Source organism: Crotalus tigris, unplaced genomic scaffold (genome assembly GCF_016545835.1).
Source record: "Crotalus tigris isolate CLP2741 ecotype Arizona unplaced genomic scaffold, ASM1654583v1 scf7180000020326.198739, whole genome shotgun sequence".
NCBI lineage: Eukaryota > Metazoa > Chordata > Lepidosauria > Squamata > Viperidae > Crotalus > Crotalus tigris.
Genome location: NW_024097966.1, coordinates 58,676 through 198,739, shown reverse-complemented (window position 1 = coordinate 198,739; position 140,064 = coordinate 58,676). Strand labels below are relative to the sequence as shown.

The following is a 140,064-nucleotide window of genomic DNA, read 5'->3' as shown; positions in this document are numbered from 1 at the left end:
TTCCCTTCCCATTCCCTTCCTTTCCTCCTTTCCTTTCCTTCCTTTCCTTTCCTTTCCTTTCCTTTCCCTTCCCATTCCTTTCCCTTCCCTTTCCTTCCCATTCTCTTCCTTTCCTTTCCTCCTTTCCTTTCCTTTCCTTTTCTTCTCATTCCTTTCCCTTCCCTTTCCATTCTCTTCCTTTCCTTTCCTTTCCTTTCCTTCTTTTCTTTCCCTTCCTTTCCCATTCTCTTCCTTTCCTTCCCCTTTCCCTTCCCTTTCCCTTTCCCTCCCCTTTCCCTTTCTTCCCCTTCCCTTCCCTTCTTTTTTCCCAGGTGATTGGCAGGACACTGAAAGTTACGGAGAGTCCCCTATGGAGTCCTCAGAAACAACCAGCCCTGAAGCAGGAAAAGAGACCTTCCAGAATGAAAAAGAGCCTCCCAAACCATCCAAGAGCGAGAAGTGCTCTTCCCCTTTTCGGGATGCCGACATCCACGATCTCCTGGTCCCGCAAGAGGGTCGCCAAGGGAAGTGGAGGATCAAGTGTCCCGTGTGTGGGAAGATGTGCAAATATAAATCAGACTTCAACCGGCACCGCGTGACCCACACGGGGGAGAAGCCGTATCGATGTACGGAGTGCGGCAAGAGCTTCAGCGACAGTGGCACGCTGACCGCGCATCAGAGAACCCACACGGGGGAGAAGCCGTACGAGTGTAGCGAGTGCGGGATACGCTTCAATCGTAGCGGGAGCCTCAAGCGGCACCAGAGGACCCACACGGGGGAGAAACCCTATCAATGCCTGGAGTGCGGGAAATGTTTCAGCCTGAAATCCATCTTGACCACACACCAGAGGACCCACACGGGGGAGAAGCCCTTCAAGTGCATGAACTGCGGAAGGAGCTACAGTCGTAAAGGCAGCCTGGATAGGCACCAACGGGATCACCCGGGGGAGCAAGCCTACATCTGCGCGGAGTGCGGGAAAAGCTTCGTGGTCAGCGATAACCTTCCCGCCTACCGAAATCACGACGCGGGGGACCAGCCGTATAAATGCATTGATTGCGAAAGCCGAGTCATCAATTTGGTCTAGCCTTCACATCAGAGCCTGCTCTGAGGGGAAGCCCTGTGAAAAGAGGAGACACCTAACCTTGTTTGGGAAGCCAAAACGACCCACCACGCCCCCCACCCCCACCCCAAGAAGGGCAAAGCTTTAAATGTTTGTATATTGAGAAGAGTTTGGGGTGTGAATGGCAAACGGCCTTTGCATCGAAGGGGTCACACAAGCAAGGGGTCCAATAAGGAGGGCTGTGAAATTGAAAGCAGGGAGAAAATTAAAGAGAGAGAGAGAGAGTCAGTCTGTGGAGAAATTCATGAGAGAGAGAGAGAGAGAGAGAGAGAGAGAGTCTGTGGAGAAATTCATGAGAGAGAGAGAGAGAGAGAGAGAGAGAGAGAGAGAGAGAGAGAGAGAGAGAGAGAGAGAGAGAGAGATTCTCAGTCTGTGGAGATTCTCAGTCATCCAAGCCACGGTTGTCCCAAAGGTGCTTTTTCACAAGGCAACTGGACTTTCTCGTTTTTCTTTGAAGACGTTTCGTTTCTCCTCCAAGAAGCTTCTTCAGCTCTGACTGGGTGGTGGGGAATGGAAGGATTTATACTTCTTGCAGACAGCTGGTCATTTGCATTCTTTTTAGAGGCCACTTGGATGTATACCTGTGTCCTCAGGGTCAATTGAGTAATGCAAATGTGGAGCCTTCTTGTAACCCTTTTGCATCGCTCAGCTGACCCTGAGGACACAGCTAAGCCTCCAGATGGCCTCAACGATTCTCTAAAACAGGGGTGTCAAACTCAATTTCATTGAGGGCCGCATCAGCATTGCGGTTGCCCTGGGGGGGCCGGGTGTGTGTGGCCAGGTTGGGTGCAGCCTACTGGGTAGGCGTGAATGGAGTGGGTGTGGCCTACTGAGTGGGTGTGGCCAGCTCTACATCATTCACGTCAAGGGTGCCTGTGGGGGCCTGGGCAGGAGTGGGACAGATCTGAGGGTCTCAGAAGGGTGGGACCGGAGCAAGCGCCAAGGCATGGTCCATTTCTTCATTCCTCACAAAGGGTGACACCTCCCCAGCATGCACCCAGGGGGCGGGGGCGATGTGGCAGGGGCTGGTTCCTCACTGTTTCTAGACGGCCTTGTGGAGCTAAGACTGAATGTGTTTCAGCCTAGATGGCCACCACAAAATTGTACATTGGTTCCAAGCCGGCTGGGCCAGGGCCAAGGCAGCGGGGGCCGTTCCCTCACTGTTTCCAGGATGGCTTCGCGGGCCACATGAACCCACTTTGCAGGCCGCATCTGGCCCCCGGGCCTTGTGTTTGACATGTCTGCTCTAAAAGAAGGCAAATGACCAGCTGTCTGCAAGGAGTATAAATCTTTCCATTCCCCACCATCCAGTCAGAGCTGAAGAAACTTCTTGGATGAGAAGCGAAACGTCTTCAAAGAAAAAAAAAAGTCCAGTTGCCACCTGAAAAGGCACCTTTGAGGGGGAGAGGGGGGGGGAGAGAGAGGTGTAAAAAAAGTATTGATTGCAGAAATATTGAACAACTCAACCAGATTTCTGGATTGTACTTCTCTCTGGTGTCTGCGAAGTCCCCCTTTTCTATTCACCTCCCTCCCCCCCTCAAAAAAATCTGGGCACTGAAGAGTGCTCAGCCTTCAGCCAATCCTTGGAGTGTTTTGCATGGTTTGGGGGCAGGGGAGCATTGATTGGCAGATGGGGCATGGGAGTCAGCTTGAGACAGTCCCATTGTGCAGATCCTCTCCAGACCCGATCCTGTTTGGCTGTGCTGCAAGGGCTGGGGTGGGGAGAGGAGTGGGAGTAGGAGTTTATAATTCTGAAAAACAGCCAGACTTAAACAAAATGTGCAAGAGTGTTGCTGACATCCTGCAGCTCTCCCTGGGAAAAAAGAAAGAAGTAGAAATGGTTTTGAGAGTAAACCAGAATGAAAGGGGTTGAAAGACCTGCCTGAATCAAACTGTATAACTCCTCAAGAGTTGCTTTGATCTTCAAATAACCACAAAATGTAAAATAAAGTTAGAAGCAACTATCAAAAGCCGAACTAAGTTATTTTGAAAGTGGAATAACTGCCGCTAAAGAGACTGACAGGAGGAGGACAATTGTATAGGCCATAAAGAAGAGGGAATTAAGCTATTTTCCAAAGCACCTGAAGGCAGGACAAGAAGCAATGGGTGGAAACTAATCAAGGAGAGAAGCAACCTAGAACTAAGGAGAAACTTCCTGACAGTGAGAACAATTAATCAGTGGAACAGCTGGCCTCCAGAAGCAGTAAATGCTCCAACACTGGAAGTTTTTAAGAAGAGACTGGACAGCCATTTGTCCGAAATGGTGTAGGGTTTCCTGCCCGAGCAGGGGGTTGGACTAGATGACCTCCAAGGTCCCTTCCAACTTTACTACTATTATTATTATTATTATTCCTGAGGAATTCTGGGAGTCAAAGTCCACAAGTCATAAAAGAGCCAAAGTTGCATACCCCTGGTATAGTAGTCTTCGATTTAACAGCCGTTTGTTTAGTGACTATTCAAAGTTATAGTGGCACTGACAAAAGTGACTTACGACCGGTTTTTACACTTAACAAACTGTTGCAGCATCCCCATGGTCATGTGATCAAAACTTGAGCCCTTGGCAATTGGCATATATTTATGACCCTGTCAGACCTGCCCCAATCCGATCCCTTAGGGCAGGGCTTTTCAACTTTTTCACCCATTGTACCACTTTTAGGATATGGCAACATCCGAGTACCATCAGTTGCCTAGCAAGGTGTCAAAAACTTGATGACCCCCACAAAAAAAGGAAAAAAGTGATAAAGTACAGGTAGTCCTCGACTTACAACAGTTCGCTTAGTGGCTGTTCAAAGTTATACAATGGCACTGAAAAAAGTGCCCCCCCCAAGCCACAGCCGAGCAAGACACCTGCCTGCCCGCCCAGCCATACTCTTCCTCCTGTCCGAGGTTTTCATTGTTGTGAGCATTTCTGTTGAGGATTGACAGCGGGGGTGGGGTGGGGGGTGTTTGGTTTTTATTCCCCCCATCCGCTGGGTGGTTGCAGCAGGTTTTGGTCACTTCACATGACCCTGGGACACTGTGACCGTCATAAATATGAATCAGTTGCCAAGCATCTGAATGTAAATCACAAGATTCTGGAGATGCTGCAACATTCCAGCTGATCGGCGCTTCTTCTGGGCTCAACAGAAGTGCCAGGATCAGTGCTGAGCTCCAGCTGGAACCTGGCGCTGATCCTGGTGCTTCCGCTGAGCCCTGCAGCTCCAGCCATCTCGCTCAGGCTTGTGGGGTGCTGCCACTGGTTCAGCTCATTCCCCTCCCCTGCTCCCACTTTTCTAGGATGGCCATGTGTTGTTGTTAACTGCGAAGTCGTGTCCGACCCATCGCGACCCCATGGACAATGTTCCTCCAGGTCTTCCTGTCCTCTACCATCTTCTGGAGTCCATTTAAATTCACACCTACTGCTTCAGTGACTCCATCCAGCCATCTCATTCTCTGTCGTCCCCTTCTTCTATTGCCCTCAATCTTTCCCAGCATTCGGCTCTTCTCCAGTGAATCCTTCCTTCTCATTAGGTGGCCAAAGTACTTGAGTTTCAACTTCAGGATCTGGCCTTCTAAAGAGCAGTCGGGGTTGATCTCTTCTAGGACTGACCGGTTTGAACGCCGTGCAGTCCAAGGGACTCGCAGGAGTCTTCTCCAGCACCATAGTTCAAAGGCCTCAATTCTTTTGCGCTCAGCCTTTCTTATGGTCCAACTTTCACAGCCATACATTGCAACTGGGAAAACCATGGCCTGGACTATACGCACTTTTGTTGGCAGGATGATGTCTCTGCTTTTTAGTATGCTGTCTAGATTTACCATAGCTTTCCTCCCCAGGAGCAAGCGTCTTTTAATTTCTTGGCTGCAGTCCCCATCTGAGGTGATCTTGGAGCCCAGAAAAATAAAATCTGTCACTACCTCCATTTCTTCCCATCTATTTGCCAGGAATTGAGAGGGCTGGATGCCATGATTTTGGTTTTCTTAATGTTGAGTTTCAAGCCAACTTTTGCACTCTCCTTCTTCACCCGCATCAAGAGGCTCTTTAGTTCCTCTTCACTTTCTGCCATTAGAGTGGTATCATCGGATGGCCATATACCAGGTGCCAATGTACCACAGGTGGTACTTGTACCACTGGTTGAAAAGCCCTGCCTTAGGGGGAAAAAAGCCTTCGACTCTGTTTGGTTAAAGCAAAGAGTTCTTTTACTAAGGATGTTGGTTGCAGTAAAAGTCGAGCCAGCTCTGAAATCTCCCACGCTCACTAGGTACCCAAAATAAGGTGTAGGTTTGCCCTCCAGTCCATCCCTCCCTCCGGAACCAGTCCATTTCCATCCAACCGGAGCTTGCCAAGATGTTATGACAACTCAGATGTTTGGGCGTAATTCACATATTTTTCAGGGTGCCTGGCCATGGGATGCCGGCACAAATAGGATCCAACTATTCTGGTCCTTCTCACCTGTCATTCCCCTTCCTCTCAATTTCCTATCGCGTACATACAAAGCTTTATTGCCTTTTCATCTTTCCTTCTTTCTTTCTCCCCCCCTTTACCCCCTTTCATCCTTCCTCCCCCCCCCATTTTTGTTATGGCAGGATGCCTATGAAACTCCCCCCAAGCCGAGCTAGGCAGATCTGACAGACGGTTGCACTGTCCCAAGGTCATGTGATCATCATTTCTAACCTTCCTAGCCAGCTTCCAGCAAGCAAAGTCAAAAGAATCAGAATCAGAATAGAGCTGGGAGGGACCTTAGAGGTCATCTAGTCCAGTCCTCTGCTCAAGCAGGAGACCCTATACCAAGGGTAGGTAACCTTGGCTCTTTTTATGACTCCTGGACTTCAACTCCCAGAATTCTTGAGCCAGCCATGCTGAGGAGAAAGGGAGAGGTTTCCAAGCTGAGCCATGCTGGCTCAGGAATTCTGGGAGTTGAAGTCCACGAGTCATAAAAAGCGAGGTTGCCTACCCCTGGCCTATACTATTTCAGACAAGTAGCTGTCCAGTCTCTTCTCAAAAACCTCCAATGAAGCATCCACAACGTCTGAAGGCAAGTTCCAGATTCACTTAACGACCGTGTGATTCACTTAACGACTGCCGCAATTCACTTAACTTGTGGCCCCAAAAAAGCTCATTAAATGAAGCAAAACTCGCTGAACAGCTGCCTTGATTAGCATCAGGAGTTTTGTGCTCAATTGTCAATAAGAATTATCTGTAATGAACTGCTCTTTTGGCCTCAGAGTGGTAGTAAGGTGTGTATTTGTGTTTAGGTCATTTTGCTACTTTGAGGGGGAAAAAATGGCGATTCACTGGAGATCTTTGGCCAAGGAATGAACGAAACTGATGCGCAGCGATGACGGAACAAAGAAATAAAACTGCAGATTTGGAGAACCTCAAAACCTGCATATCACTGGGGTAGAGAAACAGGTACTTAATTTTTAGGAAGCAGGTGGGGGGGGGGGAAGATAACCTGTCCTTGCTAGAACAGTAAGCCAGGCATTCACCCAGGGAAGGCAGATGGAATATTTGTTAGACACAAAAATAGTCACAAATTGAACTCCACTCAGAGTTACAAATAGAAAAGAAGTTTATTAGACTTCACAACAAAGTCTAAAAAAAAATGACGGTTTGCAAAGCATGGTGGATTCAGGAAGGCAATGCAATGTAGCCAAGCACTGAACCACACCCCAAATTCCAAAATCACATATTATTATAATATCCTATCGTGATGCCCCATTCCCTCCCCCATGGCCTCATTGGCTTAGGCTTTGGAGGTTACAATCTATCAAAAGCGCCTAAACAGAATACATTATCTCTGCCCCTGTTTGCTTACATTATACTAATAAGATCCCTCCCCTACTATCCTATATCAATTCTAGAGGAGAGATGTCTCCCATATTCTACACCTGTAAGATCAAGTAGAGGTACCAGGCACCAGAAGGTACTTAAAAACAATTCCTAGATAGTGACTCACACTGGGCCCCATGGTAACTCCTGTTCTCCCCTCTTCCTCCACCTGAGGCTTGTATGTTCCCTATATACTCAAAGCATCTACTCAGGCAATTGATTATACAATGATAATTATAAAATATAAAATATGATTACGTGATAATACTAAAAGCATATATATTTTTATTTTTAAATTTCCTCCACAGTCAGAAACACCACTGTCTGATTTCAATGGTTGATCCTGTTAACATCCACTGGATTTTAGATAAAGTCAGTTCATAATGTATAAATCCTCAGTACAGAGCCGACAGCCTTGGCTAAGGGATAAAGTTGGAAAAGCTGTTTTCCTGGGGAGTTACTGCAAGAGATTCATCATTCCTTCTCTTTCCTTCAACTCCCAGAATTCCACAGCCACTTGTCTGAAATGGTATATAGGGCAGGGGTGGGGAACCTTGGCTCTTTTATGACTTGTGGACTTCAATGGCTCAGGAATTCTGGGAGTTGAAGTCCACGAGTCATAAAGGGGCTCCATCTAGCCATGCTGGCTCAGGAATTCTGGGAGTTGAAGTCCACGAGTCATAAAGGGGCTCCATCTAGCCATGCTGGCTCAGGAATTCTGGGAGTTGAAGTCCACGAGTCATCAAAGAGCCAAGGTTCCCCAACCTGGTACAGGGTCTCCTGCTTGAGCAAGGGGCTGGACTACAAGACCTCCAAGGTCCCTTCCAGCTCTATTTTGATTGGTTGACATTTAAAATTCCCTGTTGGAAGCGTTTGCTTTCTTCCAGTAAAGGGGGAAAAAAATGGAAACAACCCTGAGAACCACAAAAGGAGTCACAATTCCTTCAGAGCAGCAGCAGCAGCAGCTGTAAAAACTAAAAGGCTGTAAGGCCCTGTTAACACAAGACGACTCCGCCCTGTTTGCCCTTAAGAGTCTTGGTCCTGGCAGCCTCTAGCTTCAGAAATAAGCAGCGCATGCGCCTGGAGTGGGTTGGTGGGAAGCTCCGCCAACCGGGAATCTTTTCTTAGGCAAGAGGTAGAGTTAAAAATCGTCCAGAGCGTCTTGCCTCTCTAGGAAGGAGGGCTCGTTCGCCTTCTGCTCAGCTATTTGGAGCCTGGGAAAGCGCGGAAGTTTCTGCCGGGATCGGAGACGCGAGTGTGAGTTTCACGCGCGGAAAAGCTTCGTGGAAATCAAATCCCAAATGCACTAAAGCGTCTTTCCGGGAAATCTAGGAAGGGTGGGGAAAAAAGGGTCCCCTCTGCTCTCCAGCAGCAGAATATAGGAATGGGGGGGGGGGGGAGAAGCCCTGCGTGGGAAAGGGGAAGGGGCTGCAGATCCCCGGACGAGATTCAGCGCCTCCCACAATCTTAACCCTTGCTAGCTGCCCCCCAACCCCGACCCGACCTCCCTGCTTCCCCACGTGGCCCTTTTCCTTATCTCGGATGCTGCTGATGGAGAACAAAATCCAGGGAGGGTCCAGTCTGTGCCTCCCACCTGAAGGGAACAGGTAGGTGTGTGTGTGTGTGTGAGAGAGAGAGAGATAGAGAGAGGGAGAGAGTAACCGAGTTGGAAGGGATCTTAAAGGTCATCTAGTCCACTCTGTTCAAGCCGGAGACCCTGGCTTATATCATTCCAGACAGATGGTTGTCCAATCTCTTCTTGCAAGTTTGCAAGACAGGTAGTCCTTGACTTAACAACAGTTCATTTAGTGACCATTCAAGGTTACAATGGCACTGAAAAAAAGCAACTTATGACCATTTTTTCACAGTTGCAAACTTGGTAGCATCCCCCTGGCCCTGTAATCAAAATTCAGAGTGAAACAGATTGTTATGAAATCTGGAATAAATTGTACAATTGGTCTGGGGAAAATAGACGGAAGAACTCTCTTATTCATATTGAAAATATTAAATGAAAATTTAGAATATAGATGACGGGACCCACCAGAGAGAATATTTAAGAGAAAAAGAGACATTTGTTGGAATATGTGGATTACGAATGATAGAAATCAATTATTAACGATCTTTTCTTACAAATGTAAACTAAGCTCTTGTGGAAAACGAAGGACTCTTACGAATTCCAGAGGGTTTCAGCAGAGAGACTTATTGCGCAGGTTCAGAAGCAGTAGCAACTAGCAATTCTGAACCCTGAGGGTGGGTTCAGACTTCAGTTTTATACCTTTCTTTTTTTTCTTTCTCGGGAACAAAGGAATACACATTTGAAAACACATTCTAATACATTAGATTCGTTTCTCACGGGTATACAATGGAGAATTTGCTACATGCATTGTATCCAAATGCAATGCGCATTAGATTAGTCACATACTGTTAACACAGCACTATTCCAGTAATTATGCAGACACATCCTTAGTCTAGTGATTGTTCATTATTCCACATTAAAGCAAACACACTGTTAACCGACTATTATGTGATTTATGTTTTAAAAACCAATAAAATTTATAAATAAAAAAAATTCAGATGTTTGGGCAACTCTTTCATACTTATGACCATTACTGGGTCCCAAAATCATGTGATCCCCTTTTGTGATCCTCGTCTGACGAGGAAAGATAATGGGGAAGACATGTTCCCTTTAACAACCGGGTTATTAACTTATCCACTGCAGTGATTCACTTAACAACTCACTTAACAAACGTCTGAAGTTTGAGCTCAAATTTGTGGTCGTAAGTCAAGGACTACTTGTAGTGGAGAATATCTGTAGCTCGGGTGTAGGGGAGGGTGAAGCTTCATCCTGCAAGCTACAAGCTCAGAGAATGACCCACAACTTTGGAAGGAAAGCCGTTCCATTGGTTGATTGTTCTCACGGTCAGAAAATTTCTCCTTATTTCTAGGTTGAATCTCTCCTTGATCAGTTTCCATCCATTGTTCCTTGTCTGGCCTTCAGGTGCTTTGAAAAATAGGTTGACCCCCTCCTCTCTGTGACAGCCCCTCAAATATTGGAAGACTGCTGTCATGTCGCCCCTGGTCTTTCATTTCATTAAACTAGCCATGCCCAGTTCCAGCAACCATTCCTTATATGTGTTAGCCTTCAGGTCCCTAATCATCTTTGTTGTTATTCTCTGCACTCTTTCTAGAGCAGTGGTTCTCAACCTTTTTAATGCCGCGACCCCCAACCGGCCGTAAGTCGAGGACTACTCAGCCGGTCGTAAGTCGAGGACTACTCAACTGGTGCAGCACCGTTTGCAGAATGGGACTTTTGGCGGGCTCAGCAGGGCAGAGACAGCCTGGACAATTCCTATTGGCTTTTGAAAGCCAATAGAATTAGACTCTATTCAAGAGAGTCTATTCTATTGGCTTTCAAAAGCCAATAGAATAAAAGGGAGTAGCACAGCTAAGGAAAAGGGGAAAAAAATGGCGGAATGCATTGTTTGGTGACCCCCGTGAAATGGTCGTTCGACCCCAAATGGGGTCCCGACCCACAGGTTGAGAACCACTGCTCTAAATTCTCTTCCTCTGAACAGTTAAATTATCAGCATGTTCCCTCCCTAAATTAGCTGTCATATGTCACATCCAATTAGTGTGAAAGTCAAAGGTTTCCTTCCTCTTTCTTTCCCAGGCTTTACCTCCACCCCCCTTCTGCTCTGTATTAACCCCATAAATACCAGACAGTTCTGCATATTGTCAAAAGCAAGAATATACAATATTTGCAGCATTGACAGTAACTTTGAACGGTCACTAGTGAACCGTTGTAAGTCAGGGACTACCTTACTGCTATTATGCCCCCCCCTAGTCCTTCTTTTCTCTAGACTTGTTGTTGTTGTTGCCATATCCGTTATCAGACGTTGGCAATCCTGTTGGCGATCCTGTTTTTATCAGCATCCGCATGAAAAAATGCTGCTGAGTTTTGTCCGAACCAGTCCCTTAGATTTTGAAGCCACGATGTTCTTCTTCTGCCTGGACCTCATTTGCCTTCCATCTTTCCCTGGAGGATTAAATGGAGTATTGCCGTATTTTTCTGGATGTCGCATCAATATGTCTGAAAATATTCTAACTTTTGTTTTTTAATTGTGTTGATGATTTCGCTTGGCTATCCCAGGCGGCTGATCCCCTCCTCATTTCTGATCTTGTCAACTCAGCTTATCTTAACAGCCACATTTCAAATGCTTCTAGTCCAGCGGTTCTCAACCTGTGGGTCACGACCCCATTTGGAGTCGATCGACCATTTCACGGGGGGTCGCCAAACAACGCGATCCGCCATTTTTTTTGTCAGCCGGCGCAGGGGCCACCGCCGCGCATGTGCGCCGCGCAGGGGCAGCGTGCATGGTGCCACCGCCGCGCATGCGCGGCACGCAGGGGCAGCGTGCATGGGTCACCGCCGCGCATGCGCGCTGCCCAGGGGCGGTGCATGGGGCGCCCCCGTGCATGCGTGCCGTGCAGGGGGCAGCCCCGCACATGCGTGCTGTGCAGGGGGGGGCGCCGCGCATGCCTGCTGCGCAGGGGGCGGCGCCGTGCATGCGCGCCGCCTGCTTATGTCCGGGGTCACTGTATAAAAAGGTTGAGAACCACTGTTCTAGTCTCTTCAGGTGGCCTTCTGTCAGAGACCGACTCTCTACTCCATAGAGCAGGATAGAAAAAATATAGCATCTGACAAGCCTGATTTTCAGTCTCTAGACTAGCCAGACCCAATTCCTGCAACTGTTTTTCGTATGTTTTTGCTTCCATACCAGGAGAAAAAGAAGCTGCAGGTTCTGCAAAGCTACTTGTTATATAATCAAATGGCGCTGAAGCATCTAATAACAATAATAATGATAAAGTTGGAAGGGACCTTGGAGGTCATCTAGTCCAACCCCCTGCTCAGGCAGGAAACCCTATACCATTTCGGACAAATGGCTGTCCAGTCTCTTCTTAAAAACTTCCAGTGTTGGAGCATTCACTGCTTCTGGAGGCAGGTTGTTCCACTGGTTAATTGTTCTAACTGTCAGGAAGTTTCTCCTTAGTTTTAGGTTGCTTCTCTCTTTGGTTAGTTTCCACCCGTTCCTTCTTGTTCTGCCTTCAGGCACCTTGGAAAATAGCTTGACTCCCTCTTCTTTGTGGCAGCCCCTGAGATATTGGAACACTGCTATCATGTCCCCCCTCGTCCTTCTCTTCATTAAACTAGACATACCCAATTTTAGAAACCGTTCCTTATATGTTTTAGCCCCCCAGTCCCCTAATCATCTTTGTTGATTAGGGGACTGGAGGCTAATCAACTAATCATCTGGATGGGACTGTCACCCTGTGTGGTTTTGAATTATTTTTCTCTTTTTGTTAGACTATCTTCCTTCACGTACCAGATCTTTGCTTTGGGAGATAAATGACTCCCGTGTCCTTATGAGAGTCATCTGCAGCCTCTTCGTGCAATTCAGCCTCTAAAAGCGAACGTAACTTTGTAGAGGCGGGAGATCCTTTGCCCTGTTGGAAACTACACTGGAGTAGAAAGACAAAATGGACGTTGAGTGTCCAGCAGGAATGGAAGCCACCAGAGGCCCTGCTGCCTTTCAGGGTGGATCCGGTAGTGTGTTGTGGGAAAGTACCAGGCCGAAGGTCCTGCATGAGGATGTCATCAGCTCTGACGTTCATCGTTTGTTCTTCAAGAATTTCTGCTACCAGGAGGCGAAGGGGCCCAGAGAGGCTTGCAGCCAACTGCATCAGCTTTGCCATCAATGGCTGAAGCCGGAAAGCAGCACCAAAACTCAGATGGTGGACATGGTGGTCTTGGAGGAGTTTCTGGCTGTCCTGCCCCCAGAGATGGAGAGCTGGGTGAGGGAATGTGGAGCGAAGACTTGTTCCCAGGCTGTGGCCCTGGCCGAAGGCTTCCTCCTCAGTCAAGCAACAGATGAGGGGCAAGTAGAGAAGCAGGTATGAGATTTTATCTTGGCATGGAGGAAGAACAAGACATTCCCTTGTTTTATGAAGTGCTTCACTTTTTATTACTTCAGGCAAATAGAAAATAGAATAGGAATAGAATAGGAGTAGAATGGAATAGATAATAGAATATAGAATATAGATAAGAATAGGAATAGGCTAGAGGAATAGAATAGAAATAAAATAGAATAGAATAGAATACAGAATATAGATAAGAATAGGAATAGACTAGAGGAATAAAATAGAATAGAAATAGAAATAGAATAGAGTAGAATAGAACAGAACAGGAACAGAACAAGAATAGAATAGAATAGAATGTAGAATGTAGAATGTAGAATAGAATAGGAATAGACTAGACTCTAGTCTATTCATATTCTTATCTGTATTCTATATTCTATTCTCTATTCTATTCTAATTCTAATTCTATTCCTCTAGTCACTAGAGGAATAGAATAGAATTAGAATAGAATAGAATAGAATAGAATATAGAATATAGATAAGAATAGGAATAGACTAGAGGAATAGAATAGAATAGAAATAAAATAGAATAGAATTAGAATAGAATAGAATAGAATAGAATAGAATAAAAGAATATAGATAAGAATAGGAATAGACTAGAGGAATAGAATGGAATAGAATAGAATAGAATAGAATAGAATAGAATAGAATAGAATAGAATAGAATAGAATAGAATATAGTAGAATAGAAATAAAATAGAACAGAACAAGAATAGAATAGAATATAGAATATAGATAAGAATAGGAATAGACTAGAGGAATAGAATAGAATTAGAATAGAATAGAAATAAAATAGAATAGGAATAGAATATAATATAGAATATAGATAAGAATAGGAATAGACTAGAGGAATAGAATAGAATTAGAATAGAATAGAATAGAAATAAAATAGAACAGAATAGAATAGAATAACTTTATTATCACTTTAAATGTACACTAATTAGCATACATTAAAATGAGATTTTGTTGCATACAGTTCTCAAAGGGTAACCACCTCCAATATACACTGCATAAACATATCACACACACACACACAAAAAACTACTCATACACACACACACACACACACACACACACCTATGTGGCCAGAGAAACAACACAAGTCTAGTTCGGATGTATACATATACATGGCGAGAAGTACGAATCCTGCGAGTTTACCAGATGGAAGGCATAGGTAACAAAGCTGTTACAGCATCTGGTAGTCCTGCTAGAAATACTTCAAAATTTCTTCCCAGAGAGGAAGCAACAAAAACAGACTGTAAAGTGGGTGTGTGAGGTCTCTAACAATGCTTCGAGTTCTAAGCTCATAGCGCTTATAAGCAGTGTGTCCTGAATCACAGGAAGTGGGCTTTCTATTATCTTCTCAACTGTCCTTACCACTCTATGAGAAGATTATAATTGACTTTTCCCTCCCATCGCTTAGATAGGAAACAGACACACAGCTACGGAACAGGAAATACCTGGCCCAGCACGAGTACTTGGGAGAAAGATATTGAAGTCCTGGTAGTTCACAAATTAAGCAGGAGTCAGCAATTAAGAAGGCAGAACTCTTGGAATATCTCTTCCAACAGGCATCTTTATTAAGAGAAGATGGTTGCAGGCATTCTAACAGGATCTGAGAGGCCAAGCCCTACCATTCAAGGTTTTAAGTGTTCCCAAGCAGCCCCTACCCCACCGTCCTTCCAGCGACAATCCCAGACGTTACATTTCCACCCCCTTTTCCTCACGGCCGGTAGAAGGGAGACTTCAGAAAGTAGTAGATGAAAGGTGATGGCCATATTGTTATGGTCAGTCCTCTTGGTGAGATCCACGTTCAGTCCCTTTGAAGTTTTAATGAAGGAAGTGAGAGCCATAAAACCCCTTTGCTCATTCCCCTTCCCCTTCGTAGTATGACAGAATCCAGAGAGGGCAGAAATGGGGTTTTCCATAGTCGATAACTAGAAATGACTGTAGCAGTCAGATCATACCTGGGATACTTGCATGGCTCCAGCTTTGATTGACACAATGCAAGAAGAATGCTGAGAAACTGGAAACAGGCAGTGAAGGACAACAAAGGTTGAGGGGATAGAGTTTAAATCCTAGAAAGAGTAGCTAAAGAACAGGACATGTTTCATCAGAAGAAGAGAAGGAGCTGGGGAACCATGGCAGCAGCCTTCCAAAATTTAGGGGCTGTCAAAGGCAGGTGGGTATGGATCGATTCTCTGTGGGACAAGGAATACTTCATATCTATCTTTACAACGGGAGATACAAAGTCAAAATAAAGGAGGAATTTCATCCCTTTGAGAGATATGGGATAGCCCAGTGATGGCGAACCTTTTAGAGACCAAGTGCCCAAACTGCAACCCAAAACTTACTTATGCATCGTAGTGGCCCATTGGGTGGGTGTGGCCCATTGGGTGGGCGTGGCTACGGTGGTAACAGCAGACTGGGTGGGTCTAAAAAGTTCAATCAATCAATTCCAACTTTGCAAGATCTTTTTTTTCCCACGAGAACTTGAAATTGACTGATTGATTGAACCTTTTTTTTTTGTACACGGCAGAGGCCTAAAGTGAAAAGGTTTCATAAAACCCAGCTGAAGGCCTAGGACTGGGGCAACGGCGCGTGTGCCCACAGAGAGGGCTCTGAGTGCCGCCTCTGGCACCCATGCCATAGGTTCGCCACCATTGGTGTAGGACTAAAAAGTTCAATCAATTCCAACTTTGCGAGATCTTTTTTTTTCCCGCGAGAAGTTGAAATTGATTGATTGACTGAACCTCTTTTTTTTGCACACGGCGGCGGAGGCCTAAAGCAAAAAGGTTTTATAAAACCCAGCTGAAGGCCCAGGACTGGGGCGACGGTGCGCGTGCCCACAGAAAGGGCTCTGCGCACCACCTGTGGCACGCGTGCCATAGGTTCGCCACCACAGGGATAGCCTGTCCCCTGGAGAGGTGCATGCTTCTATACTGGTAGTTTCCAAGTCAAGGTCTGGGCAGCCATTTCAATCAATCAGAATAGAGCTGGAAGGGGCCTTGGAGGTCTTCTAGTCCAACCCTGTGCTCAAGCAGGAGAACCTATGCCATTTCAGACAAGTAGCTGTCCAGTCTCTTCTTAAAAACTTCCCGGGATGAAGCACCCACAACTTCAGGAGACAAGTCGTTCCACTGATTAATTGCTCTCACAGTCAGGAAATTCCTCCTTAGTTCTAGGTTCGTTCTCTCCTTGATTAGTTTCCATCCCTTGTTTCTTGTCCTGCCTTCTGGTGCTTTGGAAAATAATTTGACCCCCTCATCTTTGTGGCAACCCCTCAAATGCTGGAATACTGCTATCGTATCACCCCTAGTCCTTTTATTGTCTAGACTGGCCCTACCCAATTCTTGCAACTGTTCTTCCATATTTATCTGGCATGTTTGAGGAGTGGAGTAAAAGACCTCCAAGATGCCTCCCAATGCTAGAACTCCATTATTGTTCTGCAGCTGTGAGCTGTGGCCCACTTCTGGTACATGGCCTATTCACAACCGGGCCGTGTGAGTGGCTGGCTGGTGCACACCCGTGTGTGTGCCTGTGTGTGTGTGCACAGTCCCACTCGTGCACGTTACAGGTGCTCTAGGCCTGACTCGTGCGAGGGTTGTGGGTGCTTGGGTCCCACTTTCACGAGCATTGTGGCCATTCAGGGCCTGACTCGCGTGAGCATCACAGTGTTGTGGTTCCGGCTCTTTATCAACCCCATATTTACCAGACAATTCTGCATATTGTCAAAAGCAAGAATATACAATATTTGCAGCATTGACACACAGGGGCACTCGGCCTCACTCGTGCAAGCATCACAAGTGCTCTTGGCCCCACTCTCGCAAGCCACGGGTGCTTGTCCGCATGCACCGTGCATGCGCACGCTCCTGCCCCTCCCATAAAACCGTCCCCTCTTCCCTCCAGGCCGCCAACCCGGAAAGGGAACTCTGTTCTACAGGAACAAGGGGAAACCCAAGCCCAATTCCACCCCAAGGATGGAGAGAGGAAGCTTCAAGGTTAGGGACAGAAAAGAATTCCATCTACTCTGTGTGTCTTCATCACAGCTACTCCATTCCCCCCCCCCTTCTGTCCGGTGTTTCAGGTGCCAGAAGCATTGACGGGGATGGTCTCGACACAAACCAAAGAAAGGGAAGATGTGTCCACTTCTTCTCAGGAGCAGCTCTTTGGGAAGATGTCTGAGGAGGATCCAACTCAGGTCACCTCCCAATGTAAGTGAAGAATAGAACAGCTATGCTGACTCCGGAATTCTGGGAGTTGAAGTCCGTGAGTCATAAAAGAGACGAGGTTGCCTACCCCTGGAATAGAATAACTTTATTGTCCTTGGGTAACTCGCAACGAAATTCAGTATAAGTGAAATTAAGTGAAGGTATCTTGCACAGTAGAAGTGTAGCAAAGATGTCTGAGAGTGTTTGCAGGAGCTTGGTTAGGAAGGGAGAGATTGGGACTCTTGTGGAAAAATAAAGCCTTAAAAAAATAAAGGGCTTTTACGAAATTCCGAAGGTGAAAGAGAGATTTTTATTTTTGCGCAAAAAGGTTCAGAAGTGACTTAACAATCAGCAAATTTCTGAACAAGGGGGAGGGTCTAAAACTAAAGCTTTATAGGTTTCTTTTTCTCAGGAACAAAGGAAGCATAGATGGAATCTTACATTGTATATGGAATCTACTTTGTGTAACATTCAGATAGTTTCTCACACCTTAGGTCCATTTCTCATGGGAATACAATGAAGGCAGTTTTTTACTGTTATACAATGTTTCTAAATATGCATTAGGTCATTCACGTACTGTTAATACAGCTTTTGGTTAACCCAGCTTTCTTTCAGAGATTATGCAGACACATGATTTTTTGCTTTTAGTGATTTTTCATTATTATTATTATTATTATTATTATTATTATTATTATTATTATTATTATTATTATTATTATTATTATTCTTTATTCTTCTTTATTCTTCTTTATTCTATGTTATTCTATTTCTTTCCCACATTACTCCCCCCTTTTGGAAGTTTTCCAGCTTAAACTTCCATTATCCTACCTCTGATTCCGGATCTCTTGAAGGCACCATTTTATATTCCCATAAGGCTAACATTGTTTCATGTTTTGCTGTTAATTGGGCTGTACTTTCTGAGATCCTCCGAATCATGGCTATAAGACAGGGGATCAAGCAAGGAATTAAAATACATCCTAGAATTAACAAAACTTTCAGGCCTACAAACCTTCATAGTTATAGCAGCTTTGTTAATTCCAGGATCCATAGCAGTGGTCTCATTGGTTCCAGACCACCAGTTACCATCTTCCCATGTCCCTGTGCATAGGAGGTCACCTACTGCTACACAAGATTCTGTTTTGTTTCTTGAGTAACATACATGTTCTACCAAGTTGGAAGTGAGACCCCAATCACCATCTTTCCCATTTGTATAGGTTAAATTATTGTTTTTAGACATTTCCAGTACCTTGGTATAATTTAACTCTTGTGCTTCCCATGGCCACCTTTCTCCCACCTTTGTTTGTTCCACCACACACAAAAAACAGACACGCCTAAAGTATGGGCAATGTCTTCTGCTAACTTAACAAAGGTATTGGTTACATGTCTAGGTACTTCAGGAATATGTAGGTTCTCCATTTCCTCATAATATGACCAAAATAATGATTTTTGTTCTGGTCTTTTGGTTGCAGTTATAATTTTGACTTCTATTTCTGACATTGGGTCATAGCCATTTGTATCTATTCCTATCCCAAACATCCATTTCTTACTTTCCCACCTATTCTGTTCTAGGAACCAACTGCCATTCTTGACTGTGAGAGTCACCAAATTACAGTTATCCGTTCCACAGGAATTTGCTTTTGTTTCATTCTTTTCAAACAAGATGTGGTCTATCTCTTTTGGGTCTTGGGTATGCCACTTAATACATGACCACCACTTACATTTGACCGCACATCCATCTGGTGGGCACAAGTACTTATGTTTTGGGATAAAGTTGTGAATATTACCGATCCCTCCGCAACCATATGTTGGAGTCCAATAATTAGCTGCTTTGCAAACATCAAAGGTGACGCTAAAACTGGAGTGTGGATTGGATTTCCATTGGGAGATCCCTAAGAGTGCCTGGTCCTTATAGCTAGTTCTTGTTCTATGTGTTTTGATTTGTAAGGCCCAACGATCAGGATCAGACTTCGGGTTATAACACTGATATTGGACACCTTTTCTACAAACTTTATATGTAGTTCTATTGTATGTACAAGAGTCAGGAGAACTATCTTGGCACCCTTCTGGTTTAACTGTATGGTAAATCAAAGTCTTGGTTATCTGGTTTCCTTGTTTTGTAGTTTTGATACAGTTTTGACAACCTTGGTTTCCCTGTGTTTCTGCTCTTTCTTGGTGTGTGCTACTCAATAATTCTTTATTAGAGGGTTTCTGCATTATGACCTCTCGTGTAGCCATTGTACTGATTTGTGTAGGAATGTGTGTGCATATTAAATAATTAACAAATATTACGAGATGTAGAATCCTCATATCTTCCACCGTGCGTAGAGAGACAGCTTCCTGGGGTGTCTCAGCAAGGTTGTTGATCACACCCTGTCTTGGGAACCCGTTGCTGTATTTCTTGTAAATTTCAATACCAAAGGCTTGTCAGTCTTGTCCACCTTGTAGGTCACCGGATCTGCAGGTGCTGCTGCTTTCACTCTACTCCAATGGATCCAAGACTTTCCTTCCAAGGTTTTCACTGCCAAAGGAGAACACATGACAACAGTATACGGTCCTTTCCATCTTGGGCTCAAGGGATCTGATTTCCATTTCTTTACCCACACTCTATCTCCTCGCTTAACTAGGCAACTGTGCTGACTCAACAGTAGAAGTTTGAGAAACTATTGCATAACCAGAGTATCTACATCCTTTATCCATAAAGCTAGAACCATCAGTAAACCATTGATAGTCTGGATTATGCAAGGGTTGGTCTGTAAGGTCAGGTCTGCAAGAATATTGTAGTTCTATTGTTTGCATGCAGTCATGAACAGGTTTGGTTGAATCAGGAATTGGCATTAGAGTTGCTGGGTTTAAAGTTGAGCATTGTTGCAGTGTAACTTGTGGATTTTCTAATAAAAGAGCCTGTATTTTATGCATTCGTTGATTACTTATCCATAAATGTCCTTTATTGTCAATGATTGTCTGCAAGGCATGACTAGTATAAACAGTCACTGGAGCTGAAAAGGTTAACTTGTTTGCCTCCTGCAGTAATAGCATAACTGCTGCTAGAATTTTTAAACATTGGGGCCAACCTTGTGAAGAAATGTCCAGGTGTTTTGACAGATAAGCGACAGGGCGGTTCCAACTTCCCTGTTTTTGGGTAAGGACCCCTAAAGCCACATTTTGTCTTACATCCACATAAAGTGAAAATGGCTTAGATATATCAGGTAGTCCTAGGGTGGGGGCTGTGGTGAGAGCCTGTTGCAATTGTCTCATTGCTTGGGTTTGTTCCTCTTGCCACAACAGAGGTTCTTTTTCTGGTCCCCTTAAAGCTTGGTACAATGATTTAGCTGTGAGAGCGAAGTTAGGAATCCAAATTCTACAAAAGCCTGTAATTCCCAAAAAGGCTCTAACTTCCTGTTTTGTTTGTGGGATGGTAATCTGTAACACAGCTTGCTTTCTCTGGGGGCCCAAAGTTCTTTGTCCTTGTGAAAGTTCATAGCCTAAATACATTACAGTCTCTTGAATTAATTGTGCTTTCTTTTTGGATGCTCTATAACCACAGTCTTGTAACAAGTGGAGCAGTCTGGACGTGTTTTCAAAGCAATCCTCCCTGCTTTGGCCAGTTACTAAGACATCATCGACATATTGAAGGCAACAATCCTCTTGTCTGAATAACTTTAGATAAGCAAGATCTTGGGCTAGGGCTTGACTAAAGCACGTTGGTGAATTTTTAAATATACGGCTACCATAAGGATTTGATTGCTTGCCAATAGATTTATTTAGGACAGATCTGGTGGCTCCCGTGTCAACTAGCATCGGGACAACCTGTCCTCCCACCCTTATTTTAACAATTGGCTCTGGGGGTGGGCGATAGAACCCTGTCCTCTTCAGTCTTCCCATTCCATGTCAGCTAAGCCGATCATGTTTTCTTCTCTTTCCTCTGTCTGATTGGGATAAACTGGATGCCCTCTTCCTTTGAAGCTCTTTCTGAAGCCTCTCTGGAAAGTCCCTCTAAATCCTCTTCCTCTTCCATACTGGCGAGATTGTCCCCTGGGTTGGCCATTCCTCTGGGGGCACTCCCTTTGCAAGTGTCCTTCTTGTTTACAGATGGCACACTGATTGGGTCCTAGGCATGTTCCGCCCAATGCCATGGCTAACATTTCAACTTTCTTTTTTCTTTTTGATCTGATTTGCGTTCCTCCTCCCTGTCACGTTAGGAACATATTGAAGCATTGAAATATTAGTGTTATCTGGTCCAGGAACCAACACCTCTCTTAGAGGGGCAATATTTTCTTCTGTTTTTATTTCTAACTTGCTCCTGGTGTGGCTAGAAACTGATGTCTTGCTTTCATTTTCAAAGTTATTCAAGCTTTTATCTGTCTCTTGAAGGGATCCAGCTGTTGCTAATTTTCCTTCCTTGCCGGCTTCTGGCTGAAATTGGGCTTCTCTTTCAGGCAGAGGGAGTGGAATTTGCTGATTTATTCTCCCTTCTTCTCTTCTAGGAACGTAGGGGGGTGGTCTGGCAATTTCCTCCCTATCTTCCTGGCTGAAAATCTTAGCTTTTGTTTGAGGGTTGGCTTTTTGGCTTGCCAAATATATCTTTGCACATTCTATCTGACATTTTGCTAACCATCTTGGTTTTTCTGCAATGTTGATTTTCCACTGGTCAATGTAGGGGTACTGGTCCCAATATCCATTTCCAGTCACAATTTGATGAACCCGTGCAACGAGTTCGGGATTCGCCGATCCCATTTTTGGCCACCCTACGCCCAGGGCAGTCCACTCAGATTCACAGAATCTTTTTAACATGGCTGGATTTGGTTTTGGATCTCCATAATCCCTAGAAAAACCCTTTTTGAAATTCTTTAACATGCACTGGAGTGGCGTCTGGTCAACGCTCTCCTTTGACTTTTTCCCACCCATCTCTCTAATACACTACCATTGATCACTCAGCATGAGCTACAATGGTTTAACCTCCCACACAATCCTGCCTATTGAAGGCTTAAGGACAAATCTTGCCTTCTAAGGGGTGATCAATCCCTTCTTCCGATCCAAAAGGGATCAGGTTTCCCCTGTTTTACAATACTTGCCTGCAGGCGTTTTCCAGACTCCTTTGTTGATTTAAGATCTGTCTGTCACCCTCACGGATCCTTAGACAGGAATGCTTCGCTGATGGGTTAATTCCCTTTCCTTCCGTCGAGGTCTCCTTGTAGTCAAGAGCTACGGAGCCGGCTTTTGGAGCTGTCGTCGTTTAGGAGAGGGGGGGGCCCACCAGGGCAATCCGTCTTGGAAGGTTAAATCCTTTTTCTTAAAAGCCCTTAAAAATGTCCCGGCGGAGTCGCCATAAATCTTGTGGAAAAATAAAGCCTTAAAAAATAAAGGGCTTTTACGAAATTCCATGGGTGAAAGAGAGATCTTTATTTTTGCGCAAAAGGTTCAGAAGTGACTTAACAATCAGCAAATTTCTGAACAAGGGGGAGGGTCTAAACTAAAGCTTTATAGGTTTCTTTTTCTCAGGAACAAAGGAAGCATAGATGGAATCTTATATTGTATATGGAATCAACTTTGTGTAACATTCAGATAGTTTCTCACACGTTTAGGTCCATTTCTCATGGGAATACAATGAAGGCAGTTTTTGCTTTTATACAATGTTTCTAAATATGCATTAGGTCATTCACGTACTGTTAATACAGCTTTTGGCTAACACTGCTTTCTTTCAGAGATTATGCAGACACATGATTTTTTGCTTTTAGTGATTTTTCATTATTATTATTATTATACTTTATTCTTCTTTATTCTATGTTATTCTATTTCTTTCCCACATTAGGACAGCTGCTGCTGGCTTGGGGTGTGGCCGGCGTGGGCGGAAGAAAAGATAGAAAAGGGAAGGAAAGGAAAGGGCCGGGGCCTGTTGCTTCCTTCGTAAGGAGGATATCTCAAACGGAGGCAAGAGAGAGAGTACATAGAAAGGAGTTGGTTGAGGCTCCTAGCCTCAGATTTTAACAATAAAGATAAGGGGGGGAGGGCTTTGACGCTGAAACCTGACTGAAGAAGAAGCAACAGAAGGAGAGGAGAGACTGGTGGTGGCTATTGTTGCTGCAAAGCCTGGAGGCTATTTGGACTGTGACTATTGCTGCTGGTACAGGTTTTAGACATTGTGGAGGAGCTGCCCTGGAGGACGAGCTATTGCTACACACACTGACTGTTGTTGTTTCTACTACCGTCTGGAGCCGGGGTTTTCCTCCATCCCATTTGACTCTGAACGATTGCTGAGGAATCTTTCATTCCTGCTGCTATATCGGCCTTGGGCTGTTGGATATCAGAATAGCATTGACTATTGTGACTGGTTATTTTCGTCCCTGGAAGCCCCTCCTTGACGACAAGAGCCGGCTACCTACTAATTCTGCATGAGCTCCGGCTGGAAGAGACATCTTATCAACCCCTAGAGAACACTACTGCAGGGCCTGGCAAAGGGGGCTGGGGCTGGGAGGGCCTGGTTTCTGGCGGCCTCTGAGGAGGTAACGCTACAGAAGCAATGGATCCATCGCTGCTTTCTTTCATGAACTTCTTTGACAGTCAGATATTTTGTCAGCAGACAGGAATGAGGTTTGATAGGATGATAAAGCTCCCCACAGGACATTCACACGGCTTTAAAATATTCCATTTCCAACACCTTTTTCTTGCTTGTAGGGAATGGAAAGGCATTGGTGGTTATCCCTGAAACATCTCCCGTTTGTGATGAAGCAGAAACAGCATCTCCATCTCAGGTAGGGGAAGATTCTTCATAACAGGAGAGAGTTTGGGGGACAGGGGTGGTCCCAAATCCCTGCCATGGAAATTAACACAAAGGTTGCTTTTTAGCATGGGAAGCTAATGCAATCAAGATTTAATTTAATAGACCAGTAGTTTATTGATGGAAATGAAATGATTTTTTTCCCCTTTCTTGTTTCTCGTCAGCTATAAAATAGCCAACCCCCCCCCCCCAGGAAACATTTTTTTACTCTTACTTATAGTTTATTGTTCTAATGCTCATGCTTTCTGTCAAATTAAGTTATTTATTTATTTATTTATTTATTTATGAGACTTATATACCGCTTTAAGTGCAAGCACTCTCTAAGCGGTGTACACCAGTAAGCAGTGTATATATGTATATATGTATATGTATATGTGTGTGTGTGGGATGGAAGGCTGAGTCAACTTTGAGCCGGTGAGATTTGAACCGCTGACCTGCTGAACACAGTCAGCTAAAGTGGCCTGCAGTACTGCACTCTAACTGCTGCGCCACCTCGGCTCCTTATATCAGTGAATAAGCATTAAGCATTAAGCTTTAAACATGCTCATAAGCAGATCAGCTTAGCAATTAGTATTATATGGGGCAAATTTGCTGTGTTAAAATTCTTCAAGTAGTGTTAAACATCTTCTGTCATAAGGGATTTGGGAAGGATATGAACAAGAAATGAAATTGGTCAGGCAGAATGATATCAGTCATGATCAGAGGGGGGAGAGCAACTTCAGAAACAGCCCCTTTAAGAACAGCCATGCTAATGAGCGGACCAATGACCCAATCGAGAGTCAAGGCGCAGAGGCAGCATTTTATACTCTGATGATGTCGGCAGTGTGGCCGACGAAAGCTCAGTATTTTTGTAGATTAAACAGCTTTGTTTATGATGTATGTATGTATGTATGTATGTATGTATGTATGTATGTATGTGTTTTTTAATGATGCACCCGGTCAGCCCAAATATGGGAAGAAGAAATCTTTTGCCTGTATCAGCCCCCATCTAGGGGCTATCCACAGGCAGCAGTCGCTACTGCGACAATCATTGTTGTGTTAAATTTGGATTGCTAACAAAGAGTTAAAAGGAAACTGATATAGCTATTTCGACCTTTAAGCCACAGGCTCTTTCTCATTTTGTCAGCTGTGTCAGGGAGGAAAGAGACAGGGGAGGAGATATATATATAAAAAAAGATTTCTTCTTCCCATATTTGGGCTGAGGGGTGCATCATAAATAAAAGTGAGAAAGAGCTTGTGGCTTAAAGGTCAACACAGCTGCCTAATATGCAAGCAGCAGGTTCGAATCTCAGAAGGGTATAGCTGGCTGATGAGGGCTAAGGAGCTCGAAATAGCCATATCAGCTTCCCTTTAACTCTTTGTTAGCAATCCAAATTTAACATATATACATACCTCCCGCCTACCAGCCATTTGGAAATACCTCCCACCTACCAGCTATTTGGAAACCCGCCCTTATTAACAAACGACTCCCTAACACAAAAAATGACACCAGACCCACACTCACAAAAACCACACAGGATGTCACCACCACACATCCACGCAAAAAGCAAACCCAAAGCCACACGATGATGAGGCACAACCACAAACCAGAAGCCAGACCACAGCTGCATCATTAGCCACTTTAAACCCCTCCAATCCATACATGAAGCAAACTGACACCCTCCATGAAGATGAGGCACGACCACGAACGCAAAGCCAAAAAATAGCAAGGCAGCCCAAAATCTTAAACCCCCCTGCAACTCAGACTAACCTGAGCACAACCAAACAGAACACTCCCCCAGCCAATCAGAGCACAGCCAACCCCCCCCAGCCAATCAGAGCACAGCCAAGCCCCTAACCAATCAGAACACACCTCTACCCAATCAGAACACAGCCAAGCTCCCACCCAATCAGTTCATACCCCCACTGGCAGTTAAAAGGAAGAAACAGCTAAGACCACACATTGCTCCACGAAGCTGAAAACACCAGCCTGAAGATGACGAATGGAACTTCATCGAAACGTTGCCAAGACACTTCCAATTTTACGCGGGAGAAAACCCGAATAACCAAAGATCTACATATATACATACATACATACACAAATTTCTTTTTTGTTGACAAAGAGTTAAAGAGTTAAATGGGAGACTAGAATAGCTATTTCGTGTGTGTGTGTGTGTGTGTGTGTGTGTGTGTGTGTGTGTGTGTGTATCTGCCGCTCAGATTCCTTCCTCCTGGGACTTCTCTTAAAGAATTTTTGTTTTCCTCTTTCAGGGTTCTGTGTCTTTTGAGGAAGTGGCTGTGTATTTTGTGGAGGAGGAATGGGAGATTCTGGATTCTAACCAAAAAGCTTTGCACAGGGAAGTCATGCTGGAAAATTCCCAAAATGTGACAGCTCTGGGTAAGGGCCCCTCCCTTGTTCTGCGTTGGCTTCATTTGTGGAATACCTTTGTAATCAGAAGTATTTGGAGAACATCTTCCAGATGGAAGAAGACATTCCGCTTATCTGCTTAGTTTCCTTCTTTATGTGACATTCATCACCTCAATCTACTAGGAGTCTAGGTGATACACAACATTCCGAGTCGATAATGCAACATAAAACACAATGCACATTAGTAAAACGTTCTCAGGTTGATGGTTGCAAACTTATTGATGGCAAAAAAAAAACAACCCTTCTAGATAAGGTTTAAGACGTTTTCAGAAGGCCTTGAGAATGGGAGCAACCCATATCTCAGTGGGGCAGAAAGTAAGCTGTTCTAAAAACAGGTGAGTCCCAAAAAGGATGCCTGCCCCTGAACCCCCATCCTGTTGCACCTTGCAGGTGTTCCCTGATCTCCTGCAAGATGCAACAGGTGGAGCAGGAGTTCCCCAATCCTCTGGGCTGGACAGGTGGCCTTTACACTGTACTGGTCCTAAGCCAGATCAGGATTTATGGGTATTGAGCATCCTTTTGAATGGTACACATGGATAGATGTCCAGGTAGTGGTTTCATGTGGCAAGTCCTGTTGCGCCTATTGTGCGCCTAGATCGTGAAGAAGCTGCCATTTCCAAGTGGTCTTAAAGGGCAGCTCCAGGTAGGTCAAATTAGGGAAATGAAAAGGGCACGAGTGATTGTCCTCGGTGCATCCTCATTTGGGTAAAGCTGTTGTTTGCACACCAGGTGGAGATTGGGAAAGACCCTCCTTCCCAAAGCTTCCCTTTGCTCATCCAGTTGGGAGCTAACCTCTAAAGAAGGACAGCCCCATCAAGAGCCAAAATTCATATTGTCCTGGACTCAGTAGACTCAGCGAATTCTGGCCTTTTCTTGCCTCCACTCCTCTTTAACATCTACATGAAGCCACTGGGAGAAGCCATCAGCTGTTTTGGGTGAAGTAGCCTCACTATGCCAGTGTCACTCCACTTGTTCCAAAGTGGGAAAACAATACTAGTCTTGACATAGAGGGCCATGCTCCTATCAATCAGGTCACACCGTAGTTCATCCATGACTATGACCAACATAGGTTATGGACTAGAACCTGGGAGATGATGAGTTCCAATCTTTGTTTAGGCAGACAAGCCAACCTCTTCTGCCAAACCTAGAAGAACTTCCCCCTACTGTTTTTCTATCTACCTGCTGTGTCTGTTTTTATGGTTTTTTAAAACACCTCCATGTAGCTAGCCGGTAATTCTAAGGAGTTTAAACATTTTTTCTGTAGAAATTTTCTGCAACTGTCTGCTTGCCTAAGCTGTGCATTATGAAAGAAAAAACGTTGACCCTCCCCATCACACATAACATCCTAAAAGATGCTTTTTCACAGGCAACTGGGTTTTCTTGATTTTCTTTGAAGACGTTTCGCTTCTCATCCAAGAAGCTTCTTCAGCTCTGACTGGATGGTGGAATGGAAGGATTTATGCTCCTTGCAGATAGCTGGTCATTTGCCTTCTTTTAGAGAGTCGTTGAGGCCACTTGTGGTTTTACCTGTGTCCTCAGAGTCACCTGATTAGTGCAAATGGCTGCAGAATGTTTTCCTTCCCTTGGCTGTTTCCTTTCAGTCTAGAAGGCTCCACACCCATTTGCACTACTCAGGTGACCCTGAGGACACAGGTAAACCTCCAAGTGGCCTCAACGACCAAAAAGAAGGCAAATGACCAGCTGTCTGCAAGGAGTATAAATCCTTCCATTCCCCCACCATCCAGTCAGAGCTGAAGAAGCTTCTTGGATGAGAAGCGAAACGTCTTCAAAGGAAAAACAAAGTCCAGTTGCCTCGTGAAAAGGCTTCTTTGGGACAGTTATGACCTCCATAGACATCCCACATAGCATTTTATGGTTTCAGGATAGGTCCTTCTTCCGTGTGCATACAGCTTATTTTTGTGGTAAACTTAATGCCAGCCTCTGTTTCTGCTCAGAATATTTTTTTTTCTTCCTCTTTTTCTTTGTTTTCTAAAGCTGCCTGTGAACAGGAGACAGAAAATGATAAGGAGGAGAGAGTGGCACTCTTGCCAGCAGCCCAAAATGAAGCGGATAAAGAGACGTTTGCCAATCAAGAGGAATCAAACGGTCAGGAAAAAACCTGCGAAATAAATGGAAGACCGACTTCGGACCCATCGGGAGGTGCAGAAGACCACGTCACCACGAGCGAAGAGTGTGGAGAGGGCGTTGGTGAGAGCAGTGACCTTGCGAAGCACGGCGGAATCCGCAGTGGGCAGAAACCATACGTGTGTGTGGACTGTGGAAAAAGTTTCTGCAAGAGATCTCGGTTCAGGATCCACGAAAGAATGCACACCGGGGAGAGGCCATTTAAGTGTGCTGAGTGCGGAAAGGGCTTCACGGTGAGGGGTCATCTGATTAATCATGAAAGAATCCACACAGGGGAGAAGCCCTTTAGGTGCATGGACTGCGGCAAGAGTTTTAGTCACAAAAGCGCGCTTTCTCGCCACGAAATAGCCCACACCGGGGAGAAGCCCTACAAGTGCGTAGACTGTGGAAAAGGCTTCTGTAATGGAGGCAGACTTAGGATCCATGAAAGAATCCACACGGGGGAGAAACCATTTAAATGTATGGAGTGTGGAAAGGGCTTCACCATGACGGGTAACCTTGTGAATCACAAAAGGATCCACACAGGAGAAAAGCCCTTTAGGTGCACGGACTGTGGCAAGAGCTTCAATCAGAATAGTAGCCTGGTGACCCACAAAAGAATCCACACAGGGGAAAAGCCATATCACTGTCTAGAGTGTGGGAAGAGCTTTAGTCAGAACAGCGCACTTACTCGTCACGAAAGGACCCACACCGGGGAGAAACCTTTTAAGTGCTTGGACTGTGGAAAGAGTTTCAGTCATAACAACAGCCTAATGACCCACAAAAGAATCCACACAGGGGAGAAGCCATATTGTTGTCTGGAGTGTGGAAAGAGCTTTAGGGACAACAGCGCCCTTGCTTATCACGAAAGGACCCACACTGGGGAGAAACCTTTTGAGTGCTTGGACTGTGGAAAGAGTTTCAGTCATAACCGCAGCCTAATGACCCACAAAAGAATCCACACAGGGGAAAAGCCATATCACTGTCTGGAGTGTGGGAAGAGCTTTAGTCAAAACAGCGGACTTACTCGTCACGAAATGATCCACACCGGGGAGAAACCTTTTGAGTGCTTGGACTGTGGAAAGAGTTTCAGTCATAACAGCAGCCTAATGACCCACAAAAGAATCCACACAGGGGAAAAGCCATATCACTGTCTGGAGTGTGGGAAGAGCTTTAGTCAAAACAGCGCACTTACTCGTCACGAAATGATCCACACCGGGGAGAAACCTTTTGAGTGCTTGGACTGTGGAAAAAGTTTCAGTCATAACAGCAGCCTAATGACCCACAAAAGAATCCACACAGGGGAGAAGCCATATTGTTGTCTGGAGTGTGGAAAGAGCTTTAGGGACAACAGCGCCCTTGCTTGTCACGAAAGGACCCACACTGGGGAGAAACCTTTTGAATGCACGGACTGTGGGAAAAACTTCAGTCAGCATAGCAGCCTTATGACCCACAAAAGAATTCACACAGGGGAGAAGCTATATCAGTGTCCGGAGTGTGGAAAGAGCTTTTGTCAGAGCGGCCATTATATGATGCACCAAAGAATCCACACGGGATAGAATCTAAATTCAAGGTGTAGCCAGGTAGAAAATATGTGAAACAAAAGAATCGACGCAGGAGAAGCCATCTGGATACTTGGAGTGCAGAAAGAGGAATTTTGCATAAAATGAAAAGTCAAGGGAGAAATATTTGATATGTAGTGTGGTGTTACTGCACATTTTGATTACTTTTTCACATTTTGAAAAAGAAAATAGCCAGGAAAAACGGAAGTGAAAACTTCAGAGACAGGAATGCTAAAGAACGATTTGATATGGTCTTTCAACCTTCAAGCAAGATAGGGCAAGAAAAATGCCTCAGTCAGGTTGATAAATAGAGGGAAATTAGCAAGAAAGGGAAAACAATATTTTTAAGAAAGTCAGAAATTACAGGAAATTTTGCAAGTAAGATATGAACCAGAGAATGGTATGCTGTAATTCAGAAATGTCAAACACAAGGCCCGGGGGCCGGACGCGGCCCGCAAAGTGGTTTCATGTGGCCTGCGAAGCCATCCTGGAAACAGTGAGGGAACGGCCCCCTCTGCCATGGCCGTGGCCCAGGCCGGGCGGGAGCCAATGTACAATTTTGTGGTGGCCATCTATGCTGAAACATTTTCAGTCTTAGCTCCACAAGGCTGTCTGGAAACAGCGAGGAACCAGCCCCTGCCGTGTCAGCCTGGGTGCATGCTGGGGAGGTGTCACCCTTTGTGAGGAATGAAGAAATGCACCATGCCTTGGCGCTTGCCCTGGTCCCACCCCCTTCTGCCAGAGACCCTCAGATCTGTCCCATTTCTGCCCAGGCCCCCACAGACCCCCACAGGCACCCTTGACGCGAACGATGTAGAGCTGGCCATGCCCACCCAGTAGGCCACACCCACTCCATCCACGTCCACCCAGTAGGCCGCACCCACCCTGGCCACACCCACCCGGCCTCCCGAAGGCCACCACAATGCTGATGCAGCCCTCAATGAAATTGAGTTTGACACCCCTGCTGTAATTGATTATCGTATATGCCGGTGTATAAGGCGACTTCCACAAGCGTTAAAATCGGCACCGAAGTCGGGGGTCGTCTTAGATGCCGGAAATACTGGTAGTTTCCGACGTATAAGACGATGCTCTAGGAATGCGACTCGGTGCCAAAGACGGGGGTCGTCTTATACGCCGGGTCGCCTTATACGCCGGCATATACGGTAACAATTTCTTCCTCTTTAAAAAATGTTTTATTGTATTATAAATACAAGTACTACATTACATTATTTGGGTACAGTGGTATGTATACATTATTGACTAGAGATTATTAACACTGTTTTGGATAACATAAACCTTTAAAGAGAAAGAAGTTTATTTCAGTGTTAACTATGATTTCTGAAATGGCAGTGTGGATAAGCATAAAGTTGTGTAAATTTTACATCCAAAGCTAAATGTGGCATTAATAAACTGGAAAATACATCCAACTGTTTGTTAAACAACAAAGGTTTTTGTCTTAAGCTTTATATTGTTAACTAAGATTTCTCTTGAATTGTCACTTACTGTTTGTGCATATTAAAGAAAAAAGAGACAAACAATGACAAAAATAAAAAGTTTAAAAATAGAAGTTCTTTAGTTCCTAAATTCCTGTTTTTTATGCCTCTACTAAGCTACAATATCTATAAGCATTTAGGTCAGTGTTTCTCAGCTTCCGGAACTTTTAGCTGGGTGTATTTAAAATCCCAGAATTCTCCAGCCATTCTTCTAAGGATTGTTCATAGTTTTTCAGCACTGAAAAAAGTGACTTACAACTTGTTCTTACGCTCACAACCATTGCAACATCTCTATGGTCGTGTGATCAAAATTGCTTGCCAACAGTATGTATGCAGGTTGTAGCATCCCGGATTCATGTGATTGCCGTTTGCAACCTTCCCAGCCAGTTTCCCACAAGCAAATCCAATGGAAGAAGCTAGATCAACAGTACATATAGTCAATGGTAAGTATTTGGGGATGCAGATAACTAACAATCTGCATTGGTATCTCCACACATCATCCTTAATGAAGCAGGCAAACCAGCGTCTGCATTTCCTGCGTTGGATGAGGAAAGCACATCTTTCTTCTGTCCTGGCCACTTTTTACAGAGGCACAATTGAGAGCATCTTAACAAACTTCATCACTGTTTGGTTTGGTGACAGCAGTGCCTCAGGTAGAAGGTCCATAGAGGGTGGTGAGGACAGTTGAGAAGATTATAGGAAGCCCGCTTCCCGTTAATCAGGACACTGCTTATAAACACTATGTGCTTAGAGCTCAAAGCATTGTTAGCACCCACTTCACAGTGTGTTTCTGTTGCTCCCCTCTGGGAGGAGGTTTTGAAGTATCTATAACAGGACTACCAGATGCTGTAACAGCTTTGTTCCTTTGCCATCTGTTTGGTAAATTCACAAGATTCATTTTTTTTCGCCATGTATATGTATATGTTCAAACTAAACTATGTTGTTTCTCTGGGCCACATATGTGTGTGTATGTGGGTCTTCTAGTCCAACCCCTGCTCAGGCAGGAAACCCTAAACCATTTCAGACAAATGGTTGTCCACTCTCTTCTTAAAAACTTCCTGTTAAACGACAATGTTCTCCATCACTTGAGGTTTTCAATAGACTCAACAACCATTTGGTTGGGATGGTAAAAAGCTCCTATCTTGAGCATGGGGTTGGACTAGAACAGTGGTTCTCAACCTGTGGGTCAGGACCCCATTTGGGGTCGAACGACCATTTCACGGGGGTCGCCAAACAACGCAGTCCGCCATTTTTTTCCCCTTTTCCTTAGCTCTGCTACTCCCTTTTATTCTATTGGCTTTTGAAAGCCAGTAGAATAGACTCTCTTGAATAGAGTCTAATTCTATTGGCTCTCGAAAGCCAATAGGAATTGTCCAGGCTGTCTCTGCCCTGCTGAGCCCGCCAAAGGTCCCATTCTGCAAACGGTGCTGCACCCGTTGAGTAGTCCTCGACTTACGACCGGTTGAGTAGTCCTCGACTTAACGACCGGTTGGGGGTCACAGCATTAAAAAGGTTGAGAACCACTGGACTAGAAGATCTCCATGGTCCGTTCCAACCTTCTGATTCTATGTCACTACTTCTCCCTTTATCTAAATTCTGCAGGCCTTTTGCTACATCAATTGTAGGTCCACCACTATCATACCATCTCTGATAAAACTCAGATAGCATTCTGTACTCTCTCCTTAGTGCTTTTCTCCCGCAGAATGGAATAATCTTCAAATCTTGTGATACCAAATGCAAAAGCTTTTCAAGATTAATATTGCAAAGAAAATGGAATTCTTATGAACAAGGATTTTGTATAGGGTAACTGTAGCAAGATTATTATATGTACAATGGAAGAATACTGAAATTCTCACAGTTGGAGGAAGGGATTGTGAAAACGTCAGAATTTGCAGAAATGTTGAAAATGTTGAAAAAAAAACTTCTGAAAGAGTGAAAATCTTATATGGACTTTTTGGTGAAAGAAGAAAGGAATCAAAGGATTATGGATTTAAGATTAAGAAAGGTGCAGATTAAATGAGGGGCTGAAAGAACTGGGGTAACATCTTGAAGAAGAGATAACAAGATTGTAGTTGTTGAAAAGGTCAGAGGTCATTCGTATATTTTCAACTTTTTTTCTTTCAATTTGTCTGCCTTTGCTTAATGGCCACCACAAAAGAGTTGTAAAATTGGGCAGCTTCTATTACAGTCATTATGTCGAGGGCTACCTGTAATGTCATGAAATCTCTTCCCATGTTATGATTTTCTATTCTTTATCCGCTGTGTGAATTATTTCATGCTTCAAAAGGCTCCAACTGCTAAAGTAGCCTTTTTCCTACTCCAGGCATCTATAATATTTCTCTCCTTTGTGGGATCCATTTATGGTAAGTCAGATGACTGCTTGAAATGAAACATTTTCCACATTCCAGGCATTTATATGGTTTTTCTCCTGTGTAAAGCCTGTTATGTTGTGTAAAACTAGTACTACAAGTGAAGTGCTTGCCACGCTCTGCACATTTCTATGGTTTCTCTCCTGTGTGGATATTTTTATGTATCACAAGATTTCCTCTCTGACAGAAGCCCTTTGCACATTCCACACATTTCTACGGTTTCTCTCCTATGTGGATCCTTCTAGGGGAAATAAAAGTACTCCTTTCACTCAAACTTTTCCCACACTGTGCACATTCATATAGCTTCTCTCCAGTATGAACTCTTTGGTGTGGAGTAAAAGTACTCCTGTGAATAGAATAGAATAGAATAGAATAGAATAGAATAGAATAGAATAGAATAGAATAGAATAGAATAGAATAGAATAATTGAAAGGAACCTTGGAGGTCACCTAGTCAAACCCCCTGCTCAGGCAGGAAACCCTGTATCATTTCAGACAAATGGTTGTCCAATCTCTTCTTAAAAACTTCCAGTACTGGAGCATTCACAACTTCTGGAAGCAAGTTGTTCCCCTGTGAGTGAAACTTTTTCCACAATCTGTGCATTTTTATGGCTTCTCTCCTGTGTGGGTCTTTTTATGGGCAGTAAGCCTGTTGCTCGTACTGAAGCACCTTCCATACTCCACGTATTTGTATGGTTTCTCCCCTGTATGGATCCTTTTATGTAGCCTCTTCTTTCTCTTCCTCCTCTTCCTCTTTCCTCCTTCCTCTTCCTCTTCTTCTTCTTCCTCCTCCTCTTCCTCCAACTTGCTTCCTCTACATCGTTGACTTATTTTAATTTCTTCTTCTTCTTCTTCTTCTTCTTCTTCTTCTTCTTCTTCTTCTTCTTCTTCTTCTTCTTCTTCTTCTTCTTCTTCTTCTTCTTCTTTTCCTCCTCCTCCTCTTCCTCCTCCTTCTCCTCCTCCTCCTTCTTCTTCTCCTTCTTCTCCTTCTCCTTCTCCTCCTCCTCCTCCTTCTCCTCCTCCTCCTCCTTCTTCTTCTTTTTCTTCCCTCCTCCTCCTCTTCCTCCTCCTCCTCCTCCTCCTCCTCCTCCTTCCTTCTCCTTCTCCTCCTCCTCCTTCTCCCCCCTGCCTTTCCTTTGAAAGGAAGGAAGAAAAGAAGGAAGAAAGAAAGAGTGATCAATGCTGTTTCTGTCCCATAATCTAGCCTGAAACTCAACTGAAAGGGGTCCAGTAATTTGGGACACTAAATTTCTTCAATTATGCCTCTGTGCCTGAAGCTACAGCAAGAGTTCAGGAGGTCACACAGGAGATACTTCTCCCTATTATTATCAACACCATGGTCTTTTGCCTGTTATTTTCTCACTCATTCTCCAGGGATTTTGAAGGTTGCCATTGACATAAACATCAGATTTCAGGAGCAACATTAATACTATTTTGCATCAGCAATACTGGGTAAATAAATGTCCCCAACACACCAAAGGACTTGGATAAGGCTAACAAGAGGCCAGGGACTATGCTGGCCAGTGTATTCTCATCCCTTTTAGATGCAATGCCTCATCTGGGCTCTATTTGAAAATTGGAAAATTGTTGAATCTTGAAGTCTTGCAAAAGGGCATTTGTCTTGCTCTCATTCTCACTCTTCTTCTAGCTATCAAATTAAAGCTTTCAGAATGCAGAAAACCAAACCAGACAGACCAAGAATGATCCTTTTGCTTCTACTGCTGCTACTGTTGCCCAGTACAATCTCTGGGAGACTTCCAGGCAAATGTTCCTTAACTTTGGGGAGAGATGAAGCAGAGATATCGAATCATTACAGGCCAGGAGACTATCTCATTGGTGGGCTGATTTCTGCAACCAAAGCTTGGTTTCTACAGCACAGTTTCCACACAACTCCCTCGGTTAAAGTTTTCTTGTAAGTCACTGTGTCGCCAATGACACCTGGCTGATTTGTAAAGCTAAGGTGACCAACTTTTTTACAATGAAAAGGAGGACACAAATAAATTGAAGAAAAAAATATCGTAAATAAAAGAAACATTGTATTCATTGCAACAATAATACAGACAACTTGCATGTGCAAAGTTTGCCAGCCGGGTGTTTTGGCACGCTCAGCAGCAATTCCTATTGGCTTTCAAAAGCCAATAGTGGGATAGCACACCTCATGCAAAAGTTAAAAAAAAAAACATCAAAAAAAGGTGCCGGAACGCTGTTCTGAGCGTTCTATGAGAAAAAAAAGCCCTGCAGATTAGTCTTCAAATATCAAAAAGGAGGACATGAAGGAGGACACTTTTCGAGGGAGGACAGAACTTACAAAAGGAGGACTGTCCTCCCTAAAGGAGGATGGTTGGTCACCTTAGTAAAGCTCTAGTCCTCCCAAACTGACTTTTTTTGAATGTTAAAGTAAGGTGCCAATATAGAGTTCTGGAATCTCTCTTACGTCTTAACATTTATTCTAAGGTATCTTTCTGGAATACTGCAACCAATTGTGGTCATCATATCACAAAAAAGATGTTGAGAGTTTGGGGAAAAAAATCAGAGAAGAGCAACTAAGATGATCCAAGGCCTGGAGACCAAAACATACGAAGAACGGCTGCGGGACTTGGGTTTGACTAGTCTAAGGAAAAGAAGAAATAGGGGAGACATGATAGCAGTGTTCCAGTATCTGAGGGGCTGCCACAAAAAAGAGGGGGTCACTTTGTTCACCAGAGCACCAGAGGGAAGGATGAGAAACAATGGTTGGAAACCGATCAAAGAGAGAAGCAACCTAGAATTAAGGAGAAACTTCCTGACAGTGAGGACAATCAACCAGTGGAACAGCTTGCTTCCAAAAATTGTGGGCACTCCATCGCTGGAGATTTTAAAGAAGAGATTAGACCATCATCTGTCTGAGATGGTATAGGTTCTCCTGCTTGAGCAGGGGGCTAGACTAAAAGACCTCCAAGATCTCTTCCAGCTCTATTCTATTCTATTCCTTGAAATATCTGTTCCTTAGTTCTGATCTTTTCTCTAGCACAACTGCCAAAGTGTCTGCTCATTCTTGTAAAAGACTTTCCAGCAGATCTCAAGCAATAGATCTCATTTCTTCTCTGGGAAAAAAAAAACCACATGTTTCTTTGTTCTTTTAAGTGGTCTGATAGTACCTGCTTTGCAGTGATTGTGATTGTGCATTCAGAGTAGATAAAGTTGAATGGGATAATTGTCATTTCCTCAATAGCTGTCGTCTCTGCAGTTGACACGAAGTAATGGAAGGTGGAAATTCATTCTGAAGACTAAAATGATAGAAGAACATAGTTTGGAACTGAAAGGGAATTTTCCTGTAGGCTGTGTTCTAGGGAGGGAGGTGGGTTTTATCCAAGCTCTCCATCCAAAGAAGCAGTTACAAGATCAATCAACCTAGACAGAGGTTTGCGGATCAGGTATCCTAACACAGATCCAGCTTTTGCCATTGGTTTTGCCTATTAAAATATTGGCCGAAATATCTCAGAGGCTTCTATTTGGGCAGCTTCTAAGAGCTATTTAATGGACTGGTCTACCCCTCCTGGGTACTGATTACTTTTGTGAAAAGAAGACTTTAGGGAAAAGTGGGCTTACCCAGTGTCAACACCCAGTTTGAGAATCCAAATAAAACTTTAGGTTCATTCCATTTCCAAAAATCTTATTGTTCATTAAACACACTGCATGGAAGTTTGAAGCACAACTAACTCTGAGGTCCCCAGACACATAGTATTAAACAATAATTTCTCCAGCCAAATCCCCAACCTCTCATATAGTCCATGTAAACAATTTCACTTTGTTATAGGAACTGTCTGCTTCCTCTGCACACCTGCTGCAATATCCTTGAAAAGGTTTCAGGCTCTCATGGTCTTCAGCAAAATCGTAGAGATTTTGTTTCTCCATGTAACCCATTCTAAAGCAACACCTCCCCCTCCTTTATGCTAATAGCAAGCTGAAATGAAGAGGCATGCAGCTGCCAAGTTTCATTCGTGACAGTTTTCAGTGAGACAGTAGCAGTAGACCTTCCTTAATAATTGTTGAAAGTTATGACAATCTTGGAAATGGTATTTTATGGCCTGTAAAGCACTTCAGTCATTATAAAACATTGCGCTGCCCACTAGTCACATGATTGATTTTAGGCACTTGGCAACCAATTCACATTTATAACCATCTGGTCACATGATCACATTTTGAATCATTTTTTTGCCAGTTTCTGGCAAAAAATGTCCATTCAGAAGAATGGATACACCTAATGACTATATGATTATTTTAATGACCAAAATAAAACAAATTGTAAAAGCAAGTTCAGTCAACCATAGAAATATAAATGCATGGGAAAAACCTAAGGATAATTGGTTTCAGATTGTGTGTCTACAGTGTTGTAATAAATAGGGAAATATCACCTTAATACCAACACAGCAAATGATGAGAAAAGGTATCTATGAGATTAAAAGTTTTCCAATATTCATCCATATAACTGACTACCATGGTCCTACATACCCAGAAACATGCAGGATATCAGTTATGTATTTTCTGGCTCCTGAAAATCTTCTTTACCGAAAGCAATCATGAGTGAATTTAAAAGAATAAGTTGTAAGAGGGATACTGTTTTTTCCTCTTTTCAGATGCAGAAGAATGCACCAAATGTCCAGAAGACGAGTATCCGAATGAAGACCAAGATCGATGTATCCCTAAAATTATAAATTTTCTGAGCTATCAAGGACACTTGGGGATCATCTTAGCTTCTATTTCCCTCTTCTTATCCTTAACCACGGGCTTTGTGTTAGGAATCTTCATTAAATTCCTAGAAACTCCCATTGTCAAAGCCAACAATCGGGACCTCTCTTATATTCTTCTTGTCTCCCTCCTGCTTTCTTTCTTGTCCTCCTTCCTCTTCATTGGCAAGCCGAGCAAAGCCACCTGCTTTTTCCGACAAACAGCCTTCAGCATCATCTTCTCAGCTGCTGTCTCTTTGGTCTTGGCCAAAACAATCACGGTTGTGATGGCCTTCCTGGCCACAAAGCCAGGGAATCGGGTAAGGAAATGGCTGGGAAAGAACTTCACCAACAGTCTCATTCTTGTCTGTTCTACTGTCCAAATTATTCTGTGCTCCACTTGGTTAGGGCTACATCCCCCATTTCCTGACTCTGATAAGAACTCCCAGCCAGGAGAAATCCTCCTGCTATGCAATGAAGGCTCTCTTACCATGTTTTATGGTGCTCTTGGGTACATGGGCTTCCTGGCTGCCATCTGCTTTGTAGTGGCTTTCCTGGCCAGGAAGCTGCCTGGATCTTTTAATGAAGCCAAGCTGATCACCTTCAGCATGCTGGTCTTCTGCTGTGTTTGGGTGACCTTTGTGCCTACTTACCTGAGCACCAAGGGAAAATACATGGTGGCTGTGCAGGTCTTCTCCATCTTGGCATCCAGTGCTGGGCTGCTGGGCTGCATCTTCCTCCCCAAGTGTTACATTATTGTACTAAGGCCTGATCTGAATACAAAGGAGCATTTAATGATAAAAATAAAATAGAAAAGTGATCCTTACATAAGAATACTTCAAGAGTGTTACCTTAAAACAGCCATTCACATTTAATAATTGATCATATTATCTATCCATCAGTGTCTCACCATCTTCATCCCACCCATTTGTGCTTAGATCATATTTAAGTTATTCTTCTTCGGATATAATTTTATGTATGTGTATTATATTTCTGAAATATAATTAATGCTTCTTATACATGTTAATTTTCCATAATAAATAGAATGAATTACCATATGAAACAAATGAGTTATGTTATTAAGTGTAGGGTATGATGGGCTTGTGGGGAGGAGGCCCAAGCATTGCAGGCTTCCAGTGGGGTGGGATGGGGGGAGAGAGGCAGGGGGGTGCTGCAGAAACCCTGTGGTGCATCATAAGGGTGAATGACTGCAGGCCTGCTGCAGCTGTCATACTTTTAAAATGAGGTCATAAGTAGTTTTTGGGGGGGTCAGTCATCATTTCAAATGTTTGTCGTACCTGAAGGATTATCTGTAAATGTGGCCTCTGTCAAGGATGAAACTTTGCCAGCTACGTGCCTCTGAGTTTCATCTTGCCTTTAGATTAAGGGGGGAGGGAGAGTGGGTTAAATGGAGAAACAAAACCCCTTCAATTCAGCTGAAGACTGTGGGAGCCTGAAGCCTTATTAAGGACACCAAAACAGGTGTGGATTTGAAGCAGACAGTTTCCATAACAAAATGAACTTGTTGATATGTATTACATAAGATGCTGGGGTTTGGCTGGGAGAATTGATGTTGGAACCTCAGAGTTAGTTTTTCTTCAGCGTAACCAAGCTGTATTAATTAAACAGTAAGCTTTTTGGAAACAAAATGAACCTGGAGTTTTATTTGGATTCTTGAGCTGGATGTTGACAGCCTGGTTGTTAGGCGCTTGAAGTTCAGTCATGTGATTGCCGGAGGGGGGGGGGCAGGATCAGAACTTCAAATCCAGATCATAAACACCATCCAGGTAGGTTATTCAGAATTTCAAATAGTTACTAAATTACTGGTTGTAAGTTGAAGTTGTACTTCAAGTTTCTGACAAAAAACACACTTTGAGTTAAATGGTTTCACTTAACAACCATAACGATCATTGCAAAAAAAGGTTGTAAAATCAGACATGGTCACATGGAGACCCACTAAATGACCGCCATGACTGATAACCACAATTCCGAGCTTAATTATGGTCTTGAGTCAAGGACCACTTGTGGTAAAAGATTCATCAGCCACGTTGCTCTTATTGACTTATTGATCTTCGGGCATAATTCAATCAGCATTTGTGGTGACATAGATAGAGCCTATCCCCTTTCTATAACTTTAGCATAAAAATAGTTGGAAAATTCTGGAGGAAGTTAAGAGCCAAGGTGTAAAACACAAAAGTCAAAGAGCCAGGTCCAAATGACCATGTGTTAAAAGCTGCTCCCCTTTTTACATTTGATGCACATCCCTAAGTCATGGATTCAGACAGTATGTCCCGTATCTGCTGAAGACCACCATAGTCCTGAAAAGATTTTTGGTCCATTAAATATTTAGACTTTAGGAGAATCTCAGTTGGAAGACTTTATAAATTATTATCCAGAGGTTAAAAGTAATCAGTCCACTGTTGTTTGAGAACTGATCCATTACCTAGAAGAATATTTTGACCTAGTAGTTGCTTTAAGTCTGTCCAAGCTCCTTGCATCACTGCATAAATAAATCTGTATCTGAGAAGTTTGCCATCTCAAAAACATGTTTTCCTCTCCATCTGCACCTGCTTCTGGAGATTATATTTTCCTCCTCGGTAATTACTGTGTTAAAATTATGTGATTACTCCAAAGCTCATGGGATTGGGAGGAAAAGTTTGAATCCAATAATACCCAGAGTTAAATCTTGGATCTTCTTTTCCCTCTTAGTATCTACATCAGGTACCTAGAACCCAGAAGTCATTCTCCTCCTTTGATAGCTAACTTCTCTTTGATGATCTTGAATTAGCTGGAATCTACATTGCTTCAGCAATTTGAGATTGCCTAAATCCAAATTTGTTTGTTAATCCTTTTCCTTTTCTTCTCCTCCTATTCTGTGCATTAAAAACCCTATTTGGTTTTCCTCCCAGTTTTTTCTCAGCCACAGACATCACTATAAGTATTGTTTGTATATCTGGGAAATTGTCTGACACAACAATGTTTACCTTCTCCATTCCATCAGATGCATCTTACCATGAGCAAAGTCACAGAACATGTACTTTGTGCATGTGTGTCTGGGAATAAAAGCAAAGGAAAGTTACTTCAGATTTGCTATCTCTTAAAGAAAGAGTAGGAAGACAAAGAGGAGATACTGATTAAATCCTTAACATTCTCTCTACATCCTACTATCCTCTTGGTCAAGAGATCAGGAAGTGGTGAAGGGTCAATGTCACTGATTTCATTGTCAGGTTTGAAGCACATTTTTGCTGGTCCGATAATTATTGCTTCTCAGCTTGCCAACGAACTTGGGGCAGGGGAGGGAAAGGGATTGGTATGCAGTCTTCAAAAGATCAAGAAAGCAGACCATGAGAACCAAGGACAGTTCACCAGGTGTCTGGCCAGACCCAGAGACACTTTCTCATAACAATATTTTTCTATCTAATTGGGCAACATGACCTGATCGAGAAGAGGGAGGGGGAACTCTATACTTTTGCTATATGGGATTGGGTGGGTTTTTGCCAGAGCTGCTCTTGCTTTCATGTGTGTTGAAATGATGTACTCAATAAAGTTTTACATTAATAGTTTGGAAAGTCTCAAATGTGTTTACTTGGTTGGGTTCGTCAGCTGGAACCTTGATATATATCTCTAAAATGCAAAACTGAATTTATTATCATGTACAGGAAACCTTTAATTGAATCATGCATGGAGGTAGTATTTGGTTATACTTTTTCTACTAATGAAGGGGATAGTTTTCATTTAATTCATTCTCTTTGCTTCTATACACCTCTCCACAATCTTCTCTAGAAGATTTGGAGAAACCTACTTTGTAGGACTGACCCATCCAAATATTGATGGACAAGAAATTCTATAGCTTGGAGGCCCATTATGGAAACCACTGCCTCTCCTATAAATTAATCTTGAAAATAGGCCTAGGAACCCAGTTCTGGAGTTTCATTTGGATGCTAAAAATCAGGAATCTGGTAGACCTTTTCCAAATAGCATATTTTATTAAAAGGCACAGGCTTTTATGTGCTGCATATAATAATAATAATAATAATAGTAGTAGTAGTAGTAGTAGTAGTAGTAGTAGTACTAGTAGTAGTAGTAGTAGTAAAGTTGGAAGGGACCTTGGAGGTCATCTAGTCCAACCCCCTGCTCAGGCAGGAAACCCTACACCATTTTGGACAAATGGCTGTCCAGTCTCTTCTTCAAAACTTCCAGTGTTGGAGCATTTACTGCTTCTGGAGGCAGGCTGTTCCACTGATTAATTGTTCTCATTGTCAGGAAGTTTCTCCGTTGTTCTAGGTTGCTTCTCTCCTTTATTAGTTTCCACCCATTGCTTCTTGTCCTGCCTTCAGGTGCTTTGGAAAATAGCTTGATTCCCTCTTCTTTATAGCAGTCCCTGCTATCATGTCCCCCCTTGTCCTTCTCTTCCTTAAACTAGACATACCCAATTCCAGCAGCCTTTCCTTATATGTCCCCTAATCATCTTTGTTGCTCTTCTCTGTACTCTTTCTAGAGTCTCAACATCTTTTTTACATCATGGTGACCAAAACTGGATGCAGTATTCCAAGTGTGGCCTTAACAAGGCATTGTAGAGTGGTATTAATACTTCACGTGATCTTGATTCTATCCCTCTGTTAATGCAGCCTAGCACTGTGTTGGTTGTTTTGGCAGCTGCAGCACACTGCTGGCTCATATTTAGGTGATTGTCTACTAGGACTCCAAGGTCCCTTTCACAGTTACTACTATTACTTCATCAGATGCATAGAGTAGCTAGACTAGTAGAAGATTTAAATTGGAGCAAACGGGGAGGAAAGGGAGATAGAGAGGGAAAGACAAGTTAATTGTGCAGATGTAAATTACATGTGAGATAGATTATAAGTACCTTATCAATTAGCAATTATCCTGTATTAAAAAGCTTAGTGGTTTAGACTTATGATCCTAAATAATTATAAAGCTCTATGGATCAAAATCAATACTTCCTTACAGTGTCTCTTTGCTACCCAAGGAAGCCTCCTTGCATTATTAGGAACTGAATAGAAACCAGCTGGTACTTAGAATAACAGAGTTGGAAGGGACCTTAGAGGTCTTCTAGTCCAATCCCTTGCTCAGGCAGGAAACCCTATACTATTTCAGACAAGTAATTGTCCAATCTCTTCTTAAAGAGTCATGGTGGTGCAGTGACTGGAATGCAGTACCACAGGCTAACTCTGCTCATATTGCCAGGAGTTTGATTCCTGTGATCCTTCCCAGCTCAAGGTTGACTCAGCCTTCCAGTCTTCTGAGGTTGGTAAAATGAGGACACAGATTGTTGGGGGCAATATGCTGACTCTGTAAACAGTTTAGAGCGGGCTGCAAAGCATTGTGAAGTGATATATGGCTATTAAAAACCTCCAGTATTGGAGCACCACAACTTTTGGAGGCAAGTCATTCTACTAATTAATTGTTCTAACAGTCAGGAAATTTCTCCTTAGTTCTAGGCTGCTTCTCTTACAATGCTTTCCACTTAAATTGCATTGCTAGACCAGTAGCATATGCCTGCTACTAAGGATTACACTGCATGGCTTGTTTTTATCGTGAGTTGCTCTTTTGTATTTAAACTAGGCCTCAGTACAATAATGTAGCATTTAGGAAGAAAGATACAGGCCAGCAATCCAGCACTGGAGGCCAAGATGGAGAAGATTTGCACAGCCACCATGTATTTCCCTTTGGTGCTTAAGTAGGTGGGCACAAAGGACACCCAAACACTGCAGAAGACCAGCATGCTAAAGGTAATCAGCTTGGCTTCATTGAAGGTCCCAGGCAGCTTCCTAGCTAGGAAAGCCACCACAAAGGAGATGGCAGCCAGGAAGCCCATGTATCCGAGAGCACCATAAAACATGACAATAGAGCCTTCATTACATTGCAGGATGATCTTTCCAGGTTGGGAGTTCATGTCAGAATCAGGAAAGGGGGGTGAAGAGCCCAGCCAGATTGTACAAAGAACAACTTGGACAATGGAGCAAGAAAGGACAATGGTGTTGCTTAAAATCTTTCCCAGCCATCTTCTTACCAGGTTCCCAGGCTTTGTGGCTAGGAAAGCCAGCACTACCATGATTGTTTTGGCCAAGACAGAAGAGACCGCAACTGAGAAGATGATGCTGAAGGCTGTTTGTCGGAGAAGGCAGGTAGCTTTGCTTGGCTGGCCGATGAAGAGGAAGGAGGACAAGAAAGAAAGCAGGAGGGAGACAAGAAGGACATAAGAGAGGTCCCGGTTGTTGGCTTTGACAATGGGAGTCTCCAGGAATTTTATGAAAATTCCCAACAGAAACCCTGTGGCTAAGGACAACAGCAGTGCAAAGGAAGCAAGGATGATCCCTAAATTTTCATTGTAAGAGAGAAAAGATATGATCTTAGGTATACAGTGATCTTGAGCCTTGTTTGGATGGTGATAGTCCCCACACTGGGTGCAAAGATCAGCATCTAAAGAGAAAGAAGATCATTTTCAGTGCTGCATGCTACCCCAAGAAGGTCTGCAATTAAATTAGCTTTAATTGTCACAGAGGATGGCAGCATCTAGGTAAGTATGGTTGAGTTCAGAAAAGCTAATCAGGGTTGGTCCTGATTGTCCCTTTGATAAAAGATCACCAGGCCAGAATGGAAACTTGAAGAAATATTCTGGAAAAGGGCAGATGCAAACTATTTTAGGAATCTACAGTGGTACCTTGGTACTTACTGTTAATGATAAGTATTAAAAACAACGAGTGCCAAATAACCTACGTAATTTACAATGTGACTCTTTGTTTCAGCTGGGAAAAACTATCTGTGTTTCCCTTTATTTCAGTGATCTTCCCAGCATGGCCAACTTCCTGTCTGTTCTCCATGTCTGTCCCTCTTTTCCTATCACAGTGTTTTGAGTACCAAACAAACAATGAGTACCAGGACAACATTTTTGCATCAAAATGCATCTAGTACCAAATTTGACAAGTTTTGAAGCAATCAAATACCGAGGTATCACTGTATTAAGAATACTATAGGAATACAAACTAAAATCACCAATCTTGATGAGGAATCTTTCCTTATTATTGTTATATTTAACCTATCAATTGATGCTAAGAAAGATTTAGTTGTATTTAGGGGGCAAAACATTACAGTGTGCAGCATGGTAGAGGGTCAGTATCATCTGGATGGAATTAAACTTTTAAAAATGACATGCTTCTCACCTCCAATAAGGACATAAAACTACAAGTCCAAAAACTATAAGTCTTGTCCTTTCACTGAAAGGAAGGGGTGGTGGTTATCAGAGCTACCTACCGTTCTCAGTGGAAATGGTCCCTCCTGGGCAGGGGGCACAATCATAACAGCAGATAGGCTGCCCCTTACGGGCTGTCTTGACATAGCCACTCCTACAGCTTTCTGTGCACCTGGAATAAGGTGTGATCTAATAACAAAGACAAGATACACGAGAAGAAAAACATTATATGGAATCTTGGCCTACGGAATGGAATTCTAGCTGGCAGCTCTTAGCTTCTGTTAGCCTTCCCAAAACTGGAGTTTTACAGATGCAGGACTGTGACTCCTAGTCTTTCCAGCCAGCATGCCAATAACTGGTTTGGGAAGACTTGGGGTTGACATCTCACAAGTGGCTTCGATAGGTGGTGCAACAATGACAACCTTGAATAATCTCCAAAGCTAAGCTGGGTCAGGCCTGACAAGCACTTTAATGGGTCCCATCTGGACTTCTGGAAGAAGGCAATGGCAAAGCCTTTTGTATGATACAGGTAATCCTTGAGTTACAACCATTTCTTTAGTGACCAAAATTACAATGTAACTGAAATAAGTGACTTATGACAGTTTTCACTCTGAGTCTGATTCTGTTAGCGTCGTCGGGGTTGATTTTGGACAGGCTGGTTTCTGCACCAGCAAGCCACCCAAAAGCAACTTAACCAAAAAGGAACAGACAGCACTACTTAACCTGAAAGAAAACACCAGCATAATAATCCTACCAGCAGACAAGGGCAACGCCACGGTGGTTATGAACACATCTGACTACCAAACCAAATTAACCAACCTACTCCAAGACTCCACATACAAACCCCTAAAGACAGATCCCACCACCAACCTGGAAAAAAGCGCTAGATCCAAAATAAAAGCCTCCCCCATTAGTGAAGAGATCCAGCAAAGAATCATTCCCAGAGAGAAATCATCCAGATGCCCTAAGCTCTATGGTCTCCTCAAGATACACAAAGAAGAAACCCCACTTAGACCCATAGTCAGCTCCATAGGCTCACCTCTACAAAACCTAGCCAAATTTATCGCCAAACAACTACAGCCCTATGCAGAATCCATCACCTCACACGTAAAAAACTCATTCCAGTTCATAGAGATCATAAAGAAACAAAACTTACAGCCCAGCGACCTACTCATGAGCTTCGATGTCATATCCCTCTTCACCGAAGTGCCAATCAAAGAAGCCTTGACAGCCATCCAAAACAAATATAACCCCCCAAACACATCTTAGATCTGACCAACCACTGCCTATCCAACACATACTTCATCTATAACGGACAAAAATACAAACAAACAGAAGGAGCACCCATGGGATCACCTCTCTCACCTGTCATTGCAAACCTCTACATGGAACACTTTGAAACCCAAGCTCTAGAAAAATCTGATCACAAACCCAAACTCTGGCTCAGATACATAGACGACACCTTTATAATCTGGCCACATGGGAAAGAAAAACTGGACAACTTCCTCACACAACTGAACAGCCTACACCCCAAAATACAGTTCGTCATGGAAACAGAAGCTAATAACCAACTTCCCTTCCTGGATGTCTTAGTTTACAAGAAATCCAATGGCTCCCTAGGACACACCATCTACCAGAAGAAAACACACACAAACCGCTATCTGCATGCTCTCTCACACCACCACCCAGCACAGATCAACTCCGTAGCCAAGACACTCATCTCCAGAACAAAACACTTAGCTGACAAACAACACCTAAAAACCGAACTACACACTCTCACTAATGTACTAACATCCAACAGATTCCAAAGAAATAAGATTACCAATCTAATCCAAAAGAAACCCCCACTAAAATCCAAGACAGAGAACAAGAAAACGGCAAAGCCCTCCTCCCATACATAAAAGGCACCACAGACAGAATCAGCAAGATCCTCCACAAACACAACATCAAGACAGCATTCTGCACAAACAGAAAAATATTCACCATCCTAAGAAACCCCAAAGACAAAACTGAGTTAGAAAATCAAGGAGTATATGAAATCCCATGCACCGCTTGCCCCACCACATACATCGGACAAACCAACAGAAGAATAAGTACACGCATTGAAGAACACAAGAACTCATTCAAAAAAGAGGAACCAACTTCTTCCTTGGTCCAACAACTTAAAGCCACAGGACATGAAATTGACTTTAAAAAGACCAGAACTATCGCCAAAACTGAACACTTTAATAACAGAATAATCAGAGAAGCCATCGAGATAGAAAAATGCCCACACAGCATGAATAAACGAGATGATACCTCCCGCCTACCGGGCATTTGGAAACCCACCCTTATTGACAAATGAGTCCCTAACACAAAGAATGACACCAGACCCACACTCACAAAAACCACACAGGATGTCACCACCACACATCCATGCAAAAAGCAAACCCAAACCCACACCAATGATGAGGCACGACCACAAACCAGAAGCCAGACCACAGCTGCATCATTAGCCACTTTAAACCCCTCCAATCCATACATGAAGCAAACTAACACCCACCATGAAGATGAGGCATGACCATGAACGCAAAGCCAAACAACAGCAACGCAGCCCCCCATCTTAACTCCCCCTGCAACTCAGACTAACCTGAGCACAACAAGCCCCCACCCAAACAGAACACTCCCCCAGCCAATCAGAGCACACCCAACCCCCCATCCAATCAGAGTACAGCCAAACCCCTAACCAATCAGAACACACCTCCACCCAATCAGAACACAGCCAAGCTCCCACCCAATCAGTTCATACCCCCACTGGCAGTTAAAAGGAAGAAACAGCTACAATCACACATTGCTCCTAGAAGCACGAAGCCGAAAACACCAGCCTGAAGATGACGAATGGGACTTCGTCGAAACGTCGCCAAGACACTTCCAATTTTACGTGGGAGAAAACCCGAATAACCAAAGACCTATATACAAGCACTCGCGAAAACCTCAGAAAACACATATATATATGTTTTTATTATTGTTATTATTATAATCTATCAATCCCTTTAAAAAGCAGCTACCCAACTCTATAGACAAATGGGCAGTGCACACTCTCCTGGACTCCATCTGCAGCTTATAGGGGAAAAAATGCACTAATTCTCATTTTGGAGATTGTTGCTTTTGATGTACAATTGTGTAGTTAAATGTCTATGGAGATTCTCAGTCATCCGGATCATGGTTGTCCCAAAGGTGCTTTTTCAGGAGGCAACTGGACTTTCATGTTTTTCTTCGAAGACATTGCACGTCTCATCCAAGAAGCTTCATCAGCTCTGACTGGATGGTGGTCCTTCCATTCCCCACCACCCAGTCAGAGCTGAAGAAGCTTCTTGGATGAGAAGAAAAACATCTTCAAGGAAAAAACAAGTCCAGTTGCCTCTTGGAAAAAGCACCTTTGGGACAATTGTGTAGTTATCAAATTCTTTGGGAGGAATGCTCTCTCCTGTTCTGTCATAGGAGGGTGCCTATTCAGAGGAGAAGGAAGAGTCTTCCAATGGCTGATAGAATCCAAAAGGAGGAATCTCTACCTTATTAAACTGCACGGGCCATAAAATAGCCTCAGGATGGATAGTGAACTTGAATCCGGCATCTGCTGCCTTTTCTATGCTCCCAATTTTCACTCTGCCATGAGTCTTATTGGGAAACTGCACCCAGTTCATAATATCAAAATTGGCTGTCAATTCGCCATCCTTGTCCACGTAGAGCCCACTTGAGGAATCATTTGAAAACCGGATCCCTCTTAGGAAAGAGTGGAGCTGGAAAGACAGAGAAAACAAGAGGAGAATCATATCTTATCCCAAAACAAGGAGAACAGGGATTTTTGGAGATCCAAAATCTCCAGAAGGCTGGTTCATGCAACACTTGCTTGCTGCATTACAGAAAAACCTCACTTGATGATTGCCTGGTTTAGCAACCGTTAGAAGTTACAACAGTGCTAAAACTGAAACTTTACAACTGGTCCTTGCATTTAAGACAATTTCATGATTGAGATTTGAGTGCTTCACAACTGGCGAGCCTTTACAACCACTAGAAGGTCTCATCGTATTGTCACCATTTGCGAGCTTCACCATTGACTTCTGACAAGTAGAGTCACTACAGAAGCTGGCAGTAAAATTAGAAGTCAAAGTCATGGGATGTCTCGCTTCATGACCTGAGGTGATTCACTTAACAGCCAAATGGGAAGTGACATTGTAAGTCTTTTTAATTTATTTAAGAGATTTATACTTAAGAGAAAAAAATGGATCCAGGAAATTACAGATCTATCAGCCTGACCTCAATACCTGGGAATATTCTGGGAAAGATAATCAAACAATGAATCAGTGAACACCTAGAGCCAAACAAAGTCATTACCAAAAGCCAACATGGGTTTGTCAAAAACAGATCATGTCAGACAAATCTTATTGCATCCTTTGACCATGTGACAAAATTAATGGACCAGAGGAACGCTGTGGATATAATTTACTTGGATGTCAGTAAGGCATTTGATAAAGTAGATCACAACCTACTACTTGATAAGATAGAAAAATGTGGGTTAGACAGCATCATCGCCAGATGGATTCGTAGCTAGCTGACCAGGCGTACTCAGTATGTGGTCCTCAATGGAACTGCATCTACATGGAGGGAAATGTGTAGTGGAGTGCCCCAGGGCTCTGTTCTAGTCTCAGTGCTCTTCAACATCTTCATCAACAATTTGGATGAGGGAATAGATGGGAAACTCATCAAATTTGCAGAAGACACCAAGCTGGCAGGAATAGCCAACACTCCAGAAGATAGGCTTAAGATACAGGAGGATCTGGACAGACTTGAACACTGGGCGCTATCTAACAAAATGTAATTCAATGGTGAAAAAAGTAAGGTTCTACATTTAGGCAAGAAAAACCAAATGTACAGATATACTATAGGGTGGTACCTTGCTCAATAGTAGTAACTGTGAGAGGGATCTCGAAGTCCTAGTGGACAATCACTTAAATATGAGCCAGCCGTGTGCTGCAGCTGCCCAAAAAGCCAACACAGTGCTAGGCTGCATTAACAGAGGGATAGAATCAAGATCATGTGAAGTATTAATACCACTTTACAATGCCTTGGTAAGGCCACACCTGGAATACTGCATCCAGTTTTGGTCACCATGATGTAAAAAAGATGTTGAGACTCTAGAAAGAGTACAGAGAGGAGCAACAAAGATGATTAGGGGACTGGAGGCTAAAACATATAAGGAATTGGGTTGCTGGAATTGGGTATGTCTAGTTTAATGAAGAGAAGGATGAAGGGGGACATGATAGCAGTGTTCCAATATCTCAGGGGCTGCCACAAAGAAGAGGGAGTCCAAAGCATCTGAAGGCAGAACAAAAAGCAACAGATGGAAACTAACCAAGGAGGGAAGCAACCTAGAATTAAGGAGAAACTTCCTGATAGTTAGAACAATTAACCCGTGGAATAACCTGCCTCCAGAAGTGGTGAATGCTCCAACACTGGAAGTTTTTAAGAAGAGACTGGACAGCCATTTGTCTGAAATGGTGTAGGGTTTCCTGCCTGAGCAGGGGGTTGGACTAGATGACCTCCAAGGTCCATTTATGATTATGATCAATAATCAATGATCAATTGGACTTAGATGGCTTTGGATGGCAGATGGAAGGAACCGGAACAACTCTGTGAATAAGCCAAAGCAGTTTCTTTATTGTTGATCGCCTATTTTACAAGAATCTCGCCAGATTCTCTTGGGAACCCATAGATCAGCGGTTCTCAACCTATGGGTCGCGACCCCATTTGGGGTCGATCGACCATTTCACGGGGGTCACCAAGCAAGGCTGTCTGCCATTTTTTCCCCTTTTCTGGTGGGTACCTTACCTCCCTTGGGCTGGGCCAGCTGGTGGCCCAGCAGGTGGTCGGCCGGTGCAGGGGGCGGCACCACGCATGTGCGGCACTCCTGGGCAGGGAAAGTCCTTGACTTACGACCAGTTGGGTAGTCCTCAACTTACAACTGGTTTAGTCCTCGACTTACGACCGGTTTAGTCCTCGACTTACGACCGGTCGGGGGTCACGGCATTAAAAAGGTTGAGAACCACTGCCATAGATAAAAGCTTCCCTAGTCTGGCCGATGTCATTTCCTTTCATGGAGCAACTCCATTCTGGAATGCCTCTTTACTCCCTGCTCTCCTTTAGCTGGTGATTCCACCACCAGAAACCGAGTTAAAAGTAATGCATCCTTTGAATTGAGCGCAACTCCTTCTAACTTCATGAATATGGACAGAGTTTCCTTTGACAACTCTATGAAAGTGGCTTGGTGCTGATTTCTTCCAGTTTGCTTTTTGATTCCCAGATCTAGCCTATTGCTCAGAGATTTCCTTGTGGTCCTCCATTCAGGGACAACACAAATCTAATCCTGGTTAGATTTTTGAAACCAGGACCAGACTGATAAGTACTGCAATTTGGATCTCCTAATGCATCTCCTACCAATCTAAATGGCTAGATTTACACTACATCCTAAGCCATAAGCTTAGTATATTGTGTAATATAGGAGCCATGGTGGCATAGTGGTTGGAATGCAGTACTGCAGGGCACTTCTGCGGAATGCCGGCTGCCTACAGTTCGGCAGTTTGAGTCTCACTGGCTCAAGGTTGACTCAGCCTTCCATCCTTTGGTAAAATGAGGATCCAGATTGTTGGGGACAATATGCTGACCCTGTAAACAGCTTAGAGAAGCAGTATGTAAACAGCCATGAAGTGGTATGTAAGTCTAAGTGCTATTGTTATTGCTAATGATTGTTGTTTGGTTTTTAGCTGTTGTAATTAAGCCAGCTGTGTGAACAGTCAAATCGTCAGAATGAAATTATGTAATTCTTCATGAAATTATGTACTCGGTTTAAGACCAGCCACTCAGCAACTATTGAAAGTTATGACGGACAGCCCTTGGGGGTACTTATGTCCTGGATTTCAAATTCCATAACTGCCTCTCCCCCACCCAGCGGTCACATGGCCATGTCAGTTGCTTGCCAACTAGCCCACATGTACAGCCATTTGCAATGTCCCGTGGTGATATGTCTGCATTCAGTGATGTTTTTTTGCTGAAAAACCAATATTTTCTTCTGGTTTTTAACAAAAGTGTCTCATAGTGAACAATTGGGTCACTTTAAGACTGCAGTAATTGGCAGGCTCCATTATGATTATAAGTTGAGGGCTACCTATAAATTCTAGTAATGATAAGCAAGTCAAAATAACCCTTTGTAAACTGAGATTCTTTGGAGGGAAAGAGGCTGAGGAGAATACCTGCCATGATTGCCATCTGAAAGGGTCCAATCTGTTTTCGCCTGACCCCGGGTTCCTCCTGGATCTGGACATAAGGGCAACCTCTAAACCCTGTACCACAATTTTGATAGTGTTGTAAATGGTGTATCTGTCTTGGGACAGGACCCTCTCAAGCTCCTGGGGAGGTAAGTTGTCCATATTCCCGTTCTCTCTGCATCTTCTCCAACCTTTCACTGACAGACCCAGCTTTGAGTAGGAACAGGAGAATGCCTCTTCCCAAAACCTTTCCAGGAAGATGGAACGGGGCTCATAAGAGTCAAATATTGTCCTTCTGCTTGACTTGTCTAAGGACAGAGAACCTTGGACGTACTGGAATAAAAAAGACGAATAAGCCAAGATCAACTTGGTGTCCCACACAACTGTCGTGATCCAGACTTTCCCCACTGTTGAATTGAGATTGCTGTTGAAGATTTGATGAAAGCTGAAAATTGGACCAAAAGCAAAGTCTGTGTCTGCATAGCATAAAAATACGTTGACTTGCTTCCACAGAGTGGTTGGTACACTTTGGAACGTCCTTGTGTAGGAAATCATTCGGGAGTATTGTTTCGAGAAGGCAATGCAAACATCATTCTGGTTCAGCAAGGAGGTCAATGTTCTAGAGAACCTGTCTCCATTGGCACTATCTGGAGCAAATAGGCCAATCCAGGTCCATTCAAAATGCAGGAGTAGTTGGATAATTCCTTGATACTGAGTTTCTTCTTTGGGGACCATGCGATAAAAAAAGGGGAACTGAGTTTTGTCACTAAGAAAAGGAGAAGCCAATCCATAACTAACCTTTAAAAACACCAAAAAGAACAAAAGAAATTACAATTGGGTCAAAGATCCAAATGTTATGTTTATTTTTTTAAAAATATATATATATATTGTTTAATATTGCTCTCCATTTGTTTTTATTCCAAACTGTAACTAGTATAGCGTAGTAATTTATTTATTTGTTTGTTTATTCTTTTTACTCTCTTTTTATGACTCTGTAATTTTTTCATCCAGGGTAGATTTGGGGCAACTGGATGGAGTTGAGCATTTATTGGCCAGATGCCCTTCCTGATGCCTATGCAGAGTTCACAGTAGATATTTTCTCTTTGTGCCCTGACAGAGAAACATCTGTCGCTGCCTAGGATTGAACTCATAATCTTCTGACTGGGAGACGAGCATCTTTGCCACTAGGCCACCACACTGCTCATTTATTCAACTATTTAATTTGTTAAATTTATTCCCCCCCCCCCCGCACATCTTGTTGTCGGGCTACTCTAGGCAGCTTACAATAATAAAACAGAAGAAAAATAAAATGGAAGTAAAATAATAGAACGATAAAATAAACAATGACAAAGAAATGCAACAAGAATTACTATCTTTTTGGTCTGGATGTGGGAAAGGGGAGAGTCAGCATTACCTCCTAGCCATATCCCTTCAGGTTTGTTTCACGAGCTTTTGGGAAATGGTTTCTTCTTCCTAGAATCGAGTAACCGAGACTGACCCAAAGTCACCTAACTGGATTTGTGCTAATTTGTCTGATGCCTTAAACCACTACTTCAAACTCTCTTTTTACCACCCATTAGGGATGGATAACCACTTGGAAATATTGTTTTGGGAAAAAGAGAGCCAGTTTGGTGTAGTGGCTAAGGTATCAAGCTAAAAACCAGGAGACTGTGAGTTATAGTCTAACCTTGGGCACAAAGCCAGCTAGGTGACCTTGGGCCAGTCACTTTCTCTTAGACCTAGGAAGGAGGCAATGGCAAACCACTTCTGAAAACCCTGCCAAGAAAACTGAAGAGACTTGTCCAGGTGGTATCTGAAAATCAGACATAATTAAACAGAAGAAGAAAAAAATCTTGGGTGTTTTGGAGTGGCAAAAAATGAAAGCTATCATATATATATGAGACTTCATCGAAATGTCGCCAAGACACTTCCAATTTGATGTGGGAGAAAACCCGAATAACCAAAGACCTATATACAAACACCCGCAAAAACCTCAGAATATATATATATATATATATATATATATATATATATATATATATATATATATATATAATAAAATATAAAAATGAACACTAGGGTAATAAAAACTATAGAAGTTTTTAATAGGTTAAAACTATAAAAGTTTTAAAAAGCGCCAAGCTTTCGCCGTCACCTGCCGGCATCCTCAGGGCTGGCGCGCCAGAGAATGAGAAAGTCTTTTTATAGGCGTACCGAGGTTTGCGCTCGGCTCCTTGATCTTGTTACGGGGCCTGATTGGTTCAGCCGTGTGTAGTTGGCTTGCGCTTTTTTTCTCTTCTTAGTTGTATTTTTATCCTCGTCCGTCTCCAGTTCTCCCAACCTCAGATTAGCTGAATGGCAATTCCAGTTATTTCGGTTGCTTTCATGTTCCGATCTCCCCTCAGGCTTAGGTGATGGTGGACAATCCAAGTTCCTTTCTCCACCCCGTTCTGTCTGGTTGTTATGTTTAGAGTCCCATATGTTTCCGGTCTCAGTGCTTTCGGTTTTAATATGTTTATCATCCTGATAGTCCCGTAAATTGTTACGAGTCTGGTGTAGCGTGGGAAGGTATTCTGCATGGTGGAGGGATCGTCTCTTATTCGTTGTCATGCCCAGCTGTCTCGCGCGTGTCTTACTCCGAGTGCTCAATCCTGGGGGTGTGTGCACAGCCATCGAGGTGCGTCCCTCCTGGTTACAGTGTTCTTCTTCAGTTCTCCCCTTTTTTACCTTGTTGAAAGCGCTCGCGTATGTTCTATGGGAGTCCTCAGGATCGTCAGGTAGGGGGTATGACAGCCCGATCTCTCGCCCCTTGTCGCTCTCCGGCTTTCCTTCCTCCTCCCTAACAGTATGTAGGGGGTCATCATCAACCACCTCCCGTGGTTTGTCCTCGTAGGAGCTGATCGTTCCAACTACGTGGGGGGGTCTTCTCCTCCTTTTCCGACCAGCTGCGATGTTTCTTTTAGTGTGTGGGCAGGCTATTGCATTTGGTGATTCATCCGCATTTCCACCTGCCGTATCTTCCCTCATCTCCTCTTTGTAGCCGGGGGTCTGGACCTTGGTTCCTGTCCCTCCCCTGATCTTCTGGGATTGCGGCAGTCCCGCGGGGATGGTCGAGGTGCCTCGCGTTTGTTTCCCTTCTTTCGAATTGCGCCTGGTTCGTTGGGCAGTGCAGGTGTTGCCCAGATTGTTATAAGGTCGTCGGGGGTGTTGCCGCTGATTATTAGCACTCCATGACCTTAAGGCTAGATAGGATGGGCATAGGTCAATGTGCCTATTAATAGACTTACTGTCTGAGAGCCATGCCTCTCTGAGGAGGCGGCCCCCTTTGGTGTTATCGTTCGCCAATACACTGACGTCACTAAAGTTAAACTTATGGCCTAGATCCACTATATGGGCCCATATTTGGGAATGACAATCCCTCCTTCTCACTGCTAATTCGTGCTCGTGGACCCTGGTCTTAATGCGTTTCGCAGTCTCCCCAGTATAATTACATTGGCAGTCCGTACAGTCAATCCTATAGACGGCTGCTGATCTTTCTGTACTGGGGAGTGGGTCCTTAGGGCGCATTATGGCCGCTCGCAGTGTTTGGTTGGGTCTATGGGCCACCTGTATTTTGTGTGGTGCCAGGATCCTAGCTGTGGCTTCCGATACATTATGGATATAGGGGAGGGCAATACGTGTGGTGGCTTGAGGCACGGGTTCTTGAGATGCAGGGTTACTCCGGAGCTCAGGTGGTCTCCTGAACTGATTAATGATTTTTACCGGGTAGCCGTTGCCTCTACATATTCGGAAGAGATGGTTTCTCTCTTCTTTTTTGGCTTTGACGGTGCTGCAGTGTGTTTCCACTCGTTTGAATAGCGTCCTGACACAACTGGCTTTATGGGCCATCGGGTGATTACTCCTAAAGTGGAGGATCCTCTCTGTACACATTGGTTTTCGGTATACCCTGGTAGCTAGACATCCATCCACCTGGCGCTGCACTAGTACATCCAAAAATGCTAGATTGCCCTGATCTTCTTCCTCCATGGTGAATTGGATGTCCGGGTATACCGAATTCAGGATGCCCATAAAGTCAGTTTTGTGTCTTTTCTTAATGACCGCAAACGTATCGTCCACATAGCGGGCCCAAAATTTTGGTTGATGTTGGGCCATCGCTATGTGTTCCAGCCGCTGGAGTACCATCTCTGCAACCACACTAGAGATCGGCGACCCCATAGGTGTTCCTTTAATTTGCTCATATATAACCCCCTGGAGGACTTGGTAAAGCTCATGGAAATATGTCTTAACACCTACTTCACCTTCCAGGGGGTTATATATGAGCAAATTAAAGGAACACCTATGGGGTCGCCGATCTCTAGTGTGGTTGCAGAGATGGTACTCCAGCGGCTGGAACACATAGCGATGGCCCAACATCAACCAAAATTTTGGGCCCGCTATGTGGACGATACGTTTGCGGTCATTAAGAAAAGACACAAAACTGACTTTATGGGCATCCTGAATTCGGTATACCCGGACATCCAATTCACCATGGAGGAAGAAGATCAGGGCAATCTAGCATTTTTGGATGTACTAGTGCAGCGCCAGGTGGATGGATGTCTAGCTACCAGGGTATACCGAAAACCAACGTGTACAGAGAGGATCCTCCACTTTAGGAGTAATCACCCGATGGCCCATAAAGCCAGTTGTGTCAGGACGCTATTCAAACGAGTGGAAACACACTGCAGCACCGTCAAAGCCAAAAAAGAAGAGAGAAACCATCTCTTCCGAATATGTAGAGGCAACGGCTACCCGGTAAAAATCATTAATCAGTTCAGGAGACCACCTGAGCTCCAGAGTAACCCTGCATCTCAAGAACCCGTGCCTCAAGCCACCACACGTATTGCCCTCCCCTATATCCATAATGTATCGGAAGCCACAGCTAGGATCCTGGCACCACACAAAATACAGGTGGCCCATAGACCCAACCAAACACTACGAGCGGCCATAATGCGCCCTAAGGACCCACTCCCCAGTACAGAAAGATCAGCAGCCGTCTATAGGATTGACTGTACGGACTGCCAATGTAATTATACTGGGGAGACTGCGAAACGCATTAAGACCAGGGTCCACGAGCGTGAGAAGGAGGGATTGTCATTCCCAAATATGGGCCCATATGGTGGATCTAGGCCATAAGTTTAACTTTAGTGACGTCAGTGTATTGGCGAACGATAACACCAAAGGGGGCCGCCTCCTCAGAGAGGCATGGCTCTCAGACAGTAAGTCTATTAATAGGCACATTGACCTATGCCCATCCTATCTAGCCTTAAGGTCATGGAGTGCTAATAATCAGCGGCAACACCCCCGACGACCTTATAACAATCTGGACAACACCTGCACTGCCCAACGAACCAGGCGCAATTTGAAAGAAGGGAAACAAACGCGAGGCACCTCGACCATCCCCGCGGGACTGCCGCAATCCCAGAAGATCAGGGGAGGGACAGGAACCAAGGTCCAGACCCCCGGCTACAAAGAGGAGATGAGGGAAGATACGGCAGGTGGAAATGCGGATGAATCACCAAATGCAATAGCCTGCCCACACACTAAAAGAAACATCGCAGCTGGTCGGAAAAGGAGGAGAAGACCCCCCCACGTAGTTGGAACGATCAACTCCTACGAGGACAAACCACAGGAGGTGGTTGAGGATGACCCCCTACATACTGTTAGGGAGGAGGAAGGAAAGCCGGAGAGCGACAAGGGGCGAGAGATCGGGTCGTTATACCCCCTACCTGACGATCCTGAGGACTCCCATAGAACATACGCGAGCGCTTTCAACAAGGTAAAAAAGGGGAGAACTGAAGAAGAACACTGTAACCAGGAGGGACGCACCTCGATGGCTGTGCACACACCCCCAGGATTGAGCACTCGGAGTAAGACACGCGCGAGACAGCTGGGCATGACAACGAATAAGAGACGATCCCTCCACCATGCAGAATACCTTCCCACGCTACACCAGACTCGTAACAATTTACGGGACTATCAGGATGATAAACATATTAAAACCGAAAGCACTGAGACCGGAAACATATGGGACTCTAAACATAACAACCAGACAGAACGGGGTGGAGAAAGGAACTTGGATTGTCCACCATCACCTAAGCCTGAGGGGAGATCGGAACATGAAAGCAACCGAAATAACTGGAATTGCCATTCAGCTAATCTGAGGTTGGGAGAACTGGAGACGGACGAGGATAAAAATACAACTAAGAAGAGAAAAAAAGCGCAAGCCAACTACACACGGCTGAACCAATCAGGCCCCGTAACAAGATCAAGGAGCCGAGCGCAAACCTCGGTACGCCTATAAAAAGACTTTCTCATTCTCTGGCGCGCCAGCCCTGAGGATGCCGGCAGGTGACGGCGAAAGCTTGGCGCTTTTTAAAACTTTTATAGTTTTAACCTATTAAAAACTTCTATAGTTTTTATTACCCTAGTGTTAATTTTTATATTTTATTATGAATATCCCTAGGGTTCACATTTTTAACCTTTTTAATCGCATATATATATATATATATATATATATATATATATATATATAATATATATATATACATATACATATACATACATACATATACATATATATAACAATAATAAAAACATATATATGTTTTCTGAGATTTTTGCAGGTGTTTGTATGTAGGTCTTTGGTTATTTGGGTTTTCTCCCGCATAAAATTGGAAGTGTCTTGGCGACGTTTCGATGAAGTCCCATTCGTCGTCTTCAGGCTGGAGTTTTCAGCTTCGTGCTTCGAGGAGCAATGTATGGTCTTAGCTGTTTCTTCCTTTTAACTGCCAGTTCCAGTTTATAGAGATCATAAAGAAACGAAACTTACAGCCCAGCAACCTACTTGTGAGCTTCGATGTCATATCCCTCTTCACCCAAGTGCCTATCAAAGAAGCCTTAACAGCTATTCAAAACAAATATAACCCCCCAAACACATCTTAGATCTGACCAACCACTGCCTATCCAACACATACTTCATCTATAACAGACAAAAATACAAACAAACAGAAGGAGCACCCATGAGATCACCCCTCCCACCTGTCATTGCAAACCTCTACATGGAACACTTTGAAACCCAAGCTCTAGAAAAATCGGATCACAAACTCAAACTCTGGCTCAGATACGTAGACGACACCTTCATAATCTGGCCACATGGGAAAGAAAAACTGGACAACTTCCTCACACACTTCAACAGCCTACACCCCAAAATACAGTTCACCATGGAACAGAAGCTAATAACCAACTTCCCTTCCTGGATGTCTTAGTCTACAAGAAATCCAATGGGTCCCTAGGACACACCATCTACCAGAAGAAAACACACACAAACCGCTATCTGCATGCTCTCTCACACCACCACCCAGCACAGATCAACTCCGTAGCCAAGACACTCATCTCCAGAACAAAACGCTTAGCTGACAAACAACACCTAAAAACCGAACTATACACTCTCACCAATGTACTAACATCCAATGGATTCCAAAGAAATAAGATTACAAATCTAATCCAAAAAGAAACCCCCACTAAAATCCAAGACAGAGAGCAAGAAAACGGCAAAGCCCTCCTCCCATACATAAAAGGCACCACAGACAGAATCAGCAAGATCCTCCATAAACACAACATCAGTCAAAAAAGAGGAACCAACATCTTCCCTGGTCCAACACCTTAAAGCCACAGGACATGAAATTGACTTTAAAAAGACCAGAACTATCGCCAAAAGTGAACATTTTAATAACAGAATAATCAGAGAAGCCATCGAGATAGAAAAATGGCCACACAGCATGAACAAACGAGATGATACCTCCCGCCTACCAGCCATTTGGAAACCCACCCTTATTGACAAACGACTCCCTAATACAAAAAATGACACCAGACCCACACTCACAAAAACCATACAGGATGTCACCATCACACATCCACGCAAAAAGCAAACCCAAAGCCACACCGATAATGAGGCATGACCACAAACCAGAAGCCAGACCACAGCTGCATCATTAGCCACTTTAAACCCCTCCAATCCATACATGAAGCAAACTGACACCCACCATGAAGATGAGGCATGACCACGAACGCGAAGCCAAAAAATAGCAAGGCAGCCCACCATCTTAACTCCCCCTGCAACTCAGACTAACCTGAGCACAACAAAGCCCCCACCCAAACAGAACACTCCCCCAGCCAATCAGAGCACAGCCAACCCCCCCAGCCAATCAGCCAAGCCCCTAACCAATCAGAACATACCTCCACCCAATCAGAACACAGTCAAGCTCCCACCCAATCAGTTCATAGCCCCACTGGCAGTTAAAAGGAAGAAACAGCTAAGAGCACACATTGCTCCTCGAAGCACGAAGCTGAAAACACCAGCCTGAAGATGACGAATGGGACTTCGTCGAAACGTGTCAAGACACTTCCAATTTTACGCAGGAGAAAACCCGAATAACCAAAGACCTACATATATACACATATATATATATATATATATATATATATATATATATATATATATATATACACATACAAACATACATACATATATCCCACAGCTTCTTTTCTGTACCCCCCAAAATATAAAGACAAAGCTTAAAACCAGGAAAAATCACACAGAAGTCGCTCAGAGTAAAAGAACAACTCCTGTTTTTTCCCTCCTCTAAGCTGTCAGATAATAGCCGCAGGCAAACTGACCATGTTTCAGCTTAAAGAAACAATTTTGCAATCAGTCATCTGCTGGCTACTGCAAAAAATAGATTTACAAAGAGAGCTTGCTAAAGACAATAGTTAGACTAAGGATAAGGGGATAAAATTAATTACATCTATTTGACAGGATTAAAACTCAAGGAAGCCAGTATTTTAGACCCATTGCTAGCCTTTGCAAAACAGGCTAAACTAATCTAATAACAAAGGCAGACAAAGCAAGCCTCCAATTACAAAATGTTGTAACACTGTATACAAATCCTTGTATTCATCAAATCAAGCTGTCAGCTGTCCCAGAAATGCATGCTGTTGTTGGTCCTGCTCATCATTAATCCTTCTTTCCTAAGCAGCTTGTCTCCATTTTATTTCCAGCATCTTAGCCTCCATTTTATTTACTCCTGGCTTGGAACTGGATCTGATGTTTCTTTCAACGCAGTATATATATAATTATTATGTTAAAAGAGGAGGCACTGTTTTTATTTCTTTGAAAAACGGTTCTAAACTTATTGTGCGCATACAATCTTTTTTTTTCCTAGCCTGGAGAAATCACAAAGTCAAATCCTTTCCAATTGGTTGTTGTCCTCTTGCATGCAGTGTGTTTTGTATAATCTTCCAGTTTCTACCTGTGGGATTTTGTAGATGCCCAGAAGGGCGGCAATCTGGTTAGAAATTTCAGAGTCGGCCCGTTCCAAAACAGCAAGCAGAAGATTTGGTCTTCCACAGCTGTAGTTAGGAACACTGCTTTTTCCACCAGCAAGCAGATCTATCACAGCGTCAGAAGTGATTCTTTTTTGGGAGTAGTTCTCGTAGAGATTGTAGCCCAAGGTAATGTTTGGTGAGAACCCAGAGTTCTGACTGATCTCTTGAATGGCAAACCAGAAGGACAGCACATGCCAAAATCTCATTTGTGACTCACTGCCAAAAATATAGGTATATTAAGACAGGTAGATGTTCAAATTGTCATCCCGGTCCTAGTAAAATTTAGAGCTTGTCCCATGCCCTAGATCAGAGTGGGGAACGATGGCCCTTTTATGATTTGTGGACTTGCTGGCTCAGGTATTCTGGGAGTTGAAGTTCACAAGTCATAAAGGGGCCGTTGTTCCCCATCTCTGCTCTAGAGCAATATTTCTCAACCTTAGAAGATAGAGTCTTTGGAGAAAAGCTATCTAGGTGATAGTTCAGAGTCAAGACCAGTGGTGGGATTCATCCAGTTTGCACCAGTTCGGGAGAACTGGTAGCTAATTTTTTGTTGCCTAGGCCCAGATTGGACTTCTGGAAGCAGCATCCACACAGAGAACCAGTTGTTCACATATTTGAATCCCACCACTGGTCAAGATTTATTTGATAGTTCATCAATCAATTAAATGAATTGATTCCTTCAAACAAGAGTATTTTGTTTTCAGGTTTCCTCCAGAAAAGATCTGACACAAGATCAGGTATCCTTAATAAAAGAAATGGTCACAGGGATTCTTGGATTTTTGGAAGAAAAGACTACCGTATATGCCGGCGTACAAGGTGACCCGGCGTATAAGACGACCCCTGTCTTTATCGCCGGGCCGCATCCCTAGAATGTCATCTTATACGCTGGAAACTACCAGTGTAAGACGACCCCCGTCTTTGGTGCCGATTTTAGTGCTCGCGGAAGTCGCCTTATACACCGGCATATACGGTAATTTTTAGCAGCTAAAATAATAACTGCCCATCATTGGAAAATTCTAGCAACTGAGATGTGGGCTAACAAGGCTTCGTCAATTACTACACTGAATAGTCTGGTTTCTTATGATTTTCTTTTTCTTCAACAAAAGAACCAATCAGCTGCTCAGAATTCAAAGATCAACTGACCTAGTTTGGTGACAAAACGTTCAGAAATTATATTAAAACAAGCATGGAGAACAAACCACAACTAAAATCTAAAACTCAAGCTACAAGGATTCTCTATTATTGCAAAGTTATATGGGCATAAACTTATTGAGGCCTGGTATTTCATCAAAAGAACAGTTAACAAACATATTGATCTAGATCCAATATATCAATATGTAAGAAACCAGACCATTCAAAGTGCCAATCAACAAAAGAACCAATCAGCTGCTCAGAATTCAAAGACCAACTGACCATTCTGGCACACAAGACATTTAACAGCTAAAGAGAAGAAGACAAGAAAATCCTGTTGATGACGTTACCTAGTTTGGTAACGAAACATTCAGGAATTATATTAAAACAAGCTTGGAGAACAAACCACAACTAAAACACACTTTCCTTAATGAAGGAAGTAAATCTGAGAATTTGCCTCCACTAAAGCTCTATTCCCCAACCCACCCCAGCAAAAGCTGTTTCTCTTGGAGCAGCCATTTCACAGGCTCAACATTACCTGTAAAGCTTCAGCTGAGGACACTTGGAAAAGACAAATGGATGAAAGAAACCAATTTTTGGAGAGATGATGCCGCTTATGATGTAGCTTCCAGGTCTGTAGTAACTCCCAGCCTTGTGTTCATCTTGGACCAGATTCAGTGGGCATTTTACCCTCAGGGCTCCGTAGGATGCTGTGGGCAGCAGCCAAAACAGGAAGAAGATGAGGAAGACGAGAAGAGCCATTTTGACTTAAAGTCAGCTCCTTTCCCACTGTTGTCACTGCCTTGTCTTCGCTGCCCCAAATGGGAGTCCACCAATCCTTCACAAGAAGGAAGATATTTCAAGAGCAAAGAACATGTTTGGTTGTGGAGCTTTTTTTTTTTTTTTTGCAATATACAGTCACAGCAAGGTAGCAATGCTTTGCTGACCTTGACTGATCCTGAAGAAGCCAAATGTTTGACTTAGCCAATGGAACAGGCTGCCATGTGATAAGGTGGTTTGTCATTCATTCAAAGTCTTCCAAGAGACATTAGATGGACATCTGGCTGAGACAATCCTGTACTGAGCAGTGAGTAGGACTGGATGATTCCCGTAGTCCTTTCTGGTGCCACAGTTGTAGGAATACGTAGATGAAAAATCACCAGGACCATGGAATGGAATGGAATGGAATGGAATGGAATGGAATGGAATAGAATAGAATAGAATAGAATAGAATAGAATAGAATAGAATAGAATAGAATAGAATAGAATAGAATAGAATAGAATAGAATAGAATAGAATATATGGAATGGAATGGAATGGAATGGAATGGAATGGAATGGAATAGAATAGAATAGAATAGAATAGAATAGAATAGAATAGAATAGAATAGAATAGAATAGAATAGAATAGAATAGAAAATATGGAATGGAATGGAATGGAATGGAATGGAATAGAATAGAATAGAATAGAATAGAAAATATGGAATGGAATGGAATGGAATAGAATAGAATAGAATAGAATAGAATAGAATAGAATAGAATAGAATAGAATAACTTTGTCATTTTAAATGTACACTAATTGTACATGAAATTTCATTGAATACAGCTCTCAATGGGTCACCACCACCAATATACACTACATAAATATGACCAAAAAAATTTGCACATACCCACGTAGTTTGGATGTATACATGTACATGGCAAGAAAAACGAATCTTGCAAGTTTACCAGATGGATGGCATAGCGAGTAAAGCTGTAATTTGGTTCCTCTTACCACAGCAAAAATTCACTCATGGACCGTGAACCAGTCACCATTTTTCAGCCCAGCCTAGGCTGCAGAGCTGTCATTAAATAAAAAATAACGGGGAGGAAGCCACGCTAATAAACACCACCTTAAACTCCAGTGAAATGGTGGGGTAGAAAATCAACAATCCAATAATTAATATAAATCAGTGTATGTTTGAAATGGTCTGAATATAACCCTATGTCTGAAATGGTATAGAGATTTTTTTTTTTTTGCTTGAACAGGGTTGGACTAGAAGACCTCCAAGTTCCCTTCTAACTCTGTTTTTCTGCTATTCTATTATTGTGCTAATACCTTTATGATGCTTTTTGTAGCCATTCTTCCTTTGCATTCAGTCTAATAACTTTAATATTGTAATCTTAACTTAGTTCCCTGAAATAGATGGATGTTAATGGTACCAATGTCTTGTTGGAGTTTTAGTGGGTTTCTCTTTAGTGACTTAAATCTGCATGCTGCCCTGTGATAAAGAACAGAGGCAATTTTGAAGTGGAGCATCAAAAGAAAACACAAAATTGGATAACAATTCAATCTCGTGGCAGCTGTAACTTAAGTGGCTTAAGTCTGCACTGCTGCTATATAACTCTGTTCTGGGACTATTTAATAATAATAATAATAATAATAATAATAATAATAATAATAAAAATGGAAGGTTAGACTAGAAAATAAGATCAGCAAGTTAAGATCACATACAAGCAAGCTAGAACAGATGAAAGAAAAGAAGCTGAAGAACAAGAAGACCAAAGAATACCTAATCAAGAAATACCACTCAGAAACAAGGAAGATGAAGGAACACTGGAAATAATAAAGCAACAAATAAAGCTATAGCCAGGAAAATCAGTAGATATGAAACTTGAATTGCAAACTATAGGCAGAACCTCCAATTTCAATCCAATCAGAAATGTTTCTACCAATCCGTCAATGGAGAAACTGCAATGAATCAGTCAATACCTGACAAGGAAGAAACAGTGCAGTTCTGGAAGCAGATATGGGATGACCCAAAGAAATACAACAAGGATGCGGCTTGGTTAAAAGAGGTGGATGCAAATAAAACAGAAGTTGAAATGAAAGAACTAGTAATAACAACAAAAATGGTAGAAAAAAGAGCAAGGAAAATCAAAAATTGGTCAGCACCAGGCGAAGATGAACTGCATGGGTTTTGGATGAAACATCTAACTGTTATACACCCACTCATTGCCAAGCAGTTCAACAATATACTACAAGGAGGAGAAATTGAAATGTGGCTAATAACTGGGAAAACCTACCTAATAATGAAAAATCCAGCAAAAGGGACAACACCAGGCAACTACAGGCCAATTACCTGCTTACCAACAACTTTCAAATTACTAACTGGTGTGGTAGCTGATGCAGTACAACAGCATCTAGTTGAAAACAATCTCTTTCCACCTGAGCAGAAAGGAAACCGCCCCAATAGCAGAGGAACAAAAGATCAACTCCTAATAGACAAAATGATATTGGAAAACTGCAAGAAAGGAAAGACCAACTTGAATGTGGCATGGATTGGCTACAAAAAGGCATTTGACTCTCTGCCACATGACTGGATAATCAATTGCCTAGAAATAACAGGAGTCAGTAGAAACATCAGAAAATTTGTGCAAAGATCGATGGCACAATGGAAGACAGAGTTGCAGATCAATGGTGAGAGACTGGGAGAGGTTAATATCAAGAGAGGAATATTTCAAGGAGATTCATTGTCACCATTACTATTTGTTATTGCACTGTTTCCTCTGTCAACAATACTGAATAACTCAGGACATGGCTATCAAACATCAAAAACATCTGCCAGACTATCCCACCTCCTTTATATGGATGATCTGAAGCTGTATGGAAAAACATCATCTGAAATAGAATCGCTGCTCAACACTGTCCGTATATATAGCCAAGATATTGTTATGGAGTTTGGCTTGGACAAATGTGCCACACTTACTATCAAACAAGGAAAATAGTGAAAACTGAAGGAATCAAGATGCCCCACGAAAATAACATTAAGAGTCTGGATGAGGAAGAGTACTACAAATACTTGGGTATCCTTCAAGCTGACAACATCAAGCACATTGAAGTCAAGAAAAAGATTAGAAGTGAATACATCAAGAGAGTGAAGAAGATCTTAAAGTCCAAACTCAATGGAGGAAATACCATAAAGGCAATCAACACCTGGGCAATTCCAGTCATTAGGTACACAGCTGGAATAGTGGACTGGACTCAAGCAGAACTAAAAGCAATGGATAGGAAGACCAGAAAAATAATGACAATGAATCATGCCCTACATCCACGCAGTGACATTGACAGACTTTATCTACCAAGGCAAATAGGTGGGCGTGGAATGTACATCAGATGGTTGAAGAAGGAAAAATGGCTTTGGAAGAATATCTGAAGAACAATGATGAAGATGCACTGAAATTAGTATATCAGGAAGGCTTACTAACTACTGGAGAGACCAAACTGGCCTACAAGAAAGACCAAATGAAGAACAGAATAGAGGCATGGGAAGACAAAGCACTACATGGCCAATACATTTAAAAAATAGCTGGGAAAGCAGATAATAACAAGACCTGGCAATGGCTAAGAGCAGGAAAATTGAAGAAAGAGACCGAGGGACTAATTCTGGCTGCACAAGACCAAGCCTTAAGGACAAATGCATACAAAGTCAAAATTGAGAAGACAGCAACAGACAGTAAGTGCCGCCTATGCAAAGAAGCTGAAGAAACAGTGGACCACTTGGTAAGCTGTTGCAAGAAGATTGCGCAGACTGATTACAAGCAGCGGCATGACAAAGTAGCAACAATGGTGCATTGGAAGATCTGCAAAAAATATCATTTGCCTGTAAGCAAAAACTGGTGGGATCATAAAATAGAGAAAGTCATAGAAAATGATAAAATTAAACTGCTCTGGGACTTCAGAATTCAAACAGACAAGCACCTGCAACATAACACTCCAGACTTAACAATTGTCAATAAGAAAGAAAAAAGTCTGGATAGTGGACGTGGCAGTGCCTGGAGACAGCAGAATAGACGAGAAAGAACTGGAGAAGATAACAAAATACAAAGACCTATAAATAGAAATGGAAAGACTGTGGCAAAAGCAAGCAAGGGTAATACCAATAGTCATAGGCGCCTTGGGTGCAATCCCAAAAGAACTGGAGCATCACTTGAACACCATTGGCATTGACAAATTCGCTATTAGTCAATTGCAAAAGGCGGCCTTACTAGGAACTGCTTCCATCCTGCGACGATATCTGTAATTTATTTATTTATTTATTTATTTATTTATTTATTTATGAGACTTATATACCACTTTTAAGTGCAAGCACTCTCTAAGCGGTGTACACCAGTAAGCAATGTATATATATATTTACATTGCCCCAACAATCTGGGTCCTCATTTTACCTACCTCGGAAGGATGGAAGGCTGAGTCAACCTTGAGCCGGTGATATTTGAACTGCTGACCTGCTGAACACAGTCAGCTAAAGTGACCTGCAGTACTGCACTCTAACTGCTGCGCCACCTCAGTAATACCATCAAACATCCACATCTGCCTATCCCAAGTCCTGGGTAAGGACTCAATAGGTAGACAAAAGGCCAAATCCAGTCTGAACATCTGGCTGACTGTGCAATGATCAATAATAATAATAATGATAATAACAACAACAATAATAAAGTTGGAAGGGACCTTGGAGGTCTTCTAGTCCAACCCCCTGCTCAGGCAGGAAACCCTATACCATTTCGGACAAATGGCTGTCCAGTCTCTTCTTAAAAACTTCCAGTATTGGAGCATTCACTGCTTCTGGAGGCAGGTTGTTCCACTGGTTAACTGTTCTAACTGTCGGGAAGTTTCTCCTTAGTTCTAGGTTGCTTCACTCCTTGATTAGTTTCTACCCGTTGCTTCTTGTCCTGCCTTCAGGCACTTTGGAGAATAGCTTGACTCCCTCTTCTTTGTGGCAGCCCCTGAGATATTGGAACACTGCTATCCTGTCCCCCCTCGTCCTTCTAATTCATTTCCTCAGTAGTGAGAAAAGGGTTGTCATGCCCAAATTCTTGATATATTATGAATTAATAAAATGATCAATCTACTCTGCCTTCCACTTGCAAAGAATCTTGAAGTTGCCTGAAAATGAAATAAAAACGGAACTAAATCAATAGATCCCAATGTCTGTTTCCAGCAAGCTCCCTCTGGATTATTTCTACAGAACATTTATGACAGGTTTCTGTCTGGATCAGACGTGGAAATTATTTTCAATTCTTTCCTGATAATTTTGCATTTTGCTCTTATCTCTCTCTCTTTTCTTTTTTCCTTTTTGGCAGTGGAAGCTGAAGGCTCAGGGGAAAAAGAAGAAGAAAGAGCTGAAAATGTAGGGAGCCAAAAGTTATCCTACTGGAGAGGATGGCGACTTTAAATTGAGCAGATGTGGATTCCCAGATTTCCAGAGCTGACTGGGAATTCTGGGAGTTGAAGCCCACCCATCTTATAGTTGCCAAGGCTGAAGAATATTGCACTGTACTGGAGACAAAGATTTGAACTCCCCCCCCCCCAAAAAAGATGTACAATGTGGGAATTGTAGTAATAACCTCTAAATCAGGGGTCCTCAACCTTGGCCCCTTTAAGACTTGTGGACTTCAACTCCCAGAATTCCTCAGCCAGCAAAGCCAGGAATTCTGAGAATTGAAGTCCACAAGTCTTAAAGGGGCCAAGGTTGAGGACCCCTGCTCTAAATAGCCAGTTATCTGGAAAAGGAAGTTAGACTGTTTGCTAAAGCTTCTACTAATATGTCTATGAGATTCTCAGTCGTCCAAGTCATGATTGTCCCAAAAGTGCTCTTTTCATGAGGCAACTGGACTTTCTTGTTTTTTTTCTTTGAAGACGTTTCACTTCTCATTCAAGAAGCTCCTTCAGCTCTGACTGGACGGTGGGAAGATAGAACAAACAACATTCAGCAGTCCATCTGCATTTAAAAGTCAAATGCCACTCTTTCAAAGACAGCAGGGTCCAAATTTTGGACAGAGTGGACTGACGGTTTGAAAAAGAGGTCAAAGAGGCCATCTGTGTCAAAATTGACCAGCCCTCTCTCAACAGAGGGGAAGGGAGGCTAAAACATATAAGGAATGGTTGCTGGAATTGGGTATGTCTAGTTGAACAAAGAGCATGATAGCAGTCTTCCAATATCTCAGGGGCTGCCACAAAGAAGAGGGAGTTAAGTTATTCTCCAAAGCGCCTGAAGGCAGGACAAGGAGCAACGGATGGAAACTAACCAAAGAGAGAAGCAACCTGGAACTAAGGAGAAACTTCCTGACAGTGAGGACAATCAACCAGTGGAATAACCTGCCTCCAGAAGGGGTGAATGCTCCAACACTGGAAGTTTTTAAGAAGAGACTGGACAGCCATTTGTCCAAAATGGTATAGGGTTTCCTGCCTGAGCAGGGGGTTGGACTAATTATTATTATTATAATCTACCTCCAGTCTACAACACAGTCCTTTCAGCAATTCCAAGAAGGCTCCACACCCATTTGCACTACTCAGGTGATCCTGAGGACACAGATAAACCTCCAGGTAGCATTAACAACTCTCTAAAAGAAGGCAAATGACCAGCTGTCTGCAAGGAGTATAAATCCTTCCATTCCCCCCCCACCCACCCACCATCCAGTCAGAGGCGAAGAAGCTTCTTGGATGAGAAACGAAACATCTTCAAAGAAAAAAACAAGAAAGTCCAGTGGCTTCCTCAAAAAGCATCTTTGGGAGTGATGTGTGAAACTCTTTCTGCTGAATAGTATGCCAAGGGAAACGTCCCCCCCCACACACACACACATTAGCCCCATGCACACAGTCTTGAAAAGCAGCACAGGCTTTCAATCCAACCTGAAATGTTGCGTGGAGAGCAAGCTTACTTCACACCCTCATTCAGATGGACATCCCTGCCTTAAACTCTTCTTCCAAGGTTCCCAAGGATGAGAAGAGACGGAAGAGATGGAGGCTGCTGCCAAGGTTTCAAGTTGACTTCAAGAGAGTCCCTCGTGCTCCATTCTGCTATTTCTAAATAGCTGGAGATCCAAGGTGGCTATGCAAACAAAAGCCATACAACAACCTTTGGGGTTCGGCAAGAATATGAAAATGATCTAATTGGGATAATTACAGGCGAAAGCAACATCCTTCATTTCCCAACTTGAATGTTGTACAGTTGGATGCGCAGGTGCACCCTCCGAGAAAAACATGTTTGTGAAAATTCTCATGGGGGCAAAAAAAAAAACAACAACCCCCAAACAAGTCATAGTATCTCAAACACACATAGGGAGATGCACACATATTTTGTCTCCCTGTGGTCAGAATAACAGAACTACAGAGTTGGAAGGGACCTTGGAGGTCTTCTAGTCCAACCCCCCTGCTCAGGCAGGAGACCCTATACCATTTCAAACAAGTGAGTGTCTAGTCCAGTGGTTCTCAACCTTTTTAATGCCGCGACCCCCAATCGGTCGTAAGTCGAGGACTACTCAGCTGGTGCAGCACCGTTTGCAGAATGGGACTTTTGGCGGGCTCAGCGGGGCAGAGACAGCCTGGACAATTCCTATTGGCTTTTGAAAGCCAATAGAATTAGACTCTATTCAAGAGAGTCTATTCTATTGGCTTTCAAAAGCCAATAGAATAAAAGGGAGTAGCACAGCTAAGGAAAAGGGGAAAAAAATGGCGGATTGCGTTGTTTGGTGACCCCCGTGAAATGGTCGTTCGACCCCAAATGGGGTCCCGACCCACAGGTTGAGAACCACTGGTCTAGTCTCTTCTTAAAAACCTCCAGTGATGGAGCACCCACAACTTCTGAAGACAAGCCGTTCCACTTATTCTCACTGTCTAGAAACGTCTAGGTTGTTTCTCTCCTTGATTAGTTTCCATCCATTGCTACTTGTCTTGCCTTCAGGTGCTTTGGAGAATAGGTTGACCCCCCTCCCCCTTTCCTTATGGCAGCCCCTTAAATATGTTAACACCACTGTTATATCAACCCTACTTCTTCTTTTCATCAGACTAGACATACTCAGTTCCTGAAACCATTCTACATACATTTTAGCCTCCAGTACCCTAATGATTTCTGTTGTCCTTTGCACTCTTTCTAGAGTCTCGGCATTTTTTTTTTTTTGTGGCAACCAAAACTGGATGCAATATTCCAATATTTAAAGATTCAGGAAATGGTCAAGTACTAAAGGAGCTCCCAACTCCTTAATGCCCCCTCAGACACAATTCCACCCCCAAAGATGGGGAACTTCCCCAAGGTTTTCCATGTTCTTCCATATTACATCCCTGTTATGTGAGTTGCACAGACTCCTGGTTTTTTCCCAAAGTGCAGTTATGTTCACTTTAAAGCAATACACGGCATGGGACAAGTGTAATGGTGCACGTATCTCCTCCTGCCATCAGAGCAAGTACAATAGACATGGTCCAGGTCCATTCCCAAAAAGCTTGCCACTTTCTCGGGCCTCAGCTCCTGCCTGTTGGATTTTATCCACGTTGAAATCCAACAGGCTCCCTCCCTCCTAACATTCTGGAGACCTGGTTATTCCCCCAGGATTGGGACTGAGGACCCACAGGACTGAGTCTCTGCAGGATGAGAATGTGTTGAGTTGCATCCGTGAAGGGTGGCTGGACAAGATATAACTTTTGAGGTTTATTTTGCTTTGGTTTTACACTTGCATATATTGGGTTTTAATGCTGGGTTGTAAGCTTCCCAAAGTTTGGTCTGAAATGGGAAACCAGACAAATATTATATATGTTTATTTATATCCAAAGAAGTCTTTCTTGAAAAGTGGAATGAGATTATAAAAACACACTTATTGTTTTTGCTTTCTCAGATAGTGAAAAATGCACCAAGTGCCCAGTTGATCAATATCCAACCAAGAAACGAGTCCAAAGTATCCCCAAAAGAATAACCTTCCTGTCCTATGAGGACAATCTGGGCATCATCCTGATGTCCTTTGCCCTACTCTTGTTCCTAATCACAGGCTTCATTTTAATCATATTCCTTAAATATCTAGAACAGTGGTTCTCAACCTTTTTAATGCTGCGACCCCCAACCGGTCGTAAGTCGAGGACTACTCAACCGGTTGTAAGTCGAGGACTACTCAACTGGTGCAGCACCATTGGCAGAATGGGACTTTTGGCGGGCTCAGCAGGACAGAGACAGCCTGGACAATTCCTATTGGCTTTTGAAAGCCAATAGAATTAGACTCTATTCAAGAGAGTCTATTTTATTGGCTTTCAAAAGCCAATAGAATAGAAGGGAGTAGCACAGCTAAGGAAAAGGGGGGAAAATGGCAGACTGCGTTGTTTGGCGACCCCCCGTGAAATGGTTATTCGACCCCAAATGGGGTCCCGACCCACAGGTTGAGAACCACTGCTCTAGAAACTCCTGGTGAAAGCCAACAACCGGGACCTCTCCTACATCCTCCTGGTCTCCCTCCTTCTTTGCTTCTTGTACTCCTTTTTCTTTATTGGGCAGCCAAGGAAAGCCTTTTGTCTTCTCCAATAAACAGTGTACAGCATTGATTTCTCCATAGCCATGTCTTCTGTGTTGGCCAAAACAATCACAATTGGCCTTGCAACAAAACTAGGAAACCGAGTGAAGCGATGGTTGGGGAAGAGCTTGGCCAACTCTGTCATCTTTTCTTGTTCTGCTGTCCAAACTTTCATCTGCTCTATCTGGCTTGGAATTTCTCCCCCATTCCCTGACTCTGACTTTCACTCTCAGCCTGGAATAATTATTGCAATGCAATGAAGGCTCTGATACCATGTTTTATATAGCTCTTAGCTACATAGGCTTTTGGGTTGTCATCTGCTTCACAGTGGCTTTCCTGGCGAGGAATCTTCCTGGGGCCTTCAATGAAGCCAAGCTGATCACCTTCAGCATGCTGGTCTTCTGCAGTGTCTGGGTCTCTTTCCTGCCCACCTATCTGAGTGCCAAAGGAAAGTCCATGGTGGTTGTGCAGGTCTTCTCCATCTTGGCCTCTGGTGCTGGGCTTCTGGGGTGCATCTTCTTTCCCAAGTGCTACATTATTATCCTGAGGCCAGATCTGAACACCAAGGAACATCTAAAGATGAAATTAGGGAATTGATTGTGAAATTGTTTCTTAGGCTCACAACATTTTATTTTTCATTTCAGTTATTAGTGGACTTGTATGCATCTGTTTCAAAATGAAGATTATTTAAAAGCAAAGGAAATAAAAATATGAAGTGTAATGAAATTAAAATTCAAGATTATCATGAAACAATAAAATAAATGAAATAATAATTAATAGTCATTTTTCCTAGGCACACACATAAACCTACATTTGTCTTAAGCAACCCTTCAACAAAAGATGGAAATGATCACATCCTGGGCTTTTTATTATTATTATTATTCTTGCATGTATTTTCAAAGTCAGTTAGGAAAGTTTCAACCTTATCTCCTTCATAGGTCCTTGGCAATCATTATTTCCATTTCCTGAGGTCTAGGTTGTACTGGGAGAAGAAGGGTTAGTAAGAATGAAGTGGTGTTGCAACTTCAATAGCTTTAAATGTTGTTGGTGGTTATTCTCTTTCTCCCAATGTGCTCTTTCTCCACAATCCCCATTCTTTTAAGTTTTCCAGATGACCTTTCACCTTCTTCATGGATTTGTCTCCAGTTCCAGCTTCCAGCTTCTGGATAAATTTGCTCACTTCAGGTGTAGAATCTGCTATAGCAGACCTTTTTATAGTCTCTGCCTTCTTGAAAGGGTTGGGATATAGGTGCTCTTTATCACTTTTCAGCTGACTGCCTGCCTTAGCACTATGTAACATATTTGTTCCTAGTTTCCAAAAAAGAAAATAGAAATGCCTGTTGTTGGTTGTTACATCTATTCATTGACAGGGAAATACTCTTTTTTTAAAGGAGGGGAAATTCCTCTATTCTCTGGTATGTTCTCGTGTTCAATATCCCTCTTTTTGTGAAATCAAGTGCAGGACCCCACACAAATAATGAGGTAGTCCCTTCCGACCCTAGTGCAGTCTGACTTGGATCTTGGATCTGGTGTTGGTCCCATTGAAAAGATAGCATAGTGGGAACTAATTTGACAATAGAATAAGATAATAACAAAATTGGAAGGGACCTTGGAGGTCTTCTAGTCCAGCCCCCTGCTCAAGCAGGAAACCCTAATCTATAATGTTTTTAAGCAGCCCAAGCCTGGTCAGAGTTATCCATGTCTGTCTTTCACCCTGTTGGGATGAGCAAACACAAATAATAAAACATAATGAATCTGACACTTTAAAGGAGCTGATTTTATCCAGCTTAGAGAGAACTTAGGAAGGATTCTATGGATGAGAAACTTATTTACAGAAAAAAAAATTGCAGAGTTTTTGATAATTATAATAAATTGGCCAGAATGGGGAACTTTTGATTGTTGCAACTGAAAACATTTGTGTGTGTGTGTGTGTGTGTATGAGAGAGAGAGAGGGGGGGGGGAGAAATGGTATTCTTGGGCATAACTTTCAAATCAAATTTGTCCCTGCAAGGCAGCAGCAAAAGAGTACAGAATAGCAGAGTTGGAAGGGAAGGGATGTTGGAGGTCTTCTAGTCCAACCCCCTGCTCAAGCAGGAAACCTAAACCATTTCAGACAAATGATTGTCCATTCTCTCTTAAAAACCTCCAGTGATGGAGTTCCCACAACTTCTGAAGGCAAGCCATTCCACTGGTTAATTGTTCTAACTATTAGGAAATTTCTCCTTGGTTCTAGGATGGTTCTCTCCTTGATTAGTTTCCATCCATTGCTTCTTGTCCTGAAACACAGCCTCATTTCAGGTACAGACCTGAATTATTAAATTATTTTTTTTAATTTAATAAACTAAGAAACTTCAAAATATAAAGGATCTCAATAGAAAGACAAAAGAGGGAGAGTCAAAGGGGGGAAAAAATCCATCCTTTCTATAAATTTCTCCCTATTTACCCAACAATACAGCCTAAGAGCATCCATTTCCTGCCTCTCAGTCAGCTCTCATCCAAAACATTATATATCTAGAAGAGAAGGAAAATAAAAATTTCACTTCAGGCTGAAGGAATCTTAAAATCAGCTCTATTTTAGGATTAATATATAGAGAGGTCTCATAGAAAAGAAAATTCTTAACATTAGACAGGATTCAAGGGAGATTCCTTGGTGTTAAGAGGACAGAGAGCACTAGAGTTAAGAGTCCACATCCTAGACTGGCACCAAGCTCCATAGCTCTGGGTGACCTTCCCCAGCAGTTTCTGGAGACAATACACCACAATGGAGGACAGCAGAAGCCAACTCCTGGGTATTAGACTATCTTCTTCCAGCATTACTTTTTGGACATGTCCTCACAGAAAGGATGGCAACCACTATAGAAGAGTGTCCCCAGCGGTGTATCTGTGACATTTCACAAAATATCCTTTTTTTTCTAGCTGCCCCTTTATACATGGAGCCCTGGAAAAAGTTCAGAAGCCCCAGAGGACAAATTATCATTATGGTAATGATCATGATGACAGACTTTGAGATGTTTACTGCCATTTTTCCAGTGACTGCCTTTGATGTAAACATCAGACAGAAGCAACATGGAAGGGATCTTGCATCAAAAAAAAAAAAAAAAGATTAAAGCCTCTACTCATGCTAAATGTTTTTCACAAGATTTAAGCCACAGGCAGGGGCTGTGCTATATTGAATGTACCCTCCTCTCCTTTCCAGATGAAGCTCAGTTGGTTTCTGTCTGAATGATGAAAGCCACTGGATATTCCATTTTCTGAGAGTGCTTTGAATTAATCTAACTCTTCTTTGGAAACAGGGGATTGATTCAGCTTCATGAACTATGGACCTCCTGCTTCTGCTTCTGATATTGCCAGTCTCTGGGAAGCTTAGAATAAAGTGCTCACTGAATTTGGAACCGCTGAATGGAAAAAGACCATGGAGCTACTACAGGCGAGGAGACCATCTCATTAGTATAGTCACCAGTGCAGAAACACTAGCGCGCACCATGTTGGGTTTTGATGTACCTCCTTTTAGTCAGTCTCGCGTGTAAGTTATTCAGTGTGATGGAATTCTATTCCTTCCATCTGCAGTTCTAGCACTCTCATACTTATCTTCTTATTCTACTTATTCCTATATTTCAGGACCTGACTAATTTTGTTAATCAGTCAGATTTCCATGTCTTATTTTATAACAACAACAACAACAACAACAACAACAACAACAACAACAATAATAATAATAATAATAATAATAATAATAATAATAATAAAGTTGGAAGGGACCTTGGAGGTCATCTAGTCCAAACCATACTCAAGCAGGAAAGCCTATACCATTTCAGACAAATGGCTGTCCTGTCTCTTCTTAAAAACGTCTAGGAGTATTCACAACTTCTGGAGGCAGATTATTCCACTGATTAATTGTTCTCACTGTCAGGAAGTTTCTCCTTAGTTCTAGGTTGCTTCTCTCTTTGGTTAGTTTCCATCCTTTGCTTCTTGTCCTGCCTTTAGGTGCTTTGGAGAATAGCTTGATTCCCTCTTCTTTGTGGCAGCCCGTGAGATTTTGGAACACTGCTATCATATCACCTCTAGTCTTTCTCTTCATTAAAGAGAAGGAAGAGACACAAATGAAAAGTTGGGCAGAAAAAGTACCTGAAAGAAGTCCAAGTTATTTTCCTCTCCACATCCAATCCAGAATTCATGACTTGAATACTTTTGTTTAAAATAGTGATTGTTGTAGTTAATCCTGACCAGCTCATTGGAATATTTTTATAATTCTCATTGATATTCAATACCTGGTCCTTATAGGAATAGAAGATGACTTGCTTTTGGAATTGCTTTTCTCTATGAGATATCCCCTTCCTTTTATGATGGTTCTAAATTGAATTATTTTGCAGACTGAGTACTGGGCCAATGAAAATTAGTACAGCTATAAATAATGGACTATTTGTGATTCTTTTTTACTTGTGTCGAGGGCTGACTTTCAATAGATCGCAGCGAGGGAGCTGCTCTGCTACGCACGAAACCCCGATGACTATTTGTGATTCTTAACCCTGGTGGAAGAATATATCCTTCCCATTTTCTCAACAGTCACAAATATTAAATCATTTGTCTCTTGTTTTGGATTAGTATTGGCTTCAGACTCAATGGTCATGTGTTGATAAAGTGGATGAAATTGAAAAAAAAAGGGAGGGGGGTATTTTATTATGGAGATGATGCTGTTATTAACCAGGCCACTTTTTTCACACTAGTGAACCTTATGGAAATAAAGGAATACAACGCTTTATTTACTTCTTTCAAATGATCAACCAAAACAGGAAGCTCCTGAACAATCTCACACTTGGCTACAACATATATGAGAATTATCTGACCACACTTGGCACTTCAGATGCCTTGCTGGACATGCTCTCTATTGGAGAAGCCAATATTCCCAACTACAGCTGTGGAAGGAAGGACAACATTTTGACTCTTGTTGATGCAGCTGACAGGGCAATCTCCATCCAGATGTCAACATTAGTAAGCATCTACAAAGTTGCACAGGTTTGTGGCATTTTTTTCCTACCTGTGGAAAGTGAGTGGGTTGGTAGTGGGTGCATGATGGATCCAACTGTTAGAACAGACAAAATTTCAACTCTAAAGACCACTTGGATTATACAAATGACCAATTATATGAGGAGCTGTGATCTCCCTTTCTCTTGTACAATTGGAGAAAAATCTGAATCTGGATTCTATAATCTTCAAAAAATAAATACAACATGGCCTTTCATTGAAATAATAGATTTCTGTTCATATCTGCACACATGAATCTAATTGTGGGTAAACTGTAGAGGTGATAAAGAAATATAAGTTTTATTTTAATTATTATTCTTTTTACTTAATTTGTTTCTTGTATTTCATTTTTAATATACAGTCTTTTTAATATTTTGTGTTTAATACTTTAAGCAATGGATAATTTACAAACTATTCTAATACATCCATCAGAACAAAGTTGGATTTATTAAAAGTTTATATTTTGGACTTGACCTGAACCCAAATGTAATGCAACATTCTTCATTGCTTTTTCAGATCAGTGATAAAATTACTTCAGAGTCTCTGAGTGATAAAAGCAAATTCCCTTTTTTCCACCGGATGCTCCCCAAAGAAGGGTTTCAGTATCCAGCAATTGTCCAATTGCTCCTCCATTTCAGATGGACCTTGATTGGTCTCCTTGCTCCAGAAACAGAGGAGGGAGAGAATTTCCTGAGGACTTTTCCTCCTTTGCTGGTCAGGAATGGAATTTGTGTCATTATATCACAACAGTTCTCAATGACTAGATATCCAGCACCACTCAGGGTTTCCAGCTCTAAATGGAAACAAGTCAATGTCTTTGTTCACTTCATAGACTATATTATCATTTCAAGCACATTTCGTTCTTTCCATTTAACAATTGACAGTATATCAGGATCCATTGAAAGGAAAGTCTGGATCACCACAACTTTGGGAAAGTATTTAATGTTTCATCATGGACATCTCAGATACATCCATAGTATTTGGAGCTTTGAATTTCTGCAAAAAATGAGTCCAAAATATGGTGTCTTTGAACCCTATTCCTTTATAGATCGCCAGTTTCAAAAGAAGTCTTTTCACTGTTCTTTTTCAAAACATATCTTTTCTGTCAAAGCCCAGAAAAGATGCAGCCAAAAAGCTGAAATGGAAATCCAAGAGAAAAAGGGCAGCATCCGGATTGCAAATAGTGACTCCGTTTACATCCTCTTTATGACTTTGGCCCATGCTTTGAAGGCTGCGTATTCCTCCAGATCCTGGAGGAGAAGGAAGAAGGTCCAAGACCCATTGGAGGCTCCAAGGCTGCAGCCATGGCAGGTATGGGGTCCCAACAAGGATCTAGCAAACTTTGGGGAAAGAATCCACAGGAGAAGGAGGGGAACCATCTCATCCTCCTTGTGCTATAAAAGATCAACAGATTTGCCCAATCTAGTTCCTTGGGTAATAATTCACTAAGGAGGCAGCATTAATATTTTGATATTAAACACCACTAATTTTAAAAGGATGCTTGCATTTTTAAAAATATTCCTGTATGTATGGTTTCTGATTAGCTCTGTAGAATTTTAATTTATAAATCTGAAGGATTCTCTGAGAATATCTGATGGCCTGAGCCTCACCTGGGTTCTATTTTCCTGGTGTGAATGGCAAATGATTCATAGTGGAACAAGGAAGGTGACTTACAGCTGTTTATTCCTGCAGGGATAGAGTCTCACGCTTAGGACAGAGGTCCAAATGAAAGGCCCTGAGTAAAAGTTGGCTTAGCTATTTATACAATTGATAGCAAAACCTTCCTAATCTTAGCATTGTCAGGAGTTTTCTGCTGCATGTCTGTAGTTTCTCTGTCAATTTTGCAAGGAAGCTGACAATCCACTGGGTAATTTAATCAATTCTAACTTTTGATGGTAGAGAAGGAAAAGGTGAACTAGAGGGTCAGCTATATTTCACTTAATTTTCACTAACAGAGATATAATGATAGAAAGGGCTGAAGTTACAGGAATCCTGGGCAGGGGGAGTGAGCATGCAATATTGGAATTAAACACAATGCAAGCACAAGGAGTACAAAAAAAAATTGAATTAGAGTCTTGGACTTTAAGCGACTTGATTTTAACAAATTTAGAGAGTGCTTAGGAAGGATTCCATGTATGAAAATCCTGAAGGGGAAAACAATCCATGAAGCTTGGAAAACTTTGAAAAATAATATTATAAAAGGCCAGTCTAGCACAATACCAATCAAGAGGAAAAATGAAAGATCTCAAAAGAAATCAGGATGGCTGTGCAAAGAACTCTATGATAAACTGAAAGACAAAAGGGAAAGAATAAAATGTGTAAAGAGGGGCACATAACTAAGACAGAATATCAGCAAATAGCCCGAACCTGCAAAGATGAAGTCAGGAAAGCTAAAGCTCAAAATGAACTAAAGCTTGCAACAAATATTAAAAATAACAAGAACAACAACAAATGCTTCTATCCGCATGTAAAAAGAAGGGAAAAAAATCAAGCAAACAAGTGATCCATCAATGGGAGAAAATGGCAACACAGTGATGAGGAGCAAGAAGAAAGCGGAACTCCTTGACTCTTTTTTTTTTTGCATTTTTCTTAACGTAAGTGGAAAAAACCCACCACCACCACCCCAAAAAAAGGTAAAATGCAAATTAGGAGTGTAAGTCAAAATGATCAAGAAGATGATAAGACACTCTAGAGTTCAAATTGCCAGGACCAGAGGGTTTACAACCCAGGGCACCAAAGAAGCCTGCAGACATAATCTCAAAACCAATGAATCATATCTTTGAAAGATCCTGGAGCTGGGGGGAACTACCAGATGATTGGCAAAGGGCTAATGTAGTTTCTGTCTTCAAAAAAGGAGGAAAAAACCCACTATGGGTTCTAGTGGGCTATAGTGGTTTTGAGGCTTAAAAGAAGTTTTTGGCAATGGTTTATTCTCCAAGCTTGTTTCAATTTATTTTCTGAACATTTCATTACCAGTCTAGGTAACATCATTAGCAGGATTTTCTTGTCCTATTCTCTTTAGGTAATAAAAATTTTGTGTGCCAGTGTGGTCAGTTGGTCATGCAATTAGCTGTTCATTTGGAACTATATTTAAATTATCAGCAGTTGATTGGTTCTCTTGTGGATTGGCAGATCAGATGGTCTGTTTTTTTACATATTCATATGCTTGGATCTAGATCAATATGCTTGTTAATTGCTCCTTTGGTAGAATACCAGGCTTCAATAAATTCACATGTGTGGAAGGTGTTGGCATGCCCCATGATTTTTCTTCCTTTCCAATCAAACTTGTGTTGTTTATTATCAATGTGGTTTGAGATGAGGGATTTTTGATTGGGTTATACTCTGGATATAGTACAGTATAGACTGGGTAAGCTTGGAGAGCAAACCTCTGCCAAAATCTAAAACCCAAGCTACTGTACAAGTATTGTCTATTATTTTAAATGAAGCTTCCCTACATTCCTTTCCGATGTGTCCCTCTCTTCTGCACTTAAAACAATCTGGACAGTTCTTATTAAAACGTTCCCACTTCTTTGCATTGGAAACACCATGGCTGTCAGTCTGGTAGACAAGGGTGCCTTTGATCGTTCTGTAGGGTAGCAAAACATGTCTCTTATGTGGTCAGCTCAACCCTTTCAGAGATTGCTTCACTATTTAGTATTTTCTGAATGTTTTTTTGTTCTGAATGGGCAACATTGTATCTCCAGAATGAACATTGTATCTCCAAAATGAAACATAATTTCCTTAGGTTTGGACCTGCAACTGTTTTAGTGGAGAAAAAGTTGCAGTTTCTTGCTTAATTCTTATGGGGATTCTTTGGAATGGTAAGACGGGGGGGGGGGGGTATTTGGTTTCTGGGGAGGAATTTCCCTTTTCAATTCAATACATATTTTGCTGAATCATTTTTCTTCCCTTATGAACTTAGCAGTAATTAAGATTCATACATGAAAATATCACATGGTGTCAGAAACAAATGGGTCTACTTTTAAAATTCTTGGATATTTCCATTCTAGTTCCACCCCTTTCTGGAGAAGAATGAATTCTACAATCTTTCCCATTTGAAACTGTACTTGGACCAAAATGGAGAAGGAGCTGCAGATATGGACATCCAGTGCTGGGTAGTTTCACCCAGTGGGAAATCGATCAAAAGGAAACTGGGAAGCATTGAAAGACAGAAACCTATTATAAACCAAAAGGCTCTTTCCTTGCTAAAGTTGCTCAACAGGGTAGGTAAAATATTGCACTGTTTTCTGTTTCTTCTAAAAATTAGGACTCATTTCAAGTGGGTGAATTCTAGTCACACTGGTGGATGATCTTCAGTGGGAGTTGAATGTATGAAGGATGTATGAATGTAGGTACAGTTTTCTTAAGTACTTGAGGGGGAAAGGGCTTCAGTAGTATTCACAAAGGTGTCCCTCAGAGGTTAGGATATGGAACACTCTTTTAAACTGATTCAGCCATGTTCAACAGATACTGCGTGATTATTCTTTAGGTTAAAAACCATGGTTATTTTTGTATATCCTCTATAAGTTAGAATCTCCTTCAGACTGTGGAGAAACCCTCAAGTGCTGTCATTTGTGTTGCAAATAGCCACTGGTTCTTTTAACCATTGTATGCATTAAGTTTTCACTGAATGAGATGAATATAATCATAACTGGTTGGAGGTCCTGTTGGTCCATGTGGGAAATAAGATGCAGATCTGAAAGACAAAGTTTATTTGTTTGAAGAAAGCAAAGTTCACATTCTGGACAAAGAGGACCACTGGTTTGAAAGAGGGGTCAAAGAGACCATCTATATTAAAACTGAACAGCCCTCTCTCAATAGAGAGTGGGGGATACAACATCACCTATCGATTTGCCACACAATCCTTTCCGCAGTCCCAAGAAGGTTCCACAACCATTTGCATTTTGATTCAGGTGACTCTGAGGATACAGATAAACCCCCAAGTGTCCTCAACCACTCTCAGAGAGTTAATAACCAGATGACTGGAAATAATATTAATCTTTCCATTCCCCACCATTCAGTCAGGACTGAAAAAGCATCTTGGATGAGAAGCAAAACATTTTCAAGGAAAAAAAATAAAAAGTCAATTTTCCTTTTGGAAAAACATCTTTGGGACAAAATATGCCTGACATCCTCTTTGAGGGACATGTTCTCATGACCTCAGCTCCATCTCATCTCACTTCAGTTTCAGTCTCAGTTCACCAGCATGGAAGCCAAATCAAATAAAGAAATAAATGTATAAAGAAAGGAAAAAAAACATCTCCTTTAAGGTTAACAGCTCTAATTGGTAAGGAATTTCTCCTTTATACCTTAACTGAAGAATAGTTTTGAATTACTATCAAAAGGGACTAGCTTTGCAATATTTGATATACTCCAGAAGAAACCTTTTCAGATTCAATTAGTCAGAAATTTCTTTCTTCATCAGAGATTTGTTGTATTTTAACAAATCTAATAGAATAAAATGTATTATAATAATGTTTCTTTTCTAAAATTTAATATAGGCTCATCATACTTTATATTAAGAGATATGTGAAGAATGCATCTTAATGCAACCATAAAGAGTAGAGTAGAGTAGAGTAGAGTAGAGTAGAGTAGAGTAGAGCAGAGTAGAGTAGAGTAGAGTAGCGTAGAGTAGGGTAGGATAGGGTAGGGTAGGGTAGGGTACGATAGGATAGGATAGAATAGCATAGCATAGCACAGCACAGCACAGCACAGCACAGCACAGCACAGCACAGCACAGCACAGCACAGCACAGCACAGAACAGAACAGAATAGAATAGAATAGTGGTCTTCTAGTCCAGGCCCTGCTCAAGCAGGAGAACCTATACCATTTCAGACAAGTGACTGTCTAGTCTCTTCTTAAAAACCTCCAGTGATGGAGCACCCATGATTTCTGAAGGCAAGCTGTTCCACTGGTTAATTGTCCACACTGTTAGGAAATTTCTCCTTAATTCCAAGTTACTTCTCTCTTTGGTCAGTTTCCAACCATTGTTTCTTGTCCTGCTCTCTAGTGCTTTGGAGAATAGTTTGACGCCCTCTTCTTTGTAGTAGCCCCTCAATACTGGAATACTGTTTTCATGTCACTCCTGTTTCTTCTTTTCTTTAGACTAGCCAAACCCAAGTCCTGCAGCCACTCTTCATGTGTTTTTTTTTTTTTTTTTATCTCCAGGCCATTTTAGTTGCTCTTCTCTGAACTTTTTCCAAAGTCTCAACATCTTTTTTGTAGTATGGTGGCCAAAATTGATTGCAGTATTCCAGGTGTGGTCTTACTAGGATTTTATAAAGCGATACTAATACTTCACATGATTCTATGCCTCTTTTTATACAACCCACGATTGTATTAGTTTTTTTGGCGGCTGTGCACACTGCTGGCTCATAGTCAAGTTATCATCTACTAAGACTCCAAGGTCCCTCTCACAGTAACTGTTTTTGAGCCAGGTCTCACCTAATCTGTATTTATACCTTTGATCTTTTCTGCCTAAATGTAAAACTTTGCTTTCTTCCACAAAGAGGAAGCCACTAGTTGTTATTTAATTCTAAAATCTTTTCTCAGTTCCTTCCTCCCACACTTTATTGGGTAGAAAAGTCCTTTATTGCCATGAGATATGCCAGAAGTAAAAGGCAAGAACTATATGAATCTTTCAGTGGTTGTATCTCCTGCAATCATTTGGAACTAGTTAGAGAATTCATATTTCTTCAGGTGAAGCCCAGAGATACTACTTACTAAGCTTAATAGCTACCTCCATTTTCCATGGATGCTTAGTCCAGATGCATTTTCTTTGGCATTCCTTCTTTTTCTCCTTAGCCTTTACCTCAATCCCAATGTGTGGAAAATTGTCATCCTGGATTTGTCAAGCGGAAGCGAGAAGGAGAGCCAGTTTGTTGCTATGACTGTGTTCCTTGTCCAGAGAGGACCATCTCCACTCAGGAAGGTGGGTGACACCAAAAAAAAGAGCAGATATATGAGATTCCTCTAGAACATTTAAGTGGAAGTCAATGTTAAAGGGTACGTTAATGGTGTTTTTGTTTATTTTGAAACACACAATTTCATATCTAAAAGGAGGAAGAACTTGAAGGAGAGGCTGGATAGAGAGGGGAGCGTATGACATTTGGGGCACATTTTACTACAGCCAAAGAAAATATTTTGCTTCCGCTTTTTATTTTGAATCTCTCTTTCCACCTTTGTCTTTTTATGAATATCTGAATTCTTTGAAACTTGAGGAATTGTCTTAGATCCATCCTTTAAAAAGATCTTTGCAATTTATTCTATATAGGTCTCCCCTTGAGCATCACTAGAAGGAATTGCTGATCCACACTCAGGTGATATATACAGTTATGGGTGCACCTCCTTACATAAATGTTAGCACTGATGAGAGTAGCCATTTCAGATTATTTGCAGAACTAGGTTTTTGCTATTTTCCTATTTTTTAAAAAAATATATATTCTTATCTTGTTTCTCTGGAGAAGTTAAGAGATGCATCTTAGAAAATCCTCCTGGTATCGATTGTTTTCCGAAGAAGTTATTTCTTGAAAAGTAAAAGGATAGTACATTAAAGACATATTTCTTTTGGGGTTTTGCAGATACAGAAAAATGCACTAAATGTCTGGATGATAAATATCCAAATAAGGATCGTACACAATGTATCCCAAAAGTTATATCCTTCCTGTCTTATGAAGAAAATCTGGGAATCATCCTGGCCTCTTTTGCCCTGCTCTTGTTCCTAACCACAATGTTTGTATTAATCATATTCATTAAATACCGAGAAACTCCCATTGTCAAAGCCAACAACAGGGATCTCTCTTATATCCTTCTGGTCTCCCTCCTGCTTTGCTTCTTGTCTTCTTTTCTCTTCATTGGTCAACCAAGGAGAGCCACCTGCATTCTCCAACAAACAATTTTCAGCATCATCTTCTCCGTTGCCATTTCTTCTCTCTTGGCCAAAACAATCATAGTGGTGCTGGCTTTCTTGGCCACAAAACCAGGAAACCGAGTGAAGAGATGGCTGGGGAAGAACTTGTCCAACTCCATCATCCTTTTTTGTTCTTCTGTCCAAATTATCATCTGCTCCATCTGGATGGGACTATCTCTTCCATTCCCGGACTCTGACTTCCACTCTCAGCCTGGAGTGATCATCCTGCAATGCAACGAAGGCTCTGTTCTCATGTTCTATATCACCCTTAGCACATGGGCTTCTTGGCTGCCATTTGCTTCACGGTGGCCTTCCTAGGCAGGAATCTCCCTGGGGCTTTCAATGAAGCCAAGCTGATCACCTTCAGCATGATGGTCTTCTGCAGTGTCTGGGTGACTTTTGTGCCCACCTACCTGAGCACCAAAGGACAATACATGGTGGCTGTTCAGGTGTTCTCCATTTTGGCCTCCAGTGCTGGTCTTCTGGGCTGCATCTTCATCCCCAAGTGTTACATAATCATTCTGAGGCCAGACCTGAATAAAAAGGAGCAGCTTACAACCAAAAGAAATGTAGAAATGTAGAGACAGCAGAATGCCAACTCTCAACATGTTCCAAGAGCCCAGACCTAGAACAATGTCCAAGCTGTTCTCCATTTTTTTTTTGCTTCAGAACACTAAAGGGCAACTGGCAGATAGGATTGTGAGGGAAGTTATTTCTTGAAGTAGTGGGAGAGTATTAACAAGCTGGAAGTCTTGCATGTGGCAACCATGACATCCTTGTTTCATAGTACATTTTACCAAAACTGTTATGGCAAATGCGACTGATACGTTTATTTTTATTTAGACAATAACTCTTTCTTGAGGATAATAACAGTAGATTAGTGGGAAAATAACTTGAACCTTGCTAATTATGAATATTCATGCTTACATCATGTATTAAATATGCATATGTACTACTATCATTTTGTCCTACTTTCCCGAAATGTATCAGTATGAGTGCATCCTTTTGTCTGCAGGATTTCCTCCCACTATTTTTTCCTGGAGGGAAATTCCTCCAGTGTCCACTGCATAAAGAATAACTGCAGTGAACCTTGATTATTGCATTTTTGGGGGGTCCTGTATTTTTTTTTCTACAGAAACGGGTGTCAGCAATTAGGTTCACAATCTTCCTGCTGCTCCCAGGGACAACAGGTGGGGTGTCCTGTAGGATGGTTGCTTTGAGATTGATCCCACAACCCTTTCCACTTCCAAATAATGGCACCATTTAAGGAGGCTGTGTAAGGCAACAATCTGTGTATAAAAATCCATTTTTCTAGTGAGGGTTGTGAATCATTTATGTATGACCATATACAGACCATATACAGTGGGGTGAGGGAGGAGAGAGACAATCAGCATGTGAGGGGAAGGGAATCCCTCTCAGCCTCAAGACTAATGGGGAAAATACTTACGGTCGTCGAATAAAGGAAATGAGACATGGTGACGTATGTGAAACATCTAAGGCACAGCACAACCAGCTGGGCCAGTTAACACATTCTAGAAGCCGGATGCAGGCTATTAACATCTTATAAAAGCACATCCCCCAGCCCCTGCCTTTTAGAACCCTGACAATGTTGGATGAATCCCAACGAAAGCTCGGTTATTAAAAACTCTTTTATTATTTGTCTTGGTGATCGATTTATTTTTGAATTTTATCATACACACACACATACACACACACACTAAAGGTAAAAAAGGATATATGCAGTGTTATCTTCATTTTAGATGTCAAAAGGGTCTCTCTCTCTCTCTCCTCTCCCTCTCCAAGGCAAGCTGCCCTCCTCTCCATCCTGTGCCCCCTCCCACAAAGAGATTGGCTGGCACAGTTTGTCAATCACCAGTCTTCCTCTTCCTCCTCATCCCCCCTCCCCAATTCTGGCTTCAGCAGAGTTTGCATCAGAAGAAGAAGAAGCAAGGTGTTCCCCGCCCCCACCCGCTGTTTCTCTTCCTCTCTTCCTTCTCCCCTCACTTCTTTGGCACGCGTTTGCTAGGAGCCCACCCAGATTTGAGCATCTTGGATTCTGACTCTTCCTCCCAAACTCCACACCCCCACGGATCCCTTCTTCCTCCCCCCACTACCTCCCCCCACCCCTATACCGGCACTGCCCACCCCTTTTCCCATCCTTCCTATGAGCGTGCGGGGGCATGCCTAGCTTGCGATGGGACCAGCATGGAAGGCGATGCCGCTGCCACGAAGAGGGTAGCATCCCCGGTGCCCAGGCACAACAGCCAGAATAGTGGCTGAGCACCCCCCCACACCCCTATTAAGCTCTCCCCTCTCTGGGCAAGCAGCAAGCTTGCAATCACGCTCAGAGAGAGAGAGAGAGGCAGAGAGCAAGCCTGGCCCGGGACCTCCCCTCTTCCAGCCAAGATCCTGGTGAACAAGCCTATCAGGTCCATGCCCAGCAAGACATACTTGGACTCTGGAGAATGACTGGGGTCCCCTCATCCACCCTAGCACTTGGGGGCAGCTCCTCTGCAGTCCCCCCTTGCCCTGTCTGAGCCCCTCTGCCCGGCCTGATCTAGACCCTGCGGGCGCTCAGCTGGGCAGCACTGTGGATGGCCGACATAGTGCAGGGAGTACCAGAGCCAGGTGGGACTCAGCAAGAGCGTCCAGCCGGCCTCTCCGCCTCCCAATCTCCATGCCCACCTGGACTGCAGGCGTTTGCGCCGGGCCGGTAAGGTGCATCTCTCTTGCCAGCCCTGCCCCGCCCCACATCGTCATGTGAATGCTGGGCTGGCCAACGTAAAAAATGGTCAGGGCCTCCGCTCTTGAGTTGGACGGGGGGGCGAGTGGGCAGCCGGCGCCTAAGGGGTGGGGAGGGGGCAGGAGGCAGCAGAAGGTACTGAAAGGCACCCAGGGCACCACAGACTGGCCTGAGAGGTGGGGAAGGTGGGCGAGGGAGCCATCAGCCAACTTGCACTTAAGCCAAGGGTGAGTTCAGCACCTGGTTCGGCGCCGAGAGAGCCAAGGAAGCGCTGCCACATGTGGCCAAGCATGGCCCTGGTGCAAGTGAGGCGGATCTAGCGGCTGCAGTGAGAGGGCGCCATGAACAGCTATGGCTCCCCATATCTATACATGGGCAGCCTAGTGGCTCAACTGGCCTGGGGCCCCCTTGCAGCGAACGCCCAAGTGCACGTGCTGCTGCAATCACGGCGTGCTCTCACAGCTGAAGAGAGTGGCAGCGCGTCAGGGCCGCCCAGGTGAGGCTGTGCCGCCAGCAGGCCAACAAGAGCCTGGAGAGCCTTTTGCCTGACACGCTGCGAGTCCTGCCTGCTGCCGCCGCCACTCCCGGGCTCTCCTCTGCTATGCCACCCAGACACCCCGGAGCAGCGCTCACCACCGCCACCCAGGGATGGCATGTCCTTTGGGATTGGGCGGCATATAAATAAAATTAAATAAATAAATAAATAAATAAATGTCATGGCACTTGCCCCCCCAGCAGTGCCATGGCTACATCCCATGAGCAGAGGGCGAGCCTGGGCAGCGTAGAGTCCCGGCTGGGGCGGCGGCCAGCGACGGCATCATTCCTCGGGTTGCCCACCTTCTTTGCCTCTGGCATCTTCGGACTGGAACTGCTGCAATGGCCCGCCGACTAGTCAGCTCTATCCACCGGGGACACTGGAGCCTCCCATGCTAGCAGAGGCTTCAGTGGGCCACTCCCTGGGAAGATCCCGGGGCTTCCCCACGCAGCTCCCCGGCCATGTGCGCCTCGGACTGAGCAGCCTGGGAAAGGGATTTTCTGGCCACCCTTCTCCCAGGGGGTGTGGCACCCGGATGCAGGGCCAATCAGGAGCCCTGCGAGGGGGCAAGTCCCATGAGAGAAAGAGAGAGAGAGAGAGAGAGAGAGGGAGAGAGAGAGGGAGGGAGGGAAGGGAAGTGCAAGTGACACTCTGTCTCTCTCTCTCTCTCTCTGCAAATGGCGGAGCAGACTCTGGAGCCGCAGGAGGTGGCTCAAGGAGCCGCATGCGGCTCCAGAGCTGTGGGTTGCCGACCCATGGTCTAGTCTCTTCTTAAAAATCTTCAGTGATAACACACCCATGATTTCTGGAGGCAATGAACTTGCCGATAGAGAACTCCACCAGTCAGGATGATTTTTTAATAGTTCAGCTGACAGAAAGTCCTTCCTATGGGCTTTATTGCTCTTCAAGCTATTTATGATGGATTTCATCATGAACATTTTAGAGTAAAAAGTATTTGACTTTTTATTTTATATTTATATTAATAATTATAAAAATGGAATGAGGGACACCTAACTAAGGCAGAATATCAGCAGATAGCCAGAATCTGCAAAAAAAGAAGTCAGGAAAGCTAAGGCTCAGAATGAACAAAAACTTGCAACGAAAGTCAAAGATAATTAAAAAAAAAATTTCTTTCAACATATAAATAAGAAGAAAAAAAAGTCAAAGAAACAGTAGGTCCACTAATGAGAGAAGATGGCAAGGAAGTAACAGGCAGCAGAGAGAAAGCAGAACTGCTTAAATCATTCTTTGCATGGGTCTTCATGCAAAAAGAAATTATAGCCCAAACTACCAAAAACACCACTGAAAAAGACAGACTATAAATAAAAGTTAAACAAACAAACAAACAAAAATAGTAAGAGAACACCTGTCTGATCTTGATGAACATAAATCACCGGGACTCGACAGATTACATCCCAGAGTTATGAAGGAGTTAGCAAATGTCATCTCAGAACCACTGTACCATATATTTTAAAAATCCTAGAGCACCAGGGAACCACCAGAGTATTGGAAAAGATCTGATGTGGTTCCCATCTTCAAAAAAGGAAAACAAAACAGACCCTGGAATCTACAGACCAATCAGCCTAACATCAATACTTGGAAAGATACTGGAAAAAACTGATCTGCGAAAATCTAGAAACAAAGTTATAACTAGAAACCAGCATGGGTTTGTAAAAAGCAAATCATGCCAAACCAATCTTATTTCATTCCTTGACCAAGTAACTAAATTAGTAGACCAGTGAAATGCTGTAGATATAATATACATAGACTTCAGCAAGGCATTCGACAAAGTAGACCACAACCTACTTCTTGGAAAGCTTAAAAAAATGGGATAGACAGCACAACCATCAGATGGATTTTTAACTAGCTGAAAAACCATACTCAATGAATAGTCCTTAATGTTACTACGTCTACATGGAGAGGAGTAAGAAGTGGGGTACTACAAGGTTCTGTCCTAGATCCAGTACTCTTCAATATCTTCATAAATGACTTAGTGCGGGAACAGAAGGGGAAGCTAGCAGGAATAGCCAACACCCTAGATGATAGGTTCAAGATCCAAGATCTTGACAGACTTGAATACTGGGCCCTATCTAAGAAAATGAAATTCAATGTAGAGAAAAATAAAGTCTTACACGTAGGCAAGAAAAACCGAAAATACATATATAGATTGGTGAAACCATGCTTAACAGCAGTAACCGTGAGAGGGATCTTGGAGTCTTAGTGGACAATCAATTAAATATGAGCCAAAAGTGTGCAGCAGCAGCCAAAAAAAGCCAATGCAATCCTAAATTGCATTAACAGAGGGATTCAATCAAGGTCACATGAGGTACTAATACCACTCTATAAAGCCTTAGTAAGATCATACCTAGAATACTGCAACCAATTTTGGTCTCCACACTATAGAAAAAGATGTTGACACTCTAGAAAAAATGCAGAGAAGAGTAACAAAAAGGACTGGAAGCTAAAACATATGTAGAATGGTTACAGGAACTGGGGATGACTAGTCTAGTGAAGAGAAGGACTAGAGAAGACAGGATAGCAATGTTCCAATATTTGAGGGGCTGTCACAGACAGAAGGGGGTCAACCTATTTTCCAAAGCACCGGAAGGCCAGATAAGGAATAATGGCTGAAAACTGATCAAGGAGAGATTCAACTTAGAAATAAGGAGAAATTTTCTGACAGTGAGATCAACCAATGGAATAATTCGCCTCCAGATGTTATGGGAGTTTCATCACTGGAAATTTTCAAGAGGAGACTGGACTGCCATCTGTCAGAAATGAGATAGGGTCTCCTGCTTGAGCAGGGGGTTGGACTAGATGACTTACAAGGTCCCTTCCAACTCTCTAATTCTAATTCAAAATAAAGTGGTGGATTAATGATAGTAGTCCTTACAACAGTGGTTCTCAACCTGTGGGTCGGGACCCCATTTGGGGTCGAACGACCATTTCACGGGCGTCGCCAAACAAGGCTGTCCGCCATTTTTTTCCCCTTTTCTTTGGCCACGCCCCTGGCACCGGTGATGTATAAGTGGTTGGGGGTCACCACAACATGGGGAACTGTATTATGGGGTCGCGGCGTTAGAAAGGTTGAGAACCACTGCCTTACAAGTTCATAAACATATGTGTTTTATCATCTGAATTCTTTTCATGAATCTGGAATTTGTTTTCCATTGAAAATATTATTTTTGTTAAGATTATGTACAAAAGATGAGCTTCCCATCTCTGCTGCATCTTCCTTTTGTACAGAGAATCCATTGATTGAACAGAGCCTCTCCATGATCACTTGATTGCTGAAGTACTGTATATAAAATGTTACTCAAGATGAATCTAGAACACGGGTCAGCAACCCGCAGCTCTGGAGCCGCATGCAGCTCTTTGAGCCATCTCCTGTGGCTCTGAAGCCTCCTCCCCCTCCCCCTTCTTCCTCCTGCTGCCCCCCCAGGCTTCAGTCCCGGCTGGGGTGGCGGTAGTGGTGGGGGCATTGCTTCCTGGGCCGTCGAGCCGGCTATGTGTCTGCCTGGGCCGGGCAGACACATAAATAAAACCAAGCTTTCATCGGAAACTTCCGACATCATCAGGGTTGAGGCTAGTTAACGGGAGCAACCTATATAAGGCTGCCTAACGCTTGCACCCAGCTCTTAGACCGTGTCATCGGTCCCAGCCAATTAGCTTGTATTGTGGTCATTTCCTTAACATTCATATCTAACCGTTTCATGTCCCTCTTCCGTGCATTCTTGCTCACACGTTGGTCGCTGATTCTCGGGCTTAATGGGATCCTCTCCCCCATGGGTGATCCCTATTTTTGTATTCTCCTTATCCTTCTTCACCCAGTTCTTCTCACCAGGGGTCCTGGGGTGTAAGCTGTTCAATCTCTCCTATATATATGTAGGTCTTTGGTTATTCGGGTTTTCTCCCGCGTAAAATTGGAAGTGTCTTGGAAGTGTCTTTCGACAAAGTCCCAGTCGTCATCTTCAGGCTGGTGTTTTCGGCTTCGTGCTTCTAGGAGCAATGTGTGATCATAGCTGTTTCTTCCTTTTAACTGCCAGTGGGGGTATGAACTAATTGGGTGGGAGCTTGGCTGTGTTCTGATTGGATGGGGGGTTGGCTGTGCTCTCATTGGCTGGGGGAGTGTTCTGTTTGGGTGGGGGCTTTGTTGTGCTCAGGTTAGTCTGAGTTGCAGGGGGATTTGAGATGGTGAGCTGCGTTGCTGTTATTTGGCTTCGCGTTCATGGTCGTGCCTCATCTTCATGGTGGGTGTCAGTTTGCTTCATGTATGGATTGGAGGGGTTTAAAGTGGCTAATGATGCAGCTGTGGTCTGGCTTCTGGTTTGTGGTCGTGCCTCATCATCGGTGTGGCTTTGGGTTTGCTTTTTGCGTGAATGTGTGGTGGTGACTTCCTGTGTGGTTTTTGTGAATGTGGGTCTGGTATCATTCTTTGTGTTAGGGACTCATTTGTCAATAAGGGCAGGTTTCCTAATGGCTGTAGGCGGGAGGTATCATCTCGTTTATTCATACTGTGTGGGTGCTTTTCTTTCTCAATGGCTTCTCTGATTATTCTGTTACTAAAGTGTTCAGTTTTGGCGATAGTTCTGGTCTTTTTAAAGTCAATTTCATGTCCTGTGGCTTTAAGGTGTTGGACCAGGGAAGACATTGGTTCCTCTTTTTTTGACTGAGTTCTTGTGTTCTTCAATGCGTGCACTTATTCTTCTGTTGGTTTGTCCGATGTATGTGGTGGGGCAAGCCGTGCATGGGAAGAAAATGGCTGCATCTCCATCTGTTGTCAATGTAAAAACATTCGACATTAAATGTTTCCTGTGCTCCCATCTCAATTGACAGCATCATTTCAGACTGCAGAGAAAAGATAGGACAAACAATGATCAATTTAACAATGCAGAAGGACAGCAAAGTGACAGACCTGCAATGACAAAAAACATCTACTTTTGTTCCTGAATGAGGACAAACCAGGAGGCCAAGATCTATCCTGGTCGCTGACTTCAAGCTGGAGTGTGACTCTGACTAACCAGAATTGACCTTGACTTTCTTCTTGGGATCAGTTGCACTCCAGCTCAAACTAATATGGGTTTTATTTAGGTGGTGGAATCAAATAAAATGTACCAATAAAGGAGTATATTTGTGCTCAGCCTTGAAATGTATTTGTAACTCTGGCTTGGGAATTCTGGGAGATGAAGTCCACACATCTTAAAGTTACTAAGGTTGAGAAACATTGCTTTGAGAAGGTCCTTGGTGCTCTCTGAGCTTGCTTGTTTTCTTGCAGACGTTTCATTAACTAACTAGGTAACATCATCAGTGCTAGTAAGGAGTCTCGTTTGCTGACAGAGAGCTCAGAGAACATCAAGGACCCCTCAAAATAAAATGTTTTGGCTTGACAAGGGGGAAAGAGGTAGAGGGAGTTTCCAACTAATGACCATAATGGAGCCTGCCCATTATGGTCCTAAGTCATGGTGGTCATTGAAAAGGTCACCCATGTGACCGACCCAATTTTATAACTTTTTTTGAGGCGGTCAATTGTTCACCATGGGCTGGTTTTGCTGAAAACTGCAGGTTTTTGACAAAAACATCACAAAATGTGGTCATGACTATGGAGATTCTCAGTCATCCAGGTCATGGTTATTCTAAAATTATTTTTCCAGGAGGCAACTGGACTTTCTTGTTTTTCTTTGAAGACGTTTCACTTCTCATTCATGAAACTTCTTCAGCTCTGATCAGATGGTGGGGAATGGAAGGCTTTTTATTCCTTGCAGACAGCTGGTCATTTGCATTCTTCCAAGTGGCCTCGACAACTCTCTAAAAGAAGGCAAATAAGAGGTGACATTTGGTGAATCAGTGGATACATTAAATTGAGACAGAGAGAAAAAAGGCTGATGCAATATTGTAGCACTCATATACTGTACAAGCAGTGACTAAGTTACAAGTAGAAAAGGGTCATCAGGCAACGTATTAAAAGTAATGAAGTAAATGAATTGTATTAATGAAATAGAAATAAGCATAATTGAATAATTGAACTAAATAGAAGTGAAAAAGTAATTATAGCATAGTAAAGAAATATAGACAGGCGATTATTCAAATAAGAGTTATAGTGAATGAAATTAAGAGTGGTGATAATACTTAGAGAATAGTATATGTATATGCATCGTGTGTAGTGTTATAGATATATATATATATTATAAGAGCTGTTAAGAGTATTATAAATTGTACTAGATAATAGTGGGATAAGGAAAGGTACAACTCTATTTGTAATTTTATTTGTTAATGTTAACTCTAAGAATAACGTTCTATAAAGGTATTATATATTGATTTATAGTTAGAAATATTATATATATATATATATATATATTTGTTTTCTGAGGTTTTCGCGGGTATTTGTATGTAGGTCTTTGGTTGTTCGGGTTTTCTCCCGCGTAAAATTGGAAGTGTCTTGGCGACGTTTCGACGAAGTCCCATACGTCATCTTCAGGCTGGTGTTTTCAGCTTCGTGCATTGAGCAGCAATGTGTGGTCTTAGCTGTTTCTTCCTTTTAACTGCCAGTGGGGGTATGAACTGATTGGGTGGGAGCTTGGCTGTGTTCTGATTGGGTGGAGGTGTGTTCTGAATGGTTAGGGGCTTGGCTGTGCTCTGATTGGCTGGGGAGTGTTCTGTTTGGTTGTGCTCAGGTTAGTCTGAGTTGCAGAGGGGTTTGAGATTTTGGGCTGCCTTGTTATTTTTTGGCTTCGCGTTCGTGGTCGTGCCTCCTCTTCATGGAGGGTGTCAGTTTGCTTCATGTATGGATTGGAGGGTTTAAAGTGGCTAATGATGCAGCTGTGGTCTGGCTTCTGGTTTGTGGTCATGCCTTGTCATCGGTGTGGCTTTGGGTTTGTTTTTTGCGTGGATGTGTGGTGGTGACATCCTGTGTGGTTTTTGTGAGTGTGGTCTGGTATCATTTTTTGTGTTAGGGAGTCGTTTGTCAATAAGAGCGGGTTTCCAAATGGCTGGTAGGCGGGAGGTATCATCTCGCTTGTTCATGCTGTGTGGGCGTTTTTCTATCTTGATGGCTTCTCTGATTATTCTGTTATTAAAATGTTCACTTTTGGCAATGGTTCTGGTATTTTTAAAGTCAATTTCATGTCCTGTGGCTTTAAGGTGTTGGACCAGGGAAAATGTTGGTTCCTCTTTTTTGACTGAGTTCTTATGTTCTTCAATGCGTGCACTTATTCTTCTGTTGGTTTGTCCGATGTATGTGGTGGGACCAGTGGTGCATGGGATTTCGTATACTCCTTGAGTTTCTAATTCAATTTTATCTTTGGGGTTTCTAAGGATGGTGGATATTTTTCTGTTTGTGCAGAATGCTGTTTTGATGTTGTGTTTATGGAGGATCTTACTGATTCTGTCTGTGGTGCCTTTATGTATGGGAGGAGGGCTTTGCCGTTTTCTTGTTCTTTGTCTTGGATTTTAGTGGGGGTTTCTTTTTGGATTAGGTTTGTAATCTTATTTCTATGGAATCCATTGGATGTTAGTACATTGGTGAGAGTGTGTAGTTCGGGTTTTAGGTGTTGTTCGTCAGCTAAGCGTTTTGTTCTGGAGATGAGTGTCTTGGCTACAGAGTTGATCTGTGCTGGGTGGTGGTGTGAGAGAACGTGCAGATAGCGGTTTGTGTGTGTTTTCTTCTGGTAGATGATGTGTCCTAGGGAGCCATTGGATTTCTTGTAGACTAAGACATCCAGGAAGGGAAGTTGGTTGTTAGTTTCTGTTTCCATGGTGAACTGTATTTTGGGGTGTAGGCTGTTGAGGTGTGTGAGGAAGTTGTCCAGTTTTTCTTTCCCATGTGGCCAGATTATGAAGGTGTCGTCTACATATCTGAGGCAGAGTTTGGGTTTGTGATCCGATTTTTCTAGAGCTTGGGTTTCAAAGTGTACCATGTAGAGGTTGGCAATGACAGGTGAGAGGGGTGATCCCATGGGTGCTCCTTCTGTTTGTTTGTATTTTTGTCCATTATAGATGAAGTATGTGTTGGATAGGCAGTGGTTGGTCAGATCTAAGATGTGTTTGGGGGGGTTATATTTGTTTTGAATAGCTGTCAAGGCTTCTTTGATAGGCACTTGGGTGAAGAGGGATATGACATCGAAGCTCACTAGTAGGTCGCTGGGCTGTAAGTTTTGTTTCTTTATGATCTCTATAAACTGGAATGAGTTTTTTACGTGTGAGGTGATGGATTCTGCATAGGGCTGTAATTGTTTGGCGAGAAATTTGGCTAGGTTTTGTAGAGGTGAGCCTATGGAGCTGACTGTAGGTCTGAGTGGGGTTCCTTCTTTGTGTATCTTGGAGAGACCATAGAGTTTGGGGCATCTGGATGATTTCTCTCACGGAAAAAGAAGTGTATCTACAAGATAGATACACTTGAGAAAGCACAGGACTTTTATGAACGTTATTTTACATAGGCAGAAGAACAAGAAAGTAGGGAAGAGCCGGAGAGTAAAAGTCAGGATGAAGATTTATTAGAGGAAGTTGATCGAGAGAGCAAAATACAAAAGTTACAAGAAAGAGAAAAGTTAGAAAGAGAAGTAAAAGGAAGAATAATAGAGACAAGAAGCATAAAAAAAATAGATCAAGTAAAAAATGGGAGACGCAATTAAGCTCTTCTCTGTAAACAATGGATTAAATATACTAAGAAAAAGAGCTCAAATGTTTAATAAATTAAGGAAATTGGATGCAGATGTGATATGTCTTCAGGAAATTTATATAAAATAGGATTATAGAAAACTACTAGAGAATGTAAAATTAGGAACATTATACACAACATCAGCACAAAACAAGAAAGGAGGAATTATTATATATGTCAAAGAAAAAATAAAATCAAAATCAATATATTCGGCTGAAAAGGGGAGAATTTTAATGTTGAAAATAGAATTAGAGCAAAAACAAATCTTATTAATGGCAGTATGTGCACCAAATAATAATCAACATGAATTTTTGAGGAATGGGGATTTAAATGCAGTAGTTGATGTTAAGTAAGATTATAAGAGTAGTAAAAAGAACAAAAAGAAGAAAAATATATTACTAAAATCGTTCTTTGACATGGTAACAGAATGCAACCTTCAGGATATATGGAGAGAGATACATAGATCAGACGAACAATATACGTTTTATTTGTATCCACATCAGTCTTGGTCTAGGATCGATATGGCCTGGGCAACAACAGACATACAAAAAGGGATGAAGGAAATTGAAATAGGGTTTAATGATTGGGCGGATCACAATTCAATAATAATAAAATGGAAAGGCCAGAAACAGAGAAAAAGATGGTCAATGAATCAAAGACTGTGTAAAGATAACAATATATACAGATGCTAGAAAAGGAGCTGATATCACCAGGCCCAGATGGAATTCTGGTCGAGTTTTATAAAAATACACAAGAGTCACTACAATGGATAATGTTGGAGATTTAATGAGGTGTTGGAAGAGGCGAAGATACCGACGGTTGGAGACTAGAAATAATAGAGGAGAATAAATATGGAAAGGTCAAAAGTAAAAATATGTGTATAATAATGTATAATAATAATAATATGAATTATTCCTAGTAAGTACTAGAATATGAAGGAAAGAAAATGTAAATAAGAAACAATGGGGAAATAAGGACAAATATTCTAAAGAAGAATGAGGGAGGAAATGTAAATAATAGAAGAGTAACATTACATAATCGCTGTTTTAAAAAAAGAATATATTGTGTGTGTGTGTGTGTAATGTTTTGCTGTGTTTTGTTTTGTTGGTTAAAAATAAAAATTTATATATATATAAAAAGAATGCAAATGACCAGCTGTTTGCAAGGAGAATAAATCCTTCCAGTCTCCACCATCCAGTCAGAGCGGAGGAAGCTCCTTAGAGAGAAGCAAAATGTCTTCAAACAAAAACAAAAAAGTCCAGTTGTCTCCTGAAAAAGCACCTTTAGGAAAACACAGTCATGTGACTGCAGGATTGTCAATTTTCGAAGCATGATTTTGCTGGTGTGATAATTATTCCTTTTCGGCTGCCAATGAACTCCAGGAGGGGGAAGAAAGGAAGGGTTTGGAATGCAGTCATCAAAGATTCAGAAGCTAGACCATGAGACTCAAGGACATTGCACCAGGTGTTTGACAGATCCAGAGACACTTTCTCATAACAATATTTTTCTACTTGATTGGGCTACGTGACCTGACCCAGAGGGAGGAGGGAGAATTCCATGCTTTTCCTATATCGGTTTGAGAGGGATCTTGCCAGAGCTGGTTTTGCTTTCATGTGTGCCGAAATGATGAACTCAATAAAGTTTTACATTAAGAGATTGGAATTTCTCAAAGGTGTTTGCTTGGTTGGGTTCGTCAGTCGGAACCTTGACGGTAATAAAATAAAATAATAAATATGGCATACAAAATTTAAACGGACAAACCTACCTGAAGGGCTCCAGGCAGCCCATAATATTTTTATAGCAGGCTGAGAAAATTTTGAACCTGGACTGTTCCCCATTCCTACCCATCCGTCATTCTCACCGACAGCTTTGCTTGCATTTGCTCTCAGATACATTTCACAGCCTGGACTTTGATTCTCGTATACAAAACACAAAAATATTTGGTAATAATTCTACTCACGAGAAGGATCATTCCTGGGATCATCCGCTCCTCTCCTGAATCCTAGATTGCAGAAAGAGAGAGCAAAAAGAGGAGACGTTAGGAGAAAAGCTCAGGGGAAGGCAGTCAATGATGGGAAGGCGTAAACTTTCATGACCTCACTTCAAAAGATGCATATTGCAAAAGCTGTGCCTTTTAACAAAATGTGTTAATCTGAAAAAGGGTTTCCAAAAGTCTAGGGAAAAAAATAGGACTTTAATGTTCTCCAAAAAGAAGACAGATAGGAAGGCCTGGAAAAAAACCAGAAAAATTGGGGAAAAAACTGTTTGTCCATTTTTTTCCAAATGGCTTTGGGGGGAAAAAAGGAAAAAAACAGAACACTCCCCTCCCCTGTTTTTCCCCATTTTTTCTGGGTTTTTTTTCCAGGCCTTCCCATCTCTACTGGGGACTAACCAAATCTCAGGGAGGGGAGGTTATTGCCCTGTTTCCAAAAGACATTGCCAACACATCAGGAATCAAAGCATGCCAACCTCACACGGCAACAGGCCTTCCAAATAGGATCAAATCAGTCCCTCTCTTAGGGCAGAGAACCCAGGATCCTGGCTTTGATACAAATGGATCGTGTTAAGATATTCAAATTTAGTTGCTGGAGCAGTGGGGTTGTGCAGTGAGCCAAAACACACAGGGGTTGTTTTCAACATCCAGCTTGAGGATCCAAATAAATCATCAGATTCACTCTGTTTCTGAAAATCTTACTGTTTATTGAATACACGGCATGGTAATGTCAAAGCAAAATTAATTTTGAGGTTCCCAGACACCAATTCATAGAATTAAACAAATAAAACAAATATACATACATATAGACACAGATTAGGGGTTTTAATTCCTAGTCCATGTCTATATGCATGTATATTTGCTTTTATGTATTTCCAGATTTTGGGGAGGCGATATGTCAAGAATGAAACTTTGGCAGCTACGTGCCTGTTCATTTTGACTTGCTATTTCTTTAGGCGTCATGCATATTTGTTTTTAACTAGGTACCGATTGGTTTGAGTGTGCTGACTCCTGCTTGAGGCAAACTGCACTGTGATTGGTTGCTGTGGGTGCGGCAGAAGAGGAGTGTTCCTTTTTTCCCGCCTTTTTTCTTCTGTGTGCCTTCTGGGCTCTGCGATTTACCTCACGATGCTCCTGTTTGCCTATCTAGTCTGCTGTATATAGAAATGTTAAATATATTTATTTATATAAACCTACAAGTTCGTGTCAGTGTCTCTGACTTTATTCCCTGACAGGATCACCTGATTATCAATGATCAATGGATCATTCCCCAGGAGGGAAGGGAAACGGAGAAAGCAGCAAGCAGAAGCAGCAGCTGGGAGGGGAGGAAGATTTTCACTGAAGCCCTTCTCTTTGAACAAAGCCTTTGAGAGGGACAGAACTGGAATGCTTCTTCCCAATTCAGAAGAAGACAGGACTGTCCAAACCTTGGACTCATCTGAACTGAGACTGGAATCCCAGCAAGAGGCTGAGATCTCAGATGCTCCTTAAGTCGGCTGGGAAAACAGGGAAAAAGGAAGCCCAGAAAAAGAAGAGAAACAGTTTGGGCTAGTGGTTAGGGCACTGGGCTAGAAAGCGGAAGACCATGCTTGAGATCAGGTCCTGCCTTAACCACAAAAGGGAGACACATGAAAGAAATTGATCCATCCATCCACCCAGAAAAGGATACTTACTGAGAAATGCCAAGATCCCAGAAATTGCACACACCAAGATAACGCCAGCCACACTAACACCGATGATGAGCCCCAGACTGGAACTGGATTCTGGAACTGGATTGGGAGAAAGAGCAAATCACTCCATGGAAACCACAAAATATCTACTTATTGGAGGAAAAGATCTCAAACAGCAAGAAAAATAAGGGATCTACCAAGTTAAGAAATGTCAGATGTGTTTACGTGATAGGAGACGTGTAGAGTAGAGTAGAGTAGAGTAGAGTAGAGTAGAGTAGAGTAGAGTAGAGTAGAGTAGAGTAGAATAGAATAGAATAGAATAGAATAGAATAGAATAGAATAGAATAGAATAGAATAGAATAGAATAGAAGCAATGGATGGAAACTAGTCAAACAGAGAAGGAACCTATATCTAAGAAGAAAGAACAATTAATCAGTGGAACAACCTGCCTCCAGAAGTTGTAAATGCTCCAACACTGGAAGTTTTTAAGAAGAGACTGGACAGCCATTTGTCTGAAATGGTATAGGGTTTCCTGCCTGAGCAGGGGGTTGGACTAAATGACCTCCAAGGTCCCTTCCAACTCTACTACTACTATTTATTGTTGTTGTTGTTGTTACTGTTGTTGTTATTACTATTATTATTATATATCTGGGCACAATTTCTCTCCCATAATCCTCCAAAGAGCCCAGCCTTTCCCTCCCTGCAGCCTCTCACCCTTCAGGTCCAGATCCAGAGGCTGCTGCAAGCCATTGTGCTCCACGTGGCACCGATAGCGGCCCCTCTCCTTGGGATCGATCTGGATTCCGAGCGAGTAATAGTAGGTCCCATCTGAGTTGGGGGCCAGAGACTCATGGAAGGTGTCTTGCAGCCAGAATTCCCCATCCCTTGTCCAGGAGGCATCGATCTCCCTCGGGTAGAAGCCGTGGATTCGGCAGACATGCCTCTCCATACCATCGGCTTCTGTCCTGCTGCTCATCGTCACCACTGGAGGAACTGGGGAAAAAAGGGGGGTTAGAATCAAAACTGAGCCTCTCCGGAAATTAGCTTGACATGCATCGCACGTACAACCAGAAATAAAAGTCTCCAAATAAATCAAGCTGCTTTGAATAATTTCTTTCGGCCAGAAAAACAAACATAAAAGCACTTTATTAAATACAGTTAACCCTCGACTGACAACATTTAGTGATTGTTCAAAGTTACAACAGCACAGGAAAAAGTGACTTAGTTTTTCACACCTACAACCGTTGCAGCATCCCCATGGTCACATGATCAAAATTCAGATGCTAGGCAACTGACTTGTATTTATGATGGTTGCAGTGTCCAGGGGGTCATATGATCACCTTTTACGACCTTCCGACAAGCAAAGTCAGTGGGGAAGCCATATTCTCCTAACAACCGTGTTACTCATTTAATAACTGCTGTGATTCACTTAACAGCTATAAGAAGCCGTAAAATGGGGCAAAATTCACTTAACAAATTTCTCACTTCGCAACAGAAATTTTGGGCTTGTGATTTTAAGTTGAGCTGTATTATTATTTTCTCTGTTGCCTTGCAAGTACAGTGAGTGTTTCTGTCCCGGAGACAAATTTCTTGTGTGTCTAATCACCTGTGGCCAAATCAAGTATTCAATTTGATTTGATTTGATTTGAATGAACTCTTCTGGTCCTGCTTCCTGTCTGGATTACTGTCATGGTTCCAACTAACGAAACACTTCAAAGAACTTCAAGGCATTGTTTATCCTAAAAAGTCTTTAATCGTGAAATAAAGTGTTGGCACAGCATGGTGGATGCCAAGATCTGAATTCCCCTCCCCTGAGCACACATTAGTCAAGCATAATTCCCTCCTCTAATTTGCAGTCATAAATCACATTCTCCAATCAGTTTGAAGGGCAAAGTTTCCCTTCCGTTCTGTAGCCTGCAGTTTCTTATCTTAACTAATCCCCACACACATTCTTTCTTCTCCCCTCCCAGCATCATCTAATTTAACTCTAAAAGTACCACACATCTTATACAGAGAGTGGCTGTCTCTTCATATTTTGTCAAAGCAAGAACATCCAACGTTAGCAGCACTGACAATTACCTTACAAGATTGACACTACTATTTCCACTTCTAGAGACTGATTTTTTAAAAAAAAAAATATCAGAGAGGGCTAAAAACAAGGGCAGCATCAAGGCTGCAATTGCTTGGACGACTCCCCAGATTCTTCCTCAGAGATCTGGAACTCGGTTAAATAATGACTCTGAACAGCCAGCCGAAAGAGAATCAGAGGAGGCTTCAGCTGGGGAAAGCGTGCAGGGACAAGACAGCCAGCAAAGAGGAGGAGGAACTGCCCCCTGCACCTTATCCGAGAGCACACAGGGCAGAGAAAAGGCAGGCACAATGGAGATCAGCCAGATTACTCGGGAGGAGAAGGCCCTGCCCGTCTTGATAGGCTGCATTGGGAAGCTGGGTATTTAAGACAGCAGGAATAGGAAGGCGTTACTGGGAACGTGTCAGTTTGCCAGCTGTTTCTTTCCTCGTTGTGCTTTCTGCTTCACTGTGTTTGGAATCGTGCCTTGGAGACTCTGAACCTTTCTTGTTAAGTGAGCTGTCGTGTGTGTATTTAATTTTGGCCTGGTGGATTTAAGTTTGTTTCGTGCAGCTATTTGTTTGAGCAACTTTCACTTATTTATAGACTATTGACCAGTTGCTTTGTGGACTAATCTTGGCATGCTTGTGGCTGAGCCTATAGGGACATTTCTGAATATTGGTAAAGGGAATTACTGGGGAACATTAATACACTCACTAAACCACAGTTACCTGGGTGTGAGTGAGTGGGGCAGCACATCGACTGACAATCGCCAGCAGAAAACAAGCCAACTGGGTCATTTGGCCTTTGCCAGCAAACCTACACAGGAAACACTTGCAACACTTAAGCAGATGCAGCTCCCATACTTTCTCTCTGGCTGTTTCTCCATACCTTCCCTCAAGGATGTCTCTGATCTGTAGTGGTCGTTCTTCTGCAGCCACTCCGTGCAAATGCTCTCCAGGAAATCTGTGAAATGCTGACTGGCGGCAGTTTCAACCCTCCGCTTGATCTCCTGGGCTTCTTTATCAACTGCTGTCCAGATGCCGGTCGCCATGTCGTAGCCAAGGAAATCCCGCCCGTCATAGCCATACTGCCAGCGGCCGCTCCATTTCCTATCTTCCCCTACTTCACAGAAGACCATCAACTGGACGATGTGAAAGCCTAAAAGAAGCATCCCCAAGGTTAGGAGGAAAAGCTCTTTAGGAAATCAGAGAAAGCCACTTCCTGCTGGAGCTCCAGAGTCTGTGACTGCTGAAACAAGAAAGCAATAAAGACAAGGATTACAGGAAGAAATCTTGAAGGCAAGTCAAGGTTGAGACAGAATTTGGGATCTGTAAGACAGATTTCTCACTATAAAGGAACTTACTATAAACAAGGCTGGGAAATTCCTCATACAGCCTAAAATTCCTTAATTAAGATAGGATTTCTTAGAGGCTCACATCTTCTGGCACTGGAGTGAAGTCGCCTTTCCTGAGATCACTTTTAGATAACTCAAAATTGTGAAGGCAAAAGATCTATATTATTAGCACTTGTGGATGATATTTGTTACAGATGTTGAGACTCTAGAAAGAGTGCAGAGAAGAGCAACAAAGATGATCAGGGGACTGGAGGCTAAAATATATAAGGAACGGTTGCTGGAATGGGTATGTCTAGTAGTTTAATGAAGAGAAGAATGAGGGGGGACATGATAGCAGTGTTCCAATATCAGGGCCTGCCCCAAGAACAGGGGGTCAACCTCTTCTCCAAAGCACCTGAGGGCAGGACAAGAAGCAATGAATGGAAACTAATCAAGGAGAGAAGCAACCAAGAACTGAGGAGAAGTTTCCCGACAGTGAGCACAATTAACCAGTGGAACAATTTGCTTCCAGAACCTATGAATGCTCCAACACTGGAAGTTTTTAAGAAGAGACTGGACAAAAATTTGTCTGAAATTATATAGGGTTTTCTGCCTGAGCAGTGGGTTGGACTAAAAGATCTCTAATGTCTATTCTATTCTATTCTATTCTATTCTATTCTATTCTATTCTATTCTATTCTATTCTATTCTATTCTATTCTATTCTATTCCATTCCATTCTCTGTGGTTGCTATGAAAATTATACGGATGTACAGGTAGCCTGATGACTGTTAGGTTTAGCGACTGTTCAAAGTTAGATGGGCCTCCCCAAAGGTACTTATGATCTCATTCCGAAACCAACAGCTGTTTCCCTCCCTGTGGTCACATGACTGTATTTCAGCCACTCAGCAACCACTGTGTATTTACCGCCATTTGCAGCTTTCCATAGTCATGTGATTGCAATTTGTGACATTTTTTTGCCCCAAACTGGCATTTTCTTCCAATTTTTGGCAAAAACAGCCCATGATCACATGTGCATTAGGGAGGCGGATCGTCTTCAGAGACAGAATGGATTTCTTCCCAGTCGATTCCAGCCTGACTCCAAGGTTGCTGAGCCCTGAGGATGACCCGCTATCCATCCTGTATCTCAGCATTCTCAAAACAATCTTTCAGCACTGTATTGGCTTCCGGTGGACTGGTCAGAGAGGTTGGGTTTCTGCGGGGGAAGAATAGCTTGGTGCTTTGCACAGGAATGTTAGATTCCACTTGGCCTTACTGCAACCACCATCTCTCGGTAAAAGTTCTTTTGCTTAACCACAAGGCATCAAGAGTTGTCCTTTCCTAGTTCTGGTTTGTGGTGGTGCGGTCGGGTGAAAGGAGTCGTCTCTTTGCCGACCGAGTTTCCCCTGCCGGTAGACCCCTGAAAGGGTCGAAAAGACGCTCTGGAGGAGCGTCTACCATTGAGGATAGATAGTTGCAGAGGAGCGGCAGCGTCCTCTGTGCACCGAGTATCTCCTTTGGGCCAACAGGGTAAAGATCAGCCAGTAAAATGGCGGATCATTTAGCTGCGCCAAGCGCAAGCCACAAGATCAGCTAAGCAAATGGACTCACTGTGGAGAACTCAATGAGACTTTCATTTCACCTCTATTTTCTTTATGCCTGTGAAAAGTTTTTTTTTTCTTGGAATTACTCCCTTTGCTGGTGAAGCAGCTTCTTAAATGGGGGAAGAGAAGCTCAAAGGATTAAATTTATTTTTGTTTTAATGGTTGATTTTATTTTTGGATATTGGGAACCTCAAGAAAGTTTTTTATAATATTTGGAGAATACTGTTTGCTTTTATCTTTATGATGTTCGGAAGGATTGAATATCTGACTAATCTTGATTATTTTCTGGGGGACATTCTCTGACAAATCTATTCACTACATTAGCTATTTTTTCTTCGCTGGAAAGGCTTTCATTTTGTACAAAGGAAAAAGATGAGGAAGCTGGCAGGAGATGGATATTGTGGGTTGTTTTGTTTGTTTTGGGTTACGGTTGTGATTCCTCGCCAGCCAGTGGATCAGGCAGGTGAGTTCTGAAGAATCAGATGAGGAGAAGGGACCTGCAGTGACATTAGAGTCAGAGGAAAGATCTGAGGAGCTCCAAGACTTACAGTCGGACAAGGAGCCTGGCCCCTCTACTCACATGCAGGCTGAGACACAGCTGTGCTAGAAGCCTGAGTTGGACAGTGATGAAGAACAGTTGGGAAATATGCAGGATGCACAAAAGCACAGGCAAGAGAAGCGAGTAGGATAGAGGAGTGCAATGGGGTGGCTCCAAAGACAAAGGAGAAAGCATTAGGAAGCCACGCCTTAGCTGAATTATAAAAGGGAAAGTGTGGGAGGTGCTGGTTGCTGAAGGCAACCGTTCGTGTTGAGGATCAAGTTTCTGTGAACTGTTTGTTTGCCTTGGACATTGACTTAGGTCTGTGAGAATAAAAGGGGTTGGTTTTTTCTTGCCGTTCCTGCCTGCTTGTTGAAAGAGGGGTTTCTCCTTGTGAGCATAACAAGGACTCACGTAGGCTGGGGCAGAACAGTTACTAACTTATCAACTGCAGTGATTCGCTTAACTGGGGTAAGAAAGGTCATAAAATGGGACAAAACTCACTTGACAAATGTCTCACTTAGCAACAGAAATGTTGGGCTTGATTTGCTCAATTTTCTGCACCCACACACAAAAAAATTCACATTCCTGATGCTTCTCGGTGGGACTGTCATATTTTCATTTTAGACTCGAGCCCACTTGAGTTCTGCAAGAGGGAAAAGGCCAGGGCATCAGCAACCAGCTTATTGTGGACCAATCGGTCTGATTCATGAGGAAGGCAGAAAGATCCCTAAGAAAACGGAGCTTTCCCCTCTGTCTCCTTTCTTGCAGGATAACACCCATGTCTCTCCCACACCTCACTTACCTCCACTTTGGTTATAGAGTCTCTGGAGCATGGGCACGTGCTCCTTAAAGTATTCCTCGTCTTTTTGCAAAATCCAGATGTACTTGTTATAGAATCTGGAATCTTCCTTCTCCAGTGTATTTATCCAATCTACTCGAGGATGCAGCCTCCTGGTGTGGCTTTCGTAGCGAGTGATGAGCTGATCATCTATATAACCTTCAACTGTGAAGGGTGGCAGCCCTGGACAAGCCTCCGTCGCAGCAGAGTAGCTCACACGGAGTATGCGAGGGGAGGAGCCTAGGGAGAAACGAGAGCAGAACGGAGCTAGGAGGGACTGGAGACAGGTTACAGACTGAGGCTCCAGAGAAGTTGCAGCATAAGGTGCAATATGGGACTGTCAGAGCTGCCATCAAACACTTGGCATTCGTGGCTGTCAGCCTGCCATGAAATATGGAGGGAGGACGGAGGGAGGGGAAAGTGAAACAGTTGAATCTGGTGGGGGTACCACTCAGAGTCTTCAAAGTTGTTACCCTGGGAGAATAATGCAAAATCATTGCAAAAACAGTTTATTCAAATATAACTGGACAATAAGGGGCCAGGGTAAAAAGACTGATTCACCCTACATTTTCTTCCTTGCTCATAGCTTGACAAGATTGTGGGATGCAAAGGTGGAAGGGATGGTATCTAGGCAACCGAGGCATCTTTGATGCTTGGTGCTGATAACGCCAAGGTCACTAACGCAGGTGCTCGATGGAGAAGTGGACTTTTCCCATAACAAGAAGTATTACTGTTAGACAATGTGAACACCTGATGGGTGGGGGTGAGGGATTGTTTAATTAAGGAAGCTTTTGAGTGGGAAAACCAGAGCTGGTGTCAACTCTATAAATGAGCATGGCTGCAACCATTTTCCTTCTTATTCTAGGTTGCCACATAGAACGGAGGGAGAGGTGTTGCCCAGGTGCTTCACTAGTCAAAATAATCTTTTGTCTCATGGGAACCAAGGTCATTGGCTGTTCCCGAGACTAGGGACTGGGCATTTCATAAAAATCCACCAAATAATTATATTGGGGAATGTAGTTGCTTGCATAGCTTCTGTCTTCCTTTACTAAAAAAACAAGCTGGGGGCAGGTCTGACAGAGACCTTCACCCAAGTTATACATTTTGAAATAAATATAGTCCATGATTTACATGCACAATTGGGACCAGATTTTCCGTTTTAAGTTTTTGCAGTCAGGCCCAATTTTATGAGAATTTTTACAGCGTCCATTAAGCAAATCATATAGTTCTTAAGTGACTAATATGATCATTAAACAAATTCAGCTTCCCCAATGGGCATTTTTTGCCAGGAATCAGACAAAAAAAAAAAAGGAAATCTTGATCATGTGGCCAACTGATCAGAAAGCTGGTTGCCAAATGCTCAAGCTGCAACCGTGTGTGTGTTTGTGTGTGTGTGTGTGAGAGAGAGTCATGTGAGCTCAGGCCTTAAATCATTTTTCCTTAGGCTGTCATAACTTAGAATAGAATAATTACTTTAATGCTAGTTTTTATGGTGGTTCTATGTCAATGAGCGATATGAGAGAATATGATAAACATTTCAATATAAAAAAGTTTACTGTTAGATATTTATTAAATGATATAGGTTACAAAATGAACTGGCACTGTGAGAATATTGGACCAACCTAAAACTAATAGATGAAGTTAGTTAAGAAACAAAAAAATGTAATTATAACATATTTAAAATTGTTACAGGCAGAAACTGCTTGTTTATAAAAACTCATTTAATGGAACAAGATAAATATTAATGAAGGATTGGATGGGACTGGTCTGTCTCACAGATACTTTGAGGAAAAACTAAAAGTGTGTCCATTTTGCTTCAAAAAGGATTTCCAATTGATGTGCAATACATTACTACTGTAAATGGTTGTTATTTAATTTTAAATGCTAAAATAGCAGGACTTGTAATAGCTATGGTTAACATTAATGGATGTAATTTAGGTTCTCCTATTATGTTTTATTAATTTCTCCAATAATTGAATGAGTGTATTTATGACAAGGTAAAGGAGGGGATTTTAATGAAGCATTAGACCCCAAACTGGCTAGATACACCAGCTTGATATTCTAGCATTAACTATGAGTTTGAGTTAATGCTTACCTATCATACAAAAAACAAGAAGCAAATATTACTTTAATACTAAAAGAAGACTCAGATTTGACACAGATAAAAAACTACAGACCGATTAGTTTTTTCAATTCAATTCATTATTGAATGTGGACTATAAATTTTTTACTTCAATAATGGCTGAGAGACTGAAAAGATACTTAACTGAATTTATACATTCAGACCAGAATGGTTTCTTACCAAAGAGACAAATTAAAAACAATCTAAGAGTGATAATGGATGTATTAGAATACTATGAATTTTATCCAGGGAAATAAATGGCACTAATATTTCTAGATGCTCAAAAGGCGTTTGATAATGTTTATGATTCAGCAATTACAAATAATGGACTTTGGACAGAATTTTATAAATATGATAAAAACGATATATAATAAACAAACAGTGAAAGTGATTATGAATGGTGATTATACTGAGAACTTTGAGATAAGGAAAGGAACAAGGCAAGGATGTCCATTATCTCCATTGTTATTTATTTTTACTTTGGAAGTCTTAAACAGAAATATTAGACAAGATATACAACTCAAAGGACTAGAAATAAAAGGCAAAACATATAAATTGCAAGCATTTAATGATGATTCAATGTTCATTTTAGAAGAACCTTTGGAGATGATTCCTAAACTATTGGGAAAGATAGAACAGTATGGAGAAATGGCAGGACTGAAAATAAACAAAGAAAAAACTAAAGTAATAGTTAAAAATCTTACAGATAAAAAACAACAACAAGTATTAGAAAAACAGAATTACAGATAGTTAAAAAGGTTAAATATTTAGGAATACAATTGACAGCAAGATGTTCAACGATAAAAGAAGATAATTATATAAAATTATTAAATCAAATAAAATTGGATTTGGAAAAATGGAAAAATTTGCAATTGTCAATACTAAGAAGAATTGCTACAGTGAAAATGAATTTACTACCAAAAAATTTATTTTTATTTCAAACAATACCTATAAAATTGCAGAATTTTTTTTAAAGATTTGAATTCATTAATTTTGAAATTCATTTGGCAAGGAAAGAAAGCTAGAATTAAGATGAAAATGTTACAAGATGCTAAAGGAAATGGGGGATTTGGCCTACCAGAGTGGGTTCTATACTATCAAGCATCCGTATTAACAGGGGTAAAAGAATGGATAATTCTTAAAAATAAAAGGTTGTTATATCTGGAGGGGCATGATGTACAATTATGATATGGGAAAAATAAAGTTCATAAACATTCCCAAAATCACTATATAAGAAATGCATTGTTAACAACATGGGAAAAAATAAAAAGCAAATTCCAGGGTGGTTGTCAGCAATGGAAGCATTTGTACACCCAAATTTAGTGAACTTTGAAAATATCTGGACATATAGAGATATTCTAAGTCTGAAGGACACTTAAAATATAAACAAGAAATGGAAAATCAGGGCATCAACTTATCATGGTGGACACATTTACCAATACAAACTAGATATGATAAAGATGTTAAAAATGTATGGATTTTATAAGGAACAACCTGTGTTTGATAAGACTTTGTTAACTTCAGTTGAAATATTAATTAAGAAAATGTATAATTTTTTATTAAGTTTAGAAAGGGAAGGCAAACAAGTTAAAGAAACAATGATAAGATGGGCGAAAAATTGTGGATACAATATTGTTCTGGATCATATAGTTCTATGTAACCCTAGCTAGAGAGCATGTATCTCTGTATGTTAGAATATCTGGCATTTATTGAGTTAAGTGCTGTTTCCTTAAGAGATGGATTATGGGAAATGCAGTTTAGCTAGTCAGTCATCTCATGTTAATGGGTCAGTAGGAGGAGTTCTTCTCAGGACATACTGGCTAGTGCCCAGTTTGGAATGTCTTTGTTCATCCAGCCTCATGTCTCCTAGCCAAATGGCTTGGAGATCCTATGCCAACATGTGATGCTTATGCAGAAGAAGAGGGGAAAATTCAATATCAATTTACCTGTGGAACGAACTATATTGCTAAATATTCTTTTGGACGTATCTCTGCAAAACTGTAAGTCATTGTTTAGGATTCCCAGAATAAAGCCATATTTTCTGTTTGTTCTTCTGAGTTATTTGTCTGTCTTGGATTGGATGGAAAGCAGTCTGTTCCATCTGGGACAGCATAGTAAATTGATAGGATTAATTCTCCTCTGCTCTCCTGCAACAGTTTGAAGGCAGAAAAGTAAATTTATTAGCCTTTCTCTACATCAGCCCTTAAGGAAGTAAAGTGAAGATTCTCTTGCAAGTGAAAGAATGCTCAGAGTTCATATCGGCTTTATAAAGGCAAAAGTAATTGATGTGGCTAATTTCCTTTAAACGCCTGCAAAGTAAATTCAAAGTATCTTCGCATTTGACTCTGAACTAAAGAAAGGTAAAAGTTATAAAGTGCTTTGTGTCTTGTTTGGATGCTTCTGCTAAATTACCTTTGGATCTGTTCACAAGCCAACGTTTAAAGCAAAGAGATATTGTGATATCTATCTCACTAAGTAGAAGAGAGAAATCTGCATTCTTATTGTAAGATTTTCTTGCATGTAAGTCTGTATTTCTAACAACAAAAGGAGCTTTGGGCTTTTACCTCCCTTTTTTGTTCCTTTGCCGATGATTTGAGCAACCTAAGACAAAGAACTGTTTAAAGACAGCCTCTAAAGTTCAAACAAAGGCTTGGCAATTAACTCAATTCACTGCCTTCAAAGGGGAAATGTCTCTCTCTCAGCCTGCCTAATGCAAATCAAGGATTTGAAATTTAAGTGTTTAGAAATATGTTGAGTTTTCATGCTTGAAGAGTAACAAAGCAACAACATATCTGTTTCTTCTTCATGAGTCTGCTAGCCAGAAAGAAAGCAGAGAGAGGCCCCTTCTAGGGCAATAAAAAGTAATTAACCTCTTCACCCAGCCACAGCACTGGTGAAAGAAGCTAAACTCCCCCCTCCCTTTGGAATTTCATCCATGCCAATGGGAAGACGGTGTTCAGAGGTCCCAATAGCAATGCAGTAGCATCCCCTGGTGGCCAATTTGTTTTTTCCTTCAGCAATCTTCTTGCAATTTAAATGTGGGATTGCAACAACTTGATAATTAATTCAGTACATAGCAGACTTATACCAAGCCAAGCTAAAAGCACCCCTTAGAGGGGAAAGAAGGTACTTCACTGCATACATCACTAACTACACTCACTAACAGAGTGAATCTGATGGTTAAAGAGCAAGTCATCTAAATTTATCCCAAGCTACCTAAACCCCCTAGAGGGCACAGAGTGAACTTCACCAAAGATAACCACTCAAGCTGACGACCAAGTAGTTCCAGTTTGAGGGAAATTAAGGAGAAGAACAGGTAGCAATTAGCCTTGCTTATTATCACAGAGCTGATGACTAAGTGGTTGCAGCCTGCAACATGACGACCAGGTGAGAGTTTGTAGGAGCGAATGCTGCTCTGCAATCTCTCAGTGGACAATAGCAGTAACATGGTAATAGGAAGAATTTTGGCTGGCCTTTCTTCAGACGCCCCCTAGTGGTTAAGGGAGGAATTACACGCAAGCCTTTAATCATGCCTAGAGAAAGCTCTCTAGTAGACAAATGGTGAACCTCGAAGGAAGAGCACCCTGGTAGCTGGCCCGCAGGAAGGGACCCCTAATGGGGAAAGGGTGAATTGTGCTGAAGTACCCACAAACGCAGGAGAATGCACCCAGTGGCACCTCCACCCACAGACAGCACCCCAGCAACTGATCTGCTTGCAGCGACCCCTAGTGATTAAAGAGAGGTTCATCTAATTTGCTTCAAAATAGCTAGGAAGTGTACTGAACCTGTCCTAGCCATGGCAGAGTGTCCCACTGATTTAGATGAAGGGGTTCAACCAACCAGCCTAGGTGAGACACCCCAACCAGCTGGTCAAGGAGAAATGCTGCAAACAGCCAACCTTGACCTGTACACAGAGGTTGTAGCTCAAGCCTCAGTGAAGCCAAAGATGTCTCAGGGTCACTATGATCTGAGACAACAAAAAAAGCCTACTGAAGTCATGCGGTCGAACCTGTTGGAGAAATGGGACACCATCCACAAGCACCATGAAAGATGCTGGGAGAGATTACACAAACTCTACCAAGAGCAAAAGGAGGAACTCTCCCTTGAACATGCGCATGCAGTGGAAGGAGATAAGGAAGATGCCTTTGCGCAATGGATGGACTCTGAACGGCAACTCAAGGACATTCAGGAGCAATTAAGAGACTCAAGAGTTGATAGCAAGATACAAAGCCTCAGGCTACTAAACGAGGAATGTAAGAAGCTTTTAGAGAGCCCACAAGACCTCCCAGAGCCTGAACCTCACCCGAGAGACAAACCGGTTGACAGGGCCGAGTCTGAAGTTTCCCGCCATTCATATGCAGCATCCCAATGGTCACATGCGGCTCCATCTCGTGTGTTGGAAAAGGCATCATCCTTTCGCCATATATCCAAGGCGATTCCAGCATGTCACAACAATCTCATGTCAAAGGTGCCTCCCACCATTCAAAGGCATCTTCTCGCCAGAGCCAAGCATCTCGAGCCTCAAGGACAGAAAGCATTGCCGCCCAACTCACACACGCACGAGTCAATACCACAAGGGCTGAAGCTGCTACACAAGCAGCAGTAGAAGACAAGCAGCAAAGAGAAGACTTGGCAAAAGTGGAGACAGCAGCAGCCCGAAGTATAGCAGAAGCTCGAGCCAACTTTAAGATTTCCCAGGGCCAACAGGAAGCAAAAGAGGCAGCAGCAGTACAAGTGGCTCTCCAGAGAGAACTAGAAGACTCTACATCCACAAACAGGCTGGAAGGGCTAGGAAGAGAAAGCCCTCATAGCTGCGTACAGGCCTACATGGACAACCAAAGCGCGTTCCAGCGTGAGCAGGTAAGAGCGCCACAGCTGGCCACAAGCCCCCCAAGACTGAGTAGACGAACAGAAGAATCTCAACAACCAGATGCGCCGGTCAGCCACAGAGTTGATGTCACGAGATCTTCCCACCGTCGCTGCCGCATTGAACCCACTGAACCATACTCTTGATGGCAACAGGAGGGGTCCGCCAGCAGCGGCAACGGCCACAAGATCTTTCCAACGTTGCTGCCCCACTGAACCATGCCACTGATGGCAACCAGATGGGTCTACCTGCAGCGCCAATGGCCCTACAGCAGAACCAGCAGCCACTCGGGGACGAGATTGAACGAGCTCGAGCCACACTAAAGTCCCTGCTGTGCCAACAGGAGTCAGCGTCCCAAGGAACCACCACCAGATCTGACCACAGAGGAGAGTCTCGACCACCAGCTGTGCCAGCATACCAGGGAGCCAGCTACGCCCCACCAGAAAGACAAGAGATCCTCCAACAAGTAAGCACGCAGGAACTTGGGTCCCCTCAGCTCAACGCCAGAGCAGAGGAGTTCAGACCAAGCCAACAAGGCCCCTCGCACGTGACATGGCAAAATACCCTCAGCCAAGAACACACCGAAGGAAGTTACCAGTCAGCCACAGCGCACACCCCCGCTCCTGGAAGCGATGCACCACCTCCACCAAACCACAGCGCACACACGGGATCAATGCATCCCCCAATGTTCGTTGAAAGAAGGTTGGACTTGGCAGCCAGAGACATACAAAGATTCTCCGACAAACCAGGAAGAGACTACTAATTGTGGAAGCACATCTTCAAGCGCGCCATCTTCGAGGAAAAGGCTGGGCCAGATGAGGAACTTGTCCAGTTGACAGCCTGGCTTGGTCCAAAATCCGTAATAAGAGTGAACAACATCTCTGCATCCCATCTAGGTAACCCTGACATCAGCCTTGAAAAGACTTGGGTCACACTTGACAAGGACTATGGTGAACCCACCATGATGGAGTCCTTGCTCCTGGACCATGTTCTCAGTTTCCCCAACATGAGAATCAACAAACTTCAGCAGCTGAAGACATTCTCAGCGCTCCTTACTCAACTACAGACAGCACAACAGAATCCTGCCTTGCCGGGACTAGCTTGCCTTGACCTGTTCAGGACACAAAATCCTATCATCCAAAAACTGTCATGGTTGATATGTGAACAATGGATCAGGTTTTCTCTGGATTATAGGAAAAGGATCCAAAACAAAATCCCTCCCTTTGTGGTTCTCGCTGAATTTATCAGTGACCAGGCAGACCTCTACAATGACCCCCTATATCTCTCCATCAGAGAAGTATACTTTCCAACAACCAAGTGAAGCATAAATATAGAACTAGAAAGATGGCAAAACTTATGGGAAAGAAATTATAAACTGACAATGTCAACTTCTTATAAAGAAAATTTATATAAAATGTTTTATAGATGGCACTTGCCACCAGCAAGATTAGCAAAAATGTTTAAAAGTATATCAGATAGATGTTGGAAATGTAAACATAAGTCAGGCACATATTATCATGTTTGGTGGACATGTGATAAAGCAAAGAACTATTGGAAAAAGATACATACTTGGTTAGAAAACATGTTAGCAGAACATGTTGATTTTAAACCTGAACTTTTTTTATTAGGTATAATGCCAGAAAAGATCAATAAACAAAGCTTATATTTCACTTTGCACATCACAAGAGCGACAAGAATTACATTTGCGCAATACTGGAAGAATGAAGAAGTACCATCAGATGAAGAAATAATTAAAAAAATACTAGAACGTGCAGAGATGGACAGATTGACTATGAGACTGAAAGAAAAGGAAGGACTATTATCAAACCTGGAACTTATTTTACTATTGGCTTGAGCAAAGAATAAAGGATTAGGAATTAAATATGTATTAGCATATATAAACTCAGACAGCACATTGGTTGAAAATTTATTATTGTTTGTATGGAAAAAAATGAATAAAAAACATAAAAAAAAAACAATATTAAAATAGCATGGAAAATAATTTGCAAAACGAGCTGAAGCATTGATGGACACAGAAGGCTAGATACCTCCATCTACAATTCCACACAGAGAAATATAGAAAAAGAATGTGAATTAAGTATTGTAATATTATCGCGGTCCTCGGTGCTCTCTGAGCTTGGTTTTTATGTATGCTTCTTTTCCTTTGAGGATGCACTTTTATTTTTGGGGGGGGGGTGTTAATCGTTATTTTAAAAGCGATAAAACAGTTTCACTTTAAAAAGTAAAAACTATGCAATAGGTGGGCTTGGCATGCTTAGCTGTCCTTCTATATTTAGGAAAAGCAGCAAAGAGAGCCCGTCTTGGACAAACTTTCTGTCCGTTTTTTTTTAAAAAATATATATTTTAAAACATTTAAAGAATTAAATAAATGACTAAAACAACCATTAAAAATAAAAGACATCGTGATTGGAAAGTAAAACGCTGGAAAAATCAACAGGGACTTTTCAATCATCATAAATGATGCCATTCATTATTGAGGGGGGTCCTTGGTGCTCTCTCTGAGCTGGCTTGTTCCCTTGCAGACGTTTCACAACACAGACTAGGACTAGCACTGATGAGGTGACCTAGTTTGGATCAGAAAACGTCCGCAAGAAAACAAAGCCAGCTCAGAGAGCAGCAAGGACCCTCTCGTGTCAACCCTGAGTTACGAATATTCTCCTTTATTAGTACAATACATGATTTCATGAATTCAGGGATCCCACCCGAGCAAGTCGCGCCTTCAGGGATGTCAGGGGGGGGTGGAGGGCAAAAAAGTCACGAACGGGGTCCTATCGCAGGTGGTGCCCGAGATCCTGACCTTGCAACCCATCTATTTCCCCCCCCCTTCCTGACCCAGCTGTCCAAAATAAGCCGTTGCGCCCCTCCAACTACGCCCCGGGACTCACCGAGGCTGCCTTCCAGAAGGCAGGAAGCGGCGGCCCCGAGAAGCCACAGGAGCCCCCAGCGCAGCCCCATCGCTTCGGCTGTCCCGCTGAGCGGCCGCTTGCATCGAAACTCTCCGCGCTTGCACTTTGGAACCGGGATGCCCAGCTCAGCTGGAACGCTGGAAAATCCCTCTCATTAAAGAGAGTTACGCTGGTAGAACGTGACGCAATAACGGGGGGCGTGGCTAGGGAGGGGCGTGGCCAAGATGTGCGGGATGGGGCTTGCTGGAATCCGGAGGGGGATAAAATACCTTGCCCAAAACAGAATGGGGGGGGGAGGGGGAAATAACACGGTCCGATTTCACACGAGACAGGCAGGCAGGCAGGTGAAGAACGTAATAGCATAGCATAGCATAGCATAGCATAGCATAGCATACAATACAATACAATACAATACAATACAATACAATACAGTGTGATAGGATTAAGTGAATGCTCTTCAAAATTTAATATTGAAAGTAATTTTTAAAATTGAATCTGCTGTGTACGAGGAGGGATATGATGGTCCGGACATTATTCCAGTATTTGAGGGGCTGCCACAAAAATGGGGGGGGCAGAAACAAAAATGTGGGGGAGGCTGTCTCATTTGGGGAGTCCGTACAGCGCCTGGCACAGAGCCCCAAGGCCAGCCCTTCTCTCTCAGCCCCAAGGAGGAGCCAATGGCAAACCAGTTCTGAAACACCTGGTTAATAATAATAATAATAATAATAATAATAATAATAATAATAATAATAATAATAATAATAATAATAATAATAATAATACAACAAGGATGCGGCTTGGTTAAAATCAGTCAGTACCTGACAAGGAAGAAACAGTGCAGTTCTGGAAGCAGATATGGGATAACCCAAAGAAATACAACAAGGATGCGGCTTGGTTAAAAGAGGTGGATGCAAATAAAACAGAAGTTGAAATGAAAGAACTAGTAATAACAACAAAAATGGTAGAAAAAAGAGCAAAGAAAATCAAAAATTGGTCAGCACCAGGTGAAGATGAACTGCATGGGTTTTGGTTGAAACATCTAACTGTTATACACCCACTCATTGCCAAGCAGTTCAACAATATACTACAAGGAGGAGAAATTGAAAAGTGGCTAACAACTGGGAAAACCTACCTAATAATGAAAAATCCAGCAAAAGGGGCAACACCAGGTAACTACAGGCCAATTACCTGCTTACCAACAACTTTCAAATTACTAACTGGTGTGGTAGCTGATGCAGTACAACAGCATCTAGTTGAAAACAATCTCTTTCCACCTGAGCAGAAAGGAAACCGCCCCAATAGCAGAGGAACAAAAGATCAACTCCTAATAGACAAAATGATCTTGGAAAACTGCAAGAGAAGGAAGACCAACCTGAATGTGGCATGGATTGACTACAAAAAGGCATTTGATTCTCTGCCACATGATTGGATAATAAAGTGCCTAGAAATAACAGGAGTCAGTAGAAACATCAGAAAATTTGTGCAAAGATCGATGGCACAATGGAAGACACAGTTGCAGATCAATGGTGAGAGCTGGGAGAGGTTAATATCAAGAGAGGAATATTTCAAGGAGATTCATTATCACCATTACTATTTGTTATTGCACTGTTTCCTCTGTCAACAATACTGAATAACTCAGGACATGGCTATCAAACATCAAAAACATCTGCCAGACTATCCCACCTCCTTTACATGGATGATCTGAAGCTGTATGGAAAAACATCATCTGAAATAGAATCGCTGCTCAACACTGTCCGTATATATAGCCAAGATATTGTAATGGAGTTTGGCTTGGACAAATGTGCCACACTTACTATCAAACAAGGAAAAATAGTGAAAACTGAAGGAATCAAGATGCCCCACGAAAATAACATTAAGAGTCTGGATGAGGAAGATTACTACAAATACTTGGGTATCCTTCAAGCTGACAACATCAAGCACACTGAAGTCAAGAAAAAGATTAGAGGTGAATACATCAAGAGAGTGAAGAAGATCTTAAAGTCCAAACTCAATGGAGGAAATACCATAAGGGCAATCAACACCTGGGCAATCCCAGTCATTAGGTACACAGCTGGAATAGTGGACTGGACTCAAGCAGAACTAAAAGCAATGGATAGGCAGACCAGAAAAATAATGACAATGAATCATGCCCTTCATCCACGCAGTGACATTGATAGACTTTATCTACCAAGGCAAATAGGTGGGCGTGGAATGCTACAAGTACATCAGATGGTTGAAGAAGAAAAAATGGCTTTGGAAGAATATCTGAAGAACAATGATGAAGATGCACTGAAATTAGTATATCAGGAAGGCTTACTAACTACTGGAGAGACCAAACTGGCCTACAAGAAAGATCAAATGAAGAACAGAATAGAGGCATGGGAAGACAAAGCACTACATGGCCAATACATGAAAAAAATAGCTGGGAAAGCAGATAATAATAAAACCTGGCAATGGCTAAGAGCAGGAAAATTGAAGAAAGAGACCGAGGGACTAATTCTGGCTGCACAAGACCAAGCCTTAAGGACAAATGCATACAAAGTCAAAATTGAGAAGACAGCAACAGACAGTAAGTGCCGCCTATGCAAAGAAGCTGAAGAAACAGTGGACCACTTGGTAAGCTGTTGCAAGAAGATTGCACAGACTGATTACAAGCAGCGGCATGACAAAGTAGCAACAATGGTGCATTGGAAGATCTGCAAAAAATATCATTTGCCTGTAAGCAAAAACTGGTGGGATCATAAAATAGAGAAAGTCATAGAAAATGATAAAATTAAACTGCTCTGGGACTTCAGAATTCAAACAGACAAGCACCTGCAACATAACACCCCAGACTTAACAATTGTCGATAAGAAAGACAAAAAAGTCTGGATAGTGGACGTGGCAGTGCCTGGAGACAGCAGAATAGAAGAGAAAGAACTGGAGAAGATAACAAAATACAAAGACCTACAAATAGAAATAGAAAGACTATGGCAAAAGCAAGCAAGGGTAGTACCAATAGTCATAGGCGCCTGGAGCACCACTTGAACACCATTGGCATTGACAAATTTGCTATTAGTCAATTGCAAAAGGCGGCCTTACTAGGAACTGCTTCCATCCTGCGACGATATCTGTAATACCATCAAACATCCACATCTGCCTATCCCAGGTCCTGGGTAAGGACTCGATAGGTAGACAAAATGCCAAATCCAGTCTGAACATCTGGCTGACTGTGCGATGATCCATAATAATAATAGTAGTAGTAGTAATAATAGTAGTAGTAGTAGTAATAATAATAATAAATAATAATAAAAACTCGCAGTCGGGGCAGTCGCCAGGAATCACAAAAACTGGCTAGAATCAGGGGTCTTCAAACTTGGCCCATTTTATGACCTGTGGACTTCAACTCCCAGAATTCCTCAGCCAGCCTTGAAGACCCCTGGGCTAGATGGCACCAAAATTGGGGGGGGGGGGGGAACCACACCAGAAAGAAAGCTGAATTTTCTTCTGCACAGAAAATGTCCAAAGACTCGGCTGGCACCTTAAACACTTGTATTTCATAGGGGGGAGGGGAATCCTCTAATCCCTTATTTGTTATTATTCTAGAGTAAAGGCACTCATTTATCCAAAGCTCCAAACTTCTTTTGTTGGGGTTTGGGGGGGGGGGGGCAATAAAAGCCATCTTTAAAATGTTAAATTAAATTTTAATTAATTAAATTATTTTTCCAAAAATTAAATGCTAGCTTAAAATTCCCAACTCTGCCCAACCTCAACCACCCTGGGAACAGACCCCTGCTCGCCTCAGGTGGTGTGCACAACGCACCGGATACGCCATGCATTGTTTTTTTGTGTGGTTTCCTTTTACCTTTTGAACTGTTGCAACTGGTTGAACATCTGTACCAAAGGCACGGTCTACGTGGAGGGAGTTATGCGGTAGGGTGCCTGAAGGTCCTGGCTGGGGCCCCGGGCCTTTACAAGATTTTTGTACGTGGCTTAGACAAAAAGGAACGCTCAGCTAGAACAGAACAGAACAGAACAGAATAGAATAGAATAGAATAATTGAAAGGGACCTTGGAGGTCTTCCAGTCCAACCACCGAAAATCCTTTTCCAGCTGTTTTGCAAATGAATAAATTTGTAATGGTTCTTTTGTTATGTACCCAGATAGTATTGTGGAAAACAAGAAATGTTGCCCCTTCATAGGGATAGGAATGAATAAACATAGAATAGTTTCCATATTGATTTAATGCTTTAACTTGAACTTTATGTTATTTCACAATAAGAATGTGCTATTTGTAATCTGCTGAGCTTTGTGCAATATATAAAATGCAATGTATGCAATGTATATATATATATGTATGTATGTATGTATGTATGTATATGTATATGTATATGTATATTTGGAATATACAAATTTTACCGTGGGGAAAGGGGAAGTGAAAATAGCAGATACATAGAAATTTCAGATAGGAACTGGCATTGCAAGAGAAGAATTATGGGTGGGCGGTCAGTAAAAGGGAAGTATAAAAATGTTGGTTTAAGTCTGATTCGGGGGCCACTGGTTTATAGCTGTTCTGTTTGAATCTGCTATTGTCAGTTGGTCCTCACTGCAATGGGTTATTGATGTAAGTTGTGAAAGCTACGTTATTATGTTATGTTCCAAATTATTAACAAATTAAACCTCTGAATCCTAAAGGAAGAAGTATTGTCCTTGCGTTGCTGTCTCTTGTCATTTTTCCATGACAGTATTAATTAACTAAATGCATCTTTAGGTGAATTGTGAAATGTGATCAGAATAATAGAATAACTGAGTTGGAAGGGACCTTGGAGGTCTTCTAGTCCAACCCCCTGCTCAGGCAGGATACCATTTCAGACAAATGGCCATCCACTCTCTTCTGAATGTTCCACAACCTTTTTTTTCTGAGCCGCGGTGGGCCTCCTGGATGAATCTAGGGGGAGCCCACAGTCTCCCCCCAAAGTTTCCCCATATCAAATACAGGTAGTCCTCAACTTACGACCTCAATTCAGCCCAATTTTTTTCTTTCTTAAGCGAAATGTTTGTTAAGTGAGTTTCGCTCCATTTTACCACCTGTCTTGCCCCAGTTGTTAAAAGCATCACTGCAGTTGTTAAGTTAGCAATGTGGTTGTTAAGTGGCTTCCCCCACTGACTTTGCGTGTCAGAAGGTCGCACAAGGGGATCCCCCTGACCACAGGACACAGCAACTGTCATAAGTATGAGTCAGTTGCCAAGGGTCTGAATTTTGATCACATGACCACCGGGAGGCTGCAACAGTTGTTAAGTGTGAAAAACGGTCGTACGTCACTTTTTTCAGTGCCGTTGTAACTTTGGTCACTAAATGAACTGTTGTAAGTTGAGGACTAGCTGCACCAAGGTCCTCTCCCCTCTTTTCCCCCATCCATGTGCTTTCTTCGTGTCACCCCAATCAGTGGGGTTGACCACATTAGGGGGGGGTGTAGCTAGCAAGGTGTCTTTTCAAGGAGACTCAACTGTCCTCTTCAGGTCTTCTCTGCAACAATGCGGTCTTTCTTAGATTCTGCCTCCCTTCAGTTCGTCTTCATGGGGGTTGCCCTCTGTTTCGTTTTGCAATAATTTTTGGGAAAAACCCTTGAAGTGGTGTGGCAGGAGTTGGCACCTACAACGACTCTCTGACTCTCTGTCTAATTTTTTTCACAGGAAGTCCTTGGCTTACGACCACCATTGAGCCCAACATTTATGTTGCTAAGTGAGAAATTTGTTAAGTGAATTTTGCCCCATTTTACGACTTTTCTTGCTACATTTGTTGAGCAAATCACTGCAGTTGTTAAATTAGTCACACGGTTGTTAAGCGAATCTGGCTTCTCCCATTGACTTTGCTTGCTGGAAGGTTGCCAATGGGGACCACATGACCCCGCGATGCTGTGACTGTCATAAACGTGAGTCAGTTGCCAAGCATCTGAATGTAAATCACGTGACCATGCGGATGCTGCAATGGTCGTAAGTGTGAAAAATGGTCATAACCTATTTTTTTCAGTGCCGTTGTAACGTCAAATGGTCACTAAATGAAATATTGTAAGTCAAGGACCACCTGTATTTCGACGGATGAAGTTGCTTGGATGAGCAACGAAATGTCTCAGTTGAACAAATTTTGGTCCAGTCGCCATGATTTTAACCTTATACAGTAGATACCTGGATGGTGGAGGGACCGGTTCCACAGAGAGAGGTTTTTCCGTGGACCAGAGGGGGCGTGGTTTCGTACGTTCTCTGCATCCTGTGGATGGGGTTTCCCTAGTTTGCGTGGCCTGGTTTCTAGCATTACGCAGCCCAGTGCAGGTCTATGGACTGGGGTTGGGGACCCCCGTCCTACATCATGTTTTTCTTGCCTAAATGTAGAACCTTACTTGTAGAACCTTTCTTGCCTAAATGTAGAACCTTACTCAGATGGGGACCTTACAGTCCCCATCTGAGGTGAGATCACCTCAGATGGGGACTGCAGCCAAGAAATTAAAAGACGCTTGCTCCTGGGGAGGAAAGCTATGGCAAATCTAGACAGCATACTAAAAAGCAGAGACATTACCCTGCCAACAAAAGTACGTATAGTCCAGGCCATGGTTTTCCCAGTTGCAATGTATGGCTGTGAAAGTTGGACCATAAGAAAGGCTGAGCGCAAAAAAATTGAGGCCTTTGGACTATGGTGCTGGAGAAGACACCTGCGAGTCCCTTGGACTGCAAGGCAATCAAACCGGTCAGTCCTAGAAGAGATCAACCCCGACTGCTCTTTAGAAGGCCAGATCCTGAAGTTGAAACTCAAATACTTTGGCCACCTAAGGAGAAGGAAGGACTCACTGGAGAAGGGCCTAATGCTGGGAAAGATTGAGGGCAATAGAAAAAAGGGACGACAGAGAATGAGATGGCTGGATGGAGTCACTGAAACAGTAGGTGTGAACTTAAATGGACTCTAGAAGATGATAGAGGACAGGAAGACCTGGAGGAACGTTGTCCATGGGGTCGCGATGGGTCAGACACGACTTCGCAATTAACAACAACAACTTTTTTCACCATTGAATTTCATTTTGTTAGATAGCGCCCAATGTTCAAGTCTGTCAAGATCCTCCTGTATCTTAAGACTGTCTTCTGGAGTGTTGGCTATTCCTGCCAGCTTGGTGTCGTCTGCAAATTTGATGAGTTCCCCATCTATCCCCTCGCCCAAATCGTTGATGAAGATGTTGAAGAGCACTGGGCCTAGAACAGAGCCCTGGGGTACCCCACCACGCACTTCCCTTCATGTAGATGCAGTTGTGTTGAGGACCACACGCTGAGTACGGCCGGTCAGCTAGCTATGAATCCATCTGGTGGTGATGCTGTCTAATCCACATTTTTCTATCTTATCAAGTAGTAGGTTGTGGTCCACTTTATCAAATGCCTTACTGAAGTCCAAGTAAATTATATCCACAACATTCCTCTGATCCACTAATTTTGTCACCTGGTCAAAGAATGGAATAAGATTTGTCTGGCATGATCTGTTTTTGACAAACCCATGTTGGCTTTTAGTAATGACTTTGTTTGCCTCTAGGTGTTCGCTGATTCATTGTTTGATTATCTTCTCCAGAATCTTCCCAGGTATTGAGGTCAGGCTGATAGGTCTGTAGTTTCCTGGATCTATTTTTTCCCTTTTTTGAAGATGGGAACTACTTCAGCTCTTTTCCAGTCCTCTGGTAGCTCTCCAGTGCTCCAGGATTATTGTAAGATATAGTTCAGCGGTTCTGAGATCACATCTGCCAGTTCCTTCAGAACCTTGGGGTGTAGCCCATCTGATCCTGGTGATTTGAACTCATCTAGGGTGGACAGGTGGTCACTTACCATTTTACTACTACTATTATTATTATATCTGAGAGGGAGGGACAAGGAGAGAGGGAGAGAGAAAGAGAACAAGACAAAAGATGAATAAGAATTGAAAAAGAACCATAAAAGGTCAGGCACATTAATTTATGAATCATAAGCATTTCCTCTGAATCTTGCTCATTCAATTTTCTGATAATTGGAGACAGAATTGAATTTCCACTGCCGCCTTGTGATAAATTTCCAAATATGACTCAGTCTAGCCGGCTGAGTTTCAGTTTCTCCTGTTGGCCTCCCATCCTCTCTGACACACCCATTTAGCTTTTGAAAATGGACCAAGATAATCTATGTGATTGGAAACGGTGCTGTTCATTTTTAGCTCTCTCTAAAAGTTTTTTTTGGGGGGGGCACCAAAAGGGGTTGGGAATTGCATTCTCCCTGTGGGAGATTCAAAAATGAGGATTAAAAAAACTAGCTGACAGTTTTTAACCACAAAAGCTTGCTCATAATAATGACACTAACTGCTCATGCCTGTGCAGGTGCGTTCTAATAAAACGGAACCTGTGAACCAGGCCAAAGCAAATGGGGAACTAGGCAAAGGGTGGGGAGGAATATAAATACGGGTGGGGGATTCACATGGGTGAGTTAGGAGTTGTGGGGGATCCATCACTGGAGGGTTTCAAAAATAGACTGGACAACCATTTGACTCAAATGGCGTAAGGTCGCCTACCTTGATCAGGGGTTGGACTAGAGAACCTCTGACGTCCCTTTCAGCCTTATGATTCTATGAACTCTATGCCCTTTTTCTCATTAATTTCCTAAATTCTCCACCTACGGGTTTTTAGAAGGTCATTTAAATGATCATGCTTAGTATTGTAGAGCCAAAAATAGATTACTTGAGGCTAGATTTAACTACAAGCGGGAGGTGAGAAACCGCCGTGTCATCACTGCAACAGAAACTTGGTTAAAGCCCTCTGTCCCAGGTAGTGCTGTTTGCTTGATGGGATTTTCAGCATTTCGGCTGGACGGGAGTTTTGCTCTTAGTGGCAAATCCCGGGGAGGGGGGTGTCCGTGATGTGGCAGGTTCTTCCATAATTGATTGTCTTACTGGCCATTCCAGCTGGATATCTCCCTACTGCCTTAAACTCAGCTTGAATGAGACCAAGATGATTGACTTGGCTGTGACTGGCTCACTTAAAACAATCACATCATTTTGAAGATAAAAGTGGTTCTCATTTAACGCCCGTTCGTGATCATGCATAGTATTGTGGGGTGTTAGTATGTAGTATGTGTAACTTAGCAATAGCACTTAGCACTTAGGCTTATATACCACTTCACAGCACTTTACAGTCCTCACTAAGTGGTATACAAGCTCAGCCTATTGCCCCTAGCAACCTGGGTCCTCATTTTATTGACCTCGGAAGGATGGAAAGATGAGTCACCCTTGAACTACTGAGGATCAAACTCCGCGCAGGGAGCAGAGTTAGCCTGCAATACTGCATTCTAACCACTGCACCCCTAGGGCTCCTTTATAACTTTATATAACTGAGCTATATGCAAAGGAGCAGGATGATTTGTCCAATCAGCTTTCCTTTATACCTTTCTTTGATGTCTTAATTATGAAAAAGAATGGAAATTGCTGCCCAGGGTTCCCTATGCTGTATAGAGAGAATCCTTTTTTATTCTGAAACGTTTTGAATCAATTGCAATTCAATGATCTTCCTGTTCTGGGTTGCTTCACTGGGATCTGGCGTGCTACGGCACCAACTCAGGGCCAGATCTGGCCATCAGTTTCCGGCTTGGAACAAACCCAGAGAATGTGTTTCAATCCTTCTGACAAACTTCTTAAGCAATCAAAAGGAGTTGGAGAGTTAAAGCAGGGCTTTTCAACCAGTGGTACGGGTACCACCTGTGGTACATTGGCACCTGACAGGTGGTATGCGACCATCCTAGAAAAGTGGTAGTGGGAGAGGGGAAAGAGCTGAACCGGTGGGAGCACCACACAAGCCTGAACGAGAGATGGCTGGAGCTGCAGGGCTGTCAGGGCTCAGTGGAAGCACCAGGATCAGCACCAGGCTCCAGCTGGAGCTCGGCGCTGAGCCTGGTGCTTCTGCTAAGCCCTGAAGAAGCACCAATCAGCTGGAAAGCAGCACTGATCCTAGTGCTTCTGCTGAGCCCAGAAGCGCCGATCAACTGGAATGTTGCAGCATCTCCAGGGTCTTGTGATTTACATTCAGAGGCTTGGCAACTGATTCATATTTATGACGGTCACAGGGTCACAGTGCCCCAGGTTGACCAAAACCTGTTGCAACCACCCAGAAGACAGAGGGAATAAAAACCAAACACCATCCCATCCCACCCCCGCTTGCCAATCCTCAAAAGAAATGCTCACAACAATGAAAACCTCGGACAGGAGGAAGAGTGCCATTGTAACTTTGAATAATCACTAAGTGAGCTGTTGTAAGTCGAGGACTACCTGTACTTCATCACTTTTTTCCTTTTTTTTTTGGTCATCAATTTGGCAATATCCGAGTACCAGGTGTCAAAAACCTGATGACCCCCCCAAAAAAGGAGGCACGAAGCTGAAAGCACCAGCCTGAAGATGACGAATGGGACTTCGTCGAAACGTCGCCAAGACACTTCCAATTTTACGTGGGAGAAAACCCGAACAACCAAAGACCTACATATATATATCATACACACATACACACACACACACACACATTAAAAATAAAAGTAAAAATATGACTCTAGGGAATATCCATACTATTAAAACAATGATCACCAAGAGAATGCTTTAAGAGAATAAAATTACATACACACACAGGTAAAAAAAGGATATATGCAGTGTTATCTTCATTTTAGATGTCAAAAGGGTCTCTCTCTCTGTCTCTGTCTCTCTCCCTCCCTCTCTATCTGACCTTGGTCTGCCACTCCTCTTCCCCCACTCTCTTTCTTTCTCTCTCTCTCTTTCCTCTCTCTCTCTTTCTCTCCCTCTCTCTCTTTCTCTCTCTCTCTTTCTCCCCCCCCTCTCCTATCTGCTGCTCACCTGACAAGCTTCAGGCTGTTGTCCAACAAGATCAGGGGTAGGCAACCTCGTCTCTTTTATGACTCATGGACTTCAACTCCCAGAATTCCTGAGTCAGCCTAGCTGGGATAGCTAGCTCTCTCCTGCCCTTCCTGCTTCCTGCTTCCTGCAGAGACGCAGCAAAGGGAGGAGCTCCGCCCAGAAAGCTTTTCAGCTCCTCGGAGAACACTGTGAGTGCACTCTCTTTTGTGTACACACACGCACGCACACACACACACACACACACACACACGGGGAGAGAGAGAGAGAGAGAGAGAGAGAAACAGGGAAGCGCAATTGCCTCTCTCTGTCTCTGTCTCTCTCTGCAAAGGCAGAGGAGGCTGGGAGCCGCAGGGGAAGGCTCAAAGAGCTGCATGCACTCCGGAGCCGCACGTTGCCGACCTGTGGACTTGATCACAGGTCGGCAACCTGCGGCTCCAGAGCTGCATGCGGCTCTTTGAGCCTTCCCCTGTGGCTCCCAGCCTCCTCTGCCATTTGCAGAGAGAGACAGAGACAGAGACAGAGAGAGGCAATTACGCTTCTCTCTCTCTCTCTCTCTCTGTGTGTGTGTGTGTGTGTAAAAGAGAGTGCACTCACAGTGTTCTCCGAGGAGCTGAAAAGCTTATTGGGCGGAGCTCCTCCTTTTGCTGTGTCTCTGTAGAAAGCAGGAAGCAGGAAGGGCAGGAGAGAGCTAGCTAGCCCAGCTATGCTGGCTCAGGAATTCTGGGAGTTGAAGTCCATGAGTCATAAAAGAACCGAGATTGCCTACCCCTGAGCTTGTCGGAGAACAGCTTGAAACCAGCTTGCCAGGTGAGCAGCAGATAGGAGAGAGGGAGGGAGAGAAAGAGAGAGAGAGAAAGAGAGAGAGAGAGGGAGGGAGAGAAAGAGAGAGAGGGGGAGGGAGAGAGAGAGAGGAAAGAAAGAGAGGGAAAGAAAGAGGGGGAAGAGGACTGGCAGACCATGGGCAGATAGAGAGAGAGGGAGGGACAGAGAGAGAGACAGCGAGAGAGAGACCCTTTTGACATCTAAAATGAAGATAACACTGCATATATCCTTTTTTACCTGTGTGTGTGTGTGTGTGTGTGTGTGTATACATACATACACACATACACACTCATACATACATACATACACACACAGACACAGACACAGACACACACCTATAATAAAGGTAAAAAGGATATAATGCAGTGTTATCTTCATTTTAGATATCAAAAGGGTTTTGCGGCTCCCAGTGTTTTGATTTCGGTGGGAAACGGGTCCAAGTGGCTCTTTGAGTGTTTTGGGTTGCCTACCCCTGGACTAGATGATCTACAACAGTGGTGGCGAATCTATGGCACAGGTGCCAGAGGCGGCACTCGGAGCCCTATCTGTGGGCACACGTGCCGTTGCCCCAGTCTTGCCTCCGCCTGCAACCCTCTCCTCACCAGCCCCCCTGGAGGAGAGTCACCCCTGAGCATGGCCCACGCGGAGCAGCGCAGCCAAGGACATGGCAGCCAGGCAGCGTAGACAAGACTCTGCCCTCATGCCCCAACACACACAGTTGATGCTGCGGGGTGCGGGCAGAGGGCGTGGCTGCCATGGTGCTGCTGGGGTGCCTGAGCGATCTGTGGCAGGCCCTGGAGGCGGTGAGTGGCTCTGCGAGCAGGCAGGATGGGGCAGAGCGGGGGCAGGGCAGGGAGTGGAGCAGGGGCAGGGCAGGGGGTGGGGCAGGAGCGGGGCCAGTTTTGGGGCACTTGGTCTCTAAAAGGTTCACCATCATTGACTTACAAGATCCCTTTCAACTCTGTTATTCTAACCAAATACTGGGTTCCTTGAACTCACAGTGGCCATGCAGATGCCACTAAAGCAGGAGACAGCTGCCGTCTCCATCTCCTTTGTAGTCAGAGTATATCTTCCAAGCCACGTTGTTTCTTTGGGGAGAAAACTGGTGGCTGCTCCATATGAACCACACAGTCTGGAGTCACACCATCTGCTAAGCCAGGCTTAGCATAAAAATCATGGTCAGACCGAACCCATGGTTTCTAGAGTAGTCACTTCAATACCAGGAGACTTAAATCTGGCTGGATTTTCAGCTGTGGGTTTAACACCATCACCGCTTCTTGTTTACGTTTGTCCTCAGTCCCAAGCTGGACCAAGGACAATGCATCTGGTGTACATTCAACTGTGTGAACCCAGACAGGAGGGTTAACTCAACCTTTTCTGAGCTCCCTGGAGGGAAGGGCTGCCCTTTTGCTCTATCCAGAGATACCACACCATCTACAGATCACCAGGACCTCTGGAAATGGCTGACCTGGAGCTTTTGCTTTCCCCACGATATCCTCAGGTTATCAAAATGATATCTGCAGTCCACCTTCCCATAAGCTGTCCAAGCAGATAGACAGATGTTATACCTGTTTTGCCTACCCCAAAAATAAGACCTAGCTTGATTTTTGGGATGGGCCTAATATAAAGCCTACCCCCAAAATAAGCCCTAGTTGTTTTTTTTTATTAAAAAGTTTTATAAATTTTACAAAGAATACAATACAATACAAAAAAACAAAAAACAACATATACAAATAAAAAAACAGACATTACCCAACAAAAACCCCCTCTCCCCACCCCTACCCAAGCCCCCCCTTCCCCCCCCAGGACTTCCCAGAGCAGAATATAGGCTTAGTTAGAAAAAAAATTAAAAAATTTATATTTATGAAGAAGAAGAAAATATAAAATAAAAAATATATATGTGTATATCAAAATAAAAATTATGAAAAAGCTATATAATATTTTTTATATCCAATTTAAATTGTATAAATTTTATCCATTTATCCCAAACAACAAGAAATTTCTCTTGCGTTTGTCCCTTTAAAAAAGCCGAAATCTTTGCCATTTCCGCCAAATGAGACACTTTAAAAAACCATTCCTGCAATGTAGGCAAAGATTCCTTCTTCCAATATTGTCCTACTAACAGCCTCGCAGCTGTAATCAAATTTAACATCAATATAACCTCCTTTGTATCACAGTCAGTAACTATACCCAACAAAAATAATTGCGGAGTAAATTTTACCCTCCTTTTAAAAATTCTCTGGATATTCCACCATATCTTAATCCAAAATGCTTTTATCTCTCTGCACGACCACCAGATATGGTAATAAGTAGCATCCATACAATCACATCTCCAACATTTAGGTTTTAAGTCAGGGTACATAAGAGACATTTTTTGTGGATCAAGGTGCCATCTATAAAACATTTTATAAAAATTTTCCCTTAAATTCTGTGCTTGCGTAAATTTGACATTTCTCACCCAAATAGTTTCCCAGGTGTCCAATGAAACTGGGTCACCAAAATTCTGCACCCATCTGATCATACAATCTTTAATTAGTTCCGTTTCTGAATCCAATTCAACTAAAACCCCATAAATTCTCTTAATGTGGGTTTGTCTTTGATCCTTCACTTGCTTAATAAGATTTTCATCTTCTCTAAGAAAACCCACCTTACAATCCACCTTCCATCTGTCTACTAATTGCCTATATTGGAACCAAGAATAAATAATATTTTCTTGTGCTAGCTCTTCCCGTGATTTTAACTGCCAGTTTTGTCCATCCCATCTAAGTAACTGTCTATAAGACACCATATCCATTTTAACCCCTCTTTTTATCCCTTCTATCGCATGCCAAGGTATAGCCCATAATGGCACTTTGAGATCACTTTTATAATATTTTCTCCAAATCCTAAGTAAAGAAGTTCTTAAAATATGAGATTTAAAAACCCAATCCATTTTTTTATTAAATATTAAATAGGCATGCCACCCAAAAAGTAAATTCCATCCCTCTAAATGGAGTATCTCAGAATTTGTCAAATTTACCCAGTCACTAACTAATGTTAAAACCACCGCATCATAATATAATTTCAAATTCGGTACCTTGAGTCCTCCCCTCTCACGGAAATCTTGCATAATTTTAAACTTAACCCTTGGCTTTTTCCCTGCCCAAATAAATTTATTAAGACCTTTCTGCCATTCACTTAAATTGATCTCATTCTTCAGAATCGGTAACATTTGGAACAAAAAAAGAAACTTGGGTAGAATATTCATTTTTATCACTGCAATTCTTCCCATGAGAGATAATTGCAACTTTTCCCAATTCTTCAAGTCTTTCTGTACCCTAACCCACAACCTTTCATAATTATTTTTAAATAATTTTGCATTAGAAACAGATAACATCACCCCCAAATATTTAACCTTATTAACAATTTCAAAACCCTAGTTTTGAGGTGAAGCACAGGCCTAAAAATCAAGCTAGGATGGGGGTGGGGGGATGGACTTGCCCCATGTGTCCTGCACCCACTTACCATTGCAGCCAGGCCTCCCATCAATTTACAACTGCCTCACCTCGCCAGCCCACTTCTGCGGAGCTCCTGGCCTGCATTTCGCCATCGGATGCCTTCCAGAAAGGCCGCTGCAGCAGAGAACCGAGTTACGGATTCAACCTGTAGCTCGGTTCTTGGCTGCAGAGGTCTTTCCGGAAGGCCTCTGATGGCGAAATGCAGGCCAGAGCTCTATTCTCAGCTGCAGAGGCATTTCCTTCAGCCGTAGAAGTGGACTGGCTGGGCGAGGCTGTCGGTGTCACTGCCGTGAGGTGAGACTGTGGAAAAGACACTCCCCGAAAATAAGATTTGGTGCCTCTTTTGGAGGCAAATAAATAAATAAGACCGTGTCTTATTTTCTTATATCATTGCCCCCTTTACAGGCTTTTATAGAACTTCCAAGTAGGAACACTGTTGTGCTAATCAAACATTTTTTACAGCTGAATAGAGACATCTCTCTACTAAAAATTGGTTACGAAATCTCTATTGCTGGCTGTGGAATTCTGGGAGTTGAAGTCCACATGCCTTAAAATTGTCAAGATTGAGAAACACTGCTATAAGGTATTCTAAATTACAAAGAGCCGTGGTGGTGCAGTGATTAGAATGCAGTATTGCAATCTAATTCTGCCATCTGCCAGCAGTTCGATTCTCACTGGCTCAGGATTGACTCAGCCTTCCATCCTTCCGCAGTTGGTAAAGTGAGGACCCAGATTGTTGGGGACAATAAATGCTGACTCTGAAAACCGCTTAGAGAGGGCTGTGAAGCACTGTGAAGCAGTAGATAAGTCTAAGTGCTATTGCTAATTTATCAATGGCCTATTACAGTGATGACGAAACTTTTAGAGACCAAGTGCCCAAAGTACAACCCAAAACCCACTTATTTATTGCAAAGTGCCAGGGCTGCATCAGCATAGTGGTGCCCTCGGGGGGGGGGGGGCGTGGCTGCAGTAGTCATGGCAGACTGGGTGAGCGTGGCAGGGGCCAGTCCTTCGCCATCTCCAGGGCATCCCCTGGGGGCCAATACCGCTTGCTTGCTCACTTTCCGCCCCATTGCTTCCAAATGCCATGTGCTTGCTACTTTGGCGAACTCTGCTGGGGCAACGGTGCGCGTGCCCACCGAGAGGGCTCTGAGTGCCACCTCTGGCACGCGTGCCATAGGTTCGCCACCACTGGCCTATTAGAAGCCATACGATATTTAGATCTGTTGGTTATTCAAGCTATCTTAGTTATCCACCTGTATTTATTGTTTAGATTGTTTCCCCCTCTACCTTTTTTATTACATTTTCTATATTGTTTTAATATATATTTCTATCAAAAATATCTTTGAAATCATAATAGTAAACAAACCATGATACAGAGTTTATTTTTAGCTGAAAATACCCACACGTCAAGCAATCATTGGCAATAAAGATAAATACAAAACAATGCTCCTCACACACAGGAACTAACAAGACTCTCCAACAGAAAATTCTACGCATGAGAAAACATCAGGCTGAGAGATGTTAAATCCCACCCCACCCCACTTATCCCTACTCCTAGAGAATGAAACCAAAGAGGAAGTTGTAAGGACTCTCTTTCGTGTACAAAAGATATCCTTGCCTCAAGTCAGGAAGATCCCGTTTGAGCTTTTTTAATCATGGTTTTCTTCCCTACAAAATGTGGGAAGCAATAGTGGCGAATATCTGTAACTCAGGTGTAAGATGAGGGTGAGATTTCGTTCTCATAGCTTCTGAGTTGGTTTCTGAACATTTTGTTATCAGGCACAACACAGGAGAACAAACCCACTAGGACAAGAGTCAGCAGTCCATCTGCATTTAAAAGATGAAGGCCACTCTTTCAAAGACAGTAAAGTCCTCATTTTGGACAGAGAGGACCGCTGGTTTGAAAGAGGGGTCAAAGAAACCATCTGTCAAAACTGAACAGAGGGGGAAGGATACATCATCTATCTCCAGTCTACAACATAGTCCTTTCAGCAGTTCCAAGAAGGCCCCACACCCAACTGTACCACTCAGGTGACCCTGAGGACACAGATAAACCTCCAGGTGGCCTCAACGACTCTCCAAAAGAAGGCAAATGACCAGCTGTCTGCAAGATGTATAAATCCTTCCCTTCCCCACCATCCAGTCAGAGCCGAAGAAGCTTCTTGGATGAGAAGTGAAACTTCTTCAAAGAAAAATAAGACAGTCCAGTTGTCTCATGAAGCAGCATCTTTGGGATAACTGACCTGGATGACTGAGAATCTCGATAGATATGCTAGTTAACATCTTCAGTGGAGTTTAGGGCAGGGCTTTTCAACCTTTTCACCCACTGTACCACTTTTAGGATAAGGCAATATCCGAGTACCACCAGTCGCCCAGCAAGGTTTCAAAAACTTGACAAAAAAATTGATAAAGTACAAATAGTCCTCAGCTTACAATTCGCTTAGTGACTGTTCGAAGTTACGACACTGAAAAAATTGACTGATGACCATTTTTCACACTTATGACTGTTGCAGCATCCCCAGGGTCATGTGATTTACATTCGGATGCTTGGCAATTGATTCATACTTATGACGGTCATAGTGTCCCAGGGTCATGTGATCACCTTTTGCAACTTTTTGACAAGCGAAGTCAATGGCCGGGGGGAGGAGCGTGGCCAGCTCATCACTCAGGTTGCAGGGTGGCTGTGTGGGGGGAATCCATGGGTCTCTGGTGGAGGGGGGGCGGGTACCCTCCTTCCCTCCCTCTCTCCCATTGTCCCTTCTTTCCTTCCTTTTTTCCCTCCTTCTTTGTCCCTTCCTCCTTCCCTCCCTCTCCCATTGTCCAGCGCTACGCCACCCAGACCCCAGCCTGGAGAAAATCACAGCCCTCCCTGTGCACGCGCAAAGGCAGAGGAGAGTGCTACCTTTAGGACATGACAATATTCGAGTACCAGCTTAACAAGGTGTCAAAAACTTTATTGAACAACAAAACAGGAAAAGAGTATACCCATTTACCACACTTTTAATGGGAAACTTGGGCCTGTTTCTCTGCCATTAATCTTTGCAGTCATGGCTGGAGAGTGCTTACTGACAGAATTAAGTCAGATTCCAGCTGAAGGCAATTCCGTTCCTTAGTTTTTATACATGTTGAGGAAGAAAATGCCTTCTCGAACAAGTATGTGGAACCAAATGGCAGTAAGGCTGCGATAGCCTTTCCTCACACTTCCGGGTATAGTTTTGCAGCTTGGCTCCAGAACTCAGTCAGTGTTTTTTCATTGAAGAGTTCCTTCAAACTGCGGTTTGATGTCAATTCCAGAAGTGCCTCTTGCTTTGGAGAGGAAAGGTCAAAGTTCATAACACTGTCCATGAGGAAGGGTGATGCAACCCAGCAAATTCTAGTATCACATCCTCTTGACACAAATGGAAAGTAAAACTCAAACTCTGTGTGCAATTTTTCCAAATGATTTTTGATGGCTGTTTCAATGCCCTCAGTGTCAACAACAGAATTTAGTTCAATAAAGTCTGATACATTGGGAAATGAGGCAATATTCCTTTTTTTCTACTTGTCCTATCCACAGGGAGATTTTTTTGTGGAAGGCACAAAGTTTGACTTCCATAACAAACATGTTATGACCATGGCCCTGCAGCGACTGATTAAGTTCATTTAGCTTTTTAAATATGTCAGCCAAATAGGCAAGGCAGGATACCCAAAAGACATTTTCAAACTTCTCTGCTAGGGATGACGAAACATTTGTCAGGAACAGGTGCGTTTCATTTCGTAGCTCGAATAATCTCGATAATCTCCGCCAAAGTCTCATGTAACACTGGGCTGCATGTCTATGCAAGATGCAATGATTTGGAACAATGGAGCTGTTTCTTGCCTTAGCTTCTGCTATCCCCCCTGAAGCTCTTCCTGTAAGAGCTGCTGCACATCAGAACAAATTCCTACACACTGTCCATAATATTCCATATTCACTGAAAAAATTGTCAATAATTGTGAATATTTCTTCCCTAGTCGTTCTGCCAGGTAGTGGGCAGCAAAATAATATGTGTTCCAGTGTATCGTCCAAATCAGGAACACGCACAAAATTAATTGTGCCTCACCAGCAATGTCAGTGCTTTCATCCAATTGAAATGCAAATTTTTCTGCTGCTGTGATTTTTTCCACCACTTGTTGAATAACATCTGTGGCCATATCTTGTATTCGTCTTTGGACAGTGTTATCAGAACATGGAATATTACGAATAGCACCAGTCATTTTCCCATCAAAGAGAATTGAGAAAATTGCAATGGCAGAGGGAATCACGACTTCTTCCATGATTGTGAGGCTTATTTTGTTTAGCTGCTATCAAGGATAATTGTTAAGATGCTTCCAGACATTTTTGGGAGATGGTAGTGGCCTTCACGAAAGCAACACAGCATTTTATAAATTCATCTCTCTTCTTCACAAAAAATGCTACTGGCTTTTCAGTGTGCTTTTTATGTTTTATTGTAAAATGTCTCTGGAGCAAAAAAAACATCCCCCTCTTGCAGTCATTATGGGCTGTGTATCTTGACCAGGCATTGTGTGTGCCCTTCCATTGCCACTCCTTCCTTCCCCCTCTGGTGTATCCACTTGTCGTTCCTGCCTTCTGCTGTTTATTCCTGTTGATCCCATCTACTCCGGTTGTTCCTCAGGCATAGGTGTGCATGCACATTGTGGTGCCCTTCCCCCACCTCGTCCATCAGAGGGGCTGCTGGATCATTCCCAGTCCTGCTCTGCTGTCCACGTTCGGCAAGTTGTTCTCCGTGCGCAGGTGTGCGCATGCGTTGCAGTGCCCTTCCCCCATCTCATCCGTGTCCGATCGGCTGGAGTGTTTGCAGGATCATACTTAACCTTGCCCCACCATCCACGCTCAGTAAGCTGTTGTTCGTCCTGCTCCTCCTCCCTGCGGATCGCGCTGTCCTCCGCTTGTTGTTCTTTCCCCAAGGATCCCTGCATTGTGTAAGTGTATATACACACACACACATGCCCTCACCCACAAAGTGCAACAACAGCCCAAGACCTGCCAGAGCCCCGGTCCTCTCCTGCCTCCTCCGCCCCACAACCAAACCCTTCCAGCGACTTTCAGGCAAATTACAGCCCTACACCTTGCCAGGCTCACCACATGCAAAGCAGGCAGGAGACGCGGTGGCATTTCATCTTCTCAGACACGTTGCACAACCCCTTTTTACCCTGGCTCCCGGCAATCTCACTCGCTCGCTTTCCGCAAACAAGTGAGCTGGGAAGGAGTGTGTGATTGGCATTTCTGAGCACAGCTGAGCTGTAGTTGCACACGCTGATCCTGCACTCCTACCCAGTTAACTTGATTGCAGAAAGCAAGCAGAAACCAAGAAATGAGTTGGCGCTAGTGGCAGCAGACAGAAAAAGGTCTGGATGCCCCTGCTCCTCTTTAACATGCGTTCAAGGCCGTTGAGGAAAGGGCGGGAAAAAAAGCGGAATGAGGGGGAGGAAGATGACCAAGACACTCGCCTCGTGCGTGCCTCCTGGAGTTTGCCTTTACACTGCCTCTAAAAGCAGCTCATTAAAAAAACTTTAAGCCCGCGATACAGGCAACGCTGTGCGCTTCTCCTGGCCCGAAATGAGCTGGCACTGGCGGCAGCATAGAAAAAAAGGTCCAGATGCCCCTGCTCCTCCTCAGCATGCGTTCAAGGCTGTTGAGAAAAGGGCAGGGGGAAAAAGCAGAGTGAGGGGAAGACGACTAAGACACTTGCCCCATGCGCACCTCCCGGAGTTTGCCTTTACACTGCCTCTAAAAGCGGCGAGTTAAAAAAATCTTTAATCCCGCGATACAGACAACGCTGTGCACTTCTCCTGGCCCGAAAGGGGAAACTGGTGGGCAGGCCAGCTGGCCGTCATGGAGATGGCAAAGGGTTACATGCTGTGAAAGTGTGGGGGGGAGGGAGTCAGGCAGGCACGTTTTTCCCTCCACACCTGCATTGATGGCTTTGCCTGGCGCACATCAGCAAAACAAATGTGGGCCTCAATCCCCACCTGCTGCCACGGGATGAGTCCTCCAGGAAGGCGTGCGCCATCTGGCCGCTTTGCTTTCCCTTCCATAAAGCCGGGCACCTCGGGGAAAGTCTCGAGCCCTGGGACACAATGTG

The 140,064-nt window shown here is 42.9% G+C and overlaps 4 protein-coding genes across 6 annotated transcripts; 2 read left to right on the top strand and 2 right to left on the bottom strand.

Annotated features, from left to right (window-relative positions):
* The first annotated feature begins 216 nt into the window (after window positions 1–216).
* LOC120318627 (zinc finger protein 436-like) lies at window positions 217–1,394 on the top strand. Its single transcript, XM_039366484.1, has one exon. It carries the CDS (start codon window positions 350–352, stop codon window positions 1,061–1,063), a length of 714 nt encoding a protein of 237 aa, XP_039222418.1. The 5' UTR covers window positions 217–349; the 3' UTR covers window positions 1,064–1,394.
* Window positions 1,395–8,007: 6,613 nt separating this feature from the next.
* LOC120318624 (gastrula zinc finger protein XlCGF26.1-like) lies at window positions 8,008–30,621 on the top strand. Of its 3 annotated transcripts, none has more exons than XM_039366476.1 (6): window positions 8,008–8,165; window positions 12,274–12,860; window positions 16,970–17,096; window positions 23,766–23,842; window positions 26,119–26,245; window positions 28,271–30,621. In XM_039366476.1, the coding sequence occupies exons 2-6, from the start codon at window positions 12,447–12,449 to the stop codon at window positions 29,956–29,958; spliced, it is 2,433 nt and encodes an 810-aa protein (XP_039222410.1). In that variant the 5' UTR covers window positions 8,008–8,165; window positions 12,274–12,446; the 3' UTR covers window positions 29,959–30,621. The 3 variants fall into 3 exon arrangements, with proteins under 3 accessions (XP_039222410.1, XP_039222412.1, XP_039222411.1); XM_039366477.1 differs by lacking the exon at window positions 8,008–8,165 and adding an exon at window positions 8,355–8,515; XM_039366478.1 differs by lacking the exon at window positions 12,274–12,860.
* A 3,415-nt stretch (window positions 30,622–34,036) lies between these two features.
* LOC120318626 (vomeronasal type-2 receptor 26-like) lies at window positions 34,037–93,903 on the bottom strand. The gene is made up of 9 exons (XM_039366483.1): window positions 93,859–93,903; window positions 62,390–62,626; window positions 49,293–49,520; window positions 45,804–45,930; window positions 44,093–44,972; window positions 40,947–40,979; window positions 39,827–39,903; window positions 35,518–35,598; window positions 34,037–34,143 (listed from the first exon to the last, which is right to left on the bottom strand). The coding sequence occupies exons 1-9, from the start codon at window positions 93,901–93,903 to the stop codon at window positions 34,037–34,039; spliced, it is 1,815 nt and encodes a 604-aa protein (XP_039222417.1).
* Window positions 93,904–94,827: 924 nt separating this feature from the next.
* LOC120318622 (class I histocompatibility antigen, F10 alpha chain-like) lies at window positions 94,828–118,782 on the bottom strand. Its single transcript, XM_039366473.1, has 7 exons — window positions 118,713–118,782; window positions 108,782–109,057; window positions 105,392–105,661; window positions 103,147–103,425; window positions 102,436–102,531; window positions 100,730–100,771; window positions 94,828–94,964 (listed from the first exon to the last, which is right to left on the bottom strand). Exons 1-7 carry the CDS (start codon window positions 118,780–118,782, stop codon window positions 94,960–94,962), a joined length of 1,038 nt encoding a protein of 345 aa, XP_039222407.1. The 3' UTR covers window positions 94,828–94,959.
* Window positions 118,783–140,064: the final 21,282 nt, after the last annotated feature.

Bases quoted from the DNA above. Each gene is read 5' to 3' on its own strand.
- LOC120318626 (XM_039366483.1), bottom strand. From the start codon at position 93,903: ATGGGGGAGAGGATCCCATTAAGCCCGAGAATCAGCGACCAACGT. The intron at 45,931-49,292 runs GTAGAGATTCCT...CTTTGTTATTAG, and splicing joins GGCCCGTGCAGTTTAATAAG to ATCACACCTTATTCCAGGTG. The intron at 39,904-40,946 runs GTGGACTGATTA...CTTAATCTAAAG, and splicing joins GGATCAGTTCTCAAACAACA to GCAAGATGAAACTCAGAGGC.
- LOC120318627 (XM_039366484.1), top strand. From the start codon at position 350: ATGGAGTCCTCAGAAACAACCAGCCCTGAAGCAGGAAAAGAGACCTTC.
- LOC120318624 (XM_039366476.1), top strand. From the start codon at position 12,447: ATGGACGTTGAGTGTCCAGCAGGAATGGAAGCCACCAGAGGCCCTGCT. The intron at 17,097-23,765 runs GTAAGTGAAGAA...TCTTGCTTGTAG, and splicing joins AACTCAGGTCACCTCCCAAT to GGAATGGAAAGGCATTGGTG. The intron at 26,246-28,270 runs GTAAGGGCCCCT...TGTTTTCTAAAG, and splicing joins CCAAAATGTGACAGCTCTGG to CTGCCTGTGAACAGGAGACA.
- LOC120318622 (XM_039366473.1), bottom strand. From the start codon at position 118,782: ATGGGGCTGCGCTGGGGGCTCCTGTGGCTTCTCGGGGCCGCCGCTTCC. The intron at 109,058-118,712 runs GTGAGTCCCGGG...GTTTCTCCCTAG, and splicing joins CCTTCTGGAAGGCAGCCTCG to GCTCCTCCCCTCGCATACTC. The intron at 103,426-105,391 runs GTATGGAGAAAC...TTTTTTCCCCAG, and splicing joins AGAGACATCCTTGAGGGAAG to TTCCTCCAGTGGTGACGATG.